This window comes from Staurois parvus, unplaced genomic scaffold, assembly GCF_062004578.1.
Source record: "Staurois parvus isolate SC_StPar_1 unplaced genomic scaffold, SC_StPar_1.0 ptg001173l, whole genome shotgun sequence".
In the NCBI taxonomy this organism is placed as follows: domain Eukaryota; kingdom Metazoa; phylum Chordata; class Amphibia; order Anura; family Ranidae; genus Staurois; species Staurois parvus.
In genome coordinates this window covers 224,480-368,658 of record NW_028318969.1, presented here as the reverse complement: position 1 = coordinate 368,658, position 144,179 = coordinate 224,480, and the positions used below count along the sequence as shown (strand labels likewise).

The 144,179-nt window shown below is 46.1% G+C and overlaps 1 protein-coding gene across 1 annotated transcript; it reads left to right on the top strand.

Moving 5' to 3' along the window:
- The first annotated feature begins 24,437 nt into the window (after nt 1–24,437).
- Nucleotides 24,438–86,050, top strand: LOC149438977 (myosin light chain 3-like). Its single transcript, XM_089659615.1, has 7 exons — nt 24,438–24,509; nt 28,524–28,551; nt 39,434–39,583; nt 51,211–51,384; nt 64,550–64,627; nt 79,676–79,709; nt 85,808–86,050. The coding sequence occupies exons 1-6, from the start codon at nt 24,438–24,440 to the stop codon at nt 79,702–79,704; spliced, it is 531 nt and encodes a 176-aa protein (XP_089515741.1). The 3' UTR covers nt 79,705–79,709; nt 85,808–86,050.
- Nucleotides 86,051–144,179: the final 58,129 nt, after the last annotated feature.

Below are 144,179 nucleotides of genomic sequence, written 5' to 3'. Positions count from 1 at the left end.
GGAACACTGCGGCGGTGGGATGGAGGGGGCAGAAAGAAAACCGTTCTCTGCAGCGGTGGAGACGGCGAGCAGCGCTGGAACTAGGGGTGGGGGGGGGCAGTGACAAGCAGAGATCTCCTGCATGGCTTTCAATGAAGCAGCTGCAAGCCGTGGGAGGGAGAGGAGGAGAGGCAGCTTCCAGCTTCCACCCACCCCTTCCTTCCTTCCACCCCTTCCTTCCTTCCACCCCTTCCTTCCACCCCTTCCTTCCTTCCACCCCTTCCTTCCCCCACCCCTTCCTTCCTTCCACCCTCCCTTCCTTCCATCCACCCCTTCCTTCCCCCACCCCTTCCTTCCCCCACCCTTCCTTCCTTCCACCCCTCCCTTCCTTCCATCCACCCACCCACCCCTCCCTTCCTTCCTTCCACCCACCCCTTCCTTCCCCCACTCCTTCCTTCCACCAACCCACCCACCCCTCCCTTCCTTTCATCCACCCCTTCCTTCCACCCACCAACCCCTCCCTTCCTTCCACCCACCCCTTCCTTCCACCCACCAACCCCTCCCTTCCTTCCACCCACCCCTCCCTTCCTTCCATGCTCCCCTTCTTTCCGCCCACCCCTTACTTCCATCCACTCCTCACTTCCTCCTTCCTTCCTTCCTTCCTTCCTTCCACCCACCCCTTCCTTCCCCCACCCCTTCCTTCCACCCACCCCCTTCCTTCCCCCACCCCTTCCTTCCACCCACCCTTCCTTCCTTCCACCCCTCCCTTCCTTCCACCCACCCCTCCCTTTCCTTCCTTCCACCCACCCCTCCCTCCCTTCCACTCACCCCTTCCTTCAAGGGGGAGAAGTGGGGGGGGGGGTAAAAATACAGCTCAGCTGCGAGCTGACCCCCCTCCCCCCAGAAGAAAACATTGTCTACAGCCCTGTACTTTGGCAATTATAATTTTCCAAGAATGTACAGCGATGACCACTTAGATGTCCTCCTGGAGGACACCCCATCCTCCTGGTCACAGCAGACGTTTCCTTTGTGGGATTGGTTGATGATCGACAAACATCACTGCAAAGAACATAAATACAGTTGTGACCAAAATTATTCAACCCCCACTGAAATTGAGTGTTTTGGCCAGTTTGACATTGCTTTTGATCATTCAGTCATCTTGCTTACATTTACATTAAAGAGGCACTTGTAGGTCAGACAAATATAACATAACAGTTATAATGAAATAACCACAAATGTCTTTTCTGTGCTCACAGCATTATCAGTTTTATTCAACCCCCAAGTGACATTCAATCTTAGTACTTAGTACAGCATCCTTTTACAGTTATAACAGCTTTTAAACGTGAAGCATAGCTTGACACAAGTGTCTTGCAGCGATCTACGGGTATCTTCGCCCATTCTTCATGGGCAAAGGCCCTCCAGTTCAGTCACATTCTTAGGCTTGCGCACTGCAACTGCTTTCTTTAAGTCCCACCAGAGGTTCTCAATCGGATTTAAGTCTGGTGACTGCGATGGCCACTCCAAAATGTTCCAGCCTTTCCTCTGCAACCATGCTCTAGTGGACTTGGAGGTATGCTTGGGATCATTGTCCTGTTGAAAGGTCCAACGTCTCCCAAGCCTCAGGTGTGTGACGGACTGCATCACGTTTCCATCCAATATCTCCTGGTACTGAAGAGAATTCATGGTACCTTGCACACGCTGAAGCTTCCCTGTACCTGCAGAAGCAAAACAGCCCCAAAGCATGATTGACCCTCCACCATGCTTCACAGTAGGCAAGGTGTTCTTTTCATCATAGGCCTTGTTCTTCCTCCTCCAAACATAGCGTTGATCCATGGGCCCAAACAGTTCTAATTTTGGTTTCATCAGTCCACAGAACACTATCCCACAACTTTTGTGGTTTGTCCACATGGCTTTTGGCATACTGCAGTCGACTCTTCTTATTCTTTGGAGACAGCAAGGGGGTACGCCTGGGAGTTCTGGCACAGAGGCCTTCATTACGCAGTGTGCGTCTTATTGTCTGGGCTGAAACTTCTGTACCCACATCTGACAAATCTTTTCTCAGTTCCTCAGCAGTCACACGGGGACTTCTCTCCACTCTACGCTTCAGGTAGCGCACAGCAGTCGAAGTCAGCATCTTCTTTCTGCCACGACCAGGTAGCGTTTCAACAGTGCCCTTTGCCTTGAATTTGCGAATGATGCTTCCTAAGGTGTCTCTTGGTATGTTTAACATCTTTGCAATCTTCTTATAGCCATTGCCCTTCCTGTGAAGAGAAATCACCTCTTCTCTTGTCTTCCTGGACCATTCTCTTGCCTTCACCATGTTTGTAACCACACCAGTAAATGTCTAGAAGGAGCTGAGTATCACAGTCATTTTAAAGCTGCCTAATTGGTGCTTATTATGCTTGATTGCTGCTCGGTGACATCCACAGGTGTTTTCAATACCTGATGGAAAGCACCTGTATGAACCTCTGTTCTTCAGAGTGGTAGTCTTTAAGGGGTTGAATAATTGTGGCAATGAAGAAACCACATAAGAACCATTTACTACTGTATTACATAAACAATTGATGTCATTTTAGTTGCATTTGGGTAGTTACAACGTCCTTGTAGGATTTGATTCTGAATACAATTCCAAATGTACACTATAGTCCCTAAACCCCTTTACAGCATTGGGGGTTGAATAATTTTGGTCACAACTGTATATAAGAGACTAAAGCCGAATAAAAGAAGTCGTTTCCTTTCATCACCAAAATGACCTCCCTGTCCGTCCTGCGTAGCTGTGCAGCTGGGAAACTGACAGCTGAATGACAGCAATAATTGGAGGTATAAAAGCCAGCCGCCCGAAGCTACAACCTGCCCATTAGGAGGCGACTTTGTTCCCTGCCCCCTGTGCCCTCTGTGCCCCCTGTGCCCCCTGTGCCCCCTGTGCCCTCTGTACCCCCTGTGCCCTCTGTGCCCTCTGTGCCCCCTGTGCCCCTCTGTGCCCTCTTTGCCCCTGTGCCCTCTGTGCCCTCTGTGCCCCCTGTTCCCTCTGTGCCCTCTGTGCCCCCTGTTCCCTCTGTGCCCCCTGTGCCCTCTGTGCCCCCTGTGCCCTCTGTGCCCTTGTGCCCTCTGTGCCCCCTGTGCCCCCTGTGCCCTCTGTGCCCCCTGTGCCCCCTGTGCCCTCTGTGCCCTCTGTGCCCCCTGTGCCCTCTGTGCCCCCTGTGCCCTCTGTGCCCTCTGTGCCCCCTGTGCCCTCTGTGCCCCCTGTTCCCTCTGTGCCCTCTGTGCCCTCTGTGCCCCCTGTTCCCTCTGTGCCCCCTGTTCCCTCTGTGCCCCCTGTGCCCTCTGTGCCCCCTGTGCCCTCTGTGCCCCCTGTGCCCTCTGTGCCCCCTGTGCCCCCTGTGCCCTCTGTTCCCTCTGTCAACCGGACCGATAATACACATCGAGGAATGGCATCGATCGATCGGTCCGCTCTTCCCTCTCCCACTCTTGTCATCCTTCTTCCTCACTCTTCTCCCCAACCCCCCGCCATCCTTCTCCTCTCTCTCTCTCTCACTCCTCTCCCCTTCTCTTCTCTTTCACTGTCTTCCCTCCTCTTCCACATCCCCTCCCTCAGCTTTCTTCTCTTTTTCTTTTCTCTCCCTCTCTCCTTTCCCTTTTTCTTTCTCTTTTGTACCTCTTCTCACTCCTCCTCCCCCTCTCATCATTTCTTTCTTTCTTTCTTTCTTCTTTTCTCTCTCTGTCTCCTGTTTCTCTTCTTTCTTTCCTCCTCCTCTTCTCTCCTCACTTCTCCTTTCTTTCCTCTCCTCCTTTCCCTTTCCTCCTCCTCCCCTTCCTATCCAGGGCGGACTGACAACTCATGGGGCCCCCGGGCAGTAGGGGATCATGGGGCCCCTATGTCCTTGCCCAAACTCAAAAAGCCTATGAAAAAGGTACCAGGGCATCTCATGGGGCCCCCCACTGACCCGGGCCCTCAGGCAGAGTTAAAGTCGCCCCTGTTCTATCCTTTCTCTTCCTTCACTTTCCTAATCTTATCGCCTCTCCTCCCTTCCAATTCCTCATCTTCTCTCCTCTCCTCTCTTCTCTCTCCCTCCTCCAATCCTCACCTTCTCTCCTCTCCTCTCTTCTCTCCTCTCCTCTTCCCTTTCTTTCTCTCTGTTTCTTTTTTTTTTACCGTCTCCTCTCCTCCTTTCCCTGTCTCCTCCTTTCTTCTCCCTTCCTTCCTATCCCTTCTCCCCTACTCTCCACCTTTCCCTTTCTCCTCCTCTCTCCTCCCTTCTCCCCTTCCTATCATTTCTCCCTCCTCCTCTCCTCCTCTCCTTTCCTCTCCTTTCCTCTCCTCCTCTCTCCTCTCCCTCTCCTCTCCTTTCCTCTCCTCTCCTTTCTCTCCTCTCCTCTCCTCTCCTTTCCTCCCTCCTTTCCTCTCCTCTCCTCTCCTCTCCTTCCTTCCTCTCCTCTCCTCTCCTTTCCTCTCCTCTCCTTTCCTCCTCTCCTCTCCTTTCCTCTCCTTTCCTCTCCTCTCCTCTCCTTTCCTCTCCTTCCTCTCCTCTCCTTTCCTCTCTCCTCTCCTTTCCTCTCCTTCCTCTCCTCTCCTCTCCTTTCCTCTCCTCTCCTCTCCTCTCCTTTCCTCTCCTCTCCTCTCCTCTCCTTTCCTCTCCTTTCTCTCCTCTCCTTTCCTCTCCTTTCCTTTCCTCTCCTCTCCTCTCCTCTCCTTTCTCCTCCTCTCCTCTCCTCTCCTTTCCTCTCCTCTCCTCTCCTCTCCTTTCCTCTCCTCTCCTCTCCTCTCCTTTCCTCTCCTTTCCTCTCCTTTCCTCTCCTCTCCTTTCCTCTCCTCTCCTCTCCTCTCCTCTCCTTTCCTCTCCTCTCCTTTCCTCTCCTCTCCTTTCCTCTCCTTTCCTCTCCTCTCCTTTCCTCTCCTCTCCTCTCCTTTCCTCTCCTCTCCTTTCCTCTCCTCTCCTTTCCTCTCCTCTCCTCTCCTCTCCTCTCCTTTCCTCTCCTCTCCTTTCCTCTCCTCTCCTCTCCTCTCCTTTCCTCTCCTCTCCTCTCCTCTCCTTTCCTCTCCTCTCCTCTCCTCTCCTCTCCTCTCCTCTCTTTTCATTATAACCACCATCTGAATTATGAATCTCATACGCTGATAATTTGTTCAGGAAATTTCTCTCTATAAAATATCATATAAAAATGGAAACACTCAGCGTGATAAAGAATACAATGAGCCCAGTATAGTACTTTGTGCCCCCCCAGTGTTACCCCCCCCCCCAGTGTTACCCCCCCCCCATATCATCCTGACACTGAGCTCCAGCACCCCCTCCTCTCCATTACCACTTCTCTCTGACTGTCAGCATCCCCTTCTGTCCAATAGGCCGGCTCCCTGGGCTCCCACAGAGTGGAATTGCTGGATTCCGGTTCTGGAATCGTTCTTCACACGAAGTCCATGTTCTAGAACAGACGGTTCCGTTCATCGCTCAGATTGAGTTATTGTACGGGAAAAGGACAGCAGGCATCATGAAGACCACCGCCAGGCCCCCCTCCCCCTCCTCTTCCCGGGAGAAATCATTAATTGCAGCAAAGCCAAAAATAAATTACTTGAAACGTGAAGAATGTTTTTCAATTACATTTTGTACGGATTTTTTTTTTTCTCTTCAAGAAGTTCCAACTTCTTGTTAAGTTTTCAGCAACTTTGAGGATTTTCCCTTTTCTGAATGTATGAATGTTTGTATTCCCTTCCCCGGCCCTTCTACCTTCTGCCACCACCATGAATGCCTGGTGCTTGTGCAGTTCTAGTTCACAAATGTCTGACACAGATCAGCCCCCTGCTGCAGCCACCTTGTGACTTGCTACGAAGGTGCAATGGTCGCTGGGGGAGGGGAGACTGAGGAAATGCCTCCTCCTCCTTCTACAAAGTTACAATGTACAGTCTGATCACTGGGGGACACATGATATATGTCATCCTGTGCACTGCCGATTCTCCATTGCTCCTCTGTCTCCAGTGACCCCTGTGCTCTCCTCTGTCACCAGTGACCCCTCTGCTCTGCTGAGTCTCCAGTGACCCCTGTGCTCTCCTCTGTCACCAGTGACCCCTGTGCTCTCCTCTGTCTCCAGTGACCCCTGTGCTCTTCTTAGTCTCCAGTGACCCCTGTGCTCTGCTGAGTCTCCAGTGACCCCTGTGCTCTCCTCTGTCACCAGTGACCCCTCTGCTCTGCTGAGTCTCCAGTGACCCCTGTGCTCTCCTCTGTCTCCAGTGACCCCTGTGCTCTTCTTAGTCTCCAGTGACCCCTGTGCTCTCCTGAGTGTCCAGTGACCCCTGTGCTCTCCTGAGTCTCCAGTGACCCCTGTGCTCTCCTGAGTCTCCAGTGACCCCTGTGCTCTCCTGAGTCTCCAGTGACCCCTGTGCTCTCCTCTGTCTCCAGTGACCCCTGTGCTCTCCTCTGTCTCCAGTGACCCCTGTGCTCCCCTGAGTCTATAGTGACCCCTATGCTCACCTCTGTCTCCAGTGACCCCTGTGCTCTCCTGAGTCTCCAGTGACCCCTGTGATCTCCTGAGTCTTCAATGACCCCTGTGCTCTCCTCTGTCTTTAGTGACCCCTGTGCTCTCCTGAGTCTTCAATGACCCCTGTGCTCTTCTGAGTCTCTAGTGACCCATGTGCACTCCTCTGTCTCCAGTGCCCCCTGTGCTCTCCTGAGTCTCTAGTGACCCCTGTGCACTCCTCTGTCTCCAGTGACCCCTGTGCTCTCCTGAGTCTTTAGTGACCCCTGTGATCTCCTGAGTCTCCAGTGACCCCTGTGCTCTCCTCTGTCTCCAGTGACCCCTGTGCTCTCCTCTGTCTTCAGTGACCCCTGTGCTCCCCTGAGTCTATAGTGACCCCTGTGCTCTCCTGAGTCTATAGTGACCCCTGTGCTCTCCTCTGTCTCCAGTGACCCCTGTGCTCTCCTCTGTCTCCAGTGACCCCTGTGCTCTCCTCTGTCTCCAGTGACCCCTGTGCTCTCCTCTGTCTCCAGTGACCCCTGTGCTCTCCTCTGTCTCCAGTGACCCCTGTGCTCTCCTGAGTCTCCAGTGACCCCTGTGCTCTCCTGAGTCTCCAGTGACCCCTGTGCTCTCCTCTGTCTCCAGTGACCCCTGTGCTCTCCTCTGTCTCCAGTGACCCCTGTGCTCTCCTCTGTCTCCAGTGACCCCTGTGCTCTCCTGAGTCTCCAGTGACCCCTGTGCTCTCCTCTGTCTCCAGTGACCCCTGTGCACTCCTCTGTCTCCAGTGACCCTCTGTGCTCTCCTCTGTCTCCAGTGACCCCTGTGCTCTCCTCTGTCTCCAGTGACCCCTGTGTTCTCCTCTGTCTCCAGTGACCCTCTGTGCTCTCCTCTGTCTCCAGTGACCCCTGTGCTCCCCTGAGTCTATAGTGACCCCTGTGCTCTCCTGAGTCTATAGTGACCCCTGTGCTCTCCTGAGTCTCCAGTGACCCCTGTGCTCTCCTGAGTCTCCAGTGACCCCTGTGCTCTCCTCTGTCTCCAGTGACCCCTGTGCTCTCCTGAGTCTCCAGTGACCCCTGTGCTCTCCTCTGTCTCCAGTGACCCCTGTGTTCTCCTCTGTCTCCAGTGACCCTCTGTGCTCTCCTCTGTCTCCAGTGACCCCTGTGCTCCCCTGAGTCTATAGTGACCCCTGTGCTCTCCTGAGTCTATAGTGACCCCTGTGCTCTCCTGAGTCTCCAGTGACCCCTGTGCTCTCCTCTGTCTCCAGTGACCCCTGTGCTCTCCTGAGTCTCCAGTGACCCCTGTGCTCTCCTCTGTCTCCAGTGACCCCTTTGCTCTCCTCTGTCTCCAGTGACCCCTGTGCTCTCCTGAGTCTCCAGTGACCCCTGTGCTCTCCTCTGTCTCCAGTGACCCCTGTGCTCTCCTCTGTCTCCAGTGACCCCTGTGCTCTTCTGAGTCTTCAGTGACCCCTGTGCTCTCCTGAGTCTCCAGTGACCCCTGTGCTGTCCTGTGTCTTCAGTACTCCCTGTGTGCTCCTTTGTGTCTCCAGTGTGCCCCTGAGAGCCCCCATGTCTCCAAGTGCACCCCTGAATACCCCTGAGTCTCCAAGCAGCCTCTAGTATGCCCACAATTATCTGGCCTTCCACACTCCGCCATTAGTACTCCCTGCTAACTCTCTGTCCTCAGGTACATATCTGCAATCACCTGGACTATCCATGTCTCCATGAATACAGACCCAGTACAGATGGATACAGACCTCACTCGTGTCTTTGTTCTAGTGGAGGTCTGGGCACTACAGTGGCTACGTGGTTAGCACTTCTGCTGAGCAGCACTACAGTTGTCCGTTCGAATCCCAACCACTGAGCCACCCTCCTGGAGTTTGAATGCTTCCTTCCACACTCCAAAGACATGCTGGTGGGGCCATTGGCTCCGGTCTAAATTGGCCCTAGTATGTGAATGTGATGTAGAGACCCTAGATTGTAAGCTCCTCGAGGGCGGGGACTGATGTGAACGTACAATAAATGTGTGTAACACACTGAATACATTGACAGCAATAGAGACGTAGCTGTAATAAATAAATAATAGTGATGATGGTCACCAGGAACGACGGTGAGGGAAGCTCTAGAACAGAAAGTGAGGGAAGCTCTGGAACAGAAAGTGAGGGAAGCTCTGGAACAGAAAGTGAGGGAAGCTCTAGAACAGAAAGTGAGGGAAGCTCTAGAACAGAAAGTGAGGGAAGCTCTGGAACAGAAAGTGAGGGAAGCTCTGGAACAGAAAGTGAGGGAAGCTCTGGAACAGAAAGTGAGGGAAGCTCTGGAACAGAAAGTGAGGGAAGCTCTGGAACAGAAAGTGAGGGAAGCTCTGGAACAGAAAGTGAGGGAAGCTCTGGAACAGAAAGTGAGGGAAGCTCTGGAACAGAAAGTGAGGGAAGCTCTAGAACAGAAAGTGAGGGAAGCTCTGGAACAGAAAGTGAGGGAAGCTCTGGAACAGAAAGTGAGGGAACTCTTTTTCCAGTAACGGCAATCCAGGAGGAGATATTTCCATCCACTTTCTGCTGGGAAGGTAGTGAAGGGGCATGAATGGTGAAAAAAAATACCCCCAACAACGGCTTGAATCCTTCTTTAGTCATTTCCAAAAAAAAAGAAAAGTTTTGTCTTCAAACTTACTTTAACCGCCTCCCACCCGCCATATAAGGAAATGATGGGCGCAAGGCGGTTCTCTCGTTCTGGGAGGACGTCAGATGACGTCCTCCCGCTCTAACCGCGCATGCGTGGATCCGGGAGTGCGCAGCGCGGCGATCGGTGGTGCGCTGTGTCCCTGGGACACAGAGGATCACCGATCAACGGAAAAAGCCGAAGACGTCGGCTCGGTCATGTGATCAGCTGTGTCCAATCACATCTGATCGCATGTAAGTAAGGAAATGCCGCTTATTGGCCGTCACACTGACAGAGGAGAGGAGAGCCGGTAATCTGCATTCCTCAGAGGGGACATCTACACTGATCATCAGGGCACTGATGATCAGTGCGCCCTATCAGTGCCACCTGCCAGTGCCCATCAATGCCACATATCAATGCCCATCTGAGCTGCTTTTCAGTGCCACCTATCAATGCCAGTCAGTGCCACCTATCAGTGCTGCCAATCAGTGCCGCCTATCAGTGCCAGTCAGTGCTGCCTATCAGTGCGCATCAGTGCCCGTCAGTGCCGCCTAACAGTGCCAGTTAGTGCCGCCTAACAGTGCCAGTCAGTGCCGCCTATCAGTGCCATGTATGAGTGCTGCCTTTCAGTGCCCATCAGTGATGCCTGTCAATGCCCATCAGTGCCACCTACCAATGACTCCTCATTAGTGCCACCTATCAGTGCACATCAGTGCAGCCTATCAGTGCCCATCAGTGCAGCCTCATTAGCGCACATCAGTGAAGGAGAAAAATCACTTATTTACAAAATTTCATAACAAAAACTAAGAAAAAAGTTTTTTTTCAAAATTTTCTGTAGTTTTTGCTTTTTTTTAACAAAAAATAAAAAATCCCCGAGGTGATTAAATCCCACCAAAAGAAAGTTTTATCTGTCTCAAAAAAATGATAAAAATGTCATATGGGTACAGTGTTGCATGACTGCGCAATTGTCATTCAAAGTGCGACAGCGCTGAAAGCTGAAAATTGGCCTGGACAGGAAGGAGTGACAGTGCCCGGTAGGCAGGAAGGGGGTAGAAGTGCCCTGTAGGCAGGAAGGGGGTAGAAGTGTCCTGTAGGCAGGAAGGGGGTAGAAGTGCCCTGTAGGCAGGAAGGGGGTAGAAGTGCCCTGTAGGCAGGAAGGGGGTAGAAGTGCCCTGTAGGCAGGAAGGGGGTAGAAGTGCCTGAGGGGCAGGAAGGAGGTAGAAGTGCCCGAGGGGCAGGAAGGGGGTAGAAGTGCCCGGTAGGTAGGAAGGGGGTGACAGTGCCCTGTAGGCAGGAAGGGGGTGACAGTGCCCGGTAGGCAGGAAGGGGGTGAGAGTGCCCGGTAGGTAGGAAGGGGGTGACAGTGCCCAGTAGGCAGGAAGGGGGTGACAGTGCCCGGTAGGTAGGAAGGGGGTGACAGTGCCCAGTAGGCAGGAAGGGGGGGACAGTGCCCGGTAGGTAGGAAGGGGGTGACAGTGCCCGGTAGGCAGGGGGTGACAGTGCCCGGTAGGCAGGGGGTGACAGTGCCCAGTATGAAGGGGGTGACAGTGCCCGGTAGGCAGGGGGTGACAGTGCCCAGTATGAAGGGGGTGACAGTGCCCGGTAGGCAGGGGGTGACAGTTCCCGGTAGGAAGGGGGTGACAGTGCCCAGTATGAAGGGGGTGACAGTGCCCGGTAGGCAGGGGGTGACAGTGCCCGGTATGAAGGGGGTGAAAGTGCCCGGTAGGCAGGGGGTGAGAGTGCCCGGTATGAAGGGGGTGAAAGTGCCCGGTAGGCAGGGGGTGAGAGTGCCCGGTAGGCAGGGGGTGAGAGTGCCCGGTAGGCAGGGGGTGAGAGTGCCCGGTAGGCGAGGGGTTAAACCAGTTGCCGTGGTTCCAGTAGGAAAGTATCAACTCTAAACGGGCGCCACGTGTCGATGAATTTCAGATTCGTAGTGTAGCGTTTGGCTCTTCGTCTGTGGCTGGTAACACAGCCCCACGCGTTTCAATCCATCACCCCTTTGTTATTCTCTGAGGTGGAAAATCCTCATTGCCTCTGGAAGTCGGCCGCCAGGCAAAGATTAAAAAAAAAGAAAAGAAAAAAGGAAACACAAATCATCATTTCTACCCCGAGATTAATGGAACTCGGTGATACATTTCAGCATTCATTATTGCCTTTCTGCCCAAGTCAGATATATTTCCTTCGCTGAATGAATTTTCTCTCTTTGTAAAACTCCTTGAAACTTTTTTTTTTTTTTGCCAGGAATATTGTGGTTTTCTTCATTCCAATCATTTATATTCTGTGAGATTTTGTGAAAATACATTATTTCAAGTCTATGCAAAATATTAGAGTTTACCAGTCCTTAGATGTGGTGGCTGCATTGGTTTTCTTTTTTTGGGTTTGTTTTTTTCTCTTTATCTTCACCCGGTGACTCTGACAGTGACAGACTTTCTGCCTTACGGTGGCTACGCTCACCCCTCCACTGTATCAATGGAGAAGCAGCATAGTTACATAGTTAGTCTGGCTGAAAAAAGACAAAAGTCCATCCAGTTCAACCATTAAAAAAAAACAACTTATAATCCGACACCCACAGATGATCCAGAGGAAGGCAAAAACCTGGCAAAACACGATCCAATTTGCTCCTGCAGGGGAAAAAAATTCCTTCCTGATCCCTAGAGATCAGGCACCCTTGGCCACCCTTGGCCACCCTTGCCAACCCTTGGCCACCCTTGGCCACCCTTGGCCACCCTTGCCAACCCTTGGCCACCCTTGGCCACCCTTGGCCACCCCTGGCCACCCTTGGCCACCCTTGGCCACCCTTGCCAACCCTTGGCCACCCTTGGCCACCCTTGGCCACCCCTGGCCACCCTTGGCCACCCTTGGCCACCCCTGGCCACCCTTGGCCACCCTTGCCAACCCTTGGCCACCCTTGGCCACCCCTGGCCACCCTTGGCCACCCTGTGGGGAGGGTGGTGTTAGATGGACTGGTAGGTTTAGATGGACTTTACAGAAGTATCTAATAAATGGAATCCGGACTCCAGCTAACACGTTCCTGACCATAGGATGTCCATGGGTGTCCTTAGGTTGAGGTGGTTACAACGAGATGATGGCTGCAGCTATAGGACTCACCCCACTATCTCTTTCCTGTAAAGTAAAGGTCACCCTTGCCAATGGATGGATTGTACAGCCCCCCACCACCCTCTTGCCACTCGCCTGTGCTTCTCCGGGCTCTCCCGTGCGATCCGAGAGCCCGGCATCTGATCCGGTGGCGGCGTTGGGATACCACAGAGATGGCCAAGGACCATCCGTTCCACGGCCACAGCATTAAAAAAATTTGCAAAGGCAGCCATTTTATTCTCTAGGGTCTCTGCTGATATATATATATTTATTTATTTATATACACTACTGTATATTGCCAAAAGTATTGGGCCCATCCTCCCAGTCATGTGATTCAGGTGTTCCAATCCCCTCCAAATCATGTGATTCAGGTGTTCCAATCTCCTCTAAATCATGTGATTCAGGTGTTCCAATCCCCTCCCAATCATGTGATTCAGGTGTCCCAATCCCCTCCATATCATGTGATTCAGGTGTTCCAATCCCCTCCCAATCATGTGATTCAGGTGTTCCAATCCCCTCCCAATCATGTGATTCAGGTGTTCCAATCACCTCCATATCATGTGATTCAGGTGTTCCAATCCCCTCCATATCATGTGATTCAGGTGTTCCAATCCCCTCCCAATCATGTGATTCAGGTGTTCCAATCCCCTCCCAATCATGTGATTCAGGTGTTCCAATCCCCTCCAAATCATGTGATTCAGGTGTTCCAATCTCCTCCCAATCATGTGATTCAGGTGTTCCAATCCCCTCCCAATCATGTGATTCAGGTGTCCCAATCCCCTCCATATCATGTGATTCAGGTGTTCCAATCCCCTCCCAATCATGTGATTCAGGTGTTCCAATCCCCTCCCAATCATGTGATTCAGGTGTTCCAATCACCTCCATATCATGTGATTCAGGTGTTCCAATCCCCTCCATATCATGTGATTCAGGTGTTCCAATCCCCTCCATATCATGTGATTCAGGTGTTCCAATCTCCTCCCAAACATGTGATTCAGGTGTTCCAATCCCCTCCCAATCATGTGATTCAGGTGTTCCAATCCCCTCCATATCAATTGATTCAGGTGTTCCAATCCCCTCCATATCATGTGATTCAGGTTATTCCAATCCTCTCCATATCATGTGATTCAGGTGTTCCAATCCCCTCCCAATCATGTGATTCAGGTGTTCCAATCCCCTCCCAATCATGTGATTCAGGTGTTCCAATCCCCTCCAAATCATGTGATTCAGGTGTTCCAATCCCCTCCATATCATGTGATTCAGGTGTTCCAATCCCCTCCATGGACACAGGTGTATACAATCCAGCCCCTAGACATGCAGACGGTTTCTACAAACATTGGTGAAAGAATGGGTCGCTCTCAGGAGCTCAGTGACTCCAAGCGTGGTCCCGTGATAGGTGGCCACCTGGGCAATAAGTCCATCCGTGACATTTCCTGGCTACTAAATATTCCACGCTCAACTGTTAGTGGGATTATAACAAAGTGGAAGCAACTGGGAACAACAGCCACTCAGCCACCAAGTGGTAGGCCACGTCACATGACAGGGCGGGGTCAGCGCATGCTGAAGCGCACAGTGCGCAGAAGTCGCCAACTGTCTGCAGAGTCAATAGCTAAAGACCTCCAAACTTGGTGTGGCCTTCAGATGAGCCCAACAACAGTGCGTAGAGAGCTTCATGGAATGGGTTTCCATGGCCGAGCAGCTGCATCCAAGCCTTCCATCACCAAGTGCAATGCAAAGCGTCAGATGCCGTGGTGTAAAGCACGCCGCCACTGGACTCTAGAGCAGGGGGGGCGTGTTCTCTGGAGTGACCAATCACGCTTCTCTGTCTGGCAATCCGATGGACGTGTCTGGGTTTGGCGGTGGCCAGGAGAACGGTACTTACCTGACTGCATTGTGCCAAGTGTAAAGTTTGGTGGAGGGGGGATTATGGTGTGGGGTTGTATTTCAGGGGTTGGGCTTGGCCCCCTAGTTCTAGTGAAGGGAACTCTTAAAGCGACATTTTGGACAATTTCATGCTCCCAACTTTGTGGGAGGAGTTTGGGGATGGCCCCTTCCTGGTCCAACATGACTGCCCACCAGTGCACAAAGCAAAGTCCATAAAGACATGGAGGAGCCAGTTTGGGGTGGAGGAACTTGACTGTCCTGCACAGAGTCCTGACCTCAACCCCATAGAACACCTTTGGGATGAATTAGAGCGGAGACTGCGAGCCAGGCCCCCTCCCCCGACATCAGTGCCTGACCTGACAAATGTGCTTCTGGAAGAATGGTCCAACCTTCCCATAGACACCCTCCTAAACCTTGTGGGGGGCCTTCCCAGAAGAGTTGAAGCTGTTATAGCTGCAAAGGGCGGGGCCAACTCAATATTGAACCCTACGGACTAAGACTGGGGGGCCATTAAAGGTCATGTGTGTGGGAAGGGCGGGGCCAACTCAATATTGAACGCTACGGACTAAGACTGGGAGGCCATTAAAGGTCATGTGCGTGGAAAGGGTGGGGCCAACTCAATATTGAACCCTACGGACTAAGACTGGGAGGCCATTAAAGGTCATGTGCGTGGAAAGGGTGGGGCCAACTCAGTATTGAACCCTACGGACTAAGACTGGGGGGCCATTAAAGGTCATGTGCGTGGAAAGGGCGGGGCCAACTCAATATTGAACCCTACGGACTAAGACTGGGGGGCCATTAAAGGTCATGTGCGTGGAAAGGGCGGGGCCAACTCAATATTGAACCCTACGGACTAAGACTGGGGGGCCATTAAAGGTCATGTGCGTGGAAAGGCCGGCCGACCAATACTTGGGGCAATATAGTGTATATAAAATGTTTGTGGGAGTTCTGAGTCATTTTCTAGCAAATAAAACTGATTTTTACATGTAGGGGAGAAATGTCTCAACCCTCTAACTGCCACTTTGACACTTTTACCAGACAGCTTGGTCTGTTACAGGAAGTTGAAATAAAACAGACTAAGGGCTTGTATACATATGTGGTTGGGGGGGAGGGGGCCGTTGAGCCACATTTATAGACGTCCTCCCCGCTCCCTGCTTGTGCATGCTCCCTGGGAGCGTGCAGCACCGCGATCTGGTGTCCTCCGGACACAGTGGAACACCGATCGTTGTACAGGAGCTCTGTGCGAGGTCCCGATCATGTGATCACTGATTGGCCAATCAGTGATCACATGAAGAGTAGTAAGCAAGATGTCACTTCTGACATCATTGCATACTATGTGTGAAATCTGTGAATGATCACAGAGGTCACATGGTACAGGGCCATTCACAACAGCCTTGTACCATGTGACAAACTGTGACCAATCACAGCTCCTTGCAGTATTTCTCAATGGCTGCAGGAATGCAGCCAGAGAGAAGGAGAAATGATTGACTTTATAGCCTTTATGGGTGTAAAAGCAATCACAGTAAAAAAAATCTTCATCACCCCCCACAAGTAGTATTTTTTTTGTTTTACTAAAAAGATAATTGAATACATTTTGGCCAAGATGTATGAAGAAAGATTATTTATTTGCACAATTTTATAAGAAAAACACTTTTTTTTCAACATTTTTGGACTTTTTCATTTACATAGCAAAAAATACCACCAAAATAAAGCTTTATCTGTCAAAAAAAAATGCTAAAAATGTCATCTGGGTACAGTGTTGCATGACCGCGCAATTATCATTCAAAGTGTGATAGCGCTGAAAGCTGAAAATTGGCCTGGACAGGAAGGGGGTGAAAGTGTCCGGACTGGAAGGGGGTGAAAGTGTCCGGACTGGAAGGGGGTGAAAGTGTCTGGACAGGAAGGGGGTGAAACTTTCCAGACTGCAAGGGGGGGGGATGAAAGTGTCCGGACTGGAAGGGGGTGAAACTGTCCAGACTGGAAGGGGGTGAAAGTGTCTGGACTGGAAGGGGGGTGAATGTGTCCGGACTGGAAGGGGGGGAAAGCGTCCGGACTGGAAGGGGGGGAAAGTGTCCGGACTGGAAGGGGGGGGGAAAGCGTCCGGACTGGAAGGGGGTGAAAGCGTCCAGACAGGAAGGGGGGGAAAGCGTCCGGACTGGAAGGGGGTGAAAGTGTCCGGACTGGAAGGGGTGAAAGTGTCCGGACTGGAAGGGGGTGAAAGTGTCCGGACTGGAAGGGGGGGAAAGTGTCCGGACTGGAAGGGGTGAAAGTGTCCGGACTGGAAGGGGGTGAAAGTGTCCGGACTGGAAGGGGGGGAAAGTGTCCGGACTGGAAGGGGTGAAAGTGTCCGGACTGGAAGGGGGTGAAAGTGTCCGGACTGGAAGGGGGGGAAAGTGTCCGGACTGGAAGGGGTGAAAGTGTCCGGACTGGAAGGGGGGGGAAAGTGTCCGGACTGGAAGGGGGGGAAAGTGTCCGGACTGGAAGGGGGGGAAAGTGTCCGGACTGGAAGGGGGTGAAAGTGTCCGGACTGGAAGGGGGGGAAAGTGTCCGGACTGGAAGGGGGGAAAGTGTCCGGACTGGAAGGGGGGAAAGTGTCCGGACTGGAAGGGGGGGAAAGTGTCCGGACTGGAAGGGGGGGAAGTGTCCGGACTGGAAGGGGGGGAAGTGTCCGGACTGGAAGGGGGGGAAGTGTCCGGACTGGAGGGGGAGGAAAGTGTCCGGACTGGAAGGGGTAAATAGTGCATTTGGCACCAGTATTAGCGGCGTGTGTCTAGGCATGCGCATTCACCTGCACATCTGTATGTGCCTTGGAGCTCCATTCTTACTATGGGCAGATCTTCCCTGACAGTAGTGGGCTGGGAGAGTCAAATTTACAGTATGAATATTTATGTGGTCCCAGCCAATCCCTGGAGGAGGATGACCAGTTGGTGGCCGGGACTGAGCATAAATAGGCCTGGATCAGATCCCTGCCTGAAGGGCTGCGGCCCTTTTGGGCAGTCCAGCTGAGCTTGTTTATTTTCTCATCGACGTCTCAGCTGTGCTAGCTGGGGGCTTATTCTACTGAACGTTTCTGGAGCTGACTGAGGGATTTCCCTTTGGGGCCATTTTACTGTTCTTCAGAATATAGGAGGAGGGCACACCGTGGCCAGTGGGAGTAGAAAACGCCTAGCATCAGTGGGAAAAAACAATGGCCCATCATTGATTTTAGTAGGAGGGATAGTGCCCCATTGGTGGCATTCAAGTAAGGAACAGTACCCCATCATAAGTGTCTGTGGGAGGAATGGTGCCTCATTATTGGTGTCAGTGAGAGGAATGGTGCCCAGTCATTGCTGTCTGTGGTTGGAATGGTGTCCTATCACTGGTGTCAGTGAGATGAAAGGTGCCCCACCATTGGTGTCTGTGGGAGGCATGGATCCCCATCACTAGTGTCTGTGGGAGGAATGGTGCCCCATTATTAGTGTCAGTGAGAGGAATGGTGCCCAGTCATTGGTGTCTGTGGTTGGAATGGTGCCCCATCATTGGTGTCAGTGAGAGGAATGGTTCCCCATCACTGGTGTCTGTGATTGGAATGGTGCCTCATTATTGGTGTCCATTTGAGGAATGGTACCCCATCATTAGTGTCTGTAGGAGGAATGATGCCCCATCATTGGTGTCAGTGGGAGGAATAGTGCCCCATTATTGGTGTCAGTGGTTGGAATGGTGCCTCATTATTAGTGTCTGTGGTTGGAATGGTGCCCTATCATTGGTGTCAGTGGGAGGAATGGTGACTCATCATTGGTGTCAGTGGGAGGAATGGTGCCCCATCATTAGTGTCTGTGGGAAGAATGGTGACCATGCGTTGCTGTCAGTGGGAGGAATAGTTCCCCGTCATTGGTATCTGTGGTTTGAATGGTGCCCAGTCACTGGTATCTATGGTTTGAATGGTGCCCCATCACTGGTGTCAGTGAGAGCAATGGTTTTCTGTCACTGGTGTCAGTGGGAGGAATGGATCCCCATCACTGGTGTCAGTGAGAGGAAAGCTGTCCCATCATTGGTGTCTGTGGTTGGACTGGTACCTCATCATTAGTGTCTGTAGGAAGAATGGTGACCCATCATTGGTGTCAGTGGGAGGATTACTTCCCTGTCACTGGTATCTGTGGTTTGAATGGTGCCCCATCACTGGTGTCAGTGAGAGCAATGGTTCTCTGTCACTGGTGTCAGTGGGAGGAATGGATCCCCATCACTGGTGTCAGTGGAAGGAATAGTGCCCCACCACTGGTGTCAGTGAGACGAAAGGTGTCCCATCATTGGTGTCTGTGGTTGGAATGGTACCTCATCATTAGTGTCTGTAGGAAGAACGGTGCCCCATCGTTAGTGTCAGTGGACTGAATGGTGCCCCAAGGGATAAAGGCAAGCAAAAGGGCCACATCTGACCTGGGGGCAGCAGTTTAGAGATCACTGCCCTAGACTAATCATTGAGCCAGAAGAGTGACTGAGACAGTGTTCCTGGGTAGGGCACTCATTGGGGAAGGAACCCTGGGAGAAAATCAGCTGGTCCTTTTGAGGGCAGGAGCATATTTCAATCAGATTTCACACATCAAGCGGAGGTGGGCTCCATGGATGCCCGCACCTGAGTGTAGTGGGCCACAAGAGCGGGTAAGATAGGCGTTTGGACCAGTGCTCTAAGCAACTAACCTGAAGGCAATTTCAACATATGAAGTGACGAAATCTGAAAAGCAATAAATGCCTTGCAATACCTGTTAGCTTTGCCGTGTGCCTAATGGCAGAACTTCGGAAGACACTTGGGACTCGGTTGAACTCGATGGATCTGTTTTTTTTCATCCAATGTTACCACCATTGCCAGCTCCTTGCCCCGTTAGACTTCTCCATCCAGATTCTGAGATACGGAAGACACTTGGGACTCGGTTGAACTCGATGGCCCTGGTTTTTTTTCATGCCATTGCCAGCTCCTTGCCCCGTTAGACTTCTCCATCCAGATTCTGAGATACGGAAGACACTTGGGACTCGGTTGAACTCGATGGCCCTGGTTTTTTTTCATGCCATTGCCAGCTCCTTGCCCCGTTAGACTTCTCCATCCAGATTCTGAGATACGGAAGACACTTGGGACTCGGTTGAACTCGATGGACCTGTTTTTTTTTTCATGCCATTGCCAGCTCCTTACCCCGTTAGACTTCTCCATCCAGATTCTGAGATACGGAAGACACTTGGGACTCGGTTGAACTCGATGGCCCTGTTTTTTTTTTTCATGCCATTGCCAGCTCCTTGCCCCGTTAGACTTCTCCATCCAGATTCTGAGATACGGAAGATACTTGGGACTCGGTTGAACTCGATGGCCCTGTTTTTTTTTTCATGCCATTGCCAGCTCCTTGCCCCGTTAGACCTCTCCATCCAGATTCTGAGATACGGAAGACACTTGGGACTCGGTTGAACTCGATGGCCCTGTTTTTTTTTTCATGCCATTGCCAGCTCCTTGCCCCGTTAGACTTCTCCATCCATATTCTGAGATACGGAAGACACTTGGGACTCGGTTGAACTCGATGGCCCTGTTTTTTTTCATGCCATTGCCAGCTTCTTGCCCCGTTAGACTTCTCCATCCAGATTCTGAGATACGGAAGACACTCGGGATTCGGTTGAACTCGATGGACCTGTTTTTTTATTCATACCATTGCCAGCTCCTTGCCTCGTTAGACTTCTCCATCCAGATTCTGAGCTACGGAAGACACTTGGGACTCGGTTGAACTCGATGGACCTGTTTTTTTTTCATGCCATTGCCAGCTCCTTGCCCCGTTAGACTTCTCCATCCATATTCTGAGATACGGAAGACACTTGGGACTCGGCTGAACTCGATGGACCTGGTTTTTTTTCATGCCATTGCCAGCTCCTTGCCCCGTTAGACTTCTCCATCCAGATTCTGAGATACGGAAGACACTTGGGACTCGGTTGAACTCGATGGCCCTGGTTTTTTTTCATGCCATTGCCAGCTCCTTGCCCCGTTAGACTTCTCCATCCAGATTCTGAGATACGGAAGACACTTGGGACTCGGTTGAACTCGATGGACCTGGTTTTTTTTCATGCCATTGCCAACTCCTTGCCCCGTTAGACTTCTCCATCCAGATTCTGAGATATGGAAGACACTTGGGACTCGGTTGAACTCGATGAACCTGTTTTTTTTTTCATGCCATTGCCAGCTCCTTGCCCCGTTAGACTTCTCCATCCAGATTCTGAGATACGGAAGACACTTGGGACTCGGTTGAACTCGATGGCCCTGGTTTTTTTTCATGCCATTGCCAGCTCCTTGCCCCGTTAGACTTCTCCATCAGATTCTGAGATACGGAAGACACTTGGGACTCGGTTGAACTCGATGGACCTGTTTTTTTTTTTCATGCCATTGCCAGCTCCTTGCCCCGTTAGACTTCTCCATCAGATTCTGAGATACGGAAGACACTTGGGACTCGGTTGAACTCGATGGACCTGGTTTTTTTTCATGCCATTGCCAGCTCCTTGCCCCGTTAGACTTCTCCATCCAGATTCTGAGATACGGAAGACACTTGGGACTCGGTTGAACTCGATGGACCTGTTTTTTTTTCATGCCATTGCCAGCTCCTTGCCCCGTTAGACTTCTCCATCCAGATTCTGAGATACGGAAGACACTTGGGACTCGGTTGAACTCGATGGACCTGGTTTTTTTTCATGCCATTGCCAACTCCTTGCCCCGTTAGACTTCTCCATCCAGATTCTGAGATACGGAAGACACTTGGGACTCGGTTGAACTCGATGGCCCTGTTTTTTTTTTCATGCCATTGCCAGCTCCTTGCCCCGTTAGACTTCTCCATCCAGATTCTGAGATACGGAAGACACTTGGGACTCGGTTGAACTCGATGGCCCTGTTTTTTTTCATGCCATTGCCAGCTTCTTGCCCCGTTAGACTTCTCCATCCAGATTCTGAGATACGGAAGACACTCGGGATTCGGTTGAACTCGATGGACCTGTTTTTTTATTCATACCATTGCCAGCTCCTTGCCCCGTTAGACTTCTCCATCCAGATTCTGAGCTACGGAAGACACTTGGGACTCGGTTGAACTCGATGGACCTGTTTTTTTTTCATGCCATTGCCAGCTCCTTGCCCCGTTAGACTTCTCCATCCATATTCTGAGATACGGAAGACACTTGGGACTCGGTTGAACTCGATGGACCTGGTTTTTTTTCATGCCATTGCCAGCTCCTTGCCCCGTTAGACTTCTCCATCAGATTCTGAGATACGGAAGACACTTGGGACTCGGCTGATCTCGATGGACCTGTTTTTTTTTCATGCCATTGCCAGCTCCTTGCCCCGTTAGACTTCTCCATCCAGATTCTGAGATATGGAAGACACTTGGGACTCGGCTGATCTCGATGGACCTGTTTTTTTTCATGCCATTGCCAGCTCCTTGCCCCGTTAGACTTCTCCATCCAGATTCTGAGATACGGAAGACACTTGGGACTCAGTTGAACTCGATGGACCTGTTCTTTTTTCATGCCATTGCCAGCTCCTTGCCCCGTTAGACTTCTCCATCCAGATTCTGAGATATGGAAGACACTTGGGACTCGGTTGAACTCGATGAACCTGTTTTTTTTTTCATGCCATTGCCAGCTCCTTGCCCCGTTAGACTTCTACATCCAGATTCTGAGATACGGAAGACACTTGGGACTCGGTTGAACTCGATGGCCCTGGTTTTTTTTCATGCCATTGCCAGCTCCTTGCCCCGTTAGACTTCTCCATCCAGATTCTGAGATACGGAAGACACTTGGGACTCGGTTGAACTCGATGGACCTTTTTTTTTTTTTCATGCCATTGCCAGCTCCTTGCCCCGTTAGACTTCTCCATCCAGATTCTGAGATACGGAAGACACTTGGGACTCAGTTGAACTCGATGGACCTGTTCTTTTTTCATGCCATTGCCAGCTCCTTGCCCCGTTAGACCTCTCCATCCAGATTCTGAGATACGGAAGACACTTGGGACTCGGTTGAACTCGATGGCCCTGTTTTTTTTTTCATGCCATTGCCAGCTCCTTGCCCCGTTAGACCTCTCCATCCAGATTCTGAGATACGGAAGATACTTGGGACTCGGTTGAACTCGATGGCCCTGTTTTTTTTTTCATGCCATTGCCAGCTCCTTGCCCCGTTAGACCTCTCCATCCAGATTCTGAGATACGGAAGACACTTGGGACTCGGCTGATCTCGATGGCCCTGGTTTTTTTTCATGCCATTGCCAGCTCCTTGCCCCGTTAGACTTCTCCATCCAGATTCCGAGATACGTTAAGGGACGACCGCTCGTGTTTGAGGTTTGGAAGCCATCTCCCCCACCCTCCTCCCCTCGCAGGGTATGTGAAAGCCTCTAAGTTGCGGTTACCCCATGAAAACGGAGTGGGGTGCAAACATTTTCTTCATAAAATATACAAAATATATGTTTTCCCCGTCCATATGGAAACATTTTTTTTTTCATTTTCTTCCCTAATTGGGAACGTTGGTATTTTTTCCTTCACAATGGGTGAAGGAGTAGGATGTGGTCGCGTGTTCCTCCATGGTCTCAAACATAATACGTCTGCTCCGTAGTGATTCATTCTGTTATCCCGGGTCGCCACGGCGTAATGACGTTCCTTCTGTTACATGGGATTGGGAAGGCGGTGGTGCGGGGTAGGGGGGGGGGGTACACCAACCTTCCAGAGGTCATTAGCACAAGGCAGGAACGCAGAACGTCTCCTCCGGAACACCTGGCCGCGCTCCCAGCATCTGAGGTCGGCAGGATTGTTCCTGGGGCATTGAAAATGCAGACCTACACCCCTGCCCTTGTGGGAAACGAGCTTGTAAAAAAAAAAAATGAGGGTCACGCCATAAATTCCAGCAAGCCCCTCAAGAATGCCGGAGAAGGAATTTCCAAATTTCCATCCAAATTTAAGTATTTGTTATTTTTTAGGATCTCTTTTATTACGCTTTTCTTGGCTAATATTGTTGTACGAGCTGTGAAAATATTCCGCCGCTGCGTAGGTAATAAGACGCGAGCCTCTGAGGAGATGGGCTTAAAGGGGAACTCCACTTTTGTTGAGGAAAAAATAAACCCCCCCCCCCCCCGGGTGATCGTTGTACATTGAGGGATTTGCAAACTTTGTTGCAGATTCCTACCTTTTGTTATTTTAACGCCTTGGCGCCTCCCGGCCCTTTAACCACCTCCTGTCTGGGCGTTGTATATAAACGACCAGACGGGGGCAGTGCAGGGGTGGGTTGGCGTTTATAAACGGCCTCCCCGCCCCCTGCTTGTGTGCGCTCCCTGGAAGCACGCAGCACCGCGATCCGGTGCCTGCTGTGTCCTCCGGACACAGTGGAACACCGATCATCATACGGGACCTCTGTGCGAGGTCCCGATCATGTGATCTCTGATTGGCCAATCAGTGATCACATGCAGAGTAGTAAGCAAGAGGTCACTTCTGACATCATTGCTTACTACATGTGAAATCTGTGAATGATCACAGAGGTCACATGGTACAGGGCTATTCACAACAGCCTTGTACCATGTGATAAGCTGTGACCAATCACAGCTCACACAGTATTTCTCAATGGCTGCAGGAATGCAGCCAGTGAGAAGGAGATATGATTCCTCTTACAGCCTTTATGGGCGTAAAAGCAATCAGTGTGTAAAAAAAAAAAAATCTTCATCACCCCCCACAAGTAGTAAAGTGTCCCCATGGTGACCCCACACTGCTAGGGTGACAGTATGTAAAAAAAAACAACAAACAAAACATAAATAATAATATAAGAAAATAAAAGAAAAAGTTTAAAAATGATAATTTGTGGTTATAAACTAATTTGGGTTATTTTTTTTTTTACTAAAAAGATAACGGAATAAATTTTGGCCGAGATTTATGATGAAATATTATTTATTTGCAACATTTTATAAGAAAAACACGTCTTTTCAAAATTTTGGGAATTTTTCATTTACATAGCAAAAAATCCGTTGGATTGGAACACCTGAATCACATGTTTGGGAGGGGATTGGAACACCTGAATCACATGATTTGGAGGGGATTGGAACACCTGAATCACATGATTGGGAGGGGATTGGAACACCTGAATCACATGATTTGAAGGGGATTGGAACACCTGAATCACATGATTTGGAGGGGATTGGAACACCTGAATCACATGATTGGGAGGGGATTGGAACACCTGAATCACATGATTGGGAGGGGATTGGAACACCTGAATCACATGATTTGGAGGGGATTGGAACACCTGAATCACATGATTTGGAGGGCGGGGCCAATACTTTTGGCAATATAGTGTATGTATGTAGTTCAGTTCTTCACTGAAATGGGAAGTCCTGCGATGTGGGGGGGGGGGGGGGAACCTACAATGGTCAGGCAGCTCCACTCCGAAAGATGCAATCTATACCTGGAGTTCAGCCTGAACCTATTGTCTACCGATGTACGTTTATAAACATCCTGGCATTCGAGGAATTAAATCAAGCATAACTCTGTGAGCCTGAGCACTGTTATAGTACCAGGAGGGGGTTGGCAACAAGACCCCCCCCCCCCCATGTTGTCCATGGTGAGTAAAATGCCTGAAAACAATGCGCAGGAGGAAATCAAAGAACATCCATCCCCCAATCTCTGCACTGAATGATCCGAGAAGCACCGTATATTACATCACTTCCGGGTTCTGAGCTGTCATTCCTTGGCTACTGTAGCCGAGGCTGTGGCTAATCATGCACAATCTGTGCTTGATTAGCTGCATTGGAGCGCAGGGCGGGGCGTTGTTTATGACAGCCTGCAATATGATGTAGATTGTTAGCTTTGTCTGCCAAAACTCATAAAATATAAAATGTGAAAACAGGTGAGACATTGGTCTTGTGGGCAGGGGCGGACTGACAACTCATGGGGCCCCCCGGGCAATAGGGGAACATGGGGCCCCTGTGTCCTTGCCCAAACTCAAAAAAGCCTATGAAAAAGGTACCAGGGGCGTCTCATGGGGCAGGGGCGGACTGACAACTCATGGGGCCCCCCGGGCAATAGGGGAACATGGGGCCCCTGTGTCCTTGCCCAAACTCAAAAAAGCCTATGAAAAAGGTACCAGGGGCATCTCATGGGGCAGGGGCGGACTGACAACTCATGGGGCCCCCCGGGCAATAGGGGATCATGGGGCCCCTGTGTCCTTGCCCAAACTCAAAAAAGCCTATGAAAAAGGTAGCAGGGGCATCTCATGGGGCAGGGGCGGACTGACAACTCATGGGGCCCCCCGGGCAATAGGGGAACATGGGGCCCCTGTGTCCTTGCCCAAACTCAAAAAAGCCTATGAAAAAGGTACCAGGGGCATCTCATGGGGCAGGGGCGGACTGACAACTCATGGGGCCCCCTGGGCAATAGGGGAACATGGGGCCCCTGTGTCCTTGCCCAAAATAAAAAAAGCCTATGAAAAAGGTACCAGGGGCATCTCATGGGGCAGGGCCGGACTGACAACTCATGGGGCCCCCCGGGCAATAGGGGATCATGGGGCCCCTGTGTCCTTGCCCAAACTCAAAAAAGCCTATGAAAAAGGTACCAGGGGCATCTCATGGGGCAGGGGCGGACTGACAACTCATGGGGCCCCCCGGGCAATAGGGGATCATGGGGCCCCTGTGTCCTTGCCCAAACTCAAAAAAGCCTATGAAAAAGGTACCAGGGGCATCTCATGGGGCCCCCTACTGACCCCAGGCCCTCGGGCAGCGCCAGAGTTTCCAAATGGTCAGTCCGCCCCTGCTTGTGGGTGGTCATGACGCACAGGAGGAGACCGAAGAACATCCATTCCCCAATCTCTGCACTGAATGATCCGAGAAGCGTCGTGTATTACATCACTTCCGGGTTCAGAGCTGTCATTCCTTGGCTACTGTAGCCGAGGCTGTGGCTAATCAAGCACAATCTGTGCTTGATTAGCTGCATTGTAGGGCAGGGCGGGACGTTGTTTATGACAGCCTGCAATTTGATGTAGATTGTTAGCTTTGTCTGCCGAAACTCATACAAATAAAAATGTGAAAAGAGGTGAGACATCAGTCTTGTGAGTGGTCATGACGCACAGGAGGAGACCAATGAACATCCATTCCCCAATCTCTGCAATGAACAAACTCAGAAGCATCGTGCATTACATCACTTTTGGGGTTCAAAGCTGTCATTCCTTGGCTACTCTAGCTGAGGATGCGGCTAATCAAGCACGATCTGTGCTTGATTAGCTGCACTTCTAGGGCAGGGGAGATACTGGGGGTCTAATAGACCTCTGATGTCTCTATTCTTAGTTTGTAAGCTCTTACTAGCCGGGCCCTCCGAATCCTCCTATATTCATTTGTGTTGTAATTGTACTGTCTGCGTAAACTGTTGGCGCCATATAAGTCCTGTATAATAATAATAAAGTGGACCTGTCACCTGCCCAATGCTATTACAAAGGGGGCTTGTCAGCACTCTTGTGATAGCAATAAAGTTAAATAAAAAAAAAAGTGTCCCACTATAGGCCTCTGATTACCTCCATTACCAGTATAGCTTCATAGCTGCGAAAATTCCAGAATACACTCACCGGCCACTTTATGAGGTCCGCCTGTTCAATGGCTCAGTAACACAAATTGCTAATCAGCCAATCACATGGCAGCAACTCGATGCATTTAGGCATCTAGATGTGGTGAAGGTGACTTACTGACGTTCAAACCGAGAATCAGAATGGGGAAGAAAGGGGATTTAAGTGATTTTGAACGTGGCATGGGTGTTGGTGTCAGACGGGCCGGTCTGAGTATTTAAAAAAATGCTGAACTATTGGGATTTTCCCGCACAACCATCTCCAGGGTTTACAGAGAATAGTCCGAAAAAGAGAAAATATCCAGTGAGTGGCAGTTGTGTGGAGGAAAATGCCTTGTTGAGGTCAGAGGAGAATGGGCAGACTGGTTGGAGATGATAGAAAGGCAACAGGAACTCCAATAACCCCTCGTTACACCCAAGGTATGCAGAATACCATCTCTGAACGCACAACACGTCCAACCTTGAAGCAGATGGGCTACAGCAGCAGAAGACCACACCGGGTGCCACTCCTGTCAGCTAAGAACAGGAAACGGAGACTACAATTTGCACAGGATCACCAAAATTGGACAATAGAAGATTGGAAAAAAACGTTGCTGGGTCTGATGATTCTTGTGGTGGTGTTGTCATGGTGTGGTGGATCCATCCTGCCTTGTAGCAACGGTTCAGGCTGGTGGTGGTGTCATGGGGTGGTGGATCCATCCTGCCTTGTAACCATGGTTCAGGCTGGTGGTGGTGTCATGGTGTGTTGGATCCATCCTGCCTTGTATCAATGGTTCAGGCTGGTGGTGGGGGTGTCATGGTGTGGTGGATCCATCCTGCCTTGTATCAATGGTTCAGGCTGGTTGTGGTGTCATCGTGTTGTGGATCCATTCTGCCTTGTATCAACGATTCAGGCTGGTGGTGGTGTCATGGTGTAGTGGATCCATCCTGCCTTGTATCAACGGTTCAGGCTGGTGGTGTCATGGTGTGGTGGACCCATCCTGCCTTGTATCAAGGGTTCAGGCTGGTGGGGGTGTCATGGTGTGGTGGATCCATCCTGCCTTGTATCAATGGTTCAGACTGGTGGTGGTGTTATGGTGTGTTGGATCCATCCTGCCTTGTATCAATGGTTCAGGCTGGTGGTGGGGGTGTCATGGTGTGGTGGATTCATCCCACCTTGTATCAATGGTTCAGCCTGGTGGGGGTGTCATGGTGTGGTGGATCCATCTTGCTTTGTATCCATGGTTCAGACTGGTGGTGGTGGTGGTGTTATGGTGTGGTGGATCCATCCTGCCTTGTATCAATGGTTCAGGCTGGTGGGGGTGTCATGGTGTGGTGGATCCATCTTGCTTTGTATCCACGGTTCAGACTGGTGGTGGTGGTGTCATGGTGTGGTGGATCCATCCTGCCTTGTATCAATGGTTCAGGCTGGTGGTGGTGGTGTCATGGTGTGGTTGATCCATCCTGCCTTGTATCAATGGTTCATGGATGTGCAGCCGACAAATCTGCAACAACTGTGTGATGCCATCAGGTCAATGTGGAGCAAAGTCTCTGAGGAATGTTTCCAACACCTTGTTGCATCTATGCTATGAAGACTGAAGGAAGTTCTAAAGGCAACAGGGGGTTCAGCCTGGTACTAACAAGGTGGACCTCATAAAGTGGCCGGTGAGTGTATATCCCATAGTTGGTCCACACTATACCTTTCACATAAACCAATTAACCAACACGTATTGGGATTATGTTTTTCTACCAAAGACATGGAGCAGAATACATTTCGGCCTAAATTCATGTGAAAATAGGTGAGACTTCGGTCTTGTCGGGGTGTTGTCATGATTCCTCCCTTAACCCCACGCTACAAAGATGACTTTAATGCGACAGCGCTGGGCACTTACAGAATTTTTCTTTTGTCTTTTTTTTTTTACAGATCGAGTTCACAGCAGAGCAGATCGAAGGTAAGAGGCAACAAAGTTACCAGAAAGTTTCATTTGTTTATATTCTTTTTTATACCATTCCCTAAGGTCTCATGAATGTATTGTGGTCTAAGGAGCTTTACCAAGCATTACTTAGTGTGCTGCGTTGTGGTGCTATTCACTCTAAACGTCATCCCTATGCGCCTTTATATCTCTAGAGGGGTCACCGGCAGGAGGAAGGAGGTCCTGATTCCTCTATATAGATCTATATATCACTAGAGGGGTCACCGGCAGGAGGAAGGAGGTCCTGATTCCTCTATATAGATCTATATATCACTAGAGGGGTCACCGGCAGGAGGAAGGAGGTCCTGATTCCTCTATATAGATCTATATATCACTAGAGGGGTCACCGGCAGGAGGAAGGAGGTCCTGATTCCTCTATATAGATCTTTATCTTACTAGAGGAGTCACCGGCAGGAGGAAGGAGGTCCTGATTCCTCTATATAGATCCTATCACTAGAGGAATCACCGGCAGGAGGAAGGAGGTCCTGATTCCTCTATATAGATCTATCACTAGAGGGGTCACCGGCAGGAGGAAGGAGGTCCTGATTCCTCTATATAGATCTATCACTAGAGGGGTCACCGGCAGGAGGAAGGAGGTCCTGATTCCTCTATATAGATCTTTATATCACTAGAGGGGTCACAGGCAGGAGGAAGGAGGTCCTGATTCCTCTATATAGATCTATCACTAGAGGGGTCACAGGCAGGAGGAAGGAGGTCCTGATTCCTCTATATAGATCTTTATCTTACTAGAGGAGTCACCGGCAGGAGGAAGGAGGTCCTGATTCCTCTATATAGATCCTATCACTAGAGGAATCACCGGCAGGAGGAAGGAGGTCCTGATTCCTCTATATAGATCCTATCACTAGAGGAATCACCGGCAGGAGGAAGGAGGTCCTGATTCCTCTATATAGATCTATCACTAGAGGGGTCACCGGCAGGAGGAAGGAGGTCCTGATTCCTCTATATAGATCCTATCACTAGAGGGGTCACCGGCAGGAGGAAGGAGGTCCTGATTCCTCTATATAGATCTTTATATCAATAGAGGGGTCACTGGGGGGGAGGAAGGAGGTCCCGATTCCTCTATATAGATCTTTATATCACTAGAGGGGTCACCGGCAGGAGGTCCCGATTCCTCTAAATAGGTCCTTACACTAGAGGGGTCATCGGCAGGAGGAAGGAGGTCCCGATTCCTCTATATAGATCTTTATATCAATAGAGGGGTCACTGGGGGGGAGGAAGGAGGTCCCGATTCCTCTATATAGATCTTTATATCACTAGAGGGGTCACCGGCAGGAGGTCCCGATTCCTCTAAATAGGTCCTTACACTAGAGGGGTCATCGGCAGGAGGAAGGAGGTCCCGATTCCTCTATATAGATCTTTATATCAATAGAGGGGTCACTGGGGGGGAGGAAGGAGGTCCCGATTCCTCTATATAGATCTTTATATCACTAGAGGGGTCACCGGCAGGAGGTCCCGATTCCTCTAAATAGGTCCTTACACTAGAGGGGTCATCGGCAGGAGGAAGGAGGTCCCGATTCCTCTATATAGATCCTATCACTAGAGGGGTCACCGGCAGGAGGAAGGAGGTCCTGATTCCTCCATGTATGTAGATCTTTATATCACTAGAGGGACCAAGCTGAACCAGTGTACAGTAATTATGTCAATATATACCATACCTGGAGTTCTTCATTAAGGTTGTTCTTTAAGAACAATACGGACCCAAAAGGGGTTCTAATCCTCCCCCACTCCAACTAAAACTGCAGAAAGTTTTGGCTTTAAATACACATTAACATCTTGTATATGTATTTTTTTTTTCATTCACATTTTCTAGACCACATTAATCAACAGTGATTTACTGAGCTGTTCGTTACGGTCATTAGCCATGATAACGATGAGCGGGGTGTTTCTTTAGCACCCCACAGATCCTGCAGACTTTTGCCATCCACTTATTCATGCAGCCGAGAGATAATGATTTGCAGTGCTGAGGAGAGAAGTCCCTAGCAGCGGTTTGTGGAGGGAATACCGTGTACCATTCCCAACCTCCCACAGAAACCCAGGGAAACGAAGGGGAAACAAAAGACGAGTCTTAAATGGAGACAGATGGCAGAGGATGCCACACATGGGGCTGGCAAAGCAGCCGGATTCCTCACCCTCCTCCGCTTGTGGAAGTGTTTGAAGGAGTTGCTGGATGTAAAGAAAGTGTATGAAGTGAACTAATAGCTGCGTCACAAATGCTGACCGCAAAACCAGTGACCCAAAATCTGCCCTGCCAGAATAAAGACCCTTAATCTGTCCTTCCAGATCTAAGACCCAACATTTGTCCTCTCAGAATAAATATCCTTAATCTGTCCTTCGAGAATGAAGACTCAAAATATATCCTTCCAGAATGAAGACCAAAAGTCTGTCCTTCCAGAATGAAGACCAAAAGTCTGTCCTTCCAGAATTAAGACCCAACGTCTGTCCTTCCAGAATTAAGACCCAACGTCTGTCCTTCCAGAATTAAGACCCAGCGTCTGTCCTTCCAGAATTAAGACCCAACGTCTGTCGTTCCAGAATTAAGACCCAACATCTGTCCTTCCAGAATTAAGACCCAACGTCTGTCCTTCCAGAATTAAGACCCAACGTCTGTCCTTCCAGAATTAAGACCCAACGTCTGTCCTTCCAGAATTAAGACCCAACGTCTGTCCTTCCAGAATTAAGACCCAACGTCTGTCCTTCCAGAATTAAGACCAAAAGTCTGTCCTTCCAGAATGAAGACCCAACGTCTGTCCTTCCAGAATTAAGACCCAACGTCTGTCCTTCCAGAATTAAGACCCAACGTCTGTCCTTCCAGAATTAAGACCCAATGTCTGTCCTTCCAGATCTAAGACCCAACATCTGTCCTCTCAGAATAAATATCCTTAATCTGTCCTTCGAGAATGAAGACTCAAAATATATCCTTCCAGAATGAAGACCAAAAGTCTGTCCTTCCAGAATTAAGACCCAACGTCTGTCCTTCCAGAATTAAGACCCAACGTCTGTCCTTCCAGAATTAAGACCCAATGTCTGTCCTTCCAGAATTAAGACCCAATGTCTGTCCTTCCAGATCTAAGACCCAACATCTGTCCTCTCAGAATAAATATCCCTAATCTGTCCATCGAGAATGAAGAACCAAAATGTGTCCTTCCAGAATGAAGACCAAAAGTCTGTCCTTCCAGTATTAAGACCCAATGTCTGTCCTTCCAGTATTAAGACCCAACATCTGTCCTTCCAGAATGAAGACTCAACATCTGTCCTTCCAGAATGAAGACTCAACATCTGTCCTTCCAGTATTAAGACCCAAAATCTGATGGCTGCTGATCACTGTGGCGTTCCAGCCCCTCTCTTCCTATTCATCAGCAGAGGTGGAGCAAGGCCGGCCATCCATCACATATGCAATGTGTCAGTGAGTGATGACATCATCAGAGTCCCACAGACTGCTCTTCTAGTGCCTGCTGGGCCTGATGATCAGTGCCAGTGTTGGTGGTGGTGTGATGTGTTGGATCTGTCACTGTGTTCAGGTCTTCTCTGTGTGTGTGTGTGTGGGGGGGGGGGCTGCCTGCTGTCACAGTGTTTTACCTCCCCCATTGCCTGGAGAATTCCAGCCTGGGATCTCAGAGTGTGGATCCATCATCCTCCACTCGCTGCGACTATCACCCTGCCACTGCCAGCCACAGATACCCTCTGTCCTGGACACGGATTTTGTCTGTAATATTGGTGCTCTTGGCATCTTATGGCACTTATTTTTTGCAAATAAAAAGAAATTTAGCAGTTTCATGTTTTGTTGAGTTAATATTTTCTACTTTTTTTACTATTTTGTTTGCGGGGGGGGGGGGGGGTGTGTGGGGGGGGGTCCGCAAGTGGCTGATCTTGCCTAGGGAGCAAAATAGTCTAGCACCGGCCCTGGCTCTTCCCATACATTGGTTTGGCACCATCAAGTGGTTTATCCTTCCAGAATGAAGCCCAGACATCTGTCCTAAAATTAAGGGCCAAAATCTGTCCTTCCAGAATGAAGACCCAATATCTGTCCTTTGAGAATGAAGACCCAAAATCTGTCCTTTGAGAATGAAGACCCAAAATCTGTCCTTTGAGATTGAAGACCCAAAATCTGTCATTTGAGAATGAAGACCCAAGATATGTCATTTGAGAATGAAGACCCAAAATCCGTCATTTGAGAATGAAGACCCAAAATCTGTCCTTTGTGAATGAAGACCCAAAATCTGACCTTTGAGAATGAAGACCCAAAATCAATACCCTTGATCTGTCCTTCCAGAATGAAAACCCTTAATCTGTCCTTCCAGAAAAAAAGACCCTTAAGATGTCTTTCCAGAATGAAGACCCTTAATCTGAACAACCTCAGACCCATCTCCCTGCTTCCATTTACATCTAAACTCCTCGAGCGCCTCGTCTACACCCACCTATGCTCTCACCTCAACGGCAACAACCTCCTCGATCCCCTACAGTCCGGCTTCCGTCCCCTACACTCCACCGAAACTGCCTTACTCAAACTCTCCAACGACCTGCTAACCGCCAATGCTAATGGCCACTATTCAGTGCTCCTACTCCTTGACCTCTCTGCGGCCTTTGACACAGTCGACCACCCCCTCCTCCTCAAAAAACTACACTCCTTCGGCTTCAGAGATTCTGCTCTCTCCTGGCTCTCATCCTACCTGTCACAACGCTCTTTCAGCGTTATCTATAATGCTACCACCTCCCCCTCACTCCCCCTCTCTGTTGGAGTCCCTCAAGGCTCCGTCCTCGGGCCCCTTCTCTTCTCCATCTACACCTCCTCCCTTGGCCAACTCATACACTCTCACGGCTTCAACTACCACCTCTATGCTGACGACACACAAATCTATCTCTCAACCCCCCACCTCACCCCCTCGGTCTCCGCCTGAATCACACACCTACTGAGCGACATATCTGACTGGATGTCACTCCACTTCCTTAAACTGAACCTCTCCAAAACCGAGTTTCTTGTCTTCCCTCCAGCACGGACCCCACCCCCCATTGACTTCTCCATCACATCCAACAACGCCACCATCAAACCCGCCCCGCAGGCCAGAGTACTTGGTGTCATTCTGGACTCCAACCTGTCCTTCCAGCCCCAAGTCCACTCTTTAACAAACTCGTGCAGACTCCACCTCCGCAACATGCAGACTCCACCTCCGCAACATGCAGACTCCGCCTCCGCAACATGCAGACTCCACCTCCGCAACATGCAGACTCCACCTCCGCAACATCGCCAAAATCCGCACGTTCCTAACCCCAGAAACCACTAAACAGCTCATCCACTCCCTCATCATATCACGACTCGACTACTGCAACTCCCTCCTCACTGGCCTGCCTCACCGCTGGCTATCCCCGCTTCAGTCGATCCTGAATACGGCTGCCAGACTCATTCACCTTACCAACCGCTCCATCTCCGCCACCCCCTCTGCCAATCCCTCCACTGGCCTCCACTCAGTGTCCTCCACCCCCCTCTGCCAATCCCTCCACTGGCCTCCACTCAGTGTCCTCCACCCCCCTCTGACAATCCCTCCATTGGCCTCCGCTCAGTGTCCTCCACCCCCCTCTGCCAATCCCTCCACTGGCCTCCACTCAGTGTCCTCCACCCCCCTCTGCCAATCCCTCCACTGGCCTCCACTCAGTGTCCTCCACCCCCCTCTGCCAATCCCTCCACTGGCTCCCGATTGCGCAACGGATCAAATTCAAAATCCTAACACTGACGTACAAAGCCGTCCACCATACTGCCCCGAACTACATCACCGACCTAATATCTAAGTACCACCCAGAACGCACACTCCGCTCCTCACAAGACCTCCTTCTCTCTAGTTCCCTGGTCTCCTCCTCCCATGCCCGCCTCCAGGACTTCTCCAAGGTGTCACCCATCCTCTGGAACTCCCTGCCCCAACCCATCAGATTATCACCTACTCTCCTCTCCTTTAGGCGCACCCTGAAAACCCATCTCTTCCGGGAAGCCTACCCCACCCCCTGCTAACCTGCCGACCTCCTCCACTCTTCCTACCACTCCATCCCCCCACAGCTATCTCCTCCTGTGTCACCATCCCCTCCCTCCTAGATTGTAAGCTCCAAGGAGCAGGGCCCTCAATCCCTTCATGTTTTGCATTGTATTGTTCTTGTTCTGTCACATGTTCTGTCCCCCTCTGTAATGTACAGCGCTGAGCGAACCATTGGCGCTTTATAAATACTGTATAATAATAATAATAATCTGTCCTTCCAAAATGAAGACCCTTAATCTGTCCTTCCAGAATGAAGACCGTTAATCTGTCCTTCCAGAAAAAAAGACCCTTAATCTGTCCTTCCAGAATGAAAACTTTTAGGCTCCATGTACACGAGCCTATCCTGACAGCCGGCCGCAGGAAAACGCAAATCACGGCAAAATGCGGAAACCGCGGTACTGTGATTTTGCCCGCGTTTTGCGTTTTCCCGCAGCCGACGGTCAAAATGTTCCTATTTGGAATGCGATTCTTCCGTGTTCAGGAGAGGGAGGTATAGCCTCACCCAAACATGGAAGCTCCTAAACTCTGCTAAAAGCCTATGTGTACATGGACTCATAGGCTTTTATGGAGTTGAGTTTAGGATCTTTGGGAAAAAATACCAAAAACTGCTAAACTCGAGTTTAGAAGCTGCTCATGTACATGGAGCCTCAATCTGTCCTTCCAGAATTAAGACCCTTAATCTGTCCTTCCACAAAAAAAAGACCCTTAATCTGTCTTTCCAGAATGAAAACCCAAAATCGGTTCTTCTAGAAAAAAGATCAAAAATCTGTCCTTCCAGAATAAAGACCCATAATCTATCCTTCCAGAATAAAGACCCAAAATATGTCCTTCCAAAAAAAAAGACCCCAAATATGTTCTCTGTCCTCCCAGAATGAAGAACCAAAATCTGTCCTTTCAAAATGAAGACCCAAAGTCTGTCCTCCCAGAATGAAGACTTAACATCTGTCCTTCCGGAATAAAGACCCAGCATCTGCCCTTCCAGAATGAAGACCTTTAATCTGTCCTTCCAGAATGATAACCCACATCTGTCCTTCCAGGAAAAAAAAGACTCAAAATATGTCCCCCAGAATAAAGACCGTTAATCTGTTCTTCCAGAATGAAGACCCAACGTCTGTCCTTCCAGAAGGAAGACCCTTAATCTGTCCTTTCAGAATGAAGACCCAACATCTGTCCTTCTAGAATGGAGACCCAACATCTGTCCTTCCAGAATGAAGACCCTTAATCTGTCCTTCCAGAATAAAGACCCAACATCTGTCAACAAAATGCCAGAAGCTCCTAAACTCGAGTTTAGGAGCTGCTCGTGTACATGGAGCATTAATCAGTCCTTCCAGAATGAAGACCCTTAATCTGTCCTTCCAGAATGAAGACCCTTAATCTGTCCTTCCAGAAAAATGATGCTTAATCTGTCCTTTCAGAAAAAAGACCCAAATTCTGTCCTTCCAGAAAAAAGACCAAACATCTGTCCTTCCAGAATAAAGACCCAAAATTTGTTCGCCCAGAATAAAGACCCAACACCTGTCCTTCCAGAATGGAGACCTAACATCTTTCCGTCCAGAATGGAGACCTAACATCTTTCCGTCCAGAATGGAGACCTAACATCTTTCCGTCCAGAATGGAGACCTAACATCTGTCCTTCCAGAATGAAGACCCAAAATCTGTCCTTCCAGAATAAAGACCCAACACCTGTCCTTCCAGAATGGAGACCTAACATCTCTCTTTCCAGAATGGAGACCTAACATTTGTCCTTCAAGAATGAAGACCCAAAATCTGTCCTTCCAGAATAAAGACCCAAAATCTGTCCTTCCAGCATAAAGACCTTCCAGAGGAGAATGTCATCGCCATACCAAATCGCCTACAGAGTGATACGTTGTACCTCTTCACCACTCCCAAACATTGAAGTATTTAGGTTTCGTGCTGCCCTAAGCAACACAAAAATCGCCCCCCGCACGGAGAGACCCTGACACCAACCAACACCCCCCTCCCCCACAAAGAGTGCCTGACATTGACTAAACAACACCCCAGCCCCCCCCACCTGAGAGAGCCTTCCACTACCACCTCCCCCCATACACTGGCAACCCCACCACCTCGGTGAGAGAGAAGACACTCACCTTCACAGCTCATCCCCGGGAACAAGAGTCAGGCTCTGCATACACCATCAAGCAACCCGCAGCCTCTCTCAGATCCCACCTGGTCACCATGTTGCTTGTGTCCCCCCTTCCATCCCTTCTTTAAGGGGGCGGAGCTGCCTCCTGAAAATAGATGCTGCCCCCCTGAAAGATGCCGCCCTAGGCAAATGCCTTGTTTGCCTTGTGGTAAATACGCCCCTGCTCCCAAATCTTACACCGTTTCATTCATCGCTTCTAATAAAATTAAGAGTCGTTCACACCAGCAGCTGCATCAGACATGCTGGGAGGTTCACACAAATGAACTGGTTCAAATTTTACTGAAATGTAAGTGACAATTTTGTAAGTCCTCCCTCCGGCCTTCCCATCATTCTTGCACAGTTGTGTCGGCTCCTCTCCTGGACTGAAATGGTTTCCTCCGATTTCACAGCACACTGGGAGCTGCTCACAACGTGCATTAGAAGCTGCAGAAAGTCAGAGAGAGCTCCGCCTGAAAGCTGGAGGACACCCAGCATCATCTAGCACTTTGGAAGGGAGTAGAGACATGGTTTGCCAGCACTCTGTGTGCCTATGGAAGCACACAGCCTGGCTCGGCAGCGCCTCCATAACACTGGGCTTGCTAAGGAGGCACTCAGAGGAGGGAGGAGGGGACTGATTTGAATGGAGGTAATGGACCCAGGGTTGCTCTTAGAAACCATGGGGCCCCATACAGCCAACCTGACAGCCCCCCCCTCCCCCCCCCAAAAAAAACACAGTTTAGTATGCTTCCATTATGAATGAACACAGTGAGTGATTAGTACCAATAGCTCACTGTGTTCATTCAGGAAAGAAAGGGGTTGGTAAATGTGGGCAAACATATGGTGCACAAGACGGGTGCTGGGTTTGGGGTGCGGTCGCAATTACTGGAACCGATCCCCTGTATGGCTCTCTCTTCAACTTTCAGCTGCTGCAGAGAGTCTTACAGGGGATTGGTTCCAGTAATTGCCCCCCCCCCCACTGTGCTGATCACCCTACCCACCCACATCCAATTTACCCAGCTGCATGGGCCCCCCTGCTGGCCTGGGCCCCGTACAGGAGTACTTTTTTTATTTTAACCCCGCCCCAAAAATGTATCCTTTAGAATCGCTGTAGACATCAGCTTTAATAATGTTGCATCGATTTGCGTATTTTCTACAGGAATGGGGTAACTCATACCCTCCAATGGGGGGGGGGGGGACCCTCAGTAATACAGGCCATACATGGTTCAAATTCCGAGCGATTTTAAGTCCGAAAATCGGAAACGTCGTTCGCTCGGAAATCCGATGGGCGCCATCATTTATTTGGGCAGCACAGTGGCTAAGTGGTTATCACTTCCCCCTGGCAGTTCTAGGGTGGGTTTCCTCTGGGTACTCCTGTTTCCTCCCACACTCCAAAGACATGCTGGTAGAGTAATTGGATCCTGTCTTAATTGGCCCTACTATGTGTATGTATGAATGTGAGTTAGGGACCTTAGATTGTACGCTCCTCAGGGGCGGGGACTGATGTGAATGTACAATATATATTGACAGCTCTATATAAGTACCTGAAATAAATAAATAATTTCAAAAAATCAGCCGACCGAGTCATAAAGTTCACCCCATATAACAGGCGAAGCTTCTGTTCCTTCCAGGTCACGGCTCACGCGCCCAGGGGCGGACTGACCATTTGGAAACTCGGGCACTGCCCGAGGGCCCGGGGTCAGTAGGGGGCCCCATGAGATGCCCCTGGTACCTTTTTCATAGGCTTTTTTGAGTTTGGGCAAGGACACAGGGGCCCCATGATCTCCTATTGCCCGGGGGCCCCATGAGTTGTCAGTCCACCCCTGCACGCGCCTATTCTTTTCGGAAAATCGATCGTACGATTTGACCATCGTTGAGTCGAAAATCGGTCGTTTTTCACAAATTTTCCAACATGCCCGATCACCGTAAAGGGGAGGAACCACGAAAATCGGCCGGTGCCATTGACCCCACTAACAGAGGGAAAATCGGCCGATTATTCTTAGGTCTGGACCAGGGGCGGACTGGCAACTCATGGGGCCCCCGGGCAATAGGAAATCATGGGGCCCCTGTGTCCTTTCCCACACTCAAACCACACCCAAAAAAGCCTATGAAAGGTACTAGGGGCATCTCATGGGGCCCCCTACTGACCCCAGGCCATTGGGCAGTGCCCGGGTGCCCGAATGGTCAGTCCGCCCCTGGTCCGGACGAAAAATCGGTCGACTTTCGACCTATGTAAGTTCCACTCTAAAAGATATTTTAGAAAACTGCAGTGAACACGTGAAGCTTTCCAGAGCGGAGACAAAATTATTTTCCGAAATAATGTTCCCCCAGCAGGTGACTTATGTTTTTTTTTTTTTCTGAAGCTTTTTGTTGGCGCTGTCACGCTGCAATCATTCGTTTGCCTGCCTTCCAAAACCGATCGTCATGCCGGGTTTGGCCTCCAACACAAGTCTCCTGTCATCTGACACTGCGGACGGCTAGCCACACAAGCGTTGGGAGCACGGTTCCAGGAAATCGACCTAATCATAAAAAACCATGCGGTCGATCGTAATGCGCTCCACAAAATCAAATATTTGCTGAGATTTAGAAAAATAACCAAAAGAAAAAAAAAAACATTTCACAAATCGGCAAAAGGAATATAACTTTTTTCTCTCTCTCTCTTTACTTGTTTTTTTGGCAGAATTCAAGGAAGCCTTTTCGCTCTTTGATCGAACCCCTAACTGCGAGATGAAAATCACCTACGGACAATGTGGGGACGTTCTGAGGTCGCTGGGGCAGAATCCGACCAACGCTGAAGTCATGAAAGTCCTCGGACGGCCAAAACCAGAAGGTTAGCGAGTGTTTGTCATGTCCGCTTGCCAGCAGAATTAATGTTTTGCAAACAGGCCGAGTTTTTCCAGAGTTCTGTCAATTCAACTTTCTCTGGCTGAAGAGAAACCGGGAGGAGAGCGGAGAAAGACATTTGGTAGCGAGCAAACTGGCACAGGCCGACATTTTATTACATAATGCAAAACAGCTTTGCGGTTCTTTATTATTATTATTCGTTCTGAACTTTTTGGAAGCTAGAAAGATTAAAGACCAACTCTGAGCTGGATTATATTTTTTTTTTTTACGTGTGGAGCAATAATGACCCCTGAAGGAGCTGTTGGATCCTTAATGGGCTCTCCTGCCTTCTCAGTGGTGTCCTGCCCCAAAACACTTAACGACCCACCAACCCACCAGTAGCAACAATCAGATTTCAAGACGTGGAGCAATGACTCCTGAAGGAGCTGTTGGACCATTAATGGGCTCTCCTGCCTTCTCAATGGTGTCCTGCCGCAAAAACACTTAATGACCCACTAACCCACCAGTTGCAACAATCAGATTTCAAGACGTGTGGAGCAATGACCCCTGAAGGAGCTGTTGGATCTTTAATGGGCTCTCCTGCCTTCTCAATGGTGTCCTACCCCAAAACACTTAACGACCCACCAACCCACCAGTAGCAACAATCAGATTTCAAGACGTGTGGAGCAATGACCCCTGAAGGAGCTGTTGGATCTATAATGGGCTCTTCTACCTTCTCAATGGTGTCCTGCCCCAAAACCCTTAATGACCCACTTACCCACTAGTTGCAACAATCAGATTTCAAGACGTGTGGAGCAATAATGACCCCTGAAGGAGCTGTTGGAACTTTAATGGGCTCTCCTGCCTTCTCAATGGTGTCCTGCCCCAAAACACTTAACGACCCACTTACCCACCAGTACCAACAATCAGATTTCAAGACGTGGAGCAATGACCCCTGAAGGGGTTGTTGGATCCGTAATGGGCTCTCCTGCCTTCTGAATGGTGTCCTGCCCCAAAACACTTAATGACCCACCAACCCACCAGTAGCAACAATCAGATTTCAAGACGTGTGGAGCAATGACCCCTGAAGGGGCTGTTGGATCTTTAATGGGCTCTCCTGCCTTCTCAATGGTGTCCTGCCCCAAAACACTTAATGACCCACTTACCTACTAGTTGCAACAATCAGATTTCAAGACGTGTGGAGCAATGACTCCTGAAGGAGCTGTTGGAACTTTAATGGGCTCTCCTGCCTTCTCAATGGTTTCCTGCCCCAAAACACTTAACGACCCACTTACCCACCAGTAGCAACAATCAGATTTCAAGACGTGTGGAGCAATGACCCCTGAAGGAGCAGTGGGACCATTAATGGGCTCTCCTGCCTTCTCAATGGTGTCCTGCCCCAAAACACTTAACGACCCACAAACCCACCAGTAGCAACAATCAGATTTCAAGACGTGTGGAGCAATGACACTGAAGGAGCTGTTGGAACCATAATGGGCTCTCCTGCCTTCTCCATGGTGTCCTGCCCCAAAACACTTAACGACCCACCAACCCACCAGTAGCAACAATCAGATTTCAAGACGTGGAGCAATGACTCCTGAAGGAGCTGTTGGACCATTAATGGGCTCTCCTGCCTTCTCAATGGTGTCCTGCCCCAAAACACTTAATGACCCATTTACCCACCAGTTGCAACAATCAGATTTCAAGACGTGTGGAGCAATGACCCCTGAAGGCGCTGTTGGATACTTAATGGGCCCTCCTGCCTTCTCAATAGTGTCCTGCCCCAAAACACTTAACGACCCACCAACCCACCAGTAGCAACAATCAGATTTCAAGACGTGTGGAGCAATGACCCCTGAAGGAGCTGTCGGATCCATAATGGGCTCTCCTACCTTCTCAATGGTGTCCTGCCCCAAAACCCTTAATGACCCACTTACCCACTAGTTGCAACAATCAGATTTCAAGACGTGTGGAGCAATGACCCCTGAAGGGGCTGTTGGAACTTTAATGGGCTCTCCTGCCTTCTCAATGGTGTCCTGCCCAAAAACACTTAACGACCCACTTACCCACTAGTAGCAACAATCAGATTTCAAGACGTGTGGAGCAATGACCCCTGAAGGGGCTGTTGGATCTATAATGGGCTCTCCTGCCTTCTCAATGGTGTCCTACCCCAAAACACTTAATGACCCACCAACCCACCAGTAGCAACAATCAGATTTCAAGACGTGTGGAGCAATGACCCCTGAAGGAGCTGTTGGATATATAATGGGCTCTTTTGCCTTCTCAATGGTGTCCTACCCCAAAACACTTAACGACCCACTAACCCACCAGTAGCAACAATCAGATTTCAAGACATGTGGAGCAATGACCCCTGAAGGAGCTGTTGGACCATTAATGGGCTCTCCTGCCTTCTCAATGGTGTCCTGCCCAAAAACACTTAACGACCCACCAACCCACCAGTAGCAACAATCAGATTTCAAGACGTGTGGAGCAATGACCCCTGAAGGAGCTGTTGGATCTTTAATGGGCTCTCCTGCCTTCTCAATGGTGTCCTGCCCCAAAACACTTAACGACCCCCCAACCCACCAGTAGCAACAATCAGATTTCAAGACGTGTGGAGCAATGACCCCTGAAGGAGCTGTTGGATCTGCAATGGGCTCTCCTGCCTTCTCAATGGTGTCCTGCCCCAAAACACTTAATGACCCACTTACCTACTAGTTGCAACAATCAGATTTCAAGACGTGTGGAGCAATGACCCTAAAGGGGCTGTCGGACTATTAATGGGCTCTCCTGCCTTCTCAATTGTGTCCTGCCCCAAAACCCTTAATGACCCACTTACCCACTAGTTGCAACAATCAGATTTCAAGACGTGTGGAGCAATGACCCCTGAAGGAGCTGTTGGAACTTTAATGGGCTCTCCTGCCTTCTCAATGGTGTCCTGCCCCAAAACACTTAACGACCCACTTACCCACCAGTAGCAACAATCAGATTTCAAGACGTGTGGAGCAATGACCCCTGAAGGAGCAGTGGGACCATTAATGGGCTCTCCTGCCTTCTCAATGGTGTCCTGCCCCAAAACACTTAACGACCCACAAACCCACCAGTAGCAACAATCAGATTTCAAGACGTGTGGAGCAATGACACTGAAGGAGCTGTTGGATCCATAATGGGCTCTCCTGCCTTCTCCATGGTGTCCTGCCCCAAAACACTTAACGACCCACCAACCCACCAGTAGCAACAATCAGATTTCAAGACGTGTGGAGCAATGACACTGAAGGAGCTGTCAGATCCATAATGGGCTCTCCTGCCTTCTCAATGGTGTCCTGCCCCAAAACACTTAATGACCCACTTACCCACTAGTTGCAACAATCAGATTTCAAGACGTGTGGAGCAATGACCCCTGAAGGAGCTGTTGGAACTTTAATGGGCTCTCCTGCCTTCTCAATGGTGTCCTGCCCCAAAACACTTAACGACCCACCAACCCACCAGTAGCAACAATCAGATTTCAAGACGTGGAGCAATGACTCCTGAAGGAGCTGTTGGACCATTAATGGGCTCTCCTGCCTTCTCAATGGTGTCCTGCCCCAAAACCCTTAATGACCCACTTACCCACCAGTTGCAACAATCAGATTTCAAGACTTGTGGAGCAATGACCCCTGAAGGCGCTGTTGGATACTTAATGGGCCCTCCTGCCTTCTCAATAGTGTCCTGCCCCAAAACACTTAACGACCCACCAACCCACCAGTAGCAACAATCAGATTTCAAGACGTGTGGAGCAATGACCCCTGAAGGAGCTGTCGGATCCATAATGGGCTCTCCTACCTTCTCAATGGTGTCCTGCCCCAAAACCCTTAATGACCCACTTACCCACTAGTTGCAACAATCAGATTTCAAGACGTGTGGAGCAATGACCCCTGAAGGGGCTGTTGGAACTTTAATGGGCTCTCCTGCCTTCTCAATGGTGTCCTGCCCAAAAACACTTAACGACCCACTTACCCACTAGTAGCAACAATCAGATTTCAAGACGTGTGGAGCAATGACCCCTGAAGGGGCTGTTGGATCTATAATGGGCTCTCCTGCCTTCTCAATGGTGTCCTACCCCAAAACACTTAATGACCCACCAACCCACCAGTAGCAACAATCAGATTTCAAGACGTGTGGAGCAATGACCCCTGAAGGAGCTGTTGGATATATAATGGGCTCTTTTGCCTTCTCAATGGTGTCCTACCCCAAAACACTTAACGACCCACTAACCCACCAGTAGCAACAATCAGATTTCAAGACATGTGGAGCAATGACCCCTGAAGGAGCTGTTGGACCATTAATGGGCTCTCCTGCCTTCTCAATGGTGTCCTGCCCAAAAACACTTAACGACCCACCAACCCACCAGTAGCAACAATCAGATTTCAAGACGTGTGGAGCAATGACCCCTGAAGGAGCTGTTGGATCTTTAATGGGCTCTCCTGCCTTCTCAATGGTGTCCTGCCCCAAAACACTTAACGACCCCCCAACCCACCAGTAGCAACAATCAGATTTCAAGACGTGTGGAGCAATGACCCCTGAAGGAGCTGTTGGATCTGCAATGGGCTCTCCTGCCTTCTCCATGGTGTCCTGCCCCAAAACACTTAACGACCCACCAACCCACCAGTAGCAACAATCAGATTTCAAGACGTGTGGAGCAATGACACTGAAGGAGCTGTCGGATCCATAATGGGCTCTCCTGCCTTCTCAATGGTGTCCTTCCCCAAAACACTTAATGACCCACTTACCCACTAGTTGCAACAATCAGATTTCAAGACGTGTGGAGCAATGACCCCTGAAGGAGCTGTTGGAACTTTAATGGGCTCTCCTGCCTTCTCAATGGTGTCCTGCCCCAAAACACTTAACGACCCACCAACCCACCAACCCACCAGTAGCAACAATCAGATTTCAAGACGTGTGGAGCAATGACCCCTGAAGGGGCTGTTGGATCTTTAATGGGCTCTCCTGCCTTCTCAATGGTGTCCTGCCCCAAAACACTTAATGACCCACTTACCCACTAGTTGCAACAATCAGATTTCAAGACGTGTGGAGCAATGACCCCTGAAGGGGCTGTCGGACCATTAATGGGCTCTCCTACCTTCTCAATGGTGTCCTGCCCCTAAACACTTAACGAGACACCAACCCACCAGTAGCAACAATCAGATTTCAAGACGTGTGGAGCAATGACCCCTGAAGGAGCTGTCAGATCCATAATGGGCTCTCCTGCCTTCTCAATGGTGTCCTGCCCCAAAACACTTATTGACCCACTTACCCACCAGTAGCAACAATCAGATTTCAAGACGTGTGGAGCAATGACCCCTGAAGGAGCTGTCGGATCCATAATGGGCTCTCCTGCCTTCTCAATGGTGTCCTGCCCCAAAACACTTAACGACCCACTTACCCACCAGTACCAACAATCAGATTTCAAGACGTGTGGAGCAATGACTCCTGAAGGGGTTGTTGGATCTGTAATGGGCTCTCCTGCCTTCTCAATGGTGTGCTGCCCCAAAACACTTAATGACCCACTTACCCACCAGTTGCAACAATCAGATTTCAAGACGTGTGGAGCAATGACCCCTGAAGGAGCTGTCGGATCTTTAATGGTCTCTCCTGGCTTCTCAATGGTGTCCTGCCCCAAAACACTTAATGACCCACCAACCCACCAGTAGCAACAATCAGATTTCAAGAAGTGTGGAGCAATGACCCCTGAAGGAGCTTTCGGATCCATAATGGGCTCTCCTGCCTTCTCAATGGTGTCCTGCCCCAAACCACTTAACGACCCACCAACCCACCAGTAGCAATAATCAGATTTCAAGATGTGTGGAGCAATGACCCCCTGAAGGAGCTGTTGGACCATTAATGGGCTCTCCTGCCTTCTCATCGGTGTCCTGCCCCAAAACACCTAACGACCCACCAACCCACCAGTAGCAACAATCAGATTTCAAGACGTGTGGAGCAATGACCCCTGAAGGGGCTGTTGGATCTTTAATGGGCTCTCCTGCTTTCTCAATGGTGTCCTGCCCCAAAACACTTAATAATCCACTTACCCACTAGTTGCAACAATCAGATTTCAAGACGTGTGGAACAATGACCCCTGAAGGGGCTGTCGGACCATTAATGGGCTCTCCTACCTTCTCAATGGTGTCCTGCCCCAAAACACTTAACGACCCACCAACCCATCAGTAGCAACAATCAGATTTCAAGACGTGTGGAGCAATGACCCCTGAAGGAGCTGTCGGATCCATAATGGGCTCTCCTGCCTTCTCAATGGTGTCATGCCCCAAACCACTTAACGACCCACCAACCCACCAGTAGCAATAATCAGATTTCAAGACGTGTGGAGCAATGACCCCTGAAGGAGCTGTCGGATCCATAATGGGCTCTCCTGCTTTCTCAATGGTGTCCTGCCCCAAAACACTTAACGACCCACCAACCCACCAGTAGCAATAATCAGATTTCAAGACGTGTGGAGCAATGACTCCTGAAGGGGTTGTTGGATCTGTAATGGGCTCTCCTGCCTTCTCAATGGTGTGCTGCCCCAAAACACTTAATGACCCACTTACCCACTAGTTGCAACAATCAGATTTCAAGACGTGTGGAGCAATGACCCCTGAAGGAGCTGTCGGATCTATAATGGTCTCTCCTGGCTTCTCAATGGTTTCCTGCCCCAAAACACTTAATGACCCACCAACCCACCAGTAGCAACAATCAGATTTCAAGGCCGCTAATCCTCTTTTGCAAAATATATTGGCTCAGTTGTCTTGGGTAGAGGGTTAGGAGATGCAGGACACCCAAAAACTTAAACAAAAGTTCCCTCCACTCAGTAGACCTCCCAATTTTTTTAGGCTTAGATGGGTTACTGTCTGCCAGTATCTTTCGTTCTTAGCTGTAGGACTTTTTAGGCTTCTGCCACAGACCAATTTAGACTCTGTAGGCCCAGATGATGAGTAGCTACCTTTCATTTTATTCTGCCTCTGCCACAGTCTAGTGTAGATAAGTCCAGATGGGTGGCAACCTTTCAGCTACTTCAGCCTCTGCCACAGGCTGTTGTAGGTTCTGTAGGCACAGATGGTTGGCTAACTCTCAGTTTCTTCAGCCTCTGTCACAGGCCAGTGTATATTTAATAGGCCCAGAAGGGTGGCTACTTTTCAGTTACTTCAGCCTCTGCCATAGGCCAGTGTAGATTTGGTAGGCCCAGATGGTTGGCTAACTTTCAGCTTCTTCATCCTCTGCCAAAGGCTAGTGTAGATTCTATAGACCCAGATGGGTGGCTACCTTTCAGCTACTTCAGCCTCAGCCACAGGCTAGTGTAGATTCTGTAGGCCCAGGTGGTTGGCTAGCTCAGTTTCTTCAGCCTCTGCCACAGGCTAGTGTAGATTCTGTAGGCCCAGGGGGTTTGCTAGCTCAGTTTCTTCAGCCTCTGTCACAGGCCAGTGTAGATTCTGTAGGCCCAGGGGGTTGGCTAACTCGCAGTTTCTTCAGCCTCTGCCACAGGCTAGTGTAGATTCTATAGATCCAGATGGGTGGCTACCTTTCAGCTACTTCAGCCTCAGCCACAGGCTAGTGTAGATTCTGTAGGCCCAGGGGGTTGGCTAACTCGCAGTTTCTTCAGCCTCTGCCACAGGCTAGTGTAGATTCTATAGATCCAGGCGGGTGGCTACCTTTAAGTTTCTTCAGCCTCTGTCACAGTCCAATGTAGATTCTGTAGGACCAGGTGAGTAGCTAGCTTTCAGTTTCCAGCATCTTTTGTTCTCTGCCTTAAGTCAGCTGTAGGACTTTCTAGGCTTTTGCCACAGACCAGTGTAGACTCTGTAGACCCCGATGATGAGTAGCTACCTTTCATTTTATTGAGCCTCTGCCACAGTCTAGTGTAGATTCTGTAGGCCCAGATAGGTGGCAACCTTTCAGCTACTTCAGCCTCTGCCACAGGCCACTGTAGGTTATGAAGGCCCAGATGGTTGGCTAACTCAGTTTCTTCAGCCTCTGCCGAAGGCTAGTGTAGATTCTGTAGGCCCAGGTGGTTGGCTAACATTCATTTTCTTCAGCCTCTGACACAGGCCAGTGTATATTCTATAGGCCCAGATGGGTGGCTACCTTTCAGGTACTTCAGCCTCTGCCACAGGCCAATTTAGATTCTGTAGGCCCAGATGGTTGGGTAACTTTCAGTTTCTTCAGCCTTTGCCACAGGCCAGTGTAGGTTCTGTAGGCCCGGATGGGTGGCTAACTCTCAGTTTCCAGTATCTTTTGTTCTATGCTTTAGGTCAGCTGTAGGACTTTCTAGGCTTCTGCCACAGACCAGTTTAGACTCTGTAGGCCCAGATGATGAGTAGCTACCTTTCATTTTTTCAGCCTTTGCCACAGTCTAGTGTAGATTCTATAGGTCCAGGTGGGTGGCAACCTTTCAGCTACTTCAGCCTCTGTCACAGGCCAGTGTAGGTTCTGTAGGCCCAGGTGGTTGGCTAACATTCATTGTCTTCAGCCTCTGTCACAGGCCAGTGTAGGTTCTATACGCCCAGGTGGTTGGCTAACATTCATTGTCTTCAGCATCTGCCTCAGGCCAGTGTATATTCTATAGGCCCAGATGGTTGGCAACCTTTCAGGTACTTCAGCCTTTGCCACAGGCCAGTGTAGATTCTGTAGGCCCAGGGGGTTGACTAACTCTCAGCTTCTTCAGCCTCTGCCAAAGGCCAATGTAGATTCTCTAGGCCCAGACGTGTGGCTACATAGCTCCCAACTGTCCCTGATTTCGAAAGACTGTCCCTAATTTGGAACAAAGTCCCTCTGTCCCTTTTTCCTCCTCATTTGTCCCTCATTTTGGTCTGATCTAAATGGTTGTATATAAAATGCTCTAGTTATCTTTCATAAAGTGTTTCCCAGTGCTAAACCATTCATCCAGTTTCAAAATGTTTGCATTGGTAAATTTCAAAAGCCAATGTAAAGGAACAGAAGTGGTAAAATAATCACTTGTGGGTTTAACTGATCATTTATTTTGTATAATTATTTAAGGGGGGGCAGGCCAGAGGTTGTGTCCTATGCATACATATTTTTGCTAACAGGTGCCCCTCGTTCCTATCGCAAAAAGATGGGAGGTATGTGGCTAACTTTCGGTTACTTCAGCCTCTGTCACAGGTCAGTGTAGATTCTGTAGGCCCAGGTGGTTGGCCAACATTCAGTTTATTCTGCCTACTACAGGCCAGTTTAAGACTCTTCCAAGCTTCTGCCACAGGCCAGATTGGAGCATGCTGGGCCCAGGTCAGCTAGGAGAACATACACCTACCAAAACACTGTGTTGATGTCATCGTGTCAGTCCCATTCTCTGCACCATTGAGGACCGTCCACCACCAGGAGAAGACCAGGAAGAAGATGACACATTATGTCTCTTCTCATTGGACTACACCTTGCTGATTTTGGGTGTCCTGCTCCCATGCCCCAGTCTCCCACAGCTGACTTATTAAGGGGCATTAACTCCACCAACTACTTCACCACAGGAGAGGCTACACCTACCAAAACACTGTGTTAATGTCATCATGTCAGTCCCACTTTTCTGCACCATTGAGGACCGTCCACCACCAGGAGAAGACCAAGGAAGAAGATGACACATCACGTCTCTTCTCAAAGGACTACACCTTGCTGATCAGGGGTGTCCTGTTCCCATGCCCTAGCTCGGCTACACCTACCAAAACACTGTGCTGATGTCATCATGTCAGTCCCATTCTCTGCACCATTGAGGACCATCCACCAACAGAAGAAAACCAAGGAGGAAGATGACACATTGCGTCTCTTCACATAGGACTACACCTTACTGATCAGGGGTGTCCTGCTCCCATGCCCTAGCTCAGCTACACCTACAAAAACATTGTGTTGATGTCATCATGTCAGTCCCATTCTCTGCACCATTGAGGACCGTCCACCAACAGAAGAAGACCAAGGAGGAAGATGACACATTGCATCTCTTCACATAGGACTACACCTTGCTGATCAGGGGTGTCCTGCTCCCATGCCCTAGCTCGGCTACACCTACCAAAACACTTTGCTGATGTCATCATGTCAGTCCCATTCTCTGCACCATTGAGGACCATCCACCAGCAGGAGAAGACCAAGAAGGAAGATGACACATCACGTCTCTTCTCATAGGACTACACCTTGGTTATTAGGGGAGTCCTGCTCCCATACCTCAGTCCCCCACAGCTGGCATATTAAGGGGCATCAACTCCACCCTCTACATCACCACAGGAGGGGCTACACCTACCAAAACATTGTGATGATGTCATCATGTAAGTCCCATTCTCTGCACCATTGAGGACTATCCACTAGCAGGAGAAAACCAAGGAAGAAGATGACACATCATTTCTCTTCTCATAGGACTACACCTTGTTGATTAGGGGTGTCCTGCTCCCATCCCCAGTCCCCCCCAGTTGGCATATTAAGGGGCATCAACTCCACCAACTACATCACCACAGGAGGGGCTACACCTACCAAAACATTGTGTTGATGTCATCATGTCAGTCCCATTCTGTCCACCATTGAGGACCGTCCATCAACAGAAGAAAACCAAGGAAGAAGATGACACATCACATCTCTTCTCATAGGACTACACCTTGGTTATTAGGGTAGTCCTGCTCCCATGCTCCAGTCTCCCACAGCTGACTTATTAAGGGGCATCAACTCCACACTACATCACCACAGGAGGGGCTACACCTACCAAAACACTGTGTTGATGTCATCATGTCAGTCCCATTCTCTGCACCCCTGAGGACCATCCACCACCAGGAGAAGACCAAGGAAGAAGATGAGACATCACATCTCTTCTCATAGGACTACACCTTGCTGATCAGGGTGTCCTGTTCCCATGCCCTAGCTCGGCTACACCTACCAAAACATTGTGTCGATGTCATCATGACAGTCCTATTCTCTGCACCATTGAAGACCGTCCACCACCAGGAGAAGACCAAGGAAGAAGATGACATATCACGTCACGTGACCAACTAGGAGACTTTAGGAAAAGACCAGTAAAAAACAATACAATACCACTTAAGTGAGGTAGGAGGACCACGGGGGGGTTAGAATAGAGTTGGCCTTTAGTCACCTAACCTGTAGGCAGCCATATTGTAGGTAGGTTGATGCCGGTGTCCTGCGGCTTCAACACTTTCTCAGTCATTTGCTCACAACAAGCAGGAGGCAAGTGAAGGGGGAACTCTTGATCTGCGAATGTGTTTTGAGTCACTGTCTCAGAACGCACTGGGTGAGCAAGCCAACCTATTGGGTCAGCAAGCCAACCCATTGGGTCAGCAAGCCAACTCATTAGGTCAACAAGCCAACCCACTGGGTCAGCAAGCCAACCTATTAGGTCAGCAAGCCAACCCATTGGGTCAGCAAGCCAACCTGCACGTTTTTTTAGATGGTGGCCAGTAGGTACCCTCACGATAGGTTTCTGAGACATTGGGGCATGTGTAGACCAATCAATGTATCAACAGAGCAGATGACGGTACCCAGTGCACATTCAGAGGTTTGAGTATTTAGGTTAGGTTGATCCCGATCCACCCATCGAAAAAAAAAAAAAACTAAAAACAACAAATAAAAATGCGAAATAATGGAATTTTATGTCTTTTGCAGAACTGAACACTAAACTGATGGACTTTGACACCTTCCTGCCCATGATGCAGCACATCTCCAGGTCCAAGGAGAAGGGAACCTACGAGGACTTTGTAGAGGGATTGCGCGTCTTCGACAAAGAAGGCAACGGCACCGTCATGGGCGCTGAGATCCGGCACGTCCTGGCGACTCTAGGTGCGGAGGCAAATTATTTAAGGTGGACTTTTGACCGTCCAAATCTTTATGCGTACATTCCTGACCTACAACAATTCTCAGAGAAGGTCCAACTTTTACCATTCCTTGGCACCAGTCAGTGGCCTTGCGTAGGCCGAGACACACATACCTGGATTCAGTTTGCAGGAGGTTCCTTCAACAGCTCACAGGTTTGGACTTTGACCCAAACCCCGTCGAAGTGAATGTGAGCCAAATCACATAAATTCTGACCATTATTAATAGGAATTAAACAAATAGCATGGAGAAAATGTACTACTGCTAAAAAAAATAAAAAGAAAAAAGAAATAAAATGCAAAATTTCTTTAAAAAGCATGCCTGGGTGATGCCTTAAGAAAAAAAAAGGGGCATGGGAATCCCCTTGTATATTCATATCTGAGCTTTAAAGGTCTGGTATTTATTTGGAGAGGACTTTTGGAGGTCCTCCAGTATACCTACTAAACCCATAAAGGTCTACTATGTATTTTTGGGGGTTTTTTAACCTTTTTCCAATTTAAAAAAAAAAATGTAAATGCAAAATTTCTTTAAAAAACATGCCTAGGTGATGCCTTCAACCTGCCTGTGTGTTTGGGCGCTTGTAAAAATACAACCCACTACTTACAGAAGAAAAAAAAATTGCCAGTAAATAATGTTCCCATAGCAGCTTAATTTTCTTTGTAACAAAAAAACAAAAATTAAAATGCAAAATTTCTTTAAAAAGCATGCCTGGGTGATGCATTCAAAAAAAAAAAAAAAAAGGGCATGGGAACCCCTTTGAATATATACAGTCAGGTCCATAAATATTGGGACATCGACACAATTCTAACATTTTTGGCTCTATACACCACCACAATGGATTTGAAATGAAACGAACAAGATGTGCTTTAACGGCAGACTGTCAGCTTTAATTTGAGGGTATTTACATCCAAATCAGGTGAACAGTGTAGGAATTACAACAGTTTGCATATGTGCCTCCCACTTTTTAAGGTACCAAAAGTAATGGGACAGAATAATAATCATAAATCAAACTTTCACTTTTTAATACTTGGTTGCAAATCCTTTGCAGTCAATGACAGCCTGAAGTGTGGAACGCATAGACATCACCAGACGCTCGGTGTCATCCCTGGTGATGCTCTGCCAGGCCTCTACTGCAACTGTCTTCAGTTCCTGCTTGTTCTTGGGGCATTTTCCCTTCAGTTTTGTCTTCAGCAAGTGAAATGCTCAATCGGATTCAGGTCAGGTGATTGACTTGGCCATTGCAGAACATTCCACTTCTTCCCCTTAAAAAACTCTTTGGCTGCTTTTGCAGTCTGCTTTGGGTCATTGTCCATCTGCACTGTGAAGCGTTCAATGAGTTGTGAAGCATTTGGCTGAATATGAGCCGATAATATTCCCGAAACACTTCACAATTCATCCGGCTGCTTCTGTCAGCAGTCACATCATCAATAAATACAAGAGAAGCAGTTCCATTGGCAGCCATACATGCCCACGCCATGACACTACCACCACCATGATCACTGATGAGGTGGTATGCTTAGGATCATGAGCAGTTCCTTCTCCATCCTCTTCTCTTCCCATCACTCTGGTACAAGTTGATGTCGGTCTCCTCTGTCCATAGGATGTTGTTCCAGAGCTGTGAAGGCTTTTTTAGATGTTGTTTGGCAAACTCTAATCTGGCCTTCCTGTTTCTGAGGCTCACCAATGGTTTCCATTTTGTGGTGAACCCTCTGTATTCACTCTGGTGAAGTCTTCTCCTGATTGGTGACTTTGACACACATACACCTACCTCCTGGAGAGTGTTCTTGATCTGGCCAACTGTTGTGAAGGGTGTTTTCTTCACCAGGGAAAGAATTCTTCGGTCATCCACCACAGTTGTTTTCCGTGGTCTTCCGGGTCTTTTGGTGTTGCTGAGCTTACTGGTGCGTTCCTTTTTTTTAAGAATGTTCCAAACAGTTGTTTTGGCGACGCCTAATGTTTTTGCTATCTCTCTGATGGGTTTGTTTTGTTTTTTCAGCCTAATGATGGCTTCACTGATAGTGACAGCTCTTTGGATCTCATCTTCAGAGTTGACAGCAACAGATTCCAAATGCAATTAGCACACTTGAAATGAACTCTGGACCTTTTATCTGCTCATTGTAATTGGGATAATGAGGGAATAACACACACCTGGCCAAGGAACAGCTGAGAAGCCAATTGTCCCATTACGTTTGGTCCCTTAACAAGTGGGAGGCACATATGCAAACTGTTGTAATTCCTACACCGTTCACCTGATTTGGATGTAAATACCCTCAAATTAAAGCTGACAGTCTGCAGTTAAAGCACATCTTGTTCGTTTCATTTCAAATCCATTGTGGTGTATAGAGCCAAAAATGTTAGAATTGTGTCCATGTCCCAATATTTATGGACCTGACTGTATATCTGAGCTTTAAAGGTCTGGTATTTATTTGGAGGGGACTTTTGGAGGCCCCCCAGTATACCTACTAAACCCATAAAGGTCTACTATGTATTTTGGGGGGCTTTTTAACCTTTTTCCAATTAAAAAAAAAAAAGTTAAATGCTAAATTTCTTTAAAAAGCATGCCTGGGCGATGCCTTCAACCTGCCTGTGTGTTTGGGCACATTTAAAAATAAAACCCACTAGTAACAGAAGAAAAAAAAATAAATTGACAGTAAATAACGTTCCCTTAGCAGCTTAATTTTCTTTGTACAAAAAAAAAAAAAGAAAAAGGTCACGGGAACCCCTTCAGATATACATATCTGAGCTTTAAAGGTCTGGTATTTATTTGGAGGGGACTTTTGGAGGTCCCCCAGTATACAGTGAGGAACAGAAGTATGTGAACCCCCTGCGAATTCTGCAAGTTCTCCCACTTCTCCATCATGGAGGGTCTGACATTCACATTGCAGGGGATTCCCACTCTGAGGACAGAATTCAGGAGATCACATTGTATGATTTGTAAAGAATGTATTTGTCTTGCACGGCTGAACAGAAGTATTTGAACCCCTGAGAAGATCCGTGTTAATATTTGGTACAGAAGCCTTTGTCTGCAATTAAAGAGGTCAGACGTTTCCTGTAGTCCCTGACCAGGTTTGCACTGCAACAGGGATTTAGGCCGACTCCTCCACACCGATCTCCTCTACATCTGTCAGGTTTCGGGGCTGTCGCTGAGCAACACGGAGTTTCAGCTCCCTCCAAAGATGTTCTATTGGATTTAGGTCTGGCTAGGCCACTCCAGAACCTTGATATGCTTCTTACGGAGCCACTCCTTGGTTCTCCTGGCTGTGTGCTTCGGGTCGTTGTCATGTTGGAAGACCCAGCCACCACCCATCTTCAATGCTCTGACTGAGGGAAGGAGGTTGTTGCTCAAAATCTCACAATAAAAGGCCCCATTCATCCTCTCCTTAATACAGTGCAGTCATCCTGTCCCCTTCGCAGAAAAGCACCCCCAAAGCATGATGTTACCACCACCATGCTTCACAGTAGGGATGGTGTTCTTGGGATGCAACTCGTCCTTCTTTTTCCTCCAAACACGACGAGTGAAGTTTAGACCAAGAAGTTCTACTTTGGTCTCATCTGACCACATGACTTTCTCCCATGCCTCCTCTGGATCATCCAGATGGTCATTGGCAACCTTCAGACGGGCCTGGACACGTGATGACTGGAGCAGGGAAACCTTCAGACGGGCCTGGACATGTGATGACTGGAGCAGGGGAACCTTCAGACGGGCCTGGACATGTGATGACTGGAGCAGGGGAACCTTCAGACGGGCCTTAACATGTGATGACTGGAGCAGGGGAACCTTCAGACGGGCCTGGACATGTGATGACTGGAGCAGGGGAACCTTCAGACGGGCCTGGACACGTGATGACTTGAGCAGGGGAACCTTCCGTGCAATGCATGATTGGAAACCATGACGGCGTAGTGTTCTACCGACAGTGACCTGTGAAACTGTGGTCCCAGCTCTCTTCATGTCATTGACCAGCTCCTCCCTTGTAGTTCTGGGCTGATTCCTCACCTTTCTTCTCATCAGTGATCCCCCACGAGGGGAGATCTTTCATGGAGCCCCAGTCCGAGGGAGACTGACAGTCGTCTTTAGCCTCTTCCATTGTCTAACAATTGCTCCAACAGTTGATCTATTTTCACCAAGCTGCTTGGCAATTGCCCCGTAGCCCTTTCCAGCCTTGTGGAGGTCCACAATTTTGTCTCTGGTGTCTGTTGACAGCTCTTTCGTCTTGCCCATGGTAGTAGTTGGCGTCTGACTGACTGTGGGGTGGACAGGTGACTTTAAAGAGCTCAGACAGGTGCTACTAAGTTAGATGAATGAGTGGAGTAGAGGGGGACTTTATAAAGGCGCAGTAACAGATCTTTGAGAGCCAGAATTCTTGCTGTTTCTTAGGTGTTCAAATACTTCTGTTCAGCCGTGCGAGACAAATACATTCTTTACAAATCATACAATGTGATCTCCTGAATTTTTAAAAAAAATTCTGTCTCTCAGAGTGGGAATGCCCCTACAATGTAAATTTCAGACCCTCCATGATGGAGAAGTGGGAGAACTTGCAAAATCGCAGGGGGTTCAAATACTTCTGTTCCTCACTGTACATACTAAACCCATAAAGGTCTACTATGTATTTTAGGGGGACTTTTTAACCTTTTTCCGATTAAAAAAAAATGCTTGCTGGGAAATGTTAATTACCAGAATTTGGTTTTCTTTTGAAACTATCATTTTTGTTGTAGTTCATCTACAGCAGAATTGAGAAAAAAGCAGAAAAAAAATTTGTGGGGTCCACCCCAAAATTTTTACCAGAACTTTCATGCATGATGAAGGTTTTTAAGGGGGAGCCCCATGTAAAAAAAATGTAGTTCCATTTCCAGTCCTTCTGTGAAGCATGTCCCTTCCTACTTCACAGCTTACACGTGAGTTGATGCATTTATGAGGGACACTGCTGAGCTCATGCCCTCTCCACCCGCCCAGCGTACCTGTGCCACATCACGCCCAGTGACAGAACATGGTCCCGCCTAGCACCCAGCGCGGACCTCGTACATGCTCTCACTTATGGTAACTCCCTCAGCCTTGCCGTACCCCCTGATAAAGCTGTGGGTCTCCGTATTGGTTTGGTCCTGCCTAGCACCTAGCGTGGACCTTCGATCATGCTCTCACTTTTGGTAACTCCATCAGCCTTGCCGTACCCCCTGGTGAAGCTGCGGGTCTCCGTATTGGTTTGGTCCTGCCTAGCACCTAGCACGGACCTCGTACATGCTCTCACTTATGGTAACTCCCTCAGCCTTGCCGTACCCCCTGGTAAAGCTGTGGGTCTCCGTATTGGTTTGGTCCTGCCTAGCACCTAGCGTGGACCTTCGATCATGCTCTCACTTACGGTAACTCCATCAGCCTTGCCGTACCCCCTGGTGAAGCTGCGGGTCTCCGTATTGGTTTGGTCCTGCCTAGCACCTAGCGCGGACCTCGTACATGTTCTCACTTACAGTAACTCCCTCAGCCTTGCTGTACCCCCTGGTGAAGCTGCGGGTCTCCGTATTGGTTTGATCCTGCCTAGCACCTAGCGTGGACCTCGATTATGCTCTCACGGTAACTCCCTCAGCCTTACTGTACCCCTTGGTGAAGCTGCAGGTCTCAGTATTGGTTTGGTTCTGGTTTTTCTGGGAAAAGAACCTCTGGGGAGGGAGCCAGATTACCGACCCCATCGCTAATGAAGAACCCTCCACCCAGCCAGGTACCACTCTGCACGATAGGCTGCTGTACACTATACACCGTTACTTGGTTCCCCGTAGCACTCCTCTTTCACTTGGCTTGCGGAGTTAACCCTTTGAGTGGTGGCCTTGCTTCATACCCCATATGGGCTCTACTGGCCCAAGTTCTTTCATACGCCGGAGACCATCATGCACCCCTTTAAATGTCTTCAGGCCAGGCTTAGAACAGCTGATGCAACGCTTACTTATCGATCTGTAGAACTGTCCAACATGAATGGTAAGGAGAACATTCCATAATTCACAAAGTGGTGGCCCAGGCAACAAGGTGTTAGTCCAATGCTGGCAGTTCCCATGTTGTGCCATTGCTCCGGTCATCCGATACCTTCAGGGCACAGCAGTCCCCTTCGTAACTCCATGGGATTATGGCATCCTGGCTAGGCATGGGCTCTCTGCAGTAGCTGGAGATGACATCCTTTGGCTTGTCTCCACCTTCTTCCCATGCGGATTGACCAGTGAGCGGTGCCCTCCCTCTTTTTTATAATAGCACAGGGAAAAGGGCAGAGCCCAGAAAAGTCTGGGAAATTGCAGAGACAGACTTAACCCCTTCCCAGTCTGGGCAGCCTGACTCACTTGCTAGCAGAAAATGTTCTCTTTGTAGGCAACCTGAGTCTGGGCTGAGGGTCTGGATGGATCTGGCCTGGAGAAGGACTGTCTCACTGGACGTTTCTGGAGGAAGCTGGAGGGTGGCAGCTGTCCTGGGGAGTTGGGAGTAAAGACCCTGAACTGATCCCTGTGACCATGTAGGGCTTGGATATAATTATGGCTATCGGTAGTCGTGTATAGGCGTGTAATCAGACACCAGACAAATTTGCCTCATGATCCAAAGCTGTGAGGCCTTAAACTGCTCAGAAATTTCCCTCAGGGTCCCCAGCATCTAGGTCTTAGACCGCTCATAAACTTGCCTCAGGGTCCCCAGCGTCTATGTCTTAGACCACTCAGAAACTTGCCTCAGGGTCCCTAGTGTCTAGGTCTTAGACAGCTCTGAAACTTGCCTCATGGTTCCCAGCATCTACGTCTTAGACCGCTCAGAAACTTCCCTCAGAGTCCCCAGCGTCTAGGTCTTAGACCGCTCAGAAACTTCCCTTAGTGTCCCCAGCGTCTACGTCTTAGACCGCTCAGAAACTTGCCTCAGGGTCCCCAGGGTCTACGTCTTAGACAGCTCAGAAACTTGCCTCAGGGTCCCTAGTGTCTAGGTCTTAGACCACTCAGAAACTTCCCTCATGGTTCCCAGCGTCTATGTCTTAGACAGCTCAGAAACTTCTCTCATGGTCCCCAGCATCTATGTCTTAGACCGTTGAGAAACGTACCTCCTGATCTCCAGCATCTTCATCTTAGACCGCTCAGAAACTCAGGGCCGGTGCAAGGATTTTTGTGACAGAAGGGGAGAAGTTGCACAAGAGGGGGGCAATGAGAAAGGTGGGGGGCAGTGGGACAGGAGGAGGGCAGTAGAGATAGGGCAGAAGGACAGGTGGGGGGGCATTGGGACAGGAGGGGAGCAGCATCATAGGAGGGGTAGAGCAGGACAGGAGGGGGGCTGCAGGACAGGAGGGGGGCTGGAGGACAGGAGGAGGGCAGTGTGAGATGTTGGGGCAGAAGGACAGGAGGGGAGCAGCATCACAGGAGGGGTGCAGCAGGACAGGAGGGGGGGCAGCAGGACAGGAGGGGAGCAGCATCACAGGAGGGGGGGCAGCAGGACAGGAGGGGGAGCAGCAGGACAGGAGGGGTGCAGCAGGACAGAAGGGGTGCAGCAGGACAGGAGGGGGGCAGCAGGACAGGAGGGCAGTGTGAGATGTTGGGGCGGAAGGACAGGAGGGGGGCAGCAGGACAGGAGGGGTGCAGTAGGACAGGAGGAGGGCAGCAGGACAGGAGGAGGGGCAGCAGGACAGGAGAGGAGCAGCATCACAGGAGGGGGGGCAGCAGGACAGAAGGGGTGCAGCAGGACAGGAGGGGTGCAAGCAGGACAGGAGAGGGGCTGGAGGACAGGAGAAGGGCTGGAGGACAGGAGAGGGGCTGGAGGACAGGAGGAGGGCAGTGTGAGATGTTGGGGCAGCATCACAGGAGGGGTGCAGCAGGACAGGAGGGGGGGCAGCAGGACAGGAGGGGATCAGCATCACAGGGGGGGGGGGCCAGCAGGACAGGAGAGGGGGCAGCAGGACAGAAGGGGTGCAGCAGGACAGAAGGGGTGCAGCAGGACAGGAGGGGATCAGCATCACAGGAGGGGGGGCAGCAGGACAGGAGGGGACCAGCATCACAGGAGGGGGGGCAGCAGGACAGGAGAGGGGGCAGCAGGACAGAAGGGGTGCAGCAGGACAGAAGGGGTGCAGCAGGACAGGAGGGGGGCAGCAGGACAGGAGGGGGGGCAGCAGGACAGGAGGGCAGTGTGAGATGCTGGGGCAGCAGGACAGGAGGGGTGCACTAGGACAGGAGGGGTGCAGCAGGACAGGAGGAGGGGCAGCATCACAGGAGGAGGGCAGCAGGACAGGAGGAGGGGCAGCAGGACAGGAGGGGAGCAGCATCACAGGAGGGGTGCAGCAGGACAGGAGGAGGGGCAGCATCACAGGAGGAGGGCAGCAGGACAGGAGGAGGGGCAGCAGGACAGGAGGGGAGCAGCATCACAGGAGGGGAGCAGCATCACAGGAGGGGGTGCAGCAGGACAGGAGGAGGGGCAGCAGGACAGGAGGAGGGGCAGCAGGACAGGCGGAGGGCAGTAGGACAGGAGGAGGGGTGCAGCAAGACAGGAGGGGTGCAGCAGGACAGGAGGGGTGCAGCAGGACAGGAGGGGTGCAGTAGGACAGGGGGGGGGGGGGCAGCAGGACAGGAGGGGAGCAGTAGGACAGGAGGAGGGCAGCAGGACAGGAGGGGTGCAGTGTGAGATGTTGGGGCAGCAGGACAGGATGGCGGGCAGCAGGACAGGAGGAGGGGCAGCAGGACAGGAGGGGTGCAGTAGGACAGGAGGAGGGCAGCAGGACAGGAGGGGTGCAGCAGGACAGGAGGGGTGCAGTAGGACAGGAGGGGTGCAGCAGGACAGGAGGGGTGCAGTGTGAGATGTTGGGGCAGCAGGACAGGAGGGGGGGCAGTATTACTCTGATCACACACCTTGGGGATAGCCAATACTCTCAGATCTCACCTATCCTGCAGCGGCTCCTCCGGATGGTGCTAGGGGGACTTTGTCCCGGGCAGGAAGGTGAAGGTCTCCTGTGGCAGCTGCAGCAAAGAGCGGGGGGGGGGGCTCCTTCACCTTGACCTTTCTCCTCTTCCTTCTCCTCCATGAGGCCTTCCACTGGCAGCCCATAGCCTGACCCACCCCGCACGCCATGACTCCTGACTGGTGCCTGACTGACAGCCCCGACTGCTCCTTGCACACACCTGAGATCCCTCCACCACTCTGTCCTCCTCTGCACCTTGGCAGGTCCGCTCTGAGAGTGGGATGTGCAGACCACCCCACCGGCCTACCGCCCCACCGGCCTACTGAACCCCCCCACTCTCTTACAGAGGCCTAGCAAATAGCAGGCAAACTAAACCCTCCATGATGTCTGAATCACCAGCAAGTGTCGGGGAATTTGGATTTTACCCCCCAGCCCAGCGCCCTAAGGAGACCTAAGGCCTAACCTGCATTATGCTGACACTGGCCCTGCAGAAACTTTCCTTATGGTCCCCAGCATGGAGGCCTTAGTTGTCACTGAAACAGGAAGCAAGGGCAAAGCTTCCAATGGGGACACTTATTCCAGGAGCAACTGACTAAGACAGGGGTCTGCAACCTTTAAGACATAAAGAGCCACTTGGACCCGTTTCCGAGAGGGAAAAAAAGACTGGGAGCCGCAAAACCATTGCAACATTTAAAACAAATCCGACACTGCATATATTGCAAAAAACGCTCTGGTCATGAAGGGGGTTTAAGGGCCCAGTAAGCAAAGGGTTAATCAGGGCCACAGTGTATCGTCATAATCACAATCATACCCTTAGGTCAGTGGTGGGCAACCTTTTTTTTCGACTGAGCCAAATCTCGCCAAAACCACGATTGAAATTTATTTTGAGAGAAACATTTTTAAAACTGAAAATACATCCCCCATATAGTAATTCATCCCCCATATAGTAATTCATCCCCCATATAGTAATTCATCCCCCATAGTAATTCATCCCCCATATAGTAATTCATCCCCCCTATAGTAATTCATCCCCCCTATAGTAATTCATCCCCCATATAGTAATTCATACCCCATTTAGTAATTCATCCCCCATATAGTAATTCATCCCCCATAGTAATTCATCCCCCATATAGTAATTCATCCCCCATAGTAATTCATCCCCCATATAGTAATTCATCCCCCATAGTAATTCATCCCCCCTATAGTAATTCATCCCCCCTATAGTAATTCATCCCCCATATAGTAATTCATCCCCCATATAGTAATTCATCCCCCATAGTAATTCATCCCCCATATAGTAATTCATCCCCCATATAGTAATTCATCCCCCCTATAGTAATTCATCCCCCATATAGTAATTCATCCCCCATATAGTAATTAATCCCCCATATAGTAATTCATCCCCCCTATAGTAATTCATCCCCCATATAGTAATTCATCCCCCATATAGTAATTCATCCCCCCTATAGTAATTCATCCCCCATATAGTAATTCATCCCCCATAGTAATTCATTCCCCATATTGTGTGAATTCACTTACCTTTGCTCCGCGCGTTCCTCTCGCTGGGTTCCCGCGCCGTTCTGGTCTTCAGGGCGGACTGTGAGAGGAGAGGAGTTCGTCACGCTGCCCCGCCTACATCCGGGCTGCCCCGCCTACATCCTGACAGCCAATGTTTGCCAGCGGGCGCCCGGCACACAGAAGAGCTGCATTAAAAGAGCCGCGGCTTGCCGACCCTATTGCCTGTCACCTGGTGGGCAGTGTGCTCCGGAGCCGCAGGAAAGGTGAAAAAGAGCCGCATGCGGCTCCGGAGCCGCGGGTTGCCGACACCCGGACTAAGAGGATCCTCCTCAATGTACAGGAGATATTCCCAGCAGAAGAAATCACAAAACTGAATTTATCCATTTCCTGTATCATCCAATACTTTAATTCTGACCTCCCTTCCTCCCCTTCAGTCGTGCACAGGTGTACCGGCTCCTCCCCTTCAGTCTTGTACAGGTGTACCGGCTCCTCCCCTTCAGTCTTGTACAGGTGTACCGGCTCCTCCCCTTCAGTCTTGCACAGGTGTACCGGCTCCTCCCCTTCAGTCTTGTACAGGTGTACCGGCTCCTCCCCTTCAGTCTTGCACAGATGTACCGGCTCCTCCCCTTCAGTCTTGCACAGGTGTACCGGCTCCTCCCCTTCAGTCGTGCACAGGTGTACCGGCTCCTCCCCTTCAGTCTTGTACAGGTGTACCGGCTCCTCCCTTTCAGTCTTGCACAGGTGTACCGGCTCCTCCACTTCAGTCTTGCACAGGTGTACCGGCTCCTCCCCTTCAGTCTTGTACAGGTGTACCGGCTCCTCCCCTTCAGTCTTGCTCAGGTGTACCGGCTCCTCCCCTTCAGTCTTGCGCAGGTGTACCGGCTCCTCCCCTTCAGTCTTGCACAGGTGTATCGGCTCCTCCCCTTCAGTCTTGCACAGGTGTACCGGCTCCTCCCCTTCAGTCTTGCACAGGTGTACCGGCTCCTCCCCTCCAGTCTTGCACAGGTGTAGCGGCTCCTCCCCTCCAGTCTTGCACAGGTGTACCGACTCCTCCCCTCCAGTCTTGCACAGGTGTACCGGCTCCTCCCCTCCAGTCTTGCACAGGTGTACCGGCTCCTCCCCTCCAGTCTTGCACAGGTGTACCGGTCCCTCCCCTCCAGTCTTGCACAGGTGCACTGGCTCCTCCCCTTCAGTCTTGCACAGGTGTACTGGTCTCTCCCCTTCAGTCTTGCACAGGTGTACCGGCTCCTCCCCTCCAGTCTTGCACAGGTGTACCGGCTCCTCCCCTCCAGTCTTGCACAGGTGTACCGGCTCCTCCCCTCCAGTCTTGCACAGGTGTACCGGCTCCTCCCCTCCAGTCTTTCACAGGTGTACCGGTCCCTCCCCTCCAGTCTTGCACAGGTGCACTGGCTCCTCCCCTTCAGTCTTGCACAGGTGTACTGGTCTCTCCCCTTCAGTCTTGCACAGGTGTACTGGCTCCTCCCCTCCAGTCTTGCACAGGTGTACTGACTCCTCCCCTTCAGTCTTGCACAGGTGTACTGGCCTCTCCCCTTTAGTCTTGCTCAAGTGTACTGACTCCTCCCCTTCAGTCTGGAACAGGTGTACCGGCTCCACCCCTCCAGTCTTGCTCAAGTGTTCTGACTCCTCCCCTTCAGTCTTGCACAGGTGTACCGGCTCCACCCCTCCAGTCTTGCTCAAGTGTTCTGACTCCTCCCCTTCAGTCTTGCACAGGTGTACCAGCTCCACCCCTCCAGTCTTGCTCAAGTGTTCTGACTCCTCCCCTTCAGTCTTGCACAGGTGTACCAGCTCCACCCCTCCAGTCTTGCTCAAGTGTACTGACTCCTCCCCTTCAGTCTGGAACAGGTGTACCAGCTCCACCCCTCCAGTCTTGCTCAAGTGTTCTGACTCCTCCCCTTCAGTCTTGCACAGGTGTACCGGCTCCTCCCCTTCAGTCTTGCACAGGTGTAGCGGGTCCTCCCCTTCAGTCTTGCACAGGTGTACTGACTCCTCCCCTTTAGTCTTGCTCAGGTGTACTGACTCCTCCCCTTTAGTCTTGCACAGGTGTACCGGCTCCTCCCCTCCAAACAGAGCTCTGCCTCATTTCCTGGCTGGAGGACGTCCAGCATCATCAGTTCTTTCCTTCCTAGCCTAACTGTCCCTGACCCCACCCCTATCCTTCCTTGGATTGCAGTCCTTGCAATCCTGGAGGCTCAGCATCCCATGTGGGCGTTGCCTATGCAAACACAGCCTACCTAGGAACGCCCACTCCTCCAGACTGACACCCGCCCATCAGGGCATTTTGATATTTGCATAACTCCTCCTACCGCTTGGATCGAGAGGAGTACTGAGGCGGGCACTGTGGTGTTTTTAGGAAGCTACAATGTACAGCCCCCTGCTGGCCCCTTCTGACACCCACGATCTGGCTGCATTGCATAGAGAAGCACAGAGACCCAGTGATGACATAAAATAACGTAAGTATTGAAAACAGAATTTTTTTTTTTGTAATGATTATTGATTAGCGTGTTAATGAGGGGAGGATGGAGGAAATCCTGCGTTGTTTTCCAGCATACAACCATTTGCGGTCCTCATTTCCGTTTGGTGACACCAGCTGACTTTTCACAATACAGTGACACCTCTATGACCGCCATTCTGGATGACAACGTATTTGGCGGCCATTTTCAAGACGCTTGCCGGTATTTATTGCTCGTTTGTCTGTCACTTAGGTGAGAAGCTGACAGAAGAAGAAGTGGACAGGCTGATGTCCGGCCAGGAGGACGCCAACGGCTTGATCAACTACGAAGGTATCTAGAGCGTCCCCAGGGTCGGTGTCACCCGGCGCAGTAACACTCGGTGACACCCCCTCCGACAATCCCCGCAGAATGGATCCGATCCATCCTGTGGGGATCATCGGCTTGCTTTACAACTTATCTTTTCGTTGAGCGGGTCCGGTGTCACCCTGTGAGGTCGGTGTCACCCGGTGCGGTTGGTGTCACCCGTTGCGGGCCGCACCCCCCGCACCTGCGCCTACGTAATGGTAGACAATGGTAGCATTGGCACAGCTATGGTCACTCAGTTGGAGGGAATGAGCAGCACGCCTCGTAAGGTTGGGCACCAAAAGCAGGCCATAGACGGGTCGGAAACCGGCCATTTAAAAAAAAAAAACGAAAAATCGGTCGTTCAATAGGCTGACGTTACCACCAACGGTAAAAAAAATTGGCCGATTTTCTTCCCATCTACGGCCGGCATTTTTACTTCTGTCCCTGCAGAGAGCTCCGCTATTATATTTTACATGAAAAAGTCTTGCGGTTGCAACAATGTATCCATTTGTATCCATTTGTATTCATTTCGGATACAGATGGTTTTATTCGGATACAAATGGATACATTGTTGCAACCGCAAGACTTTTTCATGTAAAATATTATAGCGGACTGGAATTCTTCTTCTTCTTCTTCTCCTCCTCCTTCCTCTTCTTCTTCTTCTTCCTCTTCCTCTTCTTCTTCTTTTTCTTTTTTTATGTATTTTTTATTGGTAAAACGATTGGCCGATTTGCCCATCATTGCCGGGAAGATTTTTTGTACAACTGTACTGATAAAAATGTGCCAAAATCCCAAAAAACGGCCAACCAATTAAGCCATTAATGGTGCGAAAATCGGCTGATTTTTGACCCGTCTATGGCCTGCAAAAGTCTCCCTTCCCTGGCAGAAATGGTGAAACTTCATCAGACGATGAAAATCTGACCGATCGTACCTAGAAAAAATGGTCTTTTATTAACCACTTCAAGTCCGGACACTTTCACCCCCCCCCCCCCCAAACCCCCCCCCCCCACCCCCCTCCTGTCCAGGCCAATTTTCAGCCTTCAGCGCTATGAATTTTTTAGCTTTTTTTTTTTGAGACTTTATTTTGGTGGGATTTTAATTTTTTTTCGCTATATAAATGAAAAATGTTTAAAAAAGTGTTTTTCTTATAAAATTTTGCAAATAAATAATCTTTCTTCATAAATATTGGCCAAAATTTATTCAGTTATCTTTTTAGTAAAAAAAAAACCCAAATTAGTTTATAACCAAAATGATAATTTTTTACATTTTTATATAATATTATTTATGTTTTTTTTGGGTTTTTTTTTGCATACCGTCACCCTAGCAGTACTGGCCAATCGTATCTAAAAAAACCTGTCTTTTATTAACCACTTCAAGTCCGGACACTTACACCCCCCCCCCCCCCCCCCTCCTGTCCAGGCCAATTTTCAGCCTTCAGCGCTATGAATTTTTTAGCATTTTTTTTTTAGACTTTATTTTGGTGGGATTTTAATTTTTTTTCGCTATATAAATGAAAAATGTTGAAAAAAAAGTGTTTTTCTTATAAAATTTTGCAAATAAATAATCTTTCTTCATAAATATCGGCCAAAATGTATTCAGTTATCTTTTTAGTAAAAAAAAAAAAACAAATTAGTTTATAACCAAAATGATAATTTTTTACATTTTTATATAATATTATTTATGTTTTTTTGGGGTTTTTTTTTACATACCGTCACCCTAGCAGTACTGGCCAATCGTACCTAAAAAAACATGTCTTTTATTAACCACTTCAAGTCCGGACACTTACACCCCCCCCCCCCCTCCCCCCCTCCTGTCCAGGCCAATTTTCAGGCTTCAGCGCTATGAATTTTTTAGCATTTTTTTTTTAGACTTTATTTTGGTGGGATTTTAATTTTTTTTCGCTATATAAATGAAAAATGTTGAAAAAAAAAGTGTTTTTCTTATAAAATTTTGCAAATAAATAATCTTTTTTCATAAATATTGGCCAAAATGTATTCAGTTATCTTTTTAGTAAAAAAAAAAAAACCCAAATTAGTTTAAAACCAAAATTATAATTTTTTTACATTTTTATTTTTTTATAATATTATTTATTTTTTTTTTGTTTTTTTTTACATACCGTCACCCTAGCAGTACTGGCCAATCGTATCTAAAAAAACATGTATTTTATTAACCACTTCAAGTCCGGACACTTCCACCCCCCCCCCCCCCCCTCCTGTCCAGGCCAATTTTCAGGCTTCAGCGCTATGAATTTTTTAGCATTTTTTTTTTGAGACTTTATTTTGGTGGGATTTTAATTTTTTTTCGCTATATAAATGAAAAATGTTTAAAAAAGTGTTTTTCTTATAAAATTTTGCAAATAAATAATCTTTCTTCATAAATATTGGCCAAAATTTATTCAGTTATCTTTTTAGTAAAAAAAAAAACCCAAATTAGTTTAAAACCAAAATTATAATTTTTTTACATTTTTATTTTTTTATAATATTATTTTTTTTTTTTCGTTTTTTTTTACATACCGTCACCCTAGCAGTACTGGCCAATCGTACCTAAAAAAACATGTCTGTTATTAACTACCTCAAGTCCGGACACTTCCACCTCCCCCCCCCCCCCCCCCCCGTCCAGGCCAATTTTCAACCTTCAGCGCTATGAAGTTTTTAGCATTTTATTTGAGACTTTATTTTGGTGGGATTTTAATTTTTTTTGCTATAATTAAAAAATATTGAAGAAAAAAGTGTTTTCTTATAAAATTTTGCAAATAAATCCACCCCCTTCCTGTCCAGGCTACTTTTCAGCTTTCAGCGCTATGAATTTTTTAGCAATTTTTTTGAGACGGATAAAACTTTATTTTGGTTGTGTTTTTTTTTTTTTGCTATATAAATGAAAAATGTTGAAAAAAAAAGTGTTTTTCTTATAAAATTTTGCAAATAAATATTTTTTTTTTATAATATTATTTATGATTTTTTTGTTTTTTTTACATAGCGTCACCCTAGCAGTACTGGCCAATCGTATCTAAAAAAACATGTCTTTTATTAACCACTTCAAGTCCGGACACTTACACCCCCCCCCCCCCCCCCTCCTGTCCAGGCCAATTTTCAGCCTTCAGCGCTATGAATTTTTTAGCATTTTTTTTTGAGACTTTATTTTGGTGGAATTTTAATTTTTTTTCGCTATATAAATGAAAAATGTTTAAAAAAGTGTTTTTCTTATAAAATTTTGCAAATAAATAATCTTTCTTCATAAATATTGGCCAAAATGTATTCAGTTATCTTTTAAGTAAAAAAAAAAACCCAAATTAGTTTATAACCAAAATGATAATTTTTTACATTTTTATATAATATTATTTATGTTTTTTTTGGGGTTTTTTTTGCATACCGTCACCCTAGCAGTACTGGCCAATCGTACCTAAAAAGACCTGTCTTTTATTAACCACTTCAAGTCCGGACACTTACACCCCCCCCCCCCCCCCCCCTCCTGTCCTGGCCAATTTTCAGGCTTCAGCGCTATGAATTTTTTAGCATTTTTTTTTGAGACTTTATTTTGGTGGGATTTTAATTTTTTTTCGCTATATAAATGAAAAATGTTTAAAAAAGTGTTTTTCTTATAAAATTTTGCAAATAAATAATCTTTCTTCATAAATATTGGCCAAAATTTATTCAGTTATCTTTTTAGTAAAAAAAAAAACCTAAATTAGTTTAAAACCAAAATTATAATTTTTTTACATTTTTATTTTTTTATAATATTATTTATTTTTTTTCGTTTTTTTTTACATACCGTCACCCTAGCAGTACTGGCCAATCGTATCTAAAAAAACATGTCTTTTATTAACCACTTCAAGTCCGGACACTTCCACCCCCCCCCCCCCCCCCCCCCCGTCCAGGCCAATTTTCAGGCTTCAGCGCTATGAATTTTTTAGCATTTTTTTTGAGACTTTATTTTGGTGGGATTTTTATTTTTTTTCGCTATATAAATGAAAAATGTTGGAAGAAAAAAGTGTTTTTCTTATAAAATTTTGCAAATAAATACACCCCCTTCCTGTCCAGGACAATTTTCAGCTTTCAGCGCTATGAATTTTTTAGCAATTTTTTTGAGACGGATAAAACTTTATTTTGGTTGTGTTTTTTTTTTTTTGCTATATAAATGAAAAATGTTGAAAAAAAAAGTGTTTTTCTTATAAAATTTTACAAATAAATAATCTTTCTTCATAAATATTGGCCAAAATTTATTCAGTTATCTTTTTAGTAAAAAAATAAACCCAAATTTGTTTAAAACCAAAATTATAATTTTTTTACATTTTTATTTTTTTATAATATTATTTATTTTTTTTTTGTTTTTTTTTACATACCGTCACCCTAGCAGTACTGGCCAATCGTACCTAAAAAAACATGTCTTTTATTAACCACTTCAAGTCCAGACACTTTCATTCCCCCCACCCCCCCCTCCTGTCCAGGCCAATTTTCAGCCTTCAGCGCTATGAATTTTTTAGCATTTTTTTTTGAGACTTTATTTTGGTGGGATTTTAATTTTTTTTCGCTATATAAATGAAAAATGTTGAAAAAAAAGTGTTTTTCTTATAAAATTTTGCAAATAAATAATCTTTCTTCATAAATATTGGCCAAAATGTATTCAGTTATCTTTTTAGTAAAAAAAAAAAACCCAAATTAGTTTAAAACCAAAATTATAATTTTTTTACATTTTTATTTTTTTATAATATTATTTATTTTTTTTCGTTTTTTTTTACATACCGTCACCCTAGCAGTACTGGCCAATCGTACCTAAAAAAACATGTCTGTTATTAACTACCTCAAGTCCGGACACTTCCACCCCCCCCCCCCCCCCTCCTCCTGTCCAGGCCAATTTTCAACCTTCAGCGCTATGAAGTTTTTAGCATTTTATTTGAGACTTTATTTTGGTGGGATTTTAATTTTTTTTTGCTATAATTAAAAAATATTGAAGAAAAAAGTGTTTTCTTATAAAATTTTGCAAATAAATCCACCCCCTTCCTGTCCAGGCTACTTTTCAGCTTTCAGCGCTATGAATTTTTTAGCAATTTTTTTGAGACGGATAAAACTTTATTTTGGTTGTGTTTTTTTTTTTTTGCTATATAAATGAAAAATGTTGAAAAAAAAGTGTTTTTCTTATAAAATTTTGCAAATAAATAATCTTTTTTCATAAATATTGGCCAAAATGTATTCAGTTATCTTTTTAGTAAAAAAAACAAAACAAATTAGTTTATAACCAAAATTATAATTTTTTACATTTTTATTTTTTTATAATATTATTTATGATTTTTTTGTTTTTTTTACATAGCGTCACCCTAGCAGTACTGGCCAATCGTATCTAAAAAAACATGTATTTTATTAACCACTTCAAGTCCGGACACTTCCACCCCCCCCCCCCCCCCCCCCTCCTGTCCAGGCCAATTTTCAGGCTTCAGCGCTATGAATTTTTTAGCATTTTTTTTTGAGACTTTATTTTGGTGGGATTTTAATTTTTTTTCGCTATATAAATGAAAAATGTTGAAAAAAAAGGGTTTTTCTTTTAAAATTTTGCAAATAAATAATCTTTCTTCATAAATATTGGCCAAAATGTATTCAGTTATCTTTTTAGTAAAAAAAAAAACCCAAATTAGTTTATAACCAAAATTATAATTTTTTACATTTTTATATAATATTATTTATGTTTTTTTTGGGTTTTTTTTGCATACCGTCACCCTAGCAGTACTGGCCAATCGTATCTAAAAAAACCTGTCTTTTATTAACCACTTCAAGTCCGGACACTTACACCCCCCCCCCCCCCCCCCCTCCTGTCCAGGCCAATTTTCAGCCTTCAGCGCTATGAATTTTTTAGCATTTTTTTTGAGACTTTATTTTGGTGGGATTTTTATTTTTTTTCGCTATATAAATGAAAAATGTTGGAAGAAAAAAGTGTTTTTCTTATAAAATTTTGCAAATAAATACACCCCCTTCCTGTCCAGGACAATTTTCAGCTTTCAGCGCTATGAATTTTTTAGCAATTTTTTTGAGACGGATAAAACTTTATTTTGGTTGTGTTTTTTTTTTTTTGCTATATAAATGAAAAATGTTGAAAAAAAAGTGTTTTTCTTATAAAGTTTTGCAAATAAATAATCTTTCTTCATAAATATTGGCCAAAATTTATTCAGTTATCTTTTTAGTAAAAAAAAAACCCCAAATTAGTTTAAAACCAAAATTATAATTTTTTTACATTTTTATTTTTTTATAATATTATTTATTTTTTTTTTGTTTTTTTTTACATACCGTCACCCTAGCAGTACTGGCCAATCGTATCTAAAAAAACATGTCTTTTATTAACCACTTCAAGTCCGGACACTTTCACCCTCCCCCCCCTCCTGTCCAGGCCAATTTTCAGGCTTCAGCGCTATGAATTTATTAGCATTTTTTTTTTAGACTTTATTTTGGTGGGATTTTAATTTTTTTTCGCTATATAAATGAAAAATGTTGGAAGAAAAAGGTGTTTTTCTTATAAAATTTTGCAAATAAATCCACCCCCCTCCTGTCCAGGCCACTTTTCAGCTTTCAGCGCTATGAATTGTTCAGCATTTTTTTTAAGACGGATAAAACTTTATTTTGGTGGGATTTTTTTTTTTTTGCTATATAAATGAAAAATGTTGGAAGAAAAAAGTGTTTTTCTTATAAAATTTTACAAATAAATAATCTTTCTTCATAAATATCGGCCAAAATGTATTCAGTTATCTTTTTAGTAAAAAAAAAAAAACAAATTAGTTTATAACCAAAATTATAATTTTTTACATTTTTATTTTTTTATAATATTATTTATGATTTTTTTGTTTTTTTTTTACATACCGTCACCCTAGCAGTACTGGCCAATCGTATCTAAAAAGACATGTCTTTTATTAACCACTTCAAGTCCGGACACTTACACCCCCCCCCCCCCCCCCCCCTCCTGTCCAGGCCAATTTTCAGCCTTCAGCGCTATGAATTTTTTAGCATTTTTTTTTGAGACTTTATTTTGGTGGGATTTTAATTTTTTTTCGCTATATAAATGAAAAATGTTGAAAAAAAAGTGTTTTTCTTATAAAATTTTGCAAATAAATAATCTTTCTTCATAAATATTGGCCAAAATGTATTCAGTTATCTTTTTAGTAAAAAAAAAAAACCCAAATTAGTTTAAAACCAAAATTATAATTTTTTTACATTTTTATTTTTTTATAATATTATTTATTTTTTTTCGTTTTTTTTTACATACCGTCACCCTAGCAGTACTGGCCAATCGTACCTAAAAAAACATGTCTGTTATTAACTACCTCAAGTCCGGACACTTCCACCCCCCCCCCCCCTCCTCCTGTCCAGGCCAATTTTCAACCTTCAGCGCTATGAAGTTTTTAGCATTTTATTTGAGACTTTATTTTGGTGGGATTTTAATTTTTTTTTGCTATAATTAAAAAATATTGAAGAAAAAAGTGTTTTCTTATAAAATTTTGCAAATAAATCCACCCCCCTCCTGTCCAGGCTACTTTTCAGCTTTCAGCGCTATGAATTTTTTAGCAATTTTTTTGAGACGGATAAAACTTTATTTTGGTTGTGTTTTTTTTTTTTGCTATATAAATGAAAAATGTTGAAAAAAAAAGTGTTTTTCTTATAAAATTTTGCAAATAAATAATCTTTTTTCATAAATATTGGCCAAAATGTATTCAGTTATCTTTTTAGTAAAAAAAACAAAACAAATTAGTTTATAACCAAAATTATAATTTTTTACATTTTTATTTTTTTATAATATTATTTATGATTTTTTTGTTTTTTTTACATAGCGTCACCCTAGCAGTACTGGCCAATCGTATCTAAAAAAACATGTATTTTATTAACCACTTCAAGTCCGGACACTTCCACCCCCCCCCCCCCCCCCCCCCCCCTCCGGTCCAGGCCAATTTTCAGCCTTCAGCGCTATGAATTTTTTAGCATTTTTTTTTTAGACTTTATTTTGGTGGGATTTTAATTTTTTTTCGCTATATAAATGAAAAATGTTTAAAAAAGTGTTTTTCTTATAAAATTTTGCAAATAAATAATCTTTCTTCATAAATATTGGCCAAAATTTATTCAGTTATCTTTTTAGTAAAAAAAAAAACCTAAATTAGTTTAAAACCAAAATTATAATTTTTTTACATTTTTATTTTTTTATAATATTATTTTTTTTTTTTTCGTTTTTTTTTACATACCGTCACCCTAGCAGTACTGGCCAATCGTACCTAAAAAAACATGTCTGTTATTAACTACCTCAAGTCTGGACACTTCCACCCCCCCCCCCCCCCCCCCCTGTCCAGGCCAATTTTCAACCTTCAGCGCTATGAAGTTTTTAGCATTTTATTTGAGACTTTATTTTGGTGGGATTTTAATTTTTTTTGCTATAATTAAAAAATATTGAAGAAAAAAGTGTTTTCTTATAAAATTTTGCAAATAAATCCACCCCCCTCCTGTCCAGGCTACTTTTCAGCTTTCAGCGCTATGAATTTTTTAGCAATTTTTTTGAGACGGATAAAACTTTATTTTGGTTGTGTTTTTTTTTTTTGCTATATAAATGAAAAATGTTGAAAAAAAAAGTGTTTTTCTTATAAAATTTTACAAATAAATAATCTTTCTTCATAAATATCGGCCAAAATGTATTCAGTTATCTTTTTAGTAAAAAAACAAAAACAAATTTGTTTATAACCAAAATTATAATTTTTTACATTTTTATTTTTTTATAATATTATTTATGATTTTTTTGTTTTTTTTTACATACCGTCACCCTAGCAGTACTGGCCAATCGTATCTAAAAAGACATGTCTTTTATTAACCACTTCAAGTCCGGACACTTACACCCCCCCCCCCACCCCCCCTCCTGTCCAGGCCAATTTTCAGCCTTCAGCGCTATGAATTTTTTAGCATTTTTTTTTGAGACTTTATTTTGGTGGGATTTTAATTTTTTTTCGCTATATAAATGAAAAATGTTGAAAAAAAAGTGTTTTTCTTATAAAATTTTGCAAATAAATAATCTTTTTTCATAAATATTGGCCAAAATGTATTCAGTTATCTTTTTAGTAAAAAAAAAAAACCCAAATTAGTTTAAAACCAAAATTATAATTTTTTTACATTTTTATTTTTTTATAATATTATTTATTTTTTTTTTGTTTTTTTTTACATACCGTCACCCTAGCAGTACTGGCCAATCGTACCTAAAAAAACATGTCTTTTATTAACTACCTCAAGTCCGGACACTTTCACCCCCCCCCCCAAACCCCCCCCCCCCCCCCTGTCCAGGCCAATTTTCAACCTTCAGCGCTATGAAGTTTTTAGCATTTTATTTGAGACTTTATTTTGGTGGGATTTTAATTTTTTTTTGCTATAATTAAAAAGTATTGAAGAAAAAAGTGTTTTCTTATAAAATTTTGCAAATAAATCCACCCCCCTCCTGTCCAGGCTACTTTTCAGCTTTCAGCGCTATGAATTTTTTAGCAATTTTTTTGAGACGGATAAAACTTTATTTTGGTTGTGTTTTTTTTTTTTTGCTATATAAATGAAAAATGTTGAAAAAAAAAGTGTTTTTCTTATAAAATTTTGCAAATAAATAATCTTTTTTCATAAATATTGGCCAAAATGTATTCAGTTATCTTTTTAGTAAAAAAAACAAAACAAATTAGTTTATAACCAAAATTATAATTTTTTACATTTTTATTTTTTTATAATATTATTTATGATTTTTTTGTTTTTTTTACATAGCGTCACCCTAGCAGTACTGGCCAATCGTATCTAAAAAAACATGTCTTTTATTAACCACTTCAAGTCCGGACACTTACACCCCCCCCCCCCCCCTCCTGTCCAGGCCAATTTTCAGCCTTCAGCGCTATGAATTTTTTAGCATTTTTTTTTGAGACTTTATTTTGGTGGAATTTTAATTTTTTTTCGCTATATAAATGAAAAATGTTTAAAAAAGTGTTTTTCTTATAAAATTTTGCAAATAAATAATCTTTCTTCATAAATATTGGCCAAAATGTATTCAGTTATCTTTTAAGTAAAAAAAAAAACCCAAATTAGTTTATAACCAAAATGATAATTTTTTAAATTTTTATATAATATTATTTATGTTTTTTTTGGGGTTTTTTTTGCATACCGTCACCCTAGCAGTACTGGCCAATCGTACCTAAAAAGACCTGTCTTTTATTAACCACTTCAAGTCCGGACACTTACACCCCCCCACCCCCCCCCCCCCCCCTCCTGTCCTGGCCAATTTTCAGGCTTCAGCGCTATGAATTTTTTAGCATTTTTTTTTGAGACTTTATTTTGGTGGGATTTTAATTTTTTTTCGCTATATAAATGAAAAATGTTGGAAAAAAAAGTGTTTTTCTTATAAAATTTTGCAAATAAATAATCTTTTTTCATAAATATTGGCCAAAATGTATTCAGTTATCTTTTTAGTAAAAAAAAAAAACCCAAATTAGTTTAAAACCAAAATTATAATTTTTTTACATTTTTATTTTTTTATAATATTATTTTTTTTTTTTTCGTTTTTTTTTACATACCGTCACCCTAGCAGTACTGCCTAATCGTACCTAAAAAAACATGTCTTTTATTAACTACCTCAAGTCCGGACACTTTCACCCCCCCCCCCAAACCCCCCCCCCCCCCCCTTCCTGTCCAGGCCAATTTTCAGGCTTCAGCGCTATGAATTTATTAGCATTTTTTTTTTAGACTTTATTTTGGTGGGATTTTAATTTTTTTTCGCTATATAAATGAAAAATGTTGGAAGAAAAAGGTGTTTTTCTTATAAAATTTTGCAAATAAATCCACCCCCCTCCTGTCCAGGCCACTTTTCAGCTTTCAGCGCTATGAATTGTTCAGCATTTTTTTTAAGACGGATAAAACTTTATTTTGGTGGGATTTTTTTTTTTTTGCTATATAAATGAAAAATGTTGAAAAAAAAGTGTTTTTCTTATAAAATTTTGCAAATAAATAATCTTTCTTCATAAATATTGGCCAAAATGTATTCAGTTATCTTTTTAGTAAAAAATAAATAAATAAATAACCCAAATTAGTTTATAACCAAAATTCTAATTGTTACATTTTTATTTTTTATTATTATTTATTTATTTTTTACATCCTGTCACCCTAGCAGTACAGTCACCATGGTGACAAAGTACTACTTGTGGGGGGTGATGAAGATTTTTTTTTTTATTTTTCACTGATTGCTTTTACACCCATAAAGGCTGTAAGAGGAATCATTTCTCCTTCTCTCTGGCTGCATTCCTGCAGCCATTGAGAACTACTGTGAGAGCTGTGATTGCTCACAGTTTGTCACATGGTACAAGGCTGTTGTGAATGGCCCTGTACCATGTGATCTCTGTGATCATTCACAGATTTCACACATAGTAAGCAATGATGTCAGAAGTGACATCTTGCTTACTACTGTGCATGTGATCACTGATTGGCCAATCAGTGATCACATGATCGAGACCTCGCACAGAGCTCCTGTACAATGATCGGTGTCAGCTTTACCTGGTGATCTCTGAGTGGCGGCCGGGACCCGGGTGATTGACATCCCTAGCCACCAACAGCGGCGTGGGTAGGGCGGCGCATGCGTACGCTCCCTCTACCTGGAAATGCAAACAGGTATATATACCTGATTTTGTGCAGCCCTGCCGCCCTGTAGCAGTACTTCTGTTGGGAAAGATGGAAAAGGATATAAAAAGATGTCCAAAGCCTTGAATAAGCCAGTCAGTATTGTTCAATCATTTATTATAGAGTGAAAAATTCGGGGATTTCTTGATACCGAGCCAAGGTCAGGTAGACCAAGAATGATTAATAGGTGATTGCACAGCACTGACCGGCAGATTCAAGGCTTTGGACATTTTTTTATATCCTTTTCCATCTTTAGAAAGTTCCATCACCTTCTTACGCAGGTCTTTTGACAGTTCTTTTCTGCTCCCCATGGCTCAGTATCTAGCCTGCTCAGTGCATCCGCATGAGAGCTAACAAACTCACTGACTATTTATACACTGACACTGATTGCCATGTAAAAAGCCACAGATGTGGGGAATGAACTTTTAATGGTCATTGTACCCTGTGTGTGTCCCCTTGTGTGTCTGTACCAAGGCCGAACATTCCAGGGGGCGGAGACTTCTGAACTGGGGGCGGAGACTTCTGATCTGGGGGTGGGGAATTCTGATCCGGGCCATTTGGGGGATTTCTGTTATCATTATGATTTAAAAAGGAGCCAAACAATCTGTGATAATAAATGGATGGATGACCAAATATATGCATTGATGGATGAATATATATGGATGGATGGATGAATGGATGGATGGATGGATGGATAAATGAATGGATTAATGGATGGGTATGGATATGATGGACTGGATAGATGGATGGATGATTTGATGGATTAATGGATGGATATGCATATGATGGATTGGATATATGGATGGATGGTTGGATGGATGAATGAATGGATATGGATATGCTAGACTGGATTTATGGATGGATGAATTAATGGATTAATGGATGGGTATGGATATGGTGGAGTGGATATATGAATGGATGGATGGATGGATGAATGAATGGATATGGATATGCTAGACTGGATTTATGGATGGATGAATTAATGGATTAATGGATGGGTATGGATATGGTGGAGTGGATATATGAATGGATGGATGGATGGATGAATGAATGGATATGGATATGCTAGACTGGATTTATGGATGGATGAATTAATGGATTAATGGATGGGTATGGATATGGTGGAGTGGATATATGAATGGATGAATGAATGGATATGGATATGATGGACTGGATATATGGATGGATGATTGGATGGATGGATGAATGAATGGATTAATGGATGGGTATGGATATAATGGACTGGATATATGGATGGATGGTTGGATGAATGAATGAATGAATATGGATATGATGGACTAGATATATGGATGTATGGTTGGATAGATGGATGGATGGATGGATGGATGGATGAATGAATGGATATGGATATGATGGACTGGATATATGGATGGTTGGATGGATGAATGAATGGATATGGATATTATGGACGGGATATATGGATGGTTGGATGGATAAATGAATGAATGAATGAATGGATGAATGAATGGATATGATGGACAGGAAATATGGATGGATGAATGGATATGGATATGATGGATGGGATATTTGGATGGATGAATGGATATGGACATGATGGACGGGATATATGAATGGATGGATGGTTGGATGAATGGATATGATGGACGGGATATATGGATGGATGGTTGGATGGATGGATGAATGGATATGGATATGATGGACAGGATATATGGATGGATGGTCGAATGAATGGATATGATGGACGGGATGGATGGTTGGATGGATGAATGAATGGATATGATGGACGGGATATATGGATGGATGGTTGGATGGATGGATGGATGAATGGATATGATGGACAGGATATATGGATGGATGGTTGGATGGATGAATGAATGGATATGGATATGATGGATGGGATATATGGATGGATGGTTGGATGGATGGATGAATGGATATGGATATGATGGACAGGATATATGGATGGATGGATGAATGAATGGATATGATGGACGGGATGGATGGTTGGATGGATGAATGAATGGATATGATGGACGGGATATATGGATGGATGGTTGGATGGATGAATGAATGGATATGATGGACGGGATGGATGGTTGGATGGATGAATGAATGGATATGATGGACGGGATATATGGATGGATGGATGAATGAATGGATATGATGGACGGGATATATGGATGGATGGTTGGATGGATGAATGAATGGATATGATGGACGGGATATATGGATGGACGGCAGCGACTTTGTATCTTTCAGTGGAAGGATTGCCTCAATGTTTTCTTTTCACGTTTCTTATCCAAAAATAGTTACATTTTGGACAAAGTTTCCCACGAAAAGGTTATTTAAACAATCTGACAGAATCTGATACTTCACTGCAATGTTATTGTCCATCTAGGAGGAGGCAGTCATAAATCCTTCATCCAGGGGGAGCCCACTCTGTAGACGTCACGGATTTCAATCATTCTGTTTTTTCTATTCAGTCTCATAATATTGAGTGCCCCCCCTCCCCCATTACCCAACCCCCCCCTCCCCCATTACCCAACCCCCACTCCAACACAGTCCATAGAGAAGCCCTACCTCTCCCATGTCAGGGATGGAATTGCTACTTGTTTTTATAGACGGCTTGCAGTTGAACAATATTCCTCCTATTTTCCTTGGCCGCCAGTTTCTGTTTTTTTTTTTTACCAGAATACAAAGTTCAGGTTCCGCGTTTCCCTTTTGTTCGAGTCGTTGGACATTTTTCTGTTCCAAGCCTGAGAACGTCATTAATGGAAGGGAAACATTCTCATGGCCGAGGAAAAAAAAAAACCTCGCAGGGGCTGAAAACACGTTACGACATCTGAAAGAAGTTGGCCGTTTTTGGGGGAGATATTCGCTCGCTAAGTTGGCAGGAAGGTCAGCCGTGAGATTCCTGTCATCGGCCGTGTTCGCTCTAATGCTTGTTGACATCGAAGCCAAGGAGATATGGAAGCCAAGGGCCCAGCTGAGAACTTCTGGAGGAAAAATATTAGTCATCTGTGGACAGCGTTTTGGGGAGAAAGACAAAAATGTGATGTTTTGGTAACAGATCCGACTAATATTGATCTTAGAACGTGAAGCCGTGTAGTCACATGACTTTCCTCCGGGACAAGGCCAAGATGGCAGACTTGATCCCAAGAGATGGTGGAGGAGATCTGAGGGCGCTTAGTCCGCACTCACATGGGGTTCGTGGTTAGGAAGAGAGAAGTGGAAGCCATTGTGGTTCAGCAATTATATCCTCCTGGAGGGAAGTCATGTGACTTCACGGCTTCATGTTTCCGGTAACAGGCTAGCCAGGAGAAGAAGGCCGAGGTAACGGGAAGTCTACTCCTTGGAGGACAGTCTTGGCTCCAGAACTAACAATGGTTCTCTTCTTCTCTTTCAGCCTTTGTGAAGCACATCCTGGACGGCTAAAAAAGGTGAGATGAATAATGTTGGCTGGAATTGTGATCACCCGGCAACATTCATTTTCTTTTCACCATTTCCAGCAACTCTCTGTCACTTCATTTGCTGCAATCCATGGCAACCACATTTCATGGCGTCAATTGACCGAAATCAGGAAAAATTAAGATAATTCCCAGCTGGTTACTACAGATTCATGTACATTGGACACTACATTCTCCATTGTTAAAGAGAAGTCATTCTTTGCAATCCCCTCCCCAAAGACCTCTCTTGTCCCCTCCCCAAAGCCGTCTTTTCTCCCCTCCCCTACCCTCCCCAAGGCCCTCTTATCTCCCCTCCCTTCCCCTCCCCAAAGCCCTCTCTTCTCCCCTCTCCTCCCCAAAGCCCCCCTTCTCCCCTCCTCAAAGCCATCTCTTCTCCCCTCCCCTCCCCAAGGCCCTCTCTTCTCCCCTCCTCAAAGCCCTCTCTTCTCCACTCCCCAAAGCCCTCTCTTCTCCACTCCCCAAAGCCCTCTCTTCTCCACTCCCCAAAACCCTCTCTTCTCTCCTCCCCTCCCCTCCCCAAAGCCCTCTCTTCTCCACTCCCCAAAGCCCTCTCTTCTCCCCTCTCCTCCCCAAAGCCCTCTCTTCTCCCCTCTCTTCTCCCCAAGGCCCTCTCTTCTCCCCTCCTCAAAGCCCTCTCTTCTCCCCTCCCCAAAGCCCTCTCTTCTCCACTCCCCAAAGCCCTCTCTTCTCCCCTCCCCAAAGCCCTCTCTTCTCCACTCCCCAAAGCCCTCTCTTCTCCCCTCCCTTCCCCTCCCCAAAGCCCTCTCTTCTCCCCTCCCCAAAACCTTCTCCTCTCCCCTCCCCAAAGCCCTCTCTTCTCCCCTCACCTCCCCAAGGCCCTTTCTGCTCCCCTCCCTTCCCCTCCCCAAGGCACTCCCTTCCCCTCCCCAAGGCCCTCTCTGCTCCCCTCCCTTCCCCTTCCCAAGGCCCTCTCTGCTCCCCTCCCTTCCCCTCCACAAGGCCCTCTCTTCTCCCCTCCCCAAGGACCTCTCTGCTCCCCTCCCTTCCCCTTCCCAAGTCCCTCTCTTCTCCCCTCCCCTCCTCTCCCCTCCCCAAGGCCCTCTCTTGTCCCCTCCCTTTCCCTCCCCTAGGCCCTCTCTTCTCCCCTCCCCTAAATCCTCTTTTCCCCTCCCTTCCCCTCCCCTAAATCCTCTCTTCTCCTCTCCCCTAAGCCCTCCTCTCCTCTTAGTACCCTCTACTCTGGTCTCCCATTCTCTGTCCTCTTTTTTCCCCTTCATGACCTTTCCCTCTCCTCTCTTTCTCCTTTGTTTTTCCTCCACTCCTTCTTCTTTCTTAATCTTCTTCTCTCCATATCATCTTCCATCTTTTTTCCCCTCTTTTCCATGACCTCCCTGTACCTCCTCTTATTTTCCCCTTTCCTCGCTGCCCTCCTCTCTTTCCCTCTTCTCTCCTGCCTTCACTCTATTCCCACTCTCCTCTCTTCTCTAAAGCCTTTCCTCTCCTTTTCTACTTCCCCTGTCCGCTTAAGCTCCTCTCTCCTTCCTTCCGTCATCATCATCTCTTCACCTCCCCTCTTCTTTTTTCTCTTCTCCATCTCCTCTTCTCCATTATCCTCTCCTCTATTCTCCTCCTCTCTTTTGCATCCCATCTTGTCTCCTCTCCTATGCCTCCTTTTCATTTCAAATCCCATCTCCCCTCCTGTCTACTATCCCTACTCCCCTCTTCTTTCCTTCCATTAATCCCTACCTCCCTGCACTTTCCTCCTCTCTCCTCTACTGCCCTCTCCTTACCTCCTCTCCTCTACTCTCCTCTACTCTCCACTTATCCCTTCAACTCTCTACTCCTCCTTTCCTCCCCCTTCTCTCCTGCCTCCCACCCGCCTCAACCACTCCTCCACTCAACTGTCCTGCTTTCTCCTCTCATCCCTTCAACTCTCTTCTCCTGCTCCTCGTCTCCCCTGCCTTCTCCTCCCCTCCTGTTCTCTGATGTCATCCCTTCACCTTCACTCTCCTCTCCTGCACTCACCCCTTATCCCTTCAACTCTTTTCTCCTACTCCTCTAATCCCCTCTTCTCCCCTGCCTTCTCCTCTCCTCCTCCACTCTACTCTCCTGTCTGGCACTCACCCCTCATCCCTTCGACTCTCCTCTCCTCATTCCCTCCCACCTTCTCCCCTGCCTTCTCCTCCCCTCTCATCCTCTCCTTCACTCTGCTCTCCTGCTCTCTCCTCTCATCCCTTCACCTCCCCACTCTTCCCCTTCTCTCCTCTCTTCTGCTGCCGTCTCCTCTCATCCCTTTAAATTTCTTCTCTTCTCCCATGCCTTCTCCTCCTTTCAACCTCTCCTCTCCTCCACTCTCCTCTCATCACTTCACTCTGTCCTCCCCTCCTCCTCTGCCCTCTCTTCTCTTGCCCTCCCCTCTTTTTCTCCCCTCTCCTTTCCTCATTTATCCTCACCCTCTCCTTTTTTCCTTTGCCTTGATGAGGATTTCAAAGATTGGGCAGAAGACTGTCAGTAGGTGTCTAAAAATATATTTTTTTCCAGTTTAAAAAGGAACTTGGTTACAGAATTCTGTTTTTTTCCCTTTTTTCCTCAGGATAATAAAAATAGTTACATAAGTATCGGTAACAGAAACATTTTAACCACAGAAAGCTCATTTATAAAGCTTTATACGTCGTTTACAGCATCAAAAGGAGCAATTAGAGTGAGCGTTGGTGACGACATGTGAGGGATATTTCAAACTCAATATTATCGTGAAATTGTGACATTTCTGAATACGTCTCTTAGCATCCAATCAAATACTCCGGCGTCTTTCTCCAAATCACGCTTCCGATTCATACAATTGGCTGAAAGACATTGTCAATAATGACAAACAATAGGTTAGTGGAGGTAAAAGGAGGGATTTCGGTAGAAAATCTCAATTTCACTCATTGAGCTACTTAGCAAAATTTGTTTGTATTTATATATATATACGTTTTTATTTTTAGCCTTTATTTATTTATTTATTGGGGGGTCTTCCTGTCCCAAAGCCAAAACAGGAAGTGAGAGGAAATCCTAGTGTCCCATTAAAAGATTTTCCTTCTATTCCTTTTCTGGGGAGAACCTAAAATTTGGGGACAGGACAAATAAGGATAGTGGATCCATCCATCCATCCATCTATTATCTATCTATTATCTATCTATTATCTATCTATTATCTATCTATCTATCTATCTATTATCTATTATCTATCTATCTATTATCTATCTATCTATCTATCTATCTATCTATCTATCTATCTATCTATTATCTATTATCTATCTATCTATTATCTATCTATCTATCTATCTATCTATCTATCTATCTATCTATTATCTATCTATCTATCTATCTATCTATCTATTATCTATCTATTATCTATCTATCTATCTATCTATTATCTATTATCTATCTATTATCTATCTATCTATTATCTATCTATCTATCTATCTATCTATCTATCTATCTATCTATCTATCTATTATCTATCTATTATCTATCTATCTATTATCTATCTATCTATCTATCTATCTATCTATCTATTATCTATCTATCTATCTATCTATCTATCTATCTATCTATCTATTATCTATCTATCTATCTATCCATCTATCTATTATCTATCTATTATCTATCTATTATCTATCTATCTATCTATTATCTATCTATCTATCTATCTATCTATCTATCTATCTATTATCTATCTATCTATCTATTATCTATCTATTATCTATTATCTATCTATCTATTATCTATTATCTATCTATCTATCTATTTATCTATTATCTATCTATCTATCTATCTATCTATCTATCTATCTATCTATCTATCTATCTATTATCTATCTATCTATTATCTATCTATCTATCTATCTATCTATCTATCTATCTATCTATTATCTATCTATCTATCTATTATCTATCTATCTATCTATCTATCTATCTATCTATCTATCTATCTATCTATTATCTATCTATTATCTATCTATTATCTATCTATCTATCTATCTATCTATCTATCTATCTATCTATCTATCTATTATCTATCTATTATCTATCTATCTATCTATCTATCTATCTATTATCTATCTATCTATCTATCTATCTATCTATCTATCTATCTATCTATCTATTATCTATCTATCTATCTATTATCTATCTATCTATCTATCTATTATCTATCTATCTATTATCTATCTATCTATCTATCTATTATCTATCTATCTATCTATTATCTATCTATCTATCTATCTATCTATCTATCTATCTATCTATCTATTATCTATCTATTATCTATCTATCTATTATCTATCTATCTATCTATCTATCTATCTATCTATCTATCTATCTATTATCTATCTATCTATTATCTATCTATCTATCTATTATCTATCTATTATCTATTATCTATCTATCTATCTATCTATCTATCTATTATCTATCTATCTATCTATCTATCTATCTATCTATCTATCTATCTATCTATCTATTATCTATCTATTATCTATCTATCTATTATCTATCTATCTATCTATCTATCTATCTATCTATCTATTATCTATCTATCTATTATCTATCTATCTATCTATTATCTATCTATTATCTATCTATTATCTATCTATCTATTATCTATCTATCTATCTATCTATCTATCTATCTATCTATCTATCTATTATCTATCTATCTATCTATCTATCTATCTATTATCTATCTATTATCTATCTATTATCTATCTATCTATCTATCTATTATCTATCTATCTATTATCTATCTATCTATCTATCTATCTATCTATCTATCTATCTATCTATTATCTATCTATCTATCTATCTATCTATCTATCTATCTATCTATTATCTATCTATCTATCTATCTATCTATCTATCTATCTATCTATCTATTATCTATCTATCTATCTATCTATTATCTATCTATCTATTATCTATCTATCTATCTATCTATCTATCTATCTATCTATCTATCTATTATCTATCTATCTATTATCTATCTATCTATCTATCTATCTATCTATCTATCTATTTATCTATTATCTATCTATCTATCTATCTATCTATCTATCTATCTATCTATCTATTATCTATCTATTATCTATCTATTATCTATCTATCTATCTATTATCTATCTATCTATCTATCTATCTATCTATCTATCTATCTATCTATCTATCTATTATCTATCTATCTATTATCTATCTATTATCTATCTATCTATCTATTATCTATCTATCTATCTATCTATCTATCTATCTATCTATCTATTATCTATCTATCTATCTATCTATCTATCTATCTATCTATCTATTATCTATCTATCTATCTATCTATCTATCTATCTATCTATCTATTATCTATCTATCTATCTATCTATCTATCTATCTATCTATCTATCTATCTATTATCTATCTATTATCTATCTATCTATTATCTATCTATCTATCTATCTATCTATCTATTATCTATCTATCTATCTATCTATCTATCTATCTATTATCTATCTATCTATCTATCTATTATCTATCTATCTATCTATCTATCTATCTATCTATCTATTATCTATCTATCTATCTATCTATCTATCTATCTATCTATATATCTATCTATGGTGTCCTTTTCTCAAGCAGTGTAAATGACCGCTGCTCAGTTCTCCTGTGAATGCCTTTTTATGAAGCGGTGTAGATCAGTTCACGGAATGAAGGGAGAACGATCTACAAACGCTGGAAAACAGCTGCTTTTACTATAATCTAGTGAGATTACAGGAAGAGATCAGTCAAACACCGTTTACTAAGCAGAGGTAAATTATCGCTGCTTAGTTTGCGGTTCCTCCAATTCTCCATCTTGGGCTGGAGAATCTGGAGGAAGAACACAGATCGCCAGTGAAGAGCTGACATCGCTCCTTCATATACTGGCCATCTGTGTGCTGAGATGATCAGCGGAGAACATGTTCTCCGCTGATCATCTCTGTTTCCTAAACCACAAATGATCGGAGATCAGCAATGATCCTCAGGATCGCCGCTGATTTCTGTTTCATAAAAGGACAACTATCTATATATCTATCTAATCACTTATATCTTTTTTAGGTTCTCCTGCAATACTTCATCAGATAATCATCAGTTGACAGCCATCATCTCCTCTAAACTGGATCTTCCAATCAAGAGCCTCTGAAATGTAATGACCACTTCCCATCGTAAAGTCTACATTTCCGGACTCAAGGTTTCACCCTACTCAAGCAGAAGGACTACGTGATGTCCATATATTTTTGTTATAAATAACAATATATACATTTGTACAAAGTTTAATTCAATAAAGTTCTTCTGATTGTCTTTGATGTAACAGGTAGAGTCTTTATTGTCTATGAGTCTGCCTTGTCTATGAGTCTTTATTGTCTAGGAGTCTTCATTGGCTAGCAGTCTTTCTTGTCTAGGAGTCTTCTATGTCTAGGAGTCTTCCTTGTTTAAGAGTCTTCCTTGTCTATCAGTCTTCCTCACATAGGAGTCTTCATTGTCTAGAAGTCTACCTTGCCTATGAGTCTTCCTCATCTAGTCTTCATTGTCTAGGTATCTTCCTTGTTTAAGAGTCTTCCTTGTTTATAAGTCTTTCTCATCTAGGAGTCTTCATTGTCTAGGAGTCTACCTCGTCTATGAGTCTTCCTTGTTTGAGTCTTTCTTTTCTATGAGTCTTCCTCATCTAGGAATCTACATTGTCTATGAGTCTTTCTTGTCTATGAGTCTTCCTTGTTTGAGTCTTCCCTTTCTATGAGTCTTCCTCATCTAGGAGTCTACCTTGTCTAGGAGTCTACCTTGTCTAGGAGTCTTCCTCATCTAGGAGTCTTCCTCATCTAGGAGTCTACCTTGTCTATGAGTCTTCCTTGTCTATGAGTCTTCTTTTTCTAGGAGTCTTCATCGTCTAGGAGTGTTCAATGTCTAGAAGTGTTCATTGTCTAGGAGTCTTCCTTGTCTAAGAGTCATCCTTATCTAGGAGTCTTCCTTATATAAAAGTCTTCATCGTCTAGGAGTCTTCATTGTCTGCGAGTCTTATTCATCAGCTTTTAAGTTGTAATCATATTTTTCATACTGCAAACATCATTGTCTAGGAGTCTACCTTGTCTATGAGTCTTCCTTGTTTGAGTCTTCCTTTTCTGTGAGGCTTCCTCATCTGGGAGTCTACCTTATCTATGAGTCTACCTTATCTATGAGTCTTCCTTGTCTACGAGTCTTTGTTTTCTAGGAGTCTTCAATGTCTAGAAGTCTACCTTGTCTATGAGTCTACCTTGTCTATGAGTCTTCCTTGTCTAAGAGTCTTCCTTGTCTAAGAGTCTTCCTTGTCTAAGAGTCTTCCTTGTCTAAGAGTCTTCAGTGTCTAGAAGTCTTCATTGTCTAGGAATCTTCCTTATCTAAGAGTCTTCCTTATCTAGTCTTCATTGTCTAAGAGTCTTCCTTGTCTAAGAGTCTTCCTTGTCTAAGAGTCTTCAGTGTCTAGAAGTCTTCATTGTCTAGGAATCTTCCTTATCTAAGAGTCTTCCTTATCTAGTCTTCATTGTCTAGGAATCTTCCTTGTTTAAGAGTCTTCCTTGTCTATAAGTCTTCCTCATCTAGGAGTCTTCATTGTCTAGGAGTCTACCTCGTCTATGAGTCTTCCTTGTTTGAGTCTTTCTTTTCTATGAGTCTTTCTCATCTAGGAGTCTACCTTGTCTATGAGTCGTCCTTGTCTAAGAGTCGTCCTTATCTAGGAGTCTTCCTTATCTAAAAGTCTTCATCGTCTAGGAGTCTTCATTGTCTGTGAGTCTTATTCATCTGCTTTTAAGTTGTAATCATATTTTTCAAACTGCAAACATCATTGTCTAGGAGTCTACCTTGTCTATGAGTCTTCCTTGTCTGAGTCTTCCTTTTCTGTGAGTCTTCCTCATCTGGGAGTCTACCTTATCTATGAGTCTTCCTTGTCTAGGAGTCTTAGTTTTCTAGGAGTCTTCAATGTTTTCATTGTCTAGGAATCTTCCTTATCTAAGAGCCGTCCTTATCTAAGAATCTTCCTTATCTAGAAGCCTTCATGGTCTAGGAGTCTTCATTGTCTGCGAGTCATATTCATCTGCTTTTAAGTTGTAATCATTTTTATCATACTGCAAACATCTCTAAGATTGCTGTGTTCTGAAGTTTTCCATGTTCTATTATCTGCCAGACTCTGTTGAGTTATCCAAAAGGTTAAACCATAGATAGGAACAGGGGCAGACTGACCATTTGGAAACTCGGGCACTGCCTGAGGGCCTGGGGTCAGTAGGGGGCCCCATGATATGCCCCTGGTACCTTTTTCATAGGCTTTTTTGAGTTTGGGCAAGGACACAGGGGCCCCATGATCCCCTATTGCCTGGGGGCCCCATGGGTTCTCAGTCCGCCCCTGGATAGGAACAAGCCGAACATACCTGGGTTCAGTTGGAGGCAGGTTTGGCCAACATTAATAAAATTCACGTGCCAACGCTACCCCTATTAAAGCCAATGTTACAAAAACTGTAATTGCCAATTTCTAGGCTAATAGGCAAGGGATTGCCAAACAAATTGCATCGAAGTCTGGGTGATGCCCCAGGGAACAGGTACCAAAGCAAAAACAAAAACAAATTCCTATTGGTGAGGAACAACAATTTTAGTAATGCTTAACATGAAATGATAAAAATGTGAACCCCAAATAAATGACTGGGGTATGCCCTGTCCCTGCCTGTGAAGTGGGGCATCTGGGTGCTGCACGCAATCCACTACAGCAACGCTGAAAATGACAAAGAAATAAATCTGTTTGTAAACAAAACGGTCGGGGATTCCCATAATCTATACCAGACCCTTATCCTAGATGAGGCCCCCCCCATAAAAAAAAACATTCCCCCTAAAAATACATACTTAATGAGAATCTAGTATGTATGTTAAGGGTGACCCCCTCCCAAAAAAAACAGTGTGGGGTTCCCCCAAATTCCATACCGGACCTTAAGGTCTGGTAAAGGGGAAACCCTCTCACACAAAATCCACGCCAGTCCCTTATCCGAGCATGCAGGAGAGGGAAGGGGGTGAGCAATCCACACTAAACCACATTCCATCAACATGAGGGGTACTTTGCCAGCAGAAAGCACCTTTGCCCCCAACCCCCCACCTCACCCCCTCAGTCTCCGCCCGAATCACACGCCTACTGAGCGACATATCAGACTGGATGTCGCTCCACTTCCTTAAACTGAACCTCTCCAAAACCGAGTTTCTTGTCTTCCCTCCAGCCCGGACCCCACCCCCCATTGACTTCTCCATCATGTCCAACAACGCCACCATCAAACCGGCCCCGCAGGCCAGAGTACTGGGTGTCATTCTGGACTCCAACCTATCCTTCCAGCCCCAAGTCCAATCTTTAACAAACTCATGCAGACTCCACCTCCGCAACATGCAGACTCCACCTCCACAACATGCAGACTCCGCCTCCGCAACATGCAGACTCCGCCTCTGCAACATCGCCAAAATCCGCACGTTCCTAACCCCAGAAACCACTAAACAGCTCATCCACTCCCTCATCATATCACGACTCGACTACTGCAACTCCCTCCTCACTGGCCTGCCTCTCCGCTGGCTATCCCCGCTTCAGTCCATCCTGAATACGGCTGCCAGACTCATCCACCTTTCCAACCGCTCCATCTCCGCCACCCCCCTCTGCCAATCCCTCCACTGGCTTCCACCCCCCTCTGCCAATCCCTCCACTGGCCTCCATTCAGTGTCCTCCACCCCCCTCTGCCAATCCCTCCACTGGCCTCCACTCAGTGTCCTCCACCCCCCTCTGCCTATCCCTCCACTGACCTCCACTCAGTGTCCTCCACCCCCCTCTGCCAATCCCTCCACTGGCCTCCACTCAGTGTCCTCCACCGCTCTCTGCCAATCCCTCCACTGGCCTCCACTCAGTGTCCTCCACCCCCCTCTGCCAATCCCTCCACTGACCTCCACTCAGTGTCCTCCACCCCCCTCTGCCAATCCCTCCACTGGCTTCCGATTGCCCAACAGATCAAACTCAAAATCCTAACACTGACGTACAAAGCCGTCCACCATACTGCCCCGAACTACATCACTGACCTAATATCCAAGTACCGCCCAACACGCACACTCCGCTCCTCACAAGACCTCCTTCTCTCTAGTTCCCTGGTCTCCTCCTCCCATGCCCGCCTCCAGGACTTCTCCAGGGCGTCACCCATCCTCTGGAACTCCCTGCCCCAACCCTTCAGATTATCACCTACTCTCCTCTCCTTTAGGCGCACCCTGAAAACCCAACTCTTCAGGGAAGCCTACCCCACCCCCTGCTAACTTGCCGACCTCCTCCACTCTTCCTACCACCCCATCCCCCACAGCTATCTCCTCCTGTGCCACCATCACCTCCCTCCTAGATTGTAAGCTCCAAGGAGCAGGGCCCTCGATCCCCTCATGTTTTGCATTGTATTGGTATTGTTCTGTCACATGTTCTGTCCCCCTCTGTAATGTACAGCGCTGAGCCAACTATCGGCGCTTTATAAATACTGTATAATAATGTTGATGAGGACAAGAGCCTCTTTCCCACATCCCTGGCCCAGTGGTTGTGGGGGTCTTGGGGGCAAGGGGCTTATCGGAACATGGAAACCCCATTTAACAAAAAGGGAGCACCTAGATACCAATGTAAATAAGCAAGAGGTATATAGTACCCCTAGCCCTACTCATTCACGGTATTGATAACAAAAAGAAAGACCCATAATGTACATCCATCCTCAGTCATGTTTTCCGATGATGTAGAGCCATCTCAGTCATGATGTCTGACACCCGTCCAACAGGCCAATGCAATCATGACATTCCCTCATACTGAATGACAGCTCCAGTCCCCGGGAGAACATACCTAATTAGAGCACATGGTTTACTCTGTATGTTTGCTAGCTGGCCAATCCCTGAAGAATTATTCCTAAGTGGGTTGGACCACTCTTTGTCAGGGTTAACCTGCCACTAACCTGTAATTGAAGAGTTAGTATTTCCACCTCTTCAGTGACCCAGCATGGTGGCTGCCTGTGTCCCCCACCACATGCCACGGTTCCTTCTTCTACCACCTACGTCATTGGTGAGTCCTACAGTGATTTGAGGGTTGGAGGAAGGAAGTCATTCATGGCAGGGAACACAGGCATCCATCACTCCCACAAGTGTTGAATGCCAAAGAGGCATTTAGAGGATGCAGCACTAGAATGAAGCAATGGTAGTAGACATGGCCTACTGGAGATAATATAATGTACTGGAGATGATATAATGTACATAAAAAGATGATCATGTTCCCAGGACCTGCGAGGAGGGGTAACATAGACACTACAAGAAGGTGCTAGCAATCCAGCAGTAGATGTAGATTTGACCTTCTGCTGCAACCTACTGGGGGCTTTCCACGCACAGGAACTTTAATGGCATCCCAGTCTTAGTCCGTAGGGTTTAATATTGAGTTGGCCCCGCCCTTTCCACGCACATGGCACTTTAATGGCCCCCCAGTCTTATTCCATAAGGTTCAATATTGAGTTGGCCCCGCCCTTTGCAGCTATAACAGCTTCAACTCTTCTGGGAAGGCCGTCCACAAGGTTTAGGAGGGTGTCTATGGGAAGGTTGGACCATTCTTCCAGAAGCACATTTGTCAGGTCAGGCACTGATGTCGGGGGAGGAGGCCTGGCTCGCAGTCTCCGCTCTAATTCATCCCAAAGGTGTTCTATGGGGTTGAGGTCAGGACTCTGTGCAGGACAGTCAAGTTCCTCCACCCCAAACTGGCTCCTCCATGTCTTTATGGACCTTGCTTTGTGCACTGGTGCGCAGTCATGTTGGAACACAAAGGGGCCATCCCCAAACTCCTCCCACAAAGTTGGGAGCGTGAAATTGTTCAAAATGTCTTGGTATGCTGACGCCTTAAGAGTTCCTTTCACTGGGACTAAGGAACCAAAGGGGTCAAACCCAATCCAAACTCAGCCAATGTGGTGCCAGTATTTACAAAGGGGTCAAAATCTTTACCAAGTAATTATAGACCTGTTAGTGTAACTTCTATAGTTGGGAAGATACTGGAGAGTTTAATAAAAGACCACAGAGAGGAGTTCTTGCTGGAAACAAAATTTTTAGGCAATAGACAGCATGGATTCATGAAAGACAGCAGTTGTCAAACAAATCTGATTGCTTTTTATGAGGGGGTGAGCAAAACCTTGGACAGAGGGGTGGTGGTGGACGCGGTATACTTGGACAGAGGGGTGGCGGTAGACGTGGTATACTTGGACAGAGGGGTGGCGGTGGACGTGGTATACTTGGACAGAGGGGTGGCTGTGGACGTGGTATACTTGGACAGAGGGGTGGCGGTGGACGTGGTATACTTGGACAGAGGGGTGGCGGTGGACGTGGTATACTTGGACAGAGGGGTGGCTGTGGACGTGGTATACTTGGACAGAGGGGTGGCGGTGGACGTGGTATACTTGCATAGAGGGGTGGCGGTTGACGTGGTATACTTGGACAGAGGGGTGGTGGTGGACGTGGTATACTTGGACAGAGGGGTGGTGGTGGATGTGGTATACTTGGACAGAGGGGTGGTGGTGGATGTGGTATACTTGGACAGAGGGGTGGTGGTGGACGTGGTATACTTGGACAGAGGGGTGGTGGTGGATGTGGTATACTTGGACAGAGGGGTGGACGTGGACGTGGTATACTTGGACAGAGGGGTGGTGGTGGACGTGGTATACTTAGACACAGGGGTGGTGGTGGACGTGGTATACTTGGATTTTGCAAAAACGTTTGACACAGTTCCCCACACACGGCTAATATGTAAGGTAAAGTCTACGGGCTGGAAAAATCTGTATGTAAATGGATAGAAAACTGGCTAAAAGATCATATTCAGAGAGTAGTGGGTAATGATCAGGGGCGGACTGACAACTCATGGGGCCCCCGGGCAATAGGGGATCATGGGGCCCCTGTGCCCTTGCCCAAACTCAAAAAAGCCTATGAAAAAGGTACCAGGGGCATCTCATAGGGCCCCCTACTGACCCCGGGCCCTCGGGCAGTGCCCGAGTTTCCAAATGGTCAGTCCGCCCCTGTTAATGATTCATACTCTGAATGGTCTGGGGTCATCAGTGGGGTACCCCAAGGTTCAGTGTTATTAGTGGGGTACCCCAAGGTTCAGTGTTATTAGTGGTGTACCCCAAGGCTCAGTGTTATTAGTGGTGTACCCCAAGGTTCAGTGTTATTAGTTGTGTACCCCAAGACTCAGGGTTATTGGTGGCGTACCCCAAGGCTCAGTGTGATTAGTGGGGTACCCCAGGGATCAGTGTTGGGACCCCTTATTTTTAATATATTTATAAACAATATGGGGTGTGAGATTATAAACCCCATTCCAGTCTTTGCAGATGACACCAAGCTGTGCCGGGAATAACGTCCTTACAGGATGTCTCCACAAGCCGACCTCAATGCTCTGTGTAATTGGGGGACTATGGGGCCAATGAGGGCTAATGGTGATAAATGTAAGGTTCTGCACTTGGGGGGGCTAAGAATATGCATCATACATACTGGGGGGGTACATCTGGGGGTGTCAATTGTGGAGAAGGATCTGGGGGTTCTGGTATGCTTAATAATGGCAGCAATGCCAAGCTGCGGGTTCTAATGCGAGCAAAATCCTCTCTTGTATTAGGAGAGGTATAGACTCCAGACCAAGGGCGGACTGACCATTTGAAAACTCAGGCACTGCCCGAGGGCCCAGGGTCAGTAGGGGGCCCCATGAGATGCCCCTGGTACCTTTTTCAAAAGGGTTTTTTGAGTTTGGGCAAGGACACAGGGGCCCCATGATCCCCTATTGCCCGGGGGCCCCATGAGTTGTCAGTCCGCCCCTGCTCCAGTGAGAGAGATATCATTCCTCCCCCCCCCCCGGGTAAAAATTATTAGTAACACCTCCTCTGGAATATGCAGTTCAGTTTCGAGGTCCAATTCACAAAAAGAACATTGGGGAACTGGAGGAAGTACAGAGAAGGGCAACCAAACTGATACGAGGCATGGAGGAGCTCAGCTATGAGGAGAGATTAGAGGAACTGAATGTATTCTCTACTAAGAAGAGGAGATTAAGGGGGGATATGATCTCCATGTATAATACATAAGGGGGGATATGATCTCCATGTATAATACATAAGGGGGGATATGATCTCCATGTATAATACATAAGGGGGATATGATCTCCATGTATAATACATAAGGGGGGATATGATCTCCATGTATAATACATAAGGGGGGGGATATGATCTCCATATATAATACATAAGGGGGGGATATGATCTCCATGTATAATACATAAGGGGGATATGATCTCCATGTATATTACATAAGGGGGGATGTGATCTCCATGTATAATACATAAGGGGGGATATGATCTCCATGTATAATACATAAGGGGGATGTGATCTCCATGTATAATACATAAGGGGGGATATGATCTCCATGTATAATACATAAGGGGGGATATGATCTCCATGTATAATACATAATGGGGGATATGATCTCCATGTATAATACATAAGGGGGGGATATGATCTCCATGTATAATACATAAGGGGGATATGATCTCCATGTATAATACATAAGTGGGGATATGATCTCCATGTATAATACATAAGGGGGGATATGATCTCCATGTATAATACATAAGGGGGGGATATGATCGCCATGTATAATACATAAGGGGGGGGATATGATCTCCATGTATAATACATAAGGGGGGATATGATCTCCATGTATAATACATAAGGGGGATATGATCACCATGTATAATACATAAGGGGGGATATGATCTCCATGTATAATACATAAGGGGGATATGATCACCATGTATAATACATAAGAGGGGATATGATCTCCATGTATAATACATAAGGGGGGGATATGATCGCCATGTATAATACATAAGGGGGGGATATGATCTCCATGTATAATACATAAGGGGGGATATGATCTCCTTGTATAATACATAAGGGGGATATGATCTCCATGTATAATACATAAGGGGGGATATGATCTCCATGTATAATACATAAGGGGGATATGATCTCCATGTATAATACATAAGGGGGGATATGATCTCCATGTATAATACATAAGTGGGGATATGATCTCCATGTATAATACATAAGGGGGGATATGATCTCCATGTATAATACATAAGGGGGGGATATGATCGCCATGTATAATACATAAGGGGGGGGATATGATCTCCATGTATAATACATAAGGGGGGATATGATCTCCATGTATAATACATAAGGGGGATATGATCACCATGTATAATACATAAGGGGGGATATGATCTCCATGTATAATACATAAGGGGGATATGATCACCATGTATAATACATAAGAGGGGATATGATCTCCATGTATAATACATAAGGGGGGGATATGATCGCCATGTATAATACATAAGGGGGGGATATGATCTCCATGTATAATACATAAGGGGGGATATGATCTCCTTGTATAATACATAAGGGGGATATGATCTCCATGTATAATACATAAGGGGGGATATGATCTCCATGTATAATACATAAGGGGGATATGATCTCCATGTATAATACATAAGGGGGGATATGATCTCCATGTATAATACATAAGGGGGGATATGATCTCCATGTATAATACATAAGGGGGGATATGATCTCCATGTATAATACATAAGGGGGATATGATCACCATGTATAATACATAAGGGGGGATATGATCACCATGTATAATACATAAGGGGGGATATGATCTCCATGTATAATACATAAGGGGGGATATGATCTCCATGTATAATACATAAGGGGGGATATGATCTCCATGTATAATACATAAGGGGGGATATGATCTCCATGTATAATACATAAGGGGGATATGATCTCCATGTATAATATATAAGGGGGGATATGATCTCCATGTATAATACATAAGGGGGGGATATGATCTCCATGTATAATACATAAGGGGGATATGATCTCCATGTATAATACATAAGGGGGATATGATCTCCATGTATAATACATAAGGGGGGATATGATCTCCATGTATAATACATAAGGGGGGGATATGATCTCCATGTATAATACATAAGGGGGATATGATCTCCATGTATAATACATAAGGGGGATATGATCTCCATGTATAATACATAAGGGGGGATATGATCTCCATGTATAATACATAAGTGGGGATATGATCTCCATGTATAATACATAAGGGGGGGATATGATCTCCATGTATAATACATAAGTGGGGATATGATCTCCATGTATAATACATAAGGGGGGGACATGATCTCCATGTATAATACATAAGGGGGGATATACATAAGGGGGGATATGATCTCCATAATACCTAAGGGGGGATATGATCTCCATGTATAATACATAAGTGGGGGATATGATCTCCATGTATAATACATAAGGGGGGATATGATCTCCATGTATAATACATAAGGGGGGATATGATCTCCATATATAATACATAAGGGGGGATATGATCTCCATGTATAATACATAAGTGGGGGATATGATCTCCATGTATAATACATAAGGGGGGGACATGATCTCCATGTATAATACATAAGGGGGGATATGATCTCCATGTATAATACATAAGGGGGATATGATCTCCATGTATAATACATAAGGGGGGGATATGATCTCCATGTATAATACATAAGGAGGATATGATCTCCATGTTTAATACATAAGGGGGGATATGATCTCCATGTATAATACATAAGGGGGGATATGATCGCCATGTATAATACATAAGGGGGGGATATGATCTCCATGTATAATACATAAGGGGGGATATGATCTCCATGTATAATACATAAGGGGGGATATGATCTCTGTGTATAATACATAAGGGGGATATGATCTCCATGTATAATACATAAGGGGGGATATGATCTCCATGTATAATACATAAGGGGGGATATGATCTCCATGTATAATACATAAGGGGGGGATATGATCTCCATGTATAATACATGAAGGGGGATATGATCTCCATGTATAATACATAAGGGGGGGATATGATCTCCATGTATAATACATAAGGGGGGATATGATCTCCATGTATAATACATAAGGGGGGGATATGATCTCCATGTATAATACATAAGGGGGGGATATGATCTCCATGTATAATCCATAAGGTGGGATATGATCTCCATGTATAATACATAAGGGGGGAGGGATATGATCTCCATGTATAATACATAAGGGGGGATATGATCTCCATGTATAATACATAAGGGGGGATATGATCACCATGTATAATACATAAGGGGGGGATATGATCTCCATGTATAATACATAAGGGGGGGATATGATCTCCATGTATAATACATAAGGAGGGATATGATCTCCATGTATAATACATAAGGGGGGATATGATCACCATGTATAATACATAAGGGGGGGATATGATCTCCATGTATAATACATAAGGGGAGATATGATCACCATGTATAATACATAAGGGGGGGATATGATCTCCATGTATAATACATAAGGGGGGATATGATCACCATGTATAATACATAAGGGGGGATATGATCTCGATGTATAATACATAAGGGGGGGATATGATCTCCATGTATAATACATAAGGGGGGGATATGATCTCCATGTATAATACATAAGGGGGGGATATGATCTGCATGTATAATACATAAGGGGGGATATGATCTCCATGTATAATACATAAGGGGGGATATGATCACCATGTATAATACATAAGGGGGATATGATCTCCATGTATAATACATAAGGGGGGGATATGATCTCCATGTATAATACATAAGGGGGGGATATGATCTCCGTGTATAATACATAAGGGGGGATATGATCTCCATGTATAATACATAAGGGGGATATGATCTTCATGTATAATACATAAGGGGGGAGGGATATGATCTCCATGTATAATACATAAGGGGGGGGATATGATCTCCATGTATAATACATAAGGGGGGGGATATGATCTCCATGTGTATTACATAAGGGGGGGGATATGATCTCCATGTATAATACATAAGGGGGGGGGATATGATCTCCATGTATAATACATAAGGGGGGATATGATCTCCATGTATAATACATAAGGAGGGGGTTATGATCTCCATGTATAATACATAAGGGGGGGATATGATCTCCATGTATAATACATAAGGGGGGATATGACCTCCATGTATAATACATAAGGGGATATGATCTCCATGTATAATACATAAGGGGGGATATGATCTCCATGTATAATACATAAGGGGGGATATGATCTCCATGTATAATACATAAGGGGGGGATATGATCTCCATGTATAATACATAAGGGGGATATGATCTCCATATATAATACATAAGGGGGGATATGATCTCCATGTATAATACATAAGGGGGGATATGATCTCCATGTATAATACATAAGGGGGGATATGATCTCCATGTATAATACATAAGGGGGGGATATGATCTCCATGTATAATACATAAGGGGGGGGTTTGATCTCCATGTATAATACATAAGGGGGGGGATATGATCTCCATGTATAATACATAAGGGGGGATATGATCTCCATGTATAATACATAAGGGGGGGTATGATCTCCATGTATAATACATAAGGGGGGATATGATCTCCATGTATAAATACATAAGGGGGGGATATGATCTCCATGTATAATACATAAGGGGGGATATGATCTCCATGTATAAATACATCAGTGGTTCATATAGTGAACTCGGGGTAGAGTTATTCCCCCTGAGGTTCATCACAGAGGACAAGGGGGGCGCTCTTTAAGTCTGGAAAGGTTTCTTCACAGTAAGAGCTGTTGGAATGTGGAATAGACTCCCTTCAGAGTTGGTTGTGGCCAGCTCAGTGGATTGCTGTAGGAAAGTCCTGGATTCTTTCTTGGATACACAGAATATAACTGGATATAACATTTATAGGGAAAGTCAATCCAGGGAATATCCGATTGCCTCTCGGGGGATCAGGAAGGAATTTTTCCCCTGCAGGAGCAAATTGGATCGTGCTTTGCTGGGGTTTTGCCTTCCTCTGGATCAACTGTGGGTATAGGATTATAACTTTTTTTTTTTCTGTGGTTGAACTGGATGGACTTTTGTCTTTTTTCAGCCAGACTAACTATGGAACTATGTAACCCCTGAAGAACAACCCCACACCATAATCCCCCCTCCACCAAACTTTACACTTGGTACAATGCAGTAAAGTAAGTACCGTTCTCCTGGCCACCGCCAAACCCAGACACGTCCATCAGATTGCCAGACAGAGAAGTGTGATTGGTCACTCCTGAGAACACGTCTCCTCTGCTCTAGAGTCCAGTGGTGGCGTGCTTTACACCACGGCATCCAACGCTTTGCATTGTTCTTGGTGATGGAAGGCTTGGATGCAGCTGCTCGGCCATGGAAACCCATTCCATGAAGCTCTCTCTCTGTTGGGCTCATCTGAAGGCCACACCAAGTTTGGAGGTCTTTAGCTATTGACTCTGCAGACAGTTGGTGACTTCTGCGCACTGTGCGCTTCAGCATGCGCTGACCCCGCCCTGTCATGTGACGTGGCCTACCACTTGGTGGCTGAGTTGCTGTTCCCAGTTGCTTCCACTTTGTTATAATCCCACTAACAGTTGAGCGTGGAATATTTAGTAGCCAGGAAATGTCACGGATGGATTTATTGCCCAGGTGACCACCTATCACGGGACCACGCTTGGAGTCACTGAGCTCCTGAGAGCGACCCATTCTTTCACCAATGTTTGTAGAAGCCGTCTGCATGCCTAGGGGCTTGATTGTATACACCTGTGTCCATGGAGGGGATTGGAACACCTGAATCACATGATTGGGAGGGGGCAATACTTTTGGCAATAAAGTGTATCTGGCATGTGATGTGTTTAGAGAACTGAAACCTGGATAATTTGAAGTTTTGGGGATATTCACATTGGCCACAAGCCATCTATTATGCTTACATGTTGAACAGGATTTTCACTGACAGAAGAGGATATCAAAGAAGGAGTTTCCCTCATTCTGGTGACAACTGCAAAAGTTTGAAAGTCCATCACTTTTTGTCCCAGTAACAATGGTCACCAGGATATTTCTGGACAATGGTCGCCAGGAAATATCTGGACAATGGTCACCAGGATATATCTGGACAATGATCACCAGGATATATCTGGACAATGGTCACCAGGATATATCTGGACAATGGTCACCAGGAAATATCTGGACAATGGATATATCTGAACAGTGATCACCAGGATATATCTGGACAATTGTCACCAGTATATATCTGGACAGTTGTCACCAGGATATATCTGGACAATAGTCACCAGGAAATATCTGGACAATGGTCACCAGAAAATATCTGGACAATGGTCGCCAGGATATATCTGGACAATGGTCACCAGGATATATCTGGACAATGGTCACCAGGATATATCTGGACAATGGTCACCAGGATATATCTGTACAATAGCCACCAGGAAATATCTGGACAATGGTCACCAGGAAATATCTGGACAATGGTCGCCAGGATATATCTGGACAGTTGTCACCAGGATATATCTGGACAATAGTCACCAGGAAATATCTGGACAATGGTCACCAGGAAATATCTGGACAATGGTCGCCAGGATATATCTGGACAGTTGTCACCAGGATATATCTGGACAATAGTCACCAGAAAATATCTGAACAATGGATAAATCTGAACAGTGATCACCAGGATATATCTGGACAATTGTCACCAGTATATATCTGGACAGTTGTCACCAGAATATATCTGGACAGGTGACAAGGATATATCTGCACAGGTCAATAGGCTATATCTGGACAGGTCACCAGGAAATATCTGGACAATAGTCAACAGGATATACCTGGACAGTGGTCACCAAAATATATCTGGACAGTGACAAGGATATATCTGGACAGGTCAACAGAATATATCTGGACAATGGTCACCAGGAAATATCTGGACAATAGTCAACAGGATATACCTGGACAGTTGTCACCAGAATATATCTGGACAGGTGACAAGGATATATCTGCACAGGTCAACAAGATATACAGTATCTGGACAATGGTCACCAGGATATATCTGGACAGATCACCAGGACATTTCTGGACAGTGGTCACGAGGAAATATCTGGACAAGGGTCACAGGATATATCTGAACAGTGGTCACCAGAATATATCTGGACAGGTGATATGGATATATCTGGACAGGTCAACAGGATATATCTGGACACTGGTCACCAGGATATATCTGGACAATTGTCGCCAGGATATATCTGAACAGTGGTCACCAGAATATATCTGGACAGGTCAACAAGATATACAGTATCTGGACAGTGGTCACCAGGATATATTTGGACAGATCACCAGGACATATCTGGGCAGTGGTCACAAGGAAATATCTGGACAAGGGTCACAGGATATATCTGAACAGTGGTCACCAGAATATATCTGGACAGGTGACATGGATATATCTGGACAGGTCAACAGGATATATCTGGACAATGGTCACCAGGATATATCTGGACAATTGTCGCCAGGATATATCTGAACAGTGGTCATCAGAATATATCTGGACAGGTGACCAGGATATATCTGCACAGGTCAACAGGATATATCTGGACAATGGTCACCAGGATATATCTGGACAATGGTCACCAGGACATATCTGGACAGTGGACACCGGGAAATATCTGGACAGGTGACCAGGATATATCTGCACAGGTCAACAGGATATACAATACCTGGACAATGGTCACCAGGATATATCTGAACAGATCACCAGGACATATCTGGACAGTGGACACCGGGAAATATCTGGACAGTCGTCACCAGGAGATATCTGGACAGGTCACTAGGACATATTTAGACAGTGGTCAAAAATATTGGTTTTAAGGAGATCACTCAGAATTTTTTTCTGGTGGAAGTTAATTGGAATTTTGGGGAATTTGTGTCTATATCTATATTTAAATATGCCTATGATAAAAGTAGGTAAGTGGCTTGGGTGGAGTTATTTTATAGTGATTTTGAAGTCATGTGACTGTATAATTTAGAGCCCATAAACACTTCTTCCATCACTGATCATATATGGATGGATGTGTCTCCGGCAGTGGCGTGTTTTTTCTTCCGGGCGGGTTGACGGCCATCGTTCACCATGATTAATGTGGACCTGCATAGTTGGAGGATGTGATTGACGAAGGATGTACATTGTTCAACATTTTTTATATATTTTTTTGAATACTGAACTTGTCAAACGTTTGGGTTTTATTCCTAGGGTACATTTTTTTTAATGAGTAAGGGTACTACTCTTACTCAGTCTGGGGGGCCCCTTATTGTTAAAGGGGAGTTAAAGGGAGCTTCCAGATTCTGATAAGCTCCCGCCTGAAGACCCCCACAGAAACCGTCAGATCTATGGTAAAAGAGTCTGGCAGCAACACTGGAGCCAAAGGCACTAAAAGGAGAGGACCTAAATATCCTCCCCAGCTGGGAGACACCCACTGGTGGACACGGAATTACAACCCACCACTCAGGGAACCACAGTGCCACCAGTAGGCAATCCAGGTCTTGACACCCCAGCTGACAGCTTAATAAGCAGGGCAGGGATGAGTCACTGGTTGCTAGGATGCTGGCAGGTGCCGGTTCCTTAACAACCAGCATCCCTGAGCTGAAACTGTTACATTTCACAGTGGTAGGAATGCCATCTCCAAACACGGAAAGGCTTCTTCACAGTGAGAGCTGTGAGAATGTGGAATAGACTCCCTCCAGAGTTGGTTGTGGCCAGCTCAGTGGATTGCTGTAGGAAAGTCCTGGATTCTTTCTTGGATACACAGAATATAACTGGATAGAACATTTATAGGGAAAGTGGATCCAGGAATATCCGATTGCCTCTCAGGGGATCAGGAAGGAATTTTTTCCCAGCAGGTGCAAATTGGATCGTGCTTTGCTGGGGGTGGTTTTTTTGCCTTCCTCTGGATCAACTGTGGGTGTAGGATTATAACTTTTTTTTTTTTATTTTCAATGGTTGAACTGGAAGGATTTTGTCTATTTTCAGCCAGACAAACTATTTACCTATGTAACTATGTATGGAAATGTCACTTCCTGCAGCAGATGTCCAGTTTGCAGTAAAATACGATGTAAAAAAATGCATTAAATACCGCAAAATTGAAAAAAAAATGATTGCATGCGGTCTTTAACTGGCTTTTTTGTGAATTGCCTGATCCTGACTAGGGATGGGCATAAGTTCGACTCTAACATTGGCCGTTCGTGTGTTTGATGGACACTCGAGCGGTAAGGGCGTTCCGCAGGAAGTTCATCCACGCAACCAAACAATGTAAAACACCGTTTGTGATTGGCGAAAGCATAGCACCTGACCACTGGTCAGGTGCAATGCTTTGGCCAATCACAGCTGAGTTCTCAGGAAGAGCCATGATTGACCAAAGTCTTGGTGACTTTGTATGGCAGGTTCATATAATTAGAATTTTTAGAGCAGGGTCCAATTCTGCACTCGGCAATAATAACTGTGAAGGGTTAAGGTGTGAAGGCACCACCAACTGGTCGTCCACCAAACACCCCACAATGCTCTGCGCTCTCACAGTGCACATCATCCACCCCACACTATATAAGACAGAGGGGAGAATACTCCATCGTTGGTTTCAACAGGAGGAATAGTGTCCCGGTGTTGGCTTTAGCAGGAGGAACAGTGAACCATGGTTGGTATCAATCGCAAATATAGTGCCCTATCAATGGTGTCAGTGGGAGAAATAATGCCCCATCATTGGTCTTAGCAGGAGGAATAGTGCCCCTTCATTGGTCTTAGCAGGAGGAATAGTGCCCCTTCATTGGTCTTAGCAGGAAGAATAGTGCCCCATTATTGGTCTTACCAGGAAGAATAGTGCTCATCATTGGTCTTAGAAGGAAGAAAATTGCACCATCATTGGTCTTAGCAGGAGGAATAGTGCCCCAACATTGGTCTTAGAAGGAAGAATAGTGTCCCTTCATTGGTCTTACCAGGAAGAATAGTGCTCATCATTGGACGTAGAAGGAGGAATAGTGCCCCATCATTGGACGTAGAAGGAGGAATAGTGTCCCATCATTGGTGTCAGTGGGAGGAATAGTGCCCCATCATTGGTCTTAGCAGGAGGAATAGTGTCCCATCATTGGTCTTAGCAGGAGGAATAGTGCCCCTTCATTGGTCTTAGCAGGAAGAATAGTGCCCCATCATTGGTCTTAGAAGGAAGAAAATTGCACCATCATTGGTCTTAGCAGGAGGAATAGTGCCCCATCACTGGTCTTAGCAGGAAGAAAATTGCACCATCATTGGTCTTAGCAGGAAGAAAATTGCCCCATCATTGGTCTTAGCAGGAGGAATAGTGCCCCAACATTGGTCTTAGAAGGAAGAATAGTGTCCCTTCATTGGTCTTACCAGGAAGAATAGTGCTCATCATTGGACGTAGAAGGAGGAATAGTGCCCCATCATTGGACGTAGAAGGAGGAATAGTGTCCCATCATTGGTGTCAGTGGGAGGAATAGTGCCCCATCATTGGTCTTAGCAGGAGGAATAGTGTCCCATCATTGGTCTTAGCAGAAGGAATAGTGCCCCATCATTGGTCTTACCAGGAAGAATAGTGCCCCATCATTGGTCTTAGCAGGAGGAATAGTGCCCCATCATTGGTCTTAGAAGGAAGAATAGTGCCCCATCATTGGTCTTAGCAGGAAGAATAGTGCCCCATCATTGGTCTTAGCAGGAGGAATAGTGCCCCATCATTGGTCTTAGAAGGAAGAATAGTGCCCCATCATTGGTCTTAGAAGGAAGAAAAGTGCCCCATCATTGGTCTTAGCAGGAGGAATAGTGTCCCATCATTGGTCTTAGCAGGAGGAATAGTGCCCCATCATTGGTCTTACCAGGAAGAATAGTGTCCCATCATTGGTCTTAGCAGGAAGAATAGTGCCCATCATTGGTCTTAGAAGGAGGAATAGTGTCCCATCATTGGTGTCAGTGGGAGGAATAGTGCCCCATCATTGGTCTTAGCAGGAGGAATAGTGCCCCATCATTGGTCTTAGAAGGAGGAATAGTGTCCCATCATTGGTCTTAGAAGGAAGAATAGTGCCCCATCATTGGTCTTAGAAGGAAGAATAGTGCTCCATCATTGGTCTTAGAAGGAGGAATAGTGTCCCATCATTGGTGTCAGTGGGAGGAATAGTGCCCCATCATTGGTCTTAGCAGGAGGAATAGTGTCCCATCATTGGTCTTAGAAGGAGGAATAGGGCCCCATCATTGGTCTTAGCAGGAGGAATAGTGCTCATCATTGGTCTTAGAAGGAAGAATAGTGCCCCATCATTGGTCTTACCAGGAAGAATAGTGTCCCATCATTGGTCTTAGAAGGAAGAATAGTGTCCCATCATTGGTCTTAGAAGGAAGAATAGTGTCCCATCATTGGTCTTAGAAGGAAGAATAGTGCCCCATCATTGGTCTTAGCAGGAGGAATAGTGCCCCATCATTGGTCTTAGAAGGAGGAATAGGGCCCCATCATTGGTCTTAGCAGGAGGAATAGTGCCCATCATTGGTCTTAGAAGGAAGAATAGTGTCCCATCATTGGTCTTAGAAGGAAGAATAGTGTCCCATCATTGGTCTTAGAAGGAAGAATAGTGCCCCATCATTGGTCTTAGCAGGAGGAATAGTGCCCCATCATTGGTCTTAGAAGGAGGAATAGTGCCCCATCATTGGTCTTAAAAGGAGGAATAGTGCTCATCATTGGTCTTAGCAGGAGGAATAGTGTCCCATCATTGGTCTTACCAGGAAGAATAGTGCTCATCATTGGTCTTAGCAGGAAGAATAGTGCCCCATCATTGGTCTTAGAAGGAGGAATAGTGCCCCATCATTGGTCTTAGCAGGAGGAATAGTGCCCCATCATTGGTCTTAGAAGGAGGAATAGTGCCCCATCATTGGTCTTAGAAAGAAGAATAGTGCCCCATCATTGGTCTTAGAAGGAGGAATAGTGCCCCATCATTGGTCTTACCAGGAAGAATAGTGCCCCATCATTGGTCTTAGCAGGAGGAATAGTGTCCCATCATTGGTCTTAGAAGGAGGAATAGGGCCCCATCATTGGTCTTAGAAGGAAGAATAGTGCCCCATCATTGGTCTTAGAAGGAAGAATAGTGCCCATCATTGGTCTTAGAAGGAAGAATAGTGCCCATCATTGGTCTTACCAGGAAGAATAGTGCCCCATCATTGGTCTTAGCAGGAGGAATAGTGCCCCATCATTGGTCTTAGAAGGAGGAATAGTGCCCATCATTGGTCTTAGAAGGAAGAATAGTGCTCCATCATTGGTCTTAGAAGGAAGAATAGTGTCCCATCATTGGTCTTACCAGGAAGAATAGTGCTCATCATTGGTCTTAGCAGGAAGAATAGTGCCCCATCATTGGTCTTAGAAGGAAGAAAATTGCCCCATCATTGGTCTTAGAAGGAAGAAAATTGCCCCATAATTGGTCTTAGAAGGAAGAAAATTGCCCCATCATTGGTCTTAGAAGGAAGAATAGTGCCCCATCATTGTCTTAGCAGGAAGAAAATTGCCCATCATTGGTCTTAGCAAGAAGAATAGTGCCCAATCGGTTGATGGGAAGAAGAGTGTCCCATTAATGGTGTCAGTGGGAGGAATAGTGCCTCATCATTGATGTCAGTTGGGCCAGGTAGAGGTAAGCAAAGGGCCGCATCTGGCCCCCGGGCCACAGTTTGGAGACCACTGATAGAAGCCTTCAAAATGGGCACTTTTGAATTTGCAAGTTCAAGTCCCATAGACTTGCATTAGGTTCGATGTTCACAAGGAACTTTTGGTCCGTTCGAATGTTCTACCGCAAATGGAACCTGGGGGGGGGGGGCGTTCGGCCATCACTACTCCTGACATAAACACTACATGCGTTCATTTAAAGCAAAAATTCCTGTTGGAATTTATCACTGGTCTCCGCCATATTGTTTTTCTAAAAAAAAAAAAGAATAAAGAGAGTATAAAGGAGTAGAAATGATTATTTATGGAAATATTAGAAAAAAATAAAATCTCTAATAAAAGAAAAGACGATTTAATACCTTCATATCACACCTGAACAGGGGCGGGCTGACCATTTGAGGGCCCAGGGTCAGTAGGGGGCCCCATGGGATGCCCCTGGTACATTTTTCATAGGCTTTTTTGAGTTTGGGCAAGGACACAGGGGCCCCATGATCCCCTATTGCCCGGGGGCCCCATGAGTTGTCAGTCCGCCCCTGCACCCGAATATAGATACATTTTATAGTCTCTGATGCATATGTGTCATACGAACAGTTTTATTGTTCTTATTCATTTTAATATTTTCATGAATCAATATGAACACTTTGTAGACAAGCGATGAGCTTTTTGGCACCTTACAAATCCCCATAAATCGTATTTATGAATTGTTTCAACACGTTGGATTTTTTTTTTTCTCCCCTCGAATTTCTCTTTCATGGTCTTCCCGAAGCCCGCCGCGCGCTAGTCGTATATTTTACAGGCGGTACATGACTTCATGTGGCCACACACCGCTCCGCGCTCTACATGCAGCAGCCGTGTTTGTGGTTTCTGTGGCTGGACTCTGGACACATCTGTCCACCAAACAGGACTTCCAGATTAAACAGAAGGGAAGGAGAATAACAGGCTGGGAAGCTGACGTTTCACGTCTACTCTTTAATTCCCGTTTTTTCCTTTGTATCCCTGCCATGGCTACATTGCAATTTAGGGATTACATTTCTCTGAGAAAGACATGACATGCATAAAAAAAATAAAATAAAAAAATAAAAAAATCAATTTTGAGCTTAGCTGGTGGACCTTTCTTTAAAATTCACACGTCACATCGATTAAAAGGGGGAACAGATCACATTTCTGTTTTCAGTATATATACAAAAAATACCTATTTCTTATCAGGAAACACAAAAACTGCAACTCTTAGAACGCTTAGGCGCCCTCGATGGTCATACGGTCACTTACCTTGAAAGCCTAAGGACCCTCAATGGTCAAATGCTCACTTACCTTGAAAACCTAAGCACCCTTGATGGTCACTTACCTGGAAAGCCTAGGCACCCTTGATGGTCAAATGCTCACTTACCTTGAAACCCTAAGCACCCTCGATGGTCACATGGTCATTTACCTTGAAAACCTAGGCACCCTGGATGGTAACAAGGTCAATTACCTTGAAAGCCTAAGGACCCTCAATGGTCAAATGCTCACTTACCTTGAAAACCTAAGCACCCTTGATGGTCACTTACCTGGAAAGCCTAGGCACCCTCAATGGTCAAATGCTCACTTACCTTGAAACCCTAAGCACCCTTGATGGTCATATGGTCATTTACCTTGAAAACCTAGGCACTCTGGATGGTCACACGGTCATTTACCTTGACAGCTTAGGGACCCTTGATAGCCACATGGCCTTTTACCTTGAAACCCTAAGCACCCTCAATGGTCACATGGTTATTTACCTTGAAAGCCTAGGCACCCTCGGTGATCAAATGCTCACTTACCTAGAAAGCTTAGGAACCTTCTGTGGTCAGAAAGTTGCTTGCCTTCACAGCTTAGGGACCTCTTGATGGTAATGTGGTCCTTACCTTAAATATCTAGGTACTCTTGCTGGTCACATGGTCATTTACGTTGAAATCCAAGGCACAATTGATGGTCACTTACCTTGGAAGCCTAAGCACCCTTAATGGTCACAAGGTCACTTACCTTGACAGGTTAGGGATCCTTGATAGCCACATGGCCTTTTACCCTGAAAGTCTAGGCGCTCTTAATGGTCACATGGTTATTTACCTTGAAAACCTAGCCACCCTTGATGGTCACATGGTCATTTACCTTGAAAGCCTAGGCACCCTCGATGATCAAACGCTCACTTACCTAGAAAGCTTAGGAACCTTCTGTTGTCAGAAATTTGCTTGCCTTCACAGCTTAGGGACCTCTCGATGGTCATGTGGTCCTTACCTTAAATATCTAGGTACTCTTGCTGGTCTCATGGTCATTTACGTTGAAATCCAAGGCACAATTGATGGTCACATGGTCATTTACCTTGGAAGCCTAAGCACTCTTAATGGTCACAAGGTCACTTACCATGACAGCTTAGGGATCCTTGATAGCCACATGGCCTTTTACCCTGAAAGTCTAGGCACTCTTAATGGTCACATGGTTATTTACCTTGAAAACCTAGCCACGCTTGATGGTCACATGGTCATTTACCTTGAAAGCCTAGGCACCCTTGATGGTCACATGGTCATTTACCTTGAAAGCCTAAGCACCCTTAATGGTTACAAGGTCACTTACCTTGAAAGCCTAGGCACCTTCGATGGTCATATGGTCACTTACTTTGAAGGCCTAGGCACCCTTGATGGCCACATGGTCACATTTTTTGAAATCCTAGGCACCCTTGATGGTCACATGGTCATTTACCTTGAAAACCTAGGCATCCTCAATGGTCACATGGTCATTTACCTTGATAGTTTAGGCACCCTTGATGGTCACAAGGTCACTTACCTTGACAGGTTAGGAACCCTTGATGGCCACATGTTTTTTTTTACCTTAGAAGTCTAGGCACCCTTAATGGTCACATGGTCATTTACCTTGGAAGCCTACTTGCCCTTGATGGTCATAAGGTCATTTACCTTGAAAGCCTAGGCACCTTCAACAGACGTATGATCACTTATTTTGAAAGCCTAGGTACCCTCAATGGTCACATGGTCATTTACGTTGAAAGCCTAGGCACCCTTGACGGTCACATGCTTGCTTACCTTGAAAGCCTTGATGGTATCATGGTCACTTACCTTGACAGCTTAGGAACCCTCAATGGTCGCATGGTCATTTACCTTGAAATACTAGGCCCTCTGGATAGCCACATGGTCATTTACCTTGAAAGCCTAGGCATCCTTGATGACATTATGTTTACTTACAGTACCTTGAAAACCTAGGGTACCCATGATGGTCTACCTAGAAAGCACCCTCGATCACATGATCACTCACCTTGCCAAGATCTTTGTGCATGCTTAACATAACTTTGTGACCTCTCCTATCCTACATCCAACTTCTATCTAGATCTTGCAGGCTCCACCTCCGCAACATCTCCAAGATATGCACATTCCTCACCCCAAACACCACCAAACAACTCGTACACTCCCTCATCATCTCACGCCTGGACTATTGCAATTCCCTTCTCACCGGCCTACCCAAACTAATGCCATCCCCACTCCAGTCGATCCTAAACACAGCGGCAAGACTCATCCACCTCACCAACCGCTCCACATCTGCCACCCCCCTCTGCCAATCCCTTCATTGGCTCCCGATTGCCCAACGCATCAAATTCAAACTGCTAACCCTGACCTACAAAGCCATTCACAATGCCGCCCCGAACTACATAACTGACCTGATACCCAAATACTACCCTACCCGTGCCCTCCGCTCCTCACAGGACCTCCTACTCTCTAGCTCCCTGGTCTACTCCTCCCATGCCCGATTACAGGACTTCTCCAGGACTTCCCCCATCCTCTGGAACCCCCTACCCCAATCCATCAGACTGTCACCTACCCTCCTCACCTGGAAAGCCTACCCCAACCTTCCCTAACACCTGACCTCACCTAACAACTAACCTCCTCCACTCCTCCCACCACTCCATCCCCCACAGCCATTTCCTCCTGTACCACCTTCCCCTCCCTCCTAGATTGTAAGCTCGAAAGAGCAGGGCCCTCGAACCCCTCGTGTATCGTATTGTTACTGTCTTGTCTCATGTTCTGTCCCCCTTGCTACTGTACAGCGCTGAGCAAACCCTTTGGTGCTATATAAATACTGTATAATAATAATAATAACTGGACGTTGCAGAAAGTATATAATTTCACCGGGTCTGTCTAGGAGCCTTGAGGTGACATAGAACCAGAATTAACGGTGATAAAAACTTGAGAATTTTTTTTTATTTCCCTGAAATTTCAGCAAAAATCGGGAGTCTTCGGCGATGTCCCTCCATTTTGGAGAAACTGCATTGGAGACAATGGAGGAAGGCAAAATAAAGTTTAAGTAAACCCAATCACTAAAGCTGACCTCCTGCTTTTCAAGAAGCTTGGTTTGTTTGGACCAAGATGGTGCGGCGAATGGGCTCTAATTGTTGGTGTCAGGGCTCCCGGTATGACCAGAGGTGTGTGGACTGACGCAGGGAAACGCAGGCTTCAGATATGGTATAAACAATATAATTTATTAAGACTAACAATACAAAACGCAGTGCAATACTAAACATAAACACAGTGCAAACAAACCAAACCACCCACAGATAACAGTACATACAATGCAAGCGTAGTCAGGCAGGCCGGGTCAGTAGCAAACGGGCAAACGGAGTACCAGGAACAAGCAGGAGAGTGGTCGGGGTCACAAGCTGGGTACAGTAACTCACGGGCAGCGCGGTGCAGAGGGTCAGGCAGAGAATGGTCAGGGTCACAAGCCAGGGATCAAGCAGGAGAAGTCAGCAGATGTCAGGATCAGGCAGGGTCGGCAACAAGTCAGACAGAACAGGAACACAGGATACAAGATACAGGGGCCCATGGAAAAACACACACCAAGGCCCTGACTGTGAGTCTGGCCATTCCTTAAAAACAAACCCCCGTAATCAGCTTCAGGTGTTTGGCTGACTGCAGGGTTGAGTCTGATTGCTGAGAGCAGCCGCTGGCCAGCCCTGGTACTGCAGCCCACAAGGCAGGTGAGTCCCACCATTATTGGCAAGTCCATTCCTGACAGTTGGGTTATTACACCGTGAAAAGTTTCAGTAACAAATAATGATGACAGGACAGCTTTATAAAAAGCAACAGAACTGTCTCTCATATGATCCATAATGGTTTCCTTCAGCCAAACCGAGGACGGCCCAATCCATCTTCCACCGACAATGGCAATTATATTCGAAAAGAATGACAAGGACGGCATTTTTTTTTTTTTTTGCTTTTTCTTCTGGTGAAGTAATGGAGCTAATATATTTAATGTGCCTGAATTTCATAGATAACTGTGAACAAACTGGAACCATCCGGAGTCCGGGGACAAGTGCATTACTCAGGATACAAAGACAGAATTTAGAACGATTGTGTCTGGTGATGTCGAGACGCATTGTAGCCTAGAATAGTTCGTTTTCAAGTGGAGAACATAAAGGCTGGTCGGACTGAAGGCGCAGAGAGAAGCAGACCCCCTGGGGGGGAACCCGGACTGATGAAAATTGACCTCAGAAGCTTCACAAGCCGTCATCGCCTGACACCAGACAATCGGGCCGATAAACAGCTGTCAGGAGCTTAACCACTTGAGCTCCTGAGGATTTACCCCCCTTAATGACCACGCCCCCTTAATGACCACGCCTTTTTTTGCAGTTTGGCGCTGCACTAATTCAAATGATAATTGCGCGGTCATGCAACGCTGCACCCAAACGAAATTTACGTCCTTTTTTCACACAAATAGAGCTTTCTTTCGGTGGTATTTGATCACCTGTGCGCTTTTTATTTTTTGCGCTATAAACAAAAAAAAACACAAAAATTTTGAAAAAAAACAATATTTTCTACTTGCAGCTATAAAAAAATATATCGTAAACTCAAAGTTAGTCATAAATTTAAGCCAAAATGTATTCTGCTCCATGTTTTTGGTAAAAAAAAATCCCGTGCATTAGCGGGCAAACTGGCGCTATCTAGGAGGGGCGCTAACACTATCGGAAGTCGCCAGCGACACTGATACAGTGATCAGTAAAAATCTGTTCACTGATCAATGACACTGGTGACAGGGCAGTGAAGGGGTTAACTGGGGGGGGGGCGATCAAGGGGTTAAATGGGATTACTGGTGTACTGGCGGGCAAACTGGCGCTATCTGGGAGGGGCGCTAACACTATCGGAAGTCGCCAGCGACACTGATACAGTGATCAGTAAAAATCTGTTCACTGATCAATGACACTGGTGACAGGGCAGTGAAGGGGTTAACTGGGGGGGGGGGAGGGGGGCGATCAAGGGGTTAAATGGGATTACTGGTGTACTGGCGGGCAAACTGGCGCTATCTGGGAGGGGCGCTAACACTATCGGAAGTCGCCAGCGACACTAATACAGTGATCAGTAAAAATCTGTTCACTGTAATCAATGACACTGGTGACAGGGCAGTGAAGGGGTTAACTGGGGGGAGGGGGGCGATCAAGGGGTTAAATGGGATTACTGGTGTACTGGCGGGCAAACTGGCGCTATCTGGGAGGGGCGCTAACTCTATCGGAAGTCGCCAGCGACACTAATACAGTGATAAGTAAAAATTGGTTCACTGATCAGTGACACTGGTGACAGGGCAGTGAAGGGGTTAACTGGGGGGGGGGGGCGATCAAGGGGTTAGACGGGATTACTGGTGTATTAGCGGGCAAACTGGCGCTATCTGGGAGGGGCGCTAACTCTATCGGAAGTCGCCAGCGACACTGATCAGTAAAAATCGCTTCACTGATCAGTGACACTGGTGACAGGGCAGTGAAGGGGTTAACTGGGGGGGGGGCGATCAGGGGGTTAAATGTGTCCTAGGTGTGTTCTAACTGTCAGTGTGCTGTTTTACTCACTGTTTGGATGTCTTCTTCTCTGGAACGGAATGTGTCCAGGCAGAGAAGAATGACATCATATCCTGTCCTGTGTAAATGTCAACACAGGACAGGCTAGGACAGGGACCGATCATGTGATTTCAGCCAGAAATCGCTGGCTGAAATCTAATGATCGATCCCTCCTGGATCGAATCGTGTCACCCGCGGGTCGGCGGGAGCGCGCGCCCCCTAGCCGAGAATGTGTCGTTTTAAAACGTGCTTTTGCGCTCCACTGCCGCCCTGCAAACGTATATATACAGTGGCAGGGCGGCAAGCGGTTAAGATCCAACCCGAACCATGAAAGGGAGCCGCTTTGTCAGACGGGGAGGAATCCCTTTACATAGCAACTCAGGTCTCAGAAACGAAACTTCTGTTCGAGTTTCAGCAAAAGTCTTTTCATCCGGGCATTGCTTCCATATCCACCATCTATAGGTTGACTTTGCCTTAGATAGGATGACATCATTTTCTGTTTCAATACATTTTTATTGCAGTTTTGAGAACTAGTAACAATAACAAGGAGAAGACAACATATCTCAGAACAAATCTAATGGGCCGATCATGGACACCTGACCCTTCACAATGTAGGCAGCAATGTCTATCTGACGTAGTTACATAGTTAGTCTGGCCAGTGGTGTATTTAGGTTTTTTGCCACCCTAGGCAACACAAAAATTGGCCACCTCTCCCCCCCCCTCAGGGAGAGAGCCTGACACCGACCAACATCACATCACGCATCCCCCTTCCCTGTGCAGAGAGCCTGACACCGACCAACACCACACCCCCCTCCCCTTCCCTGTGGAGAGAGCCTGACACCGACCAACACCACATCACACCCCCCTCTTCCCTGTAGAGAGAGCCTGACACCGACCAACACCACATCACACATCCCCCTTCCCTGTGGAGAGAGCCTGACACCGACCAACACCACATCACACATCCCCCTTCCCTGTGGAGAGAGCCTGACACCGACCAACACCACATCACACCCCCCCCCCTTCCCTGTGGAGAGAGCCTGACACCGACCAACACCACATCACACATCCCCCTTCCCTGTGGAGAGAGCCTGACACCGACCAACACCACATCACACCCCCCTCTTCCCTGTAGAGAGAGCCTGACACCAACCAGCACCACGTCACACACCCCCCTTCCCTGTGGAGAGAGCCTGACACCGACCTGCACCACATCACACACCCCTTCCCTGTGGAATGAGCCTGACACCGACCAACACCACATCACACCCCCCCCCCTTCCCTGTGCAGAGAGCCTGACACCGACCAACACCACATCACACACCCCTTCCCTGTGGAGAGAGCCTGACACCGTCCAACACCACCCCCCCCTCCCCTTCCCTGTGAAGAGAGCCTGACACTGACCAACACCACATCACACCCCCCTCTTCCCTGTAGAGAGAGCCTGACACCGACCAACACCACATCACACATCCCCCTTCCCTGTGGAGAGAGCCTGACACCGACCAACACCACATCACACCCCCCCCCCTTCCCTGTGGAGAGAGCCTGACACCGACCAACACCACATCACACATCCCCCTTCCCTGTGGAGAGAGCCTGACACCGACCAACACCACATCACACATCCCCCTTCCCTGTGCAGAGAGCCTGACACCGACCAACACCACATCACACATCCCCCTTGCCTGTGGAGAGAGCCTGACACCGACCAGCACCTCGTCACACACCCCCCCTTCCCTGTGGAATGAGCCTGACACCGACCAACACCACATCACACACCCCCCTTCCCTGTAGAGAGAGCCTGACACCGACCAACACCACATCACACATCCCCCTTCCCTGTGCAGAGAGCCTGACACCGACCAACACCACATCACACATCCCCCTTCCCTGTGCAGAGAGCCTGACACCGACCAGCACCACATCACACACACCCCCCTTCCCTGTGGAGAGAGCCTGACACCGACCAACACCACATCACACATCCCCCTTCCCTGTGGAGAGAGCCTGACACCGACCAACACCACATCACACATCCCCCTTCCCTGTGGAGAGAGCCTGACACCGACCAACACCACATCACACATCCCCCTTCCCTGTGGAGAGAGCCTGACACCGACCAACACCACATCACACCCCCCCTTCCCTGTGGAGAGAGCCTGACACCGACCAACACCACATCACACCCCCCCCCTTCCCTGTGGAGAGAGCCTGACACCGACCAGCACCACATCACACCCCCCTCTTCCCTGTAGAGAGAGCCTGACACCGACCAACACCACATCACACATCCCCCTTCCCTGTGGAGAGAGCCTGACACCGACCAACACCACATCACACCCCCCCTTCCCTGTGGAGAGAGCCTGACACCGACCAACACCACATCACACCCCCCCCCTTCCCTGTGGAGAGAGCCTGACACCGACCAACACCACATCACACATCCCCCTTCCCTGTGGAGAAAGCCTGACGCTGACCAACACCACATCACACCCCCCTCTTCCCTGTAGAGAGAGCCTGACACCAACCAGCACCACGTCACACACACCCCTTCCCTGTGGAGAGAGCCTGACACCGACCTGCACCACATCACACACCCCTTCCCTGTGGAATGAGCCTGACACCGACCAACACCACATCGCACACCCCTTCCCTGTGGAGAGAGCCTGACACAGACCGACACCACATCACACCCCCCCCCCCCTTCCCTGTGGAGAGAGCCTGACACCGACCAACACCACATCACACACCCCACTTCCCTGTGAAGAGAGCCTGACACCGATCAGCACCACATCACACACCCCTTCCCTGTGAAGAGAGCCTGACACCGACCAACACCACATCACACACACCCCACTTCCCTGTGAAGAGAGCCTGACACCGACCAACACCACATCACACACCCCCCCTTCCCTGTGAAGAGAGCCTGACACCGACCAACACCACATCACGCATCCCCCTTCCCTGTGGAGAGAGCCTGACACCGACCAACACCATATCACACCTCCCTCTTCCCTGTGGAGAGAGCCTGACACCAACCAACACAACACACACCCCCCTTCCCTATGGAGAGAGCCTGACACCGACCAGCACCACATCACACACCCCCCTTCTCTGTGGAGAGAGCCTGACACCGACCAACACCACATCACACATCCCCCTTCCCTGTGCAGAGAGCCTGAAACCGACCAGCACCACATCACACATCCCCCTTCCCTGTGGAGAGAGCCTGACACCGACCAATACCACATCACACACCCGCTCCGGCAAAGAGAACCTTCCACCACCCCCCCCCATGCACCTGTCAGCACACTACCCCCCCACCCAGCAAAAGAGAGAGAGACACTCACCTTCACAGCTCCTCACATCCCCGGGAAAGAGAGTCAGAGTTTGCATACACAGTCAAGCAGCCTCTCTCGGATCCCACCTTGTCCCCATGGTGCGTGTGTCTTTTCTTATGTCCCTTTATCTGCTGCCCCCTGAAAAATGCTGCCCTAGGCAAAAGCCTTGTTTGCCTTGTGGTGAAAATACATCCCTAAGTCTGGCTGAAAAAAGACAAAAGTCTATCCAGTTCAACCATACAAAAAATAAAAAGTTATAATCCTACACCCACAGTTGATCCAGAGGAAGGCAAATAACCCAGCAAAGCACGATCCAAAGTGCTCCTGCAGGGGAAAAATTCCTTCCTGATCCCCCGAGAGGCAATCAGATATTCCCTGGATCCACTTTCCCTATATATGTTATATCCAGTTATATTCTGTGTATCCAAGAAAGAATCCAGGACTTTCCTACAGCAATCCACTGAGCTGGCCACACCCAACTCTGGAGGGAGTCTATTCCACATTCTCACAGCTCTTACTGTGAAGAAACCTTTCCGTGTTTGGGGATTAAATGTATTTTCCTCCAGATGTAAAGAGCGCCCCCTTGTCCTCTGTGATGACCTCAGGGGGATTAACTACACGAGTTCCCTATATGAACCACCGATGTATTATACATGGAGATCATATCCCCCCCTTATGTATTATACATGGAGATCATATCCCCCTTATGTATTATACATGGAGATCATATCCCCCCTTATGTATTATACACGGAGATCATATCCCCCTTATGTATTATACATGGAGATCATATCCCCCCCTTATGTATTATACATGGAGATCATATCCCCCCCTTATGTATTATACATGGAGATCATATCCCCCCTTATGTATTATACATGGAGATCATATCCCCCCTTATGTATTATACATGGAGATCATATCCCCCCTTATGTATTATACATGGAGATCATATCCCCCCCTTATGTATTATACATGGAGATCATATCCCCCCCTTATGTATTATACATGGAGATCATATCCCCCCTTATGTATTATACATGGAGATCATATCCCCCCTTATGTGTTATACATGGAGATCATATCCCCCTTATGTATTATACATGGAGATCATATCCCCCCCTTATGTATTATACATGGAGATCATATCCCCCCTTATGTATTATACATGGAGATCATATCCCCCCTTATGTATTATACATGGAGATCATATCCCCCTTATGTATTATACACGGAAATCATATCCCCCCCTTATGTATTATACATGGAGATCATATCCCCCTTATGTATTATACATGGAGATCATATCCCCCTTATGTATTATACATGGAGATCATATCCCCCCTTATGTATTATACATGGAGATCATATCCCCCCTTATGTATTATACATGGAGATCATATCCCCCCTTATATATTATACATGGAGATCATGTCCCCCCTTATGTATTATACATGGAGATCATATCCCCCCTTATGTATTATACATGGAGATCATATCCCCCCTTATGTATTATACACGGAGATCATATCCCCCCTTATGTATTATACACGGAGATCATATCCCCCCCTTATGTATTATACATGGAGATCATATCCCCCCCTTATGTATTATACACGGAAATCATATCCCCCCCTTATGTATTATACATGGAGATCATATCCCCCCTTATGTATTATACATGGAGATCATATCCCCCTTATGTATTATACATGGTGATCATATCCCCCCTTATGTATTATACATGGAGATCATATCCCCCCTTATGTATTATACATGGAGATCATATCCCCCCTTATGTATTATACATGGAGATCATATCCCCCCCTTATGTATTATACATGGTGATCATATCCCCCCTTATGTATTAAACATGGAGATCATATCCCCCCTTATGTATTATACATGGAGATCATATCCCCCTTATGTATTATACATGGAGATCATATCCCCCTTATGTATTATACATGGAGATCATATCCCCCCTTATGTATTATACATGGAGATCATATCCCCCCTTATGTATTATACATGGAGATCATATCCCCCTTATGTATTATACATGGAGATCATATCCCCCCTTATGTATTATACATGGAGATCATATCCCCCCTTATGTATTATACATGGAGATCATATCCCCCCCCCTTATGTATTATACATGGAGATCATATCCCCCCCCCTTATGTATTATACATGGAGATCATATCCCCCTTATGTATTATACATGGAGATCATATCCCCCCTTATGTATTATACATGGAGATCATATCCCCCCCTTATGTATTATACATGGAGATCATATCCCCCCCTTATGTATTATACATGGAGATCATATCCCCCTTATGTATTATACATGGAGATCATATCCCCCCTTATGTATTATACATGGAGATCATATCCCCCCTTATGTATTATACATGGAGATCATATCCCCCCCTTATGTATTATACATGGTGATCATATCCCCCCTTATGTATTATACATGGAGATCATATCCCCCCTTATGTATTATACATGGAGATCATATCCCCCCTTATGTTTTATACATGGAGATCATATCCCCCTTATGTATTATACATGGAGATCATATCCCCCCTTATGTATTATACATGGAGATCATATCCCCCCTTATGTATTATACATGGAGATCATATCCCCCCTTATGTATTATACATGGAGATCATATCCCCCCCCCCTATGTATTATACATGGAGATCATATCCCCCCTTATGTATTATACATGGAGATCATATCCCCCCTTATGTATTATACATGGAGATCATATCCCCCCCTTATGTATTATACATGGAGATCATATCCCCCCCTTATGTATTATACATGGAGATCATATCCCCCTTATGTATTATACATGGAGATCATATCCCCCCTTATGTATTATACATGGAGATCATATCCCCCCTTATGTATTATACATGGAGATCATATCCCCCCTTATGTATTATACATGGAGATCATATCCCCCTTATGTATTATACATGGAGATCATATCCCCCCTTATGTATTATACATGGAGATCATATCCCCCCTTATGTATTATACATGGAGATCATATCCCCCCTTATGTATTATACATGGAGATCATATCCCCCCTTATGTATTATACATGGAGATCATATCCCCCTTATGTATTATACATGGAGATCATATCCCCCCCTTATGTATTATACATGGAGATCATATCCCCCCCTTATGTATTATACATGGAGATCATATCCCCCCCTTATGTATTATACATGGAGATCATATCCCCCCTTATGTATTATACATGGAGATCATATCCCCCCTTAATCTCCTCTTCTCAGTAGAGAATACATTCGGTTCCTCTAATCTCTCCTCATAGCTGATCTCCTCCATGCCTCGTATCAGTTTGGTTGCCCTTCTCTGTACTTTCTCCAGTTCCCCAATGTTCTTGTGAATTGGTGCCCAAAACTGAACTGCATTTTCCAGATGAGGTATTGCTAATGATTTGTACCGGGGGGGGGGGGATGATATCTCTCTCTCTGTAGTCTATACCTCTTTCAATACAATCTGATAAAACCAATGGCCACTAGACCTTTGCTGCTGCCTTTGATACTCCTCAAAAACTGCATTCCCTTGGACTTCAAGACTCTGTTCTTTCCTGGATTTCCTTGTACCTATCCTACCACAACTTCAGTGCCACCTACAACCCTTCTTCCTCCTCTCCTTCTCCTCTTTCCTCTGTTAGTGGTACCCAGAGATGCAACGCTGTACAAATGTTTTCTTGGCCCTGCCTACAGACCCATAAGGTATGAGATATGTGTGCCAAGCTGGACCAATGTCATTTTACAATATAGATCATTTCTGGAGTTCAACTTTAAAGAATATTAAACATGTTATCAATATTAAATGTAGGAGTTCCAACATTTCTGTGGTTTACTCCTCCCTAAATGCCTGTGGTTCCCTGGAGTCCCTCCTATACAGTTGCAAGAAAAAGTATGCGAACCCCTTGGGATTACGTGGAGTTTTGCATGAATTGGGCATAAAATGTGCTCTGAACGTCATGTAAGTCACAACAATAGAAGAACACAGTCTGCTGAACATAATACTACACAAACATTAGATGTTGCCATGGTTTAATTGCACATAACATGTAAACATTCACAGTGCAGGGAGGAAAAAGTATGTGAGGCCCTAGATTAATGACTTCTCCCAGAGCTAATTGGAGCCAGGAGTGAGCCAACCTTGACTCCAATCAGTGTGATGATATTGGATGTGTTGCTGACACCTGTTTTGGGTTTACTGGTTTCAAGAAGCACTGTCTGATGTGAACCATGCCTCGCAGAAAAGAGCTCTCAGAAGACCTACGATCAAGAATTGTTGACTTGCATGAAGCTGGAAAGGGTTACAAAAGTATCTCCAAAAGCCTTGATGTTCCTGTGTCCATGGTAAGACAGACTGTCTACAAATGGAGAGAGTTTAGCACTGTTGCTACTCTCCCTAGGCGTGGTTGTCCTGTAAAAATGACTGCAAGAGCACAGCGCAGAATGCTGCATGAGGTAAAGAAGAATCCCAGAGTGTCAGCTAAAGACCTACAGAAATCTCTGGCACATGCTAACATTTTTGTTGACACATCTACAATAAGGAAAACATTAAACAAGAATGGAGTACATGGGAGGACACCACGGAGGAAGCCATTGCTGTCCAAAAAGAATATTGCAGCACGTTTGAAGTTTGCAAAAGAGCACCTGGATGTTCCACAGCACTACTGGCAGAATATACTGTGGACAGATGAAACCAAGATTGAGTTGTTTGGGAAGAACACACAACACTATGTGTGGAGGAAAAAAGGCACAGCACACCAACATCAAAACCTCATCCCCACTGTAAAACATGGCGGAGGGAGCATCATGGTTTGGGGCTGCTTTGCTGCCTCAGGGCTGGACGGATTGTTGTCATTGATGGGAAAATGAATTCCAGAGTTTATCAAGACATTTTGCAGGAAAACGTACGACCATCTGTCCGCCAACTGAAGCTCCGCAGAGGATGGGTGATGCAACAGGACAATGACCCAAAGCATACAAGTAATTCAACAAAACAATGGCTGCAACAGCACAGAATACGCCTTCTGGAGTGGCCCAGTCAGAGTCCTGACCTCAACCCCATTGAAATGCTGTGGCATGACCTTAAGAGAGCGATTCACACCAGACATCCCAAGAATATTGCTACACTGAAACAGTTTTGTGAAGAGGAGTGGTCCAAAATGACTCCAGATCGTTGTGCAGGTCTGATCTGCAACTACAGGAAATGTTTGGTTGAGGTTATTGCTGCCAAAGGAGGGTCAACCAGTTAGTAAGTCCAAAGGTTCACATACTTTTTCCTCCCTGCACTGTGAATGTTTACATGTTATGTGCAATTAAACCATGGCAACATCTAATGTTTGTGTAGTATTATGTTCAGCAGACTGTATTCTTCTATTGTTGTGACTTAGATGACGTTCAGAGAACATTTTATGCCCAATTCATGCAAAACTCCACGTAATCCCAAGGGGTTCACATACTTTTTCTTGCAACTGTATATATCTAGATGGGAGCGAGGTATATTGGTTTCTATTGATCTTGAGGACTAAGGCAAAGCCAGGTCCAGGGTAGCAAAATGCTCCTTTAATACTGCCACTTTGGAAGCGGCCTCCAAAATCCTTCTCCGCTGGCATTGCCCACTAAAACCTGTCATATAGTGATAGATGTTTCCAGCGCAGAGACGAGATATACAGTCAGGTCCATAAATATTGGGACATGGACACAATCCTAACATTTTTGGCTCTATACACCACAATGGATTTGAAATGAAACTAACAAGATGTGCTTTAACTGCAGACTGTCAGCTTTCATTTGAGGGTATTTACATCCAAATCAGGTGAACGGTGTAGGACTTACAACAGTTTGCATATGTGCCTCCCACTTGTTAAGGGACCAAAAGTAATGGGACAGAATAATAATCATAAATCAAACTTTCACTTTTTAATACTTGGTTGCAAATCCTTTGCAGTCAATGACAGCCTGAAGTGTGGAACGCATAGACATCCCCAGACGCTGGGTGTCATCCCTGGTGAGGCTCTGCCAGGCCTCTACTGCAACTGTCTTCAGTTCCTGCTTGTTCTTGGGGCATTTTCCCTTCAGTTTTGTCTTCAGCAAGTGAAATGCTCAATCGGATTCAGGTCAGGTGATTGGCCATTGCAGAACATTCCACTTCTTTGGTTGCTTTTGCAGTCTGCTTTGGGTCATTGTCCATCTGCACTGTGAAGCGTCCAATGAGTTGTGAAGCATTTGGCTGAATATGAGCAGATAATATCCCCGAAACACTTCACAATTCATCCGGCTGCTTCTGTCAGCAGTCACATCATCAATAAATACAAGAGAAGCAGTTCCATTGGCAGCCATACATGCCCACGCCATGACACTACCACCACCATGATCACTGATGAGGTGGTATGCTGAGGACCATGAGCAGTTCCTTCTCCATACTCTTCTCTTCCCATCACTCTGGTACAAGTTGATCTCGGTCTCCTCTGTCCATAGGATGTTGTTCCAGAACTGTGAAGGCTTTTTTACATGTCGTTTGGCAAACTCTAATGTGGCCTTCCTGTTTTTGAGGCTCACCAATGGTTTCCATCTTGTGGTGAACCCTCTGTATTCACTCTGGTGAAGTCTTCTCTTGATTGGTGACTTTGACACACATACACCTACCTCCTGGAGAGTGTTCTTGATCTGGCCAACTGTTGTGAAGGGTGTTTTCTTCACCAGGGAAAGAATTCTTCGCTCATCCACCACAGTTGTTTTCCGTGGTCTTCCGGGTCTTTTGGTGTTGCTGAGCTCACTGGAGCGTTCCTTCTTTTTAAGAATGTTCCAAACAGTTGTTTTGGCCACGCCTAATGTTTTTGCTATCTCTCTAATGGGTTTGTTTTGTTTTTTCAGCCTAATAATGGCTTCACTGATAGTGACAGCTCTTTGGATCTCATCTTGAGAGTTGACAGCAACAGATTCCAAATGCAAATAGCACACTTGAAATGAACTCTGGACCTTGTATCTGCTCATTGTAATTGGGATAATGAGGGAATAACACACACCTGGCCATGGAACAGCTGAGAAGCCAATTGTCCCATTACTTTTGGTCCCTTAACAAGTGGGAGGCACATATGCAAACTGTTGTAATTCCTACACCGTTCACCTGATTTGGATGTAAATACCCTCAAATTAAAGCTGACAGTCTGCAGTTAAAGCACATCTTGTTCGTTTCATTTCAAATCCATTGTGGTGGTGTATAGAGCCAGAAATGTTAGAATTGTGTCCATGTCCCAATATTTATGGACCTGACTGTATATCTGGTGGCCCTTCCACCGCCTGGTGGGGTTCTGGTAGAGGGCTTTTGACCTCTTGTTTACATTTTTTCATGCGCCCATTCGTAGGGACGCTAAGCACGCGCTCCTTTACTGCCCAATCCCAGGCCTCTTTTCTTATCAGCAGAAACTGGCCACTTACTTTTTCATATCCGCCAAACGTGCAATAGCTAGAGCTTGTAAAAAATCCCCTCAGTCTCATTGGAGGAGGCGAAGAGCACCTTGACTATCCTAATGATCAATGAAAAGATGGCCAGTATCCTCCGCGACTCCCACTCTAGATTCCTCAAAGTTCGGGTCACGTGGTGGTCGTATGCTCTTCCAACTCTGTACCCGACTAGTCTGGGTATCCTGGCTAATTGCATGCTCTTCAGTCTACAGAAACTCTCTTACTTCCACTTTCTTTGTTCTTCTTGCTCTTCTCTTCTTCACCCTAGTGCTCACCCCTTTTGCCATCTTCCACCCATTTCTCACATTTAGGTTGTGATCCTCCCACCTTGAATGAGTGGGGTCCAACCACACCCTCTTTCTACCCAGCCCCTCAGTCCTCAAAGACTCAGACACCCCTGGCTCCATCAGCCAGGCATTGTTGTTTCACAGTCCTATATACTTGTAGCACCCTCTAGCTTAGCTAGGTAGGATTTTTTGTTAGTTAGAGGCTTGGTAGAAGCCTGGAACGAGTCAGCCTGAGAGAGAGGTAGAGAGGTCACCTCAGGAGAGGCTGAGATGCTCTACAGGTCAGGGCTTCTGTAGCCCTCCCACCCTTTAAGAAACATCTGGAACTCTCTGTAGGAGGGGCAGAAGAGGGGAGGAGGCCCAAATTTCCATGTTTTAGGGGAAGTTGGCCAATTCCCAGGCAGGAGGCCGGACATGGTGGCCAAGGGTGACCATTAAATGTGGCAGAGCCAGTGAAGCAGGGGAGTTGTTGCTGGAGTTGGGTGAAAGATAGACTGAGAGGAGGCTGAAGTGCAGAGCCAGGGAGGGGGCCCCAGGGTGGGCAGGATACTGGAAAGAAGGATCTCCACTGACCACGCTTTCCTTGAAAGGACATCCTGTGCAACAAGGAAGGAGCAAGCCCAGCGTAAGGCCTGGAAGCATCTACCAACCCATCAAGCTAACAGGACAGGACAGTATTTCTACACCCCCTGGGGGGGGGGGGGTTGGGGGTGGTGAGCAGTCAAGTGCAAGATCTAACCAATTCTCATTCAGGACTACTTAATTGTTATTTCTGGGAATCCCTTGTCCAGGAATACCCTCAGTGCAGCCTGGTGAAGAAGAAGGATTCATCTGAGGCCTGAGGAGGTACATCAAGGGGACTTCAGTGCTCCTTAAAAGGACGGTGCTATTTTCTTGATCTTCATTTTTGTACAGTATACAGTTTGCTGAGAAGTTTGTCCACAAGTTCCTTGGGCATCCCATATGCCCCTAGACCCCATCCAAGTTGTTAGCCCCTCAATAAAAACAACTAAAAACCTGCTCCAGGACGGTCTTACTGACTCTGGGATCAAGAAGTGGAAAAAATGCACGTTGCCTGGCTGTGTAGAGCTTAAGGGGGACCCAACCAAAATCCAGTGGCTCCTGCAGGGGTAGCGCTGCATACTTTTCATGCGTCAGCATTTTGATTCTTCTTTTGTTCTCCTCTTTTTATCCCCTGGGTGGGAACTATTCATTATGTAGGACTCGTTGGTATCTTTTGTTTTTACTGTACCAGAAAAATAAGAGTTCATCGCATATGATTTGAAGAGATTATCCCTTACGAGCCTCGAAGAGTTAAAATTACACACCGGGTTTCCAAAAACGGTTCAAAAACATAACCTGCAACAGTATCCGATGTTTACACAAGTGTATCTGCGAGGAGCAAAGCGTAACTGTATTCAGCCCGAAGAATGGAAATGATAGGCTTCCTATCCTATATATACGATGCCACAACATTCCTGTGGATGGACGGCTAAAAACGGCTGAGCCACAGGACAGCCAAAATTACAAATATAAAAGGACCAACCTTCATCTTGAAGCAATTAATGCTCCGTTTCGTCCTCCTGGCTGCCAGAAGACTATTTTCACTCTTGGTTTGTCGGTCTCTGTGGCTGGAGGACCAGCAGCCATGCCCTGAATGCTGTCATTTGACAGAATAACAAAGGTTGATGTATTTCTCGCAGGGGTTTATTTTTGAGATATACCACCCTTGTAGCCTTAATGTGATACTCGGCATTCTACCTTCACCGCCGGAGGAACACATAGTCAAAGCAATTATTGTACGGCTCCCGATGTCCCCAACACACCGGTTCCTTGGGACGTTGACCACAAGCTCGAGGTCTTCAACTCAAACAAATACACAGTCAAGCTTGGATCCAAGGACTGACCAGAACGGGCGGTCACATCCCACACAGAGACGGGCATCTGGGGGCCCCAATGGCGCAGCAATTAGCTTAATTTCATTTTTTTGTGCTTCTCCAGAATATTTTGTTTTTACAAGGAAGGTGGTGGCGCTCCTTCACGTGAAGATGACGGGAGGGATTAATCAATTAGGAAGCAGACAGATGAATGGTGCCCATTGATGGCATCTTTTTTTAAGACTAGGTGTGTTTACTATGAATGTTTGTGTTGGTAAACAGATACGGAGAAAGCCACGGTCGGTTTATTGAGGAAGGATGTTGGAAATTCAGGGCCATGAAAATACCTTTAGATTTTAAAAGAGGCCTTTGTGTAAGAGGAGCATAGGGTTTGGATTGGGAGCAATTTCAGCCATCCTTGTATACTGGAGTACCCATCTATTCAGCTGGGTCCCGGAGCACCCTTCGATGGTCAGCTTGATGGGCCAACCCTGGTGGCAGTTGGCTGAAAGCAGTGGTCTCCAAACTGGGGCCCAGGGGACCTAAAGCAGCCCTCTGCTTGCTTTTATCCAGTCCTTGGGGAACCCTTGTAGCGGAACCAGACCCCGACTGCACTTGGGTACTTCCGTTAGACTACCGCTTCCCTGTCTGAACACCGACAACAGACACCACCGCTGACCATACAAGACTAGACACCACTCTGGAAGTAAAACCAGGATATAGACTGCTTTATTTTAACACAGATACAAGATATATACATTCAAGGGACAGGGGTGGACTGACAACTCATGGGCACCTGAACAATAGGGGATCATGGGGCCCCGTGTTCTTGCCCACACCCAAAAAAAGTCTATGAAAAAGGTACCAGGGGCATCTCATGGGGCCCCCTACTGACCCCGGACCCTCGGGCAGTGCCCGAATGGTCAGTCCGCTCCTGTCAAGGGAGCAACCCCCTCTCCCTGCATAATGACACAGGGCGGGGCAATCTACCTTTAGTAACAAGAGACACATCAGCAGACAGTCCCATCAGGAGGGAGGGCTGCCAGAAACACCCCCACCAAGCCAATACACAAACACATACATCCCATATTAGTTTGCTCCCAAGCAAGACACACAACAGAACAATGGGATGCAACCACACGGCATTAAACAATCCAAAAACCCCACCCATCTCCTAGACATGTCTACACAACAGATTATTACATTACATTACATTACATGGAGTTTATATAGCGCCAAAGGGTTTGCTCAGCGCTGTACAATAGAGGGGGGGACAATACATGAAACAGTACAGCAACTACAAACAGCACACGAGGGGTTCGAGGGCCCTACTCTTTCGAGCTTACAATCTAGGAGGGAGGGGGTAGTGGTACAGGAGGAAGTGGCTGTGGGGGATGGAGTGGTAGGAGGAATGAAGGAGAGTAGCAGTTAGGTGAGGGTGGGGTAGGCTTCCCTGAAGAGATGGGTTTTCAGGGAGCGCCTGAAGGTGAGGAGGGAAGGTGACAGTCTGATGGATTGGGGTAGTGAGTTCCAGAGGATGGGGGAGGACCTGGAGAAGTCTTGCAGACGTGCGTGTGAGGAGGAGACCAGGGAGCAAGATAGAAGGAGGTCCTGTGAAGAGCGAAGGGTACGGGTAGGGTGGTACTTGGGAATCAGGTTGGTTAGGTAGTTAGGGGCAGTGTTGTGAACAGCTTTGTAGGTCAGAGTGAGTAGTTTGAATTTGATGCGTTGGGCGATAGGGAGCCAGTGGAGGGATAGGCAGTGGGGGGTGGCAGAGGTGGAGCGGTTGGTGAGGTGGATGAGTCTAGCCCGCTGAGTTCAGGATGGTCTGAAGCGGGGAGAGCCTGCACTGGGGTAGGCCAGTGAGGAGGAAGTTGCAGTAGTCAAGGCGTGAGATAATCAGGGAGTGTACGAGTAGTTTGGTGGTGTCTGGGGTAAGGAAGGAGCGTATTTTGGCGATGTTGCGGTGGTGGAGCCTGCATGTGTTTGTAAGTGATTTGACATGAGGTTGGAAGGAGAGGTTAGAGTCCAGAATGACTCCAGATCACCCTGTACCCCTAACCAGGGGTGGACTGACAACTCATGGGGCCCCCGGGCAATAGGGGATCATGGGGCCCCTGTGTCCCTGGCCAAATTTAAAAAAGCCTATGAAAAAGGTACCAGGGGCATCTCATGGGGCCCCCTACTGACCCTGGGCCCTCGGGCAGTGCCCGAGTTTTCAAATGGTCAGTCCGCCCCTGCCCCTAACAGGCACAGGGTAACTTACACATAAGAGGGATATGGGGAGCTGAGACAGGAGTCTCCACACCTCTGCAAAGTGAGCTGTGTTCCATGGGCCCCCCACCCAAAGTTACTCCCGTCACAACCCCATTCACTGACACCAACAAATGAACATAATTCCTCCCAATGACACCAACGATGGGGCACTATTCCTCTCAATGACAAAAAATGATGGGGCACAAGTCCTCCCACTGACACCAGTCAATGTTTACTCCCACTGACACTGGGATATGTTCTACCCCCAATAGCCACAGTCCCCATAAACTCTGAAGGACAGTAAACTGGTCTTCTGTTTTGAAGGTTTGGAGACCCCTGGCTGAAAGTCTAATATTCCCATGGATTTTAAATTCCTTGAGTTACCCAACCCGACTTGTGTGACTTGATCTATTATATATTAAACTATACATACAAATTCCCAAATCAGACAACTGGGACCAATTCGGTCAGGTTTTCATCAGTCAGTCATGCCTCCCCCCTGTGCTCGCGGCCCCCATGGCAGTCAGCTATGGTCTGCTATGACAACAGTTACACCTTTGCCAAAATTACCATTTATCAAGTCTTCGCTGGAGTTGAGGTTTACCTTCTTAGGCTCCATTCACACTTGTGCAACTTGTCATGTGACTTTGGATACAAGTCGCAGCCAACAGATTTCGATAGAAGCCATTCAAATCTATGCGAACTCAAAGACACAGCGACCTCAAAAAGGTTCCTGCACTACTTTGATGCGACTTTCATGAGACTTGAGTGCCATGGACTGCAGCTGAAGTTGCATGAAAGTCGCATCTTAATGTTAACAGCTGTGCAACAGTCAAAGCCAAAGGCAACAGCCAAAGTCGCATCCAAGTCGCTCCTGTGACGGGAGTCACTTTGGGTGGGGGGCCCATGGAACACAGCTCCCTTTGGAGAGGTGGGGAGACCCCTGTCTCAGCTCCCCATATCCCTCTTATGTGTAAGTCACCCTGTGCCTGTTAGGGGTACAGGGTTGAATGTCCTGATATTGGGGTGGGGGGTTGTGGATTGTTTGGTGTTATGGTTGCATCCCATTGTTCTATTGGGTGTCTTGCTTGGGAGCAAACTATTATGGGATGTATGTGTTTGTGTATTGGCTTGGTGGGGGGGGGGTGTCTCCAGCAGCCCTCCCCCCTGATGGGACTGTCTGCTGGTGTGTCTCTTGTTACTAAATGTATATTGCCCCGCCATGTGTCATTATGCAGGGAGGGGGGGACTGTTCCCTGAGTGTATATATCTTGTATCTGTGTTTAAATAAAGTAGTCTACTTCTTGGTTTACTTCAAGACTGGTGTCGTCTAGTCTTGTATGGTCAGCGGTGGTGTCTGTGGTCGGTTTTCGGACGGGGAAGCGGTAGTCTAACGGAAGTACCCAAGAGCAGTCTGGGGTCGGTTCCGTTACAGCACCCATCCAAAGTTGCATCAAAGTCGCAATGTAAAGTCAGAAATTGCACAACTTTGGAGTCGCACAAATGTGAATGGAGCCTTACTCTGATGTCACAGCACACTGTGAGCTTCTCACAATGTGCATGAGAAGCTGAAGCAAGACAAATAGGCCTCATTTCCTATCTGGGGGACATCCAACATCACCTAACCCTTTCCTTCCCAACCTGACTGTTTCTGGTCCCGCCCCTTTAATTCACTGAATTTCAGTTCTTTCAATCAGCGAGGGTCAGCATCACATGTGGGCGTTGCCTAGGGCTGTCTGCATCAAATAAAGCCTGCCTAGGAACTCCCACTCCTCCAGATTGACACCCACCACATCGATACGTTTTGCTATTTGCATAACTCCTCCAACTGTTTGAATCAGGACTGAGGGCAGGGCCATGAAAGTGGTGGGTATAACTCAAATCAGGACTAGGAGCAAGGCTGCACCAGCAGTGGATTCTGTCCCGGATGGCTATTTTTTGAAGCCCCACCATCAACCATCTACATCAAAGATAGCCAGCTCTGGCCATACTGACCTTCTGGCCTCAGTGCCTCTCCTCGTGGTGGCTCCATGAGTGCAGCTTCCTCAACTGGCCTCATGAGCGGCGCAACCCTGGCTGAGGGCTCTTACGAGGAGCACTGAGGCAGGGTGTTGTGATGTTTTCATTTAATATACAGCCCCCTAGCCAGCTCCCCTCTCCCATGATTTGCCTGCATTGCATAGAGCCCCAGTGATTATGCCACTGGGTCTAAATTACGGTATGTAATGAAAAAAGGAAGGTTTTGGTCATGAAATTAACATGTTGTTGGGGGGAGGGGCGACCAGAGAAGGCAAAATATAAGCAGATTTGTGAGTTAGTCCATGTGTGTGCTATTCTGTGCTCATTGGTCACATGAACCAGCATGGGCTCTTGAAATGATGACCATGTCCAGTCAATTCGTGCAATTCGAGTAATGCTCTGACATTCAGCACGGCGGTTGTAGACAGCCTATACATGCGTGTTTGTTCCTTTATCTAATGCCGGTGTTTGACCTCCAACTGGCCTTGATGTGTGACTCAGAACCTCGATACGGTTCTCTGGCCTTCGATTCCTCCACTCTTGGATTTGGTCTTCAGCCTCTTTGGCATCAACTCTGAATCTAGTTTTGCCCGCGCTTGGCAAATGTTTCCAGAATTGCTGACTCTGGCTGGGGTTTCCTCCTGGCTTCCTTACCCACATCCCGGCTATGGAAGGTTCATTCGCATTGGGCTGTCAATACGCCCTTCAAAGTGTATTTAAGGTCAAAACCTTTTTTTTTGTTGTTTTAGAGTGATGAGGGATTAAAACTCAGTTTTTACTGCCATCTGAGGGTCCATGAAAGAGATTTTTCCTCACTTTTTTTGTTCTGGTGACAATGGTTTTACCAAACAGGACATGAAGACAAATCTGGGAGATCTGCACAGGACGTTACCAGCTCAATGGATTTCTGGAAGGATCAACAGGTATCTGTGCTTATTGCCCTTATCTGAGCCTGCAGCCTTGGTGGCCAAGAAAGGTGGGGGGGGGGGGGTGGACTGAGCATTCTGAACTATACTAGGCCACATGGCCTCAACCTGGGGAGAGTATCTTGCCAGCAGGACAACATAACAAGAAAAGGTCTACAGGTCTGGTATGTATTATACTTGGGGTCCCTCCCCCAATTTTCAAGTGGGAACACCATGCAAAAAACAAGAAAACAAAAGTGTGGGCCCCCTCCCTATTATTCACACTAGGCGCTAATCTGAGCAGTCAGCCTGATTGGGGGAGGGTAAGCTCATGTCTACCCTCTTGAACCATACTAAGCCACATGCCTTTAACGTCAGAGGATACCTTGCCAGGGAAGTCCCCCTTGACAAGCACCTTGTCCCTATGTAATGATCGCAAGGGTCTCTTCGGCAGGAGTTGTTCATCGTGACTGACAAGGATCTACATCATTGGATGACTTGTTTGACCATGGATTTACATGGTGGGACCTTTTGAATAAAATACTTGTCAAAACGTGCACCTATTTACTTTACAACCACCTGCCCAGGGTTGTGGGGGTCTTCAAGCAGGGGGCTTATTGGAATCTAAAAGACCCCTTTCAAATAAGGGAGTCCCAGTATATCTGCCCCCCCATGTGAATGAGTAAGGTGTACATAGTACCCCTACTCAGTCACAAAAAGTAAATAGGCGCATGTTTTGACAAGTCTTTTATTCCAAAGGTCCCACAATTTAAATCCATGATCAGGGGCAGACTGACAACTAATGGGGCCCCCGGGCAATAGGGGATCATGGGGCCCCTGTGTCCTTGCCCAAACTCAAAAAAGCCTATGAAAAAGGTACCAGGGGCATCTCATGGGGCCCCCTACTGACCCCGGGCCCTCGGGCAGTGCCCGGGTTTCCAAATGGTCAGTCCGCCCCTGTCCATGGTCAAACAAGTCATCCAACGATGTAGATCCTTGTCAGTCACGATGAACAACTCCTGCCGAAAGAAAAACACATGCCGACGTGATGTGCTCCCGACAACTGCTTGCTGAGAATGACAGCTCTGTAGCTGGCAGCTCAATGCAAACATAGGGGAGGGGCATCTCAGGTGACATGATTGAATATACAGTATATGGACCTGACCATATCTGGTCAATGGTGTCACCTGGGATCCCCATGATGTCACTGAGCAAATGTGTTCACGTCAGTATTTGGTCAGTGACATCACCCAAGATACCCCTTTCTTTTATTTACATTTAGGAGCTGGGCCCAAGAGCTATCATTCTGTGTGCTCGGGATCGAATGTGACGGCAGGTTGGTTTATGTTTATCCTTTGGGCAGGTCAGCCGGTGTTGTTCCTTTTTTACTTTTATTAAAATGTGTGGTGGTTATTGTGACGGGAGTCACTTTGGGTGGGGGGGGGCCCATGGAACACAGCTCACTTTGGAGAGGTGGGGAGACCCCTGTCTCAGCTCCCCATATCCCTATTATGTGTAAGTCACCCTGTGCCTGTTAGGGGTACAGGGCGATCTGTCCTAATATTGGGGTGGGGGGGTTGTTCATTGTTTAATGCCACGTGGCTGCATCCCATTGTTTTATTGTGTGTCTTGCTTGGGAGCAAACTATTATGGGATGTATGTGTTTATGTGTATTGGCTTGGTGGGGGGGTGTTTCCTGCAGCCCTCCCTCCTGATGGGACTGTCTGCTGGTGTGTCTCTTATTACTAAAGGTAGATTGCCCCGCCCTGTGTCATTATGCAGGGAGGGGGGTTGCTCCCTAGAACGTATATATCTTGTATCTGTGTTAAAATAAAGTAGTCTATTTCCTGGTTTACTTCAAGACTGGTGTCGTCTAGTCTTGTATGGTCAGCGGTGGTGTCTGTGGTCGGGGTTCGGACAGGGAAACGGTATTTTAACGGAAATACCCAAGTGCAGTCAGGGTCCGGTTCCGTTACAATTATATTCATCAATTATATATTTTTTTTAATGAGTAGGGATACTATGTACCCATTACGCATTTACATTGGGGGCTGGTATCATGTTAAAGGAGGCTTCTAGAATCTGATAAGACCTCCACAAGCTCTAGGTCAGGGTTGTGGGGAAGAGGCATTTGTTCTCAAAAACATAGGGACAAGGTTTTTTTTTAAAGGGGGGACTCCCCTGGCACGGTGTTCCCTGATGTTGAAGGTATGTGGCTGGGTATGGTTCAGGTGGGGAGAGACAAACTCACCCCCCTCCTTTCCTGGTCAGCCAGGCTGCATGCTTATGTAGCGCTGCCCCTGTAGGAGCCATTGATTTGACTGGTTCTTTCCTAAAACTTTGCAGAGGCCACCATTCACAAGAAACTGTCCAATCGTTTTATTTATTGCTTGTAGAATTTGTAACAGGAGAGGGGTCGGGGGGGTCGGTGTGGTCAGGGATTCTTAATATAGGCCCAGCCACCCAAGAAGAGCAGGCCATGCATGGAAAGCAATGGGCTGACATGGAGAGATCTCCCCTGGCTGGCCATGTATTCCACATGCACTGCCTGGGCTGGGTGGCGGGATTAATAATGGAGCGCTGGGCAGGCAGTTCTCATGGTAGCCGAGTATTCTGCTTCCGTAGTGTTGTGTTGGGCCTGCGCAGCCCATCCACCTCACCTCAGGGTGCGCCACACACGCCAGTGCAGGGTTCGTACACAGGGAAGTCTTAATAGCATCATGGGCCCCTGGGCAAAGTAATGCATGAGGGCCCCTACCAGACTGCCCCAATTTACACACCTACTCCTAAGAATTAAAGTATAAATAGTTGATGGAATTAAATATATATTCATTAGTTCTTTTAATATACTCAATTTTAATCAGTAAGAAAATCATAAGTGCCATTAATTTAAAGACTTATCAAAACAAAGAGCACAGTATTGGGGGGATCAGGAGGGCACAGTACGGGGGGATCAGGAGGGCACAGTATGGGGGGGATCAGGAGGGCACAGTACGGGGGGATCAGGAGGGCACAGTATGGGGGGGATCAGGAGGGCACAGTATGGGGGGGATCAGGAGGGCACAGTACGGGGGGATAAGGAGGGCACAGTATGGGGGGGATCAGGAGGGCACAGTACGGGGGAATCAGGAGGGACCACTGAAAGGAATGATTTTCTTTTCCCCTCAGAGACCCCCGGTCTGTGGAGAGATTCCTGGTTTATCAGCAGAATTCTGGGAACACCCCTTGAACACGGAAATCACGACAGCTTATGTTCAGAGATGTTCAAAGTTTATTAGACATTAATAAGATTATATAGACTACAGATAATAATAAGGGAGGGGGGAGCGAGTTTCAAAACTGTAACTTGTAACTTTCCATCATGAGCTAACTACATGAAACATGACATATACATTTCTTGGTACAAATTGTTTTGTCTAACTTTTAGAGAAAACAGACAGACAAAAACATTGTCAGGGTCGTGTTAGCTTCTGTTGATACATCCTTGAACAACTGAAAACAGTTTCATTAAACTTCTAATATCTCTACAAAAAGCTAACTTAATACTTAATACTTAAAATGGCGTACATAATACAAAATGGAAGTTATCTAGATCCTTTCAATCCCCTCTAAGATCATGAACATGATCTCAATTCTTTACATAGCCAGATAACCTTCATTTGTATTTTGCAGCTTTGTATCTCTAGCAATGCAATATAATGAGCATTTAAAACATAGATATAAAGATAAAACAAAAAAACAATATCATGACTATGCTTACAGCGATACCTTTCATCCATGAAAAGATGGAACCAAATCCTGATCCTAACCAATCAAAAGGAGTCCATCCATCTTTTCCTATAGCTCTAGCTTCTTCCATCAAACCATCTACCTGTTCCCTGTGTTGCTTTATTATTTCATAATAATCTGGAACAGTCATTGTGGTATTATATATCCAAGTACAACATTCAGAATCCTCTGTCATCTCACACAGACCTGTCAGAGCAGCACTCATACTTTCAATAGCTAATTCTTGCATCTCCAGCTGTTTTCTAATAGCTCTGGTCTCAGTATTTAGCAACCCCATGTCCTTAGAGTTCCTCTCCAGTATGTCATCAATAATGTTTGTGTAATTATTTATTTTGTTCATGAGTGTTATTCCCCATCCCGTGTAAGTAGGAAACCATGACCAAACCTTATCACCTGTAGAGAATAGATCTACCTTTTCTTGTTTGGTTTCCCTTCTGTCTCAGAGTTAGTTGGTGTTTTGGGTATGTACTGGCTTTTACCTGGTGTTCCTTCTGGTCTATAGCTGCCATAATTGGCACTAATTGGGCTACATAGCACCAGCCCTGGACATTACTCGGTATCCAAGGGTAACAGATCTTACCACAACAGATATAGGTATTGTTTCCCAAGGAGATCGGCAATTTTTGTATTGCAGAGCGAAATTCAGGGGTGACAACAAGTGTAAAATAAAAACTTTTCCAAACATAGTTTTTCCCCACATTATCTTGTATCCCTTCTAAACTTTCATTCAGGGTTTTACCATTTACTTGCCAGAGTTTCACAGAAGAAGTTCCATCCCTCCTTCCAGGATCAGATATGTTTAATATGGACTGAGAGCACATTCCCTTTCCCTTGTGGGAAGTATTCCCCAGTCTAAAACACCAATCGGGGAGTTGAGTGACTCCCACAGTTGGAAAAGATATGGTGGCATTAGAAGTAATATTGGTCAAACCAATACTTACATTCCCTTTTATTAACAAAAATATTTTGACTGGAGCGGCCAGAAGAGGAATTTCCTATGTGCTCGGATGTAACTTACTACAGATCCAACATTTATCAGAACCTGACTTTTGAGCATTAGCATATTTAAACTGCATCATCAACATTTTTCCTGAAAAAGGATTGTTCTCTTCAAAACTTTCTTTTTGACTTTCTTTCACTTTTGGTTATCTGGGTCTCATTTAAAACTAGTCCTTGACCACAGATACCTTTTATTAGGCCCAAGTCCTCAGGGTGATAAATACAGTTAGTTAGGATCCATACTGGCAGGAAAAAGAGCAGTCAGTGTGCCCAATAGGACCCAGAGCTTCAAAGCACCATGAGGGGCAGTAAAAAATTTCATCTTCAGGGCCTTTTTCACTTACTTCACCCACTCTTCGAGGATTTTTCTCTCATACTTCACCTCCTTTTTCCATTTCGTATTTCTCAGGTGTTTGGTTCACCTTCTTCACTCGACTAGCATGGATCCAGGACTGGGAATTCTCCACCAGAACAGCCGTTCTGGTAACCGCTATCACCGTAGTAGGTGGTCCAAAGGGGTAGCCTTGCTTCTTGTCTTTAGCGAGTTGGCGGACCACTACGACATCTCCCACTTGGAAAAGGTGTGTTGATTCCTGAAAAATAAAAGAAAAAGTGCGAGCAACATTTCTTTCAACCTTATCTAAAATCCGAATCAATTTTCTCACATATTCTTGTTGTACCAGGTCAAGGTCCCCTCTTTCTAACATAAGTGGCTGTCTAGCCCAAGGAGTGGGGAACGGTCTTCCCATTAATATTTCAAAAGGAGATAACCCTGTAGTCTTATTAGGTGTCATTCTTACCTCTGCTAGAATTGCAGGTAACATCTTCTTCCAGTGGGTATAGGTTCCTCCAGTGGCCTTCCTCAACTTATCCTTAATTCTCCTGTTTATCCTTTCTACTATACCCCAACTTTGAGGATGATAGGGAATATGAAACTTCCAATCTATCTTAAGTACCTTTACCAAATCTTGACATACCTTGGCCACAAAAGCTGGTCCGTTATCAGAATTTATCTGCAGCGGACATCCCCATCTGGGTATTATCTCCTGTGTGAGAATTCTGACTACAGTTTGTGCATCTTCTTTATTAGTGACAAATTCTTCCACCCATCTGCTGAACATATCCACCATTACCAACAAAAACTCTTGCCTCTGTCCTGTTTTTGGCATGTGGGTAAAATCTATTTGTAAATGGGTGAAAGGTGTAGTTGGGTACACTAGATGCTGGTGTTGTGATTTCTTTGGGTTCTGTGGATTGTTCCTTATACATGTAATGCACCTGGAAACATATTCTTTCACCAACCTAGATAAACCTGTAATGTAAAAATCCTGCAATAATGTTTCACATGTTGTTTTCCATCCTCTATGTCCTAGACCGTGGTACTGTGCGATGAACAATGGGGCACTTGACATGGGAATGCATGGTTTCCCCTCTAAGCACACTAGACCAGAAGCTGGATCTAGTTGTGCTCCAGAACCATCCCAGTCTGCTAAATCGATTTTTGTAGCAAATTTTTGTAAATCTGCATACATCTGGTCATGTGGGGTGGTTGTGATGCCTGAAGTGGGCATAGACATCTGTTCACTGGCCACCTGTTGTAATGCGGCTTCCTTTGCTACCTTATCTGCTAATGCATTTCCTTTGGCAATATGATCTCTGTGATTTGTATGTGCCCTGCAATGAAGAATGGCTAATGTTTTTGGTAACTGTATGGCTTTGAGTAGATCAGATATCAAAGAAGAGTGAGATATGGTTTTGCCATCAGCAGCAATGAATCCTCTTCTCTCCCAAATGACCCCAAAATCATGTACAGCACCATGGGCGTACTTGGAGTCTGTGTAAATGTTGACATCCTGTCCTGCAAATAATTGACATGCTCTTGTAAGGGCAATCAGTTGGGCTGCTTGGGCTGACTGATATGGAATTGGCTTTGCCTCGAGTATTTTGTCAGGAAGTTGCACAATGCCGTCTCCTGCATGGTAAGTACTATCATTTGGCCTAGAACATGAACCATCAACAAACACATCTGGGGCCCCATCAAGAGCCACAGCTGACATGTCGGACCTAGGGGAAGTGTCTTGCTGTATGTGGGTTATACAATTGTGTTCTGGTGCCACTTCACCCTGTTCCCCCTTTAGCCCCAATAGGGCATTCAAAATTGGAATAGGACCTGAATTTGCTGAAGAATATTTAATAATCAAGTTGGGATCAGATAGAAGAATCACTTCATATCCGCTCAACCTTTGTGCTGACATGTGTTGAGTGTGTATGTTTTTCAGTAGTAAGGACACTTGGTGTGTGGTGTGTAGGGTAGATTCATGTCCCAATGTGAAAGAAATAGCCATCTCCACCAGAATTGCGCACGATGCAACAGCTCTCAGACAAGCAGGCATGCCCTGAACCTGAGTTGGCACTACTTTGGAAAAAAAAGCTACAGGGCGGAGCTTGCCTCCATGTTCCTGAGCCAGGACCCCCGCCATGGTTGTACAATTTTCCCCCGCATACAGATGAAACATTTTCTTATAATCAGGTAGTCCAAGACCAGGGGCCGTTACCATAGCATTCTTCAAGTACACAAAGGCATCAACCATGTCATTTGACCATGTGAGAATGTCAGGTGATTCTGAAAGTGTGGCAGACCTCAGAGTGTGATCATAGAATGAACAATCAGGTATCCATTGGCGGCAGTAACCAATCATACCAAGAAAAGTTAGCATGTCCTTTTTTGTTTGTGGGCGGGGCAGACCCACAAGAGCCGCAGCTCTTTTGTGACTGACATTCCTCTCACCATGACTTAGAATAAAACCAAGGTATTCAACCTGATTTTGGCACCATTGCAATTTCTTTTTAGATGCTTTGTGACCATTCCCTGACAACCATTCTAACAGAGACCAACTATCCTCCTGACTGGCCTCCTGACTTGAACTACAAATCAATAGGTCATCCACATATATAATGAGGACCGAACCAATGGGAGGGGTCCAGGACCTCAGTGTGGTCTGGAGGGCAAGTGAGTAGACTGCAAACGAATCTACATAGCCCTAGGCATTCTACACCAGCTCATCTGGCAATTTTCAGAATATAAATACAAATAGCGCCCTCGTCTGGTGGTCCACAGGAACCGAAAAAAATGCATTTGTTAAATCAATCACTGTAAAATATTCTGCATCGGACGGAATGGAGGTGAGGAGTGATGGCACATCAGGCACTATTGGGGCTAATGGAACCACCAAATTATTTATGGCCCTCAGATCTTGTACAAACCTGTAAGAGCCATCCGGCTTCTTAACAGAATTGATAGGTGTGTTGTAAGGAGAAACCGTTTCTCCTGCCTTCTGTTTACATGCTGTAGCAATAGGGAGGGAAGCCTTATTCTTGAAAACCCTTTTTAATTCTGTGTCAAGCTCCTCCCACATAGTTTCTCTCCCTTCTGTGGTGTTCAGTTTATAGGCAGTAGCCTGTGTATTACTTGGTTCTATGTGACTAATGCTTTTTACATTTATCCAATCCCAAGCTGGATTATTTCCCAGAATACCATCAATGATCAATCTCATATCTTCCTGTGTGTAATTTCTTCCTAAACATGCCTTTTTTAAATAAGCAAGTGTACCTCCAGGAGATACTGTAGGCTTGGGACAATGTTTAACAATCTTATTAATATCTTCTAATTCTATGGGGTTTTTTAGAATTAGTTCTCCTGCTGTGAGAAAAGGTAGTGTCAATATAGCCAACTCCTTTCCTCCTACGGCCCCCTCATCTTCTCTTTTTCCCTCTTGTTTCTTATCCATGGATCTAAGCTGCATTCTAAATTCCTCCACCTCTCTGCCCTTTCTATGACTGGTGTCACTTCTCCTCCATTGACCATCCTTTTTCTGTAATTTTATTATATTTACCTGTCCCTGTTCTTCGTATTCCAACTCTCCTTCGTTGTCATTATTCTCTGTAAGGATGCCTTGAACTTGGCTACCCTCCTCTGGTGATTTTATACTAATGATCTGTTTGGGTCTAGTGGAGGGGCCTGGCTGTATTGGTTGTAGATCCGGGACGGGAAGTGGCGCAGGGACAGGGGCAGGGGCTGGAGGGGCATTAGGCTGGGGAGTAATCATCCCCAAACTAATCAAAAAATCATCATCAGCAGCATTTTTAAAACCACTTAATGAAGGATATATATTATACGGAGGGGGTGGGATTGGTGTCTGAACTGTTTTCAGTCCAATCTTGGGTCTGCATGTCTTTTCAGATTGATGCTTTTCCTGGCATATTTTTAATGTATCCAATTTCAACTTCCTCTTTTGTTTTAAAGAGAAAATCAAATTGAACTTTCCCTTGCTATTATCAACCCAATACGGTGACCATTTTAACCAGTTTTCTCCCCCTTTCTTGGGAATGGGTCTGTACTCCCCATAGCTTCTGTCCAGCCTGCCATACAATCCACCCAGGGATTTATTAAATAATAATCCGTTCCACAAACTCTAGCAACATAATCCTTACAATTTTCTCCCTTTTCTGGGGGACCTGGTGGGTAACTACCTCCTTGACCCATATTTAGACAGTGGATAAAACAATTTTAGCTTAAAATCTTATTTTGTTCCACACAACAAATTATCTTATACTTCTACGCAACAGAAAGAAAAAGCAAAAGACAGATAAACCAGAATCTGCTCCACAGACTTATTAACCTCTTGATAACTTCCCAAAGTTATCTCTTCACTGTTTTACCAAAAACAGAGAACTGTGTTTACCAAAACACCTTTTTTTTATATTATAGTGCACTATTTTGTAACTCTCCCAAAGAGTTAAGTCTGCTTTACCAAAAGCAGCTACAGGTTATCACGGGTCTATATAGACAATACAGAATGATTCAAGACCTTCCCTCAACACAGGGCAAGAAAGAGCTTTTAGTCATAAAAAGACAAAAGGTTTACTTACCAAGTGAGGTGGGTGGTCATCCCGGACGAGCCCCCAGCTGAAAGGAATGATTTTCTTTTCCCCTCAGAGACCCCCGGTCTGTGGAGAGATTCCTGGTTTATCAGCAGAATTCTGGGAACACCCCTTGAACACGGAAATCACGACAGCTTATGTTCAGAGATGTTCAAAGTTTATTAGACATTAATAAGATTATATAGACTACAGATAATAATAAGGGAGGGGGGGAGCGAGTTTCAAAACTGTAACTTGTAACTTTCCATCATGAGCTGACTACATGAAACATAACATATACATTTCTTGGTACAAATTGTTTTGTCTAACTTTTAGAGAAAACAGACAGACAAAAACATTGTCAGGGTCGTGTTAGCTTCTGTTGATACATCCTTGAACAACTGAAAACAGTTTCATTAAACTTCTAATATCTCTACAAAAAGCTAACTTAATACTTAATACTTAAAATGGCGTACATAATACAAAATGGAAGTTATCTAGATCCTTTCAACCACTATGGGGGGGATCAGGAGGGCACATTACGGGGGAGATCAGGAGGGCACAGTATGGGGGGGATTAGGAGGGCACATTACAGGGGGGATCAGGAGGGCACAGTACGAAGGGATCAGGAGGGCACAGTATTGGGTGGATCAGGAGGGCACAGTATTGGGGGGATCAGGAGGGCACAGTACGGGGGGGATCAGGAGGGCACATTACGGGGGAGATCAGGAGGGCACAGTATGGGGGAATCAGGAGGGCACAGTACGGGGGGATCAGGAGGGCACAGTACGGGGGAGATCAGGAGGGCACAGTATGGGGGAGATCAGAAGGGCACAATACACAGGGATCAGGAGGGCACAGTACGGGGGGGATCAGGAGGGCACAGTACGGGGGGGAACAGGAGGGCACAGTACCGGAGGATCAGGAGGGCACAATACACAGGGATCAGGAGGGCACAGTACTGGGGGATCAGGAGGGCACAGTACTGGGGGATCAGGAGGGCACAGTACGGGGGGAACAGGAAGGCACAATACACAGGGATCAGGAGGGCACAGTACGGGGGAATCAGGAGGGCACAGTACAGGGGGAGTCAGGAGGGCACAGTACGGGGGAATCAGGAGGGCACAGTACGGGGGAGTCAGGAGGGCACAGTACGGGGGAATCAGGAGGGCACAGTACGGGGGAGTCAGGAGGGCACAGTACAGGGGGATCAGGAGGGCACAGTACGGGGGAATCAGGAGGGCACAGTACGGGGGAGTCAGGAGGGCACAGTACAGGGGGATCAGGAGGGCACAGTACGGGGGGATCAGGAGGGCACAGTACGGGGGAATCAGGAGGGCACAGTATGGGGGGATCAGGAGGGCACAGTATGGGGGGATCAGGAGGGCACAGTATGTGGGAATCAGGAGGGCACAGTACGGGGGAGATCAGGAAGGCACAGTATGGGGGGATCAGGAGGGCACAATACTGGGATCAGGAGGGCATCCCGGGACATTTTAGTAAAAAGCGTGACTGTCCTGGCAAATTCCGGACAGGTGGCAATTATGATGTAATGCAAAATTATCATGGGGCCCCCATGCACCTGGGGCCCCTGGGCAGTGCCCAGGGATGCCCATGCCTTAGGATAGCCGGGCTCTATGAAAGCCTTGCAAAGCAAGGCAGGAGGGTGGTCAGTAAGAGAAGAGCTCGGATATGACGTTACTTACATCATATCCCTACCACTCCTAAATCTGCTCCACTGCCATCATAAAAAGATCCACCAAAATCCTCAGCACCATTCCCATGATGCTCTTAGTCTGACCCTGGAAGGCCAGAACTGAGACCCTTGTCTCAGAGAAAGCTACCGTTGGCACCCCAAAAGTAGAACAGCCCACAGTCACTAGAATCCTGAGCTCAGGCCTGTACTCACAATGTCCCAGGGCAGCTACATACCTTCCATCTCTCACCAGGCAGTGAGTTCCCCAGACCAGTTTGGTGAGTTCTCAGACCAGATCCTTAGGTCAAACTGCTTAGTAAACTCCAATGGTAATTAGGATATGGCCCCCACCCCAGCTTTGTTATAGCTGGGACCTCGATGAACATCAACAGACTCCAGGCTGGGAACTTCTCCGGCAGGACAAGAACCCAGGCTGCTCCAGACCCCACTCTATTTATGTTCTCCCCAGCCATCTATTGGGCACACCTCCCCAGGGATTGGCTGAAGCACACTAAATATTCAAGCTGCCCATTTGCCTTCTATATTCTGGAAGCCTCCAGAATGCAGGGGGAGCAACCATACCTGACGAATGTCAAATCTAGAACAGCCCAAAGAAATCAAAAAGTGCGCCAAAGATTACAGAGAAGCGAAAAATAACTAAATTTACCTATCATCCTAGCAACAGACCTAGGACAGTGGTGGGCAACCTTTTTTTTCAACTGAGCCAAATCTCGCCAAAACCACGATTGAAATTTATTTTGAGAGCCACATTTTTAAAACTGAAAATACATCCCCCATATAGTAATTCATCCCCCATAGTAGTTCATCCCCCATAGTAGTTCATCCCCCATAGTAATTCATCCCCCATATAGTAATTCATCCCCCATAGTAGTTCATCCCCCATAGTAGTTCATCCCCCATAGTAGTTCATCCCCCATAGTAGTTCATCCCCCATAGTAATTCATCCCCCATAGTAATTCATCCCCCATATAGTAATTCATCCCCCATAGTAATTCATCCCCCATATAGTAATTCATCCCCCATATAGTAATTCGTCCCCCATAGTAATTCATCCCCCATATAGTAATTCATCCCCCATATTAATTCATCCCCCATATAGTAATACATTCCCCATATAGTAATTCATCCCTCATATAGTATTTCATCCCTCATATAGTATTTCATCCCCCCTATAGTAATTC

Excerpts from the sequence above, each read along its gene's own strand:
- LOC149438977 (XM_089659615.1), top strand. The coding sequence starts at position 24,438 with ATGGTCAGGCAGCTCCACTCCGAAAGATGCAATCTATACCTGGAGTTC. Across the intron at positions 24,510-28,523 it reads TGAACCTATTGTCTACCGAT|ATCGAGTTCACAGCAGAGCA; the intron begins GTACGTTTATAA and ends TTTTTTTTACAG. Across the intron at positions 39,584-51,210 it reads CGGACGGCCAAAACCAGAAG|AACTGAACACTAAACTGATG; the intron begins GTTAGCGAGTGT and ends TGTCTTTTGCAG.